Below are 135,758 nucleotides of genomic sequence, written 5' to 3' on the forward strand. Positions count from 1 at the left end.
GGCATTGCAAAACAGATTCATAATCCTATTAGTGTTTTAAAGTTCCCTTTAATACTGTTTGGAGGCTAAGTCATATCTAATAAACGTACTACATAATAATATTAAGGAAATGAATCATTGTACGCCATGGAAAATTTCCGTTTAGCCAAAACACAAGAATTTTCTAAATCCAACAAAAACGGGCGAGGTATCACCAAAGGACTTTAAATAGGATGGCTTTTAAACTGTTCTTAAATTTGTTGAGAGTCTGGAAAAAGAAAGAACTCCTTGCATTTGGATGTGTGAAAAATTATATTCGTCGGAAACAATACTACACTGTATTCATATGCGATCTATACCTCGCAAGCTTACACACGCACTGTGCACACATATACGACTAGGGAGAATAAGAAAAAAGAAGCGTAGATGATCTCAAGACCTCTTCCCCGTAAGCACGTGTGAGATGGTTCACGTAGCCGATGCGTTGTTGTTCTTACCCAGACCACCATCATCATCAACATTCATTTGCATTTATAACCATCACCGATGTGGCATATTCTACATCAAACGTTTACCTCATATTTTCTTAAATTATTTCGAAGAAGTTAGAATTTTATCGAATTTCTCCCTTGGTAAATTATTCCAGTTGCTAATTCCTATAACCAATATATACCTCAATTTATCCTCAGTCAGCACAGGCACTTGTCGTCCATTAAAGTTAGCTGTATATTAAAAGTCCACAGTTTTAGCCTTTCAGGCAAGTAACTCAATGTTGACAGGAATATGAGCTACGAATTTTAGATAAATAAAATATAATAAATTATGAGAATATATTCTTTATTTATTCCTAAAAATTATAATTCTTTCCTCAATCGTCGTTATCCGATCGATTAGACACGGCCGACTTGATGCGTCGCTCTAGCTAGGGTGCGCAGCGAGGGATCCAGTCGGCCGTGGATTAGGTTAGCAATTTGCCTCTTCTACCACTATGAGCGCGAATGCGAGTCCATGCATTGTTTCACTTCAGCATCACAACGAGCGCTAATGTGAGTCAATGCATTGTTTCACTTAAGCATCACTACGAGCGCTAATGTGAGTCAATGCATTGTTTCACTTCAGCATCACTACGAGCGCTAATGTGAGTCAATGCATTGTTTCACTTAAGCATTACTACGAGCGCTAATGTGAGTCAATGCATTGTTTCACTTAAGCATCACAACGAGCGCTAATGTGAGTTAATGCATTGTTTCACTTAAGCATCACTACGAACGCTAATGTGAGTCAATGCATTGTTTCACTTAAGAATCACTACGAGCGCTAATGTGAGTCAGTGCAGAGTTTCAGTTAAGCCCTTATAACTACATTCGGTGTGAAAATTTTTCAAAAAAATAAAGAAAACAAATGAGGGTATTTAACCAAGGAACATATTACAGAAATAATTATGTAAACAAATTAATTTGGCTACGATTTGAATCAAAATTAAAACGAGTAAAGTAGAAGGCGATTTTAGGCTCTTTTTTCTGGAACTGCGTTTAGACCGCAAGGCATTTTCGAAATTTGTTAATTTAGTTCGTTAGAGCTATCCTAGACTCTCAATTGAAACCCTTCCGGCCCTTTAGCCCTTCAACGTTCAGCACAATTGAGAAAATTTGCTTAATTTTACGTTTTTCATGGTATGGGGACTCCTACTTTGTCTGCTAGGAGATGTTATGATATATTCCCGAAATTTGGGTCGGTAGTAAATGTATATTATTATCCAACCACAACATTTTAAACGAAAGGTATATACATCAAATTTTCTGAATCTTTACTGCATTTTTACGTAGGCCCTATGTATTTCCTGAATCAACCTACTGGTTCAATAAATTACTGGGTGGTCTCCATATTTAAGTAAGCCCCGCACGACAATTTCAGCCCGTGATTTACTCGCAGTTGACTTAAATAGTTACTACGACGAAGAATTAATTTTTTTCTACCGGCGGCTGTACGCACGACTGGTCTAGTGACCGGAGATAAACGAGATGTGAAAGTCATCAGCATGTGTAGAATGCGAACATGTTCCTTTCTTTGTAGGGAGTCGCAGAGGTCAAGGGTGAACGTTATTATATGTCCGCACAACAACCTGTTGCCACTTGGTCGTCGGCAACATGAAGGAAGATACACCAATATCTCAGCGTACACCTTGTCTTATGCTAAGATCTTTCGTCACAATTTTCCAATACACACTTTCCAAATGAACTTGTACAATTTTATTATGCCTGTGCGAGTTTTCCGTGCGGTTAGGGTCGTGCAGCTGTGAGCTTGTATTAGGGAGATTGTGGGTTTGGATTCCACCCTCGGTAGTCCTGAAGATTATCTTCCGTGGTTTCCCATTTTCACAACAGGCAAATGCTACGCCTGATGCCTTTCTTAGCTCAGCCCTTTCCCACTCTTCCGTCGCTAAACACCTTCGATGTGTTGGTGCGACGTCAAACCACTAGAAAAAAGTTACGAAAGTAACAATACGTCCCACTAACTATTTTAAGGGGTTTCAGAGACGCCGAGATACCGGAATTTAGTCCCGCAGGAGTTCTTTTAAGTACCAGTAAATCTATCGACAAGAGGCTGACGTATTTGAGCTATCTGAGCACTTTCAGATATCACCGGACTGAGACAGAATGGAACATGCCAAGTTGGGGTCAGAAGGCCAGCGCCTCAATCATCTGAGCCACTCGGCCCGGCAAGTTAGGAAAGTGAGGAGCAAACTCCAAGATAATTTGTAGCGAATGGTATAATTTATATTCGTTTAAAACATCGGAGTTTGCACTTTTATTGGTAAAGTGTAGATAAACCTCTAGCCAAGATATCTATTGGATAATAAGTAGCCTACCTCTCTTTTCGTACGTACTTCTATTCGGGGACATAGTATTTTCAGATGTTCACTCTCTGAGTCAGAAATTGTAACAAATCGCGTCGCAGGATCAAAGACTAATATGGCTTAAGATATTTTTTTTGTGAAATAACCCTAGGAGGGCTGAGTGGCTCAGACGGTTGAGGCGCTGGCCTTCTGACCCCAACTTGGCAGGTTCGATCCTGACTCAGTCCCGAGGTATCTGAAGCTGCTCAAATACGTCAGCCTCGTGTCGGTAGATTTACTGGCACGTAAATGAACTCTTGCGGGACTAAATTCTGGCAATTTGGCGTCTCCGAAAACCGTAAAAATAGTGGGACATGAAGCCAATAACACCCAGCTCTCGTGTCAGCGAAATTAATCAAATATGGTTAAAATTTCCAACCCTGCCGGGAATCGAACCCGGGAACCCTGTGACCAAAGGCCAGCAAGCTAACCATATAGCCATGGAGCCGGACATTACTGAAATAACCCTACCCTGACTATAAAGAAAACAACTTCAGGTCGATAAGAAGACAATTATCAGCGAACTAGCTTTCGGTTGTGAGGACCCTTCTTCTCCTTCCGCTTTTCCCACAGCGTGTGGGGCCGCGGGTGCGATCTGTGTCACACATGGGGATTTGGCCCGATTTTACGGTCGGATGCCCTTCTTGACGTCAACCCAATGTGGAGGAATGTAATCACTATTGCGTGTTTCTGTGGAGGTTTGCAGTGTGGTGTCTTGTCTGTGTACGAAGAGGTGTCCAGTCCTCGAGCCACAATAATTAATCACACGAGATTAAAATCTCTGAACCGGCCGGGAATCGAACCCGGGACCCTCTGAATTGAAGGCATCAACGCTGACAAATTAGGCAAGGATTCATACTTTTGTACTAATCAATATCAACATGAAAGTCTGCCTCTGTGGTGTAATGGTTAATGTGATTACTTGCCATCCCCGGAGGCTCGGGTTCGATTCCCGACTGTGCTACAAAATTTGAAAAGTGGTACGAAGGCTGGAACGGGATCCACTCAGAGGGAGGGGGTCGAGTCCCACCTCAGCCATCCTTGAAACGGTTTTCCGTGGTTTTCCACTTCTCCAGGAAAATGCTGGGGTAATACCAAACTTAAGGCCACGGCCGCTCCATTCCTCGTTCCTTGCCTATTTCCTCAATAGTGCCGAAAGTTGAAGGGCTAAAGGGTCCAGAAATGTCTCAAATTGTGAGTCTTGGACAGCTCCATCAAAGTAAAATGAATTAGAAAATCACTTCCGGCCTCAAATCAGTTCCAGAAATACAGTTTAAAATCGCTTGTTTCCTAACTCGTTTTCCTTTTGATTCATATCCTAGCCAAATTAACTTATTGACATAATTCGTTTTGTAATGTGTTCCTTGGTTCAATACCCTCAGGCGTTTTCTTGATTTTTTTGAAAAATGTCCACACCGAATGTAGTTATTAGGGCTTAACTGAATTTCTGCACTGACTCACATTAGCGCTCGTAGTGGTGCTTAAGCGAAACAATGCATGACTTACATTAGCGCTCGTAGTGGTAGAAAAAGGCAAACTGATAATCTAATCGACCGGATAACGATGTAAGAAAAGGATTGTAATTTTTAGGAATAAATAAAGAATATATATTCTCACACTTTATTATATTTCATTTACCTAAAATTCGTAGCTCATATCCCTAGGACGTTTTCAACATTGAGTTGCTCGCCTGAAGGGATAGAAATGTTATTTTTTCTTTCTCCGATAAAATCGGGTTTTTGCACCTACGAGGACTCCATTCTTAAAGCGACTATGCATGACCTAGAATTGAGAGGAAAAATTGGAGCAATTTTATTTCATAAAAGCGAGCAGTGAGCACATCTCTTGAGTGGAAGGGAGTGTCTGGTCCGTCTAGTGGGTGGTTCTCTTCCAGAGCGGTGCGGTGGCTCTACTATCACTTTCTAACGAGACAAGTTACAGAACGACCTTCCCGCAGGCCATGTTTAACATTTTGCTCGTACTTCTGCGTGCGCGCCATGAGGTAACACCACGCCTACTTTACTCTCCAGACAAAAATCTCTTTCCATTTCACTCGCGTAGCTCTTTCACACCGGAGGCTACAATTATCACAAAAAATGTGTTACGTATTTTTCATTACAGGATAATATCAAGAAAATCAACGCTTATGTGGACCATAACCAGGGAGCGAATTCAGATTTGAAGGAGCAGAAAGCTTCTTCACGGGCGCACAACGCTCCTGTTTAAAGAGTTCCGTACACATTAGGGGCACAGTCCTTTAAAACTCCCAATATTTATGCAACTTTTCCTACTGAATTTATTTTCGAGCTAAAGGATGCCTTCGACTCGTTGAAATCTAACCTATTTCTGCATGCAAATAATCTCCCTAGCTTACAGTATAAATGGTAATTTTTCTCGAATTCGTCTTTACACTACGTTAATTTTAACTGTAATTACAAAACTTATTAAAAATCATATGTCAAATAAAGGATCGAGTTTACCGTTGGAACTACCGATGCTAAAAGCCATACGCGAAATAAATAAATAAATAAATAAATAAATAAATAAATAAATAAATAAATAAATAAATAAATAAATAAATAAATTTTATTTGATACTGGCTTTACGTTGCACCGACACAGATAGGTCTTATGGCAACGATGGGATAGGAAAAGCATAAGAGTTGGATGGAAGCGGCCGTGGCCTTAATTAAGGTACAGCTCCAGCATTTTCCTGGTGTGAAAATGGAAAAACCACGGAAAACCATCTTCAGGGCTGCCGACAGTAAGATTCGAACCCACTGTCTCCCGGATGCAAGCTCACAGTCGAGCGCCTCTAACCGCACAGCCAACTCGCCCTGTCATAAATAAATAAATAAATAAATAAATAAATAAATAAATAAATAAATAAGTAAATGAGTAATATCTCTACCCTTCCCAAATCAGAATTTTCTTTTCTGCATACTGTCTGCAAGTCGGAAGAAAAGGTTAATTTATACGTCATCATCATTAACTTTGTCCTGGCTTATTCATTTTCCCTACTATGTGGATGCGGCACAAAACGTACGGAGTGAACGCGCATGTTAAAGCCAATCACTGAATTCGGGAGATAGTGAGTTCGAATTTCACTGTCGTCGGCAATCGTGAATATGTTTTCCGCAGTTTCCCATTTTTCAGACCAGTCAAATGCTGGGGCTGTACCTTAAGGCCACAATCGCTTCTTTCCTAATCCTCGCCCTTCCCCATTCCTTCGTCGCCGAAAACCTTCGATGTATTAGCGCAACGTTAATTTTTTTTGCTAGTTGCTTTACGTCGCACCGTCACAGATAGTTCTTATGGCGACGATGGGCCAGGGAAGGGCTGGGAGTGGGAAGGAAGCGGCAGGGCCTTAATTAAGGTACAGCCCCAGCATTTGCCTGGTGAGAAAATGGGAAACCACGGAAGACGATCTTCAGGGCTGCCGACAGTGGGGTTCGAACCTACTATCTCCCCAACGTTAAGAAGAAAAGACAAATATTGCTTAAGTCGTTCAATTTTAGCCCTTTAAGTGCTATGTATTTCCAGATACATACGCACCCTTGTGCGGAATTATCTTCACAAAACTACGCCTTATTCTATATCCAGGCCTTAAGTCGATTTAACACATTCTCCCTCCTATTATTTGTTCCATAGGTACAAATCCTTAGGTTAGATTTCGTGCATATACACATGTACTTTAACCTTAGATATTGTAAATGTAAAGTGAACAGTTCTATACACTGTCACAAAACATCAAGTAAACCTAAATTTTCTTTTTGTTGTTGTTGCTATTTGCACAGAGATAGGTCTTATGGCGACGATAGGATAGGCCTAGGAATTGGAAGGAAGCGGCCGTGGCGTTAATTAAGGTACAGCCCCAGCATTTGCCTGGTGTGAAAATGGGAAATCACGGAAAACGATCTTCAGGGCTGCCGACAGTGGGTTCGAACCCACTATCTCCCGATTACCGAATACTGGCCGCACTTAAGCGACTACAGCTATCGAGCCCGGTAATCTACATTTTATAAATGAGTGTGAATTCCTTTAAAGTCTCAAATACCGGCACATTCTAAATATCAAACCTCTTAACAGTTAAATAACGTCTTGCAGTCTCTACCAGACTTAATAAACTTGAACACGATACAACCCATCCATATTTCATATTCATCCAGGAAGCTAACAGAGTCCAGCCTGAGACACTGTAAAGCAACACGCAACACTTTACAATACGCCAATGAGTTTCGTACCGACGTACAGTATAATTTCATCCAGCGAAACATTTCCTTCCAAGAAACATGATTTCCACTTTCGAAGGTGCTAATGTTCCTCAGGTCCACTCAACCTTCAGCAAAACTGAGTCCCAGGTTAATTCCCGGAGACAAAGGCGAGTGGGCGTAAAGCTAACAACTCTGCCCCACCAAGTCCAGAGGTTACGGATAGTGGAACCCTTTACCTTTCGTCTCTGTAAGGGCCTTCATGGTCTGTTCGAAATGTAAATTACAATCACTTTACAGAACGCTGGTCTGAAGGAAATCAAATTACAATCACTTTACAGAACGCTACTCTGAAGGAAATCAAATTACAATCACTTTACAGAACGCTACTCTGAAGGAAATCAAATTACAGTCACTTTACAGAACGCTACTCTGAAGGAAATCAAATTACAATCACTTTACAGAACGCTAGTCTGAAGGAAATCAAATTACAATCACTTTACAGAACACTACTCTGAAGGAAATCAAATTACAATCACCTTACAGAACGCTAGTCTGAAGGAAATCAAATTACAATCACTTTACAGAACGCTACTCTGAAGGAAATCACTGACATATTTTTTTGTCGCATTGGGATGGAATTATACAAAAGTTTGCAAGAGAATATCAATCACTTCATTTTGTGAGATTTTTTTTCAGCATAGAAACATCATTACAACGTGAGACTAAACATTATGCCATGGAACTCTGGAAATGACCTTTACCCATCATATTTAATTTGCTTGAAGACATTTAATGTTTCAAATAATTTGCTATTTAGAGATAAATTAACTGGTTCTTACAATTTTCAACTCTGGGAGAAAGAACATTCTTACACTTTGAACAGACGCCTTACAAAGGCACTTGATGGAACAGCTGTGATTGATTTAAAAAAACAACACTGGGATAAGTATGATATCCTTGGAAATACAGGAGATGCAGCACAGTATTTCATCCAACATTGGTGAAGGTACTGGTTCTGCTGTAGCAGAAAGTTATCATAATTCATTTCTCCCCGTTTCTTTTTTTTATGCAATGTATATCAGTTACTAAAATGCTATTACAATAATATTTCAAGAATTAAGTTACATGTATTATTATTATCATTAAAATCAAACAGTCTTATCAGCACACAAGTCTTTGGACACTAAGGTCCAACATCAATGAATTAAAGCATTATTCAAAACATGCTAATCCACATAGGTGCGTTGTCAAATAGACCCGAGATGAAATAAACACAAAGAAGCAACAAATGACAGAGTGTATGAACATAAACGCTAGACCTTTATTTAAAGCGGGCCCCATGTACCTTGTTGACTATACCTCGGATTTGTAGGTGGTAATAGGTTAGAATGCAAAGTAATTTGGTTTGTAGGAAGTGTCATGCAACCCGTTGTACCATAATGTAGGAAGAGTAGCATAAATTCAAGGAGTTCTATAGGCTGTACCCCTAATATCTATGCAAATCTCATAGCATAACCATTGTACAGTGTAGGGTATACTTGTTACTGGCTTAAGTAAGTTTGCATTCTAACCTATCAGCACCTAATAATCCGGACTCTATTGATGACAGACCCATGTGGATTAGAATGTTTTAAATATTTCTACGCTCCACGATGCCGAAATATAAATATTATAAGCCAGAAAACTGAATCTTAATGAGGCTCATTACAGTTCAATTTTCATTATGATACAGGTACTACAACAATCAGATTTCAGATTTTCATTATGATACATTTGTTTCACCAATTAGGTAAGGATAGCATCGCCCTTGTTTCCAAAATCAAACATGTTGGACACACACATTAACATCAATACATTTTCTACTTCCAATATTCCACAGCCACACGGCACATTCCCGCAAAATTCACTTCACCTACTGTACGATAAACAATTTGTACTTTAAATAAAGTCAAGTTATGATAACCTTCCATCAAAGCTTTGAAAACATATGACATTGTCAAGATCACTGATCCACTCACGGAAAATCAATAACCCAGCGCATGCGCTATGAGCTCTGTTCAGTAAACTCAACTGTCAAGCGACATCTCGACAGAAATTTATGAATATTTAAAAAAATAGAGTTATAATTGTTACGCAGTTTTCCGTGGTAGTTAGAGGTGAAAGAAGGTGCGAGGGGGTGAACAGGTCTCAGGCTACGAAATTAAAGTGAATTTAAAATTTAACAAGGTTATATTTTCTTAGCAAAAACAAGAAATAACAATCATGGCAGGTACAGAGTAGCAAAACCACTAATCGAGAATGTACAATTACAGGATTTGGGCTCCGAGAGCCAGACACACAATTCTTGAGCAATTAGCCCACTTTACGATATACAGAATTCAACAAAGGGGCAGAAGACCCCAATCAAGCCCAGGAGCACTTGCTCCCAATTACATCATAAAGCCTCCTCGAGGCGCGCAGAAACAAATTTCAAAAGAGCGATCTGCTCTCAAAGATTAAGCCTATCAAATGCCACACCAAACTCCACCTTCAAGTTGTCCTCTAAGGACATAAACACAGGGGTAAAGATACCCAACCTACTGAGGCTTATTAAGTGAGAAAAGTTAATTACATGGCCTCTAAAATACCAATTTGAGAGGAGGCGAACTTGCGCTCCTAATACACTTTGTTTAAAACCTACTTGGCACTAGGCCGTTAATGCAAGGGCTAATCCCATACTAAAGAGGTGACTTTTAGAAGGAAACAATTTACATTACGTTAAGGAAGAAACGGTTGTGAAAATAAGTTCACCTCAATGCAATATGAAAGGGAGCTCGAGAGGGTTAAGCACTCTCTATCCCAATATGAAGCTTGAAAGCGAATAGGTACAAAGATTCTTCACATTTTAGGGAAAGTTACATGGTGGAAAAGCTTCGGACCCACCCCGAGAGTTAAAATGCTGAGCTAGCAAGAAAAGAAGTTATTAATCGGCCATTACCTTGTTGTTGAACTGCTGCCCGAAGGAAGAGGCGCTTCCCGCCCCCTGCTATGTACTTTACACACAGAAAGATGTTACTGAAGTGGCCCAGAGACCCTAAAATCAGCAGTTTATATACTCTCGCAGAAAGTTCGAGGCGTTTCAGGAAGGGAAACACCCGCCCACAATCATTTTATTGGTGGATAAAGATAACCCCTACACAAGATGAAAAAGAAACACATTATTGGTGGAAAATTAATTAAAGAAATTCGGGATTGGCTAAATTCAAAACAAGGGGAAAGAAAGGGTTAATATTGCCAACTTAAACAATGACTGAAAGAAATTTAGCAAAGAACAAACTTTTGAAATTAAATTTTCTCCAAAAAAACAGTTCTTTCACTTCGCACTAGGGTGCACCGTTGTAGTTCTTCAGTAGTGTCCTCTAGAAGAGAATGTTCACACTTCATACTACAAGCAAAACCAAAAATACATCGAAAACAACACAGTTCAGAAACTACAAAATTTCCAAGTAGTGACATCTTCAGGGTAACTTGAAAATTAACACATAAGACAAAGTTCAGACTTCTTCCAGTAGGGGAGTTTCAACTGGCGCAAAGTTTGAATTAGCGGTGTGGAGGTGTACCGCCCGGTACAATAATTATCATCCAGCACAAACAATCGTATGCAACTCGCTATAATGGCAATGATTAAGACACTCGTATGGAAATTATAGACTCGTGTCTTAATTATTGCCATTATAAGCTTGCTGCAATAATGTACTATTTAAATTCATCGATGATGGACCTTAGTGTCCGGAAACCGGTTATAAACTGAACACTTGTGTGTTAATACGAATATTTGATGATAATAATAATAATAATAATAATAATAATAATAATAATAATAATAATAATAATAATAATAATCAGCAGTGTTTTATCATAATGGCTTCAATATTTTATGATGACTGTATACATATCCAACCCTCGTCCCGTTTCTCTGCGGGTTCGGACATTAAGTGAAACGAATCGCTGCAGTGAGTTTTTACAACCGGATGCTCTTCCTGCCGTCAACCTCATCAGAGGAGTTGTGTATGTGTATGTTCAGTCTTCAGCCCTAAGGCTGGTTGGATCCCCAACAGCTCTGCAATCAGCTGTCATAGATGGCCTAGGCATCACTGAAGAGGAGTTAGTGAGATAAAATGAATGACGTGCTTCTTCTTTTTCTTCATTCCCACCTAGATATACCTGCTCCCGTCACAAAGCTGCAGGTTGTTCTCATTGAGTCTTCTTGGATTTTTTTCTCTCCCTTCACCTCGTAGTCCTAGAGTGGACAGTCTGATTCTACCTAGCGCCTCACATTCGAAAAGTATGTGTTCAACTGATTCCTCTGCTTCATTACATTTCCTATATATATTATCTCTTATCACTTCAATTCTGTGTAGGTGTTTTTTCATATGGCAGTGTCCTGTCAACAGTCCTACTACCCATCTTATATTTTTCTGCTGAGTTTCAACAGTTCTTTAGTATGCTTCTTGTTTGGTCCTTTTATCAGTTCCTTTGCAAGCCTGCATCCTGGAGTATTTTTTTCCAATTCTCTATTTGTTTCTTTTGAACCCATTTTCCTATGTAGTGTCAGGCTTATCCATAGGAAATCCCTCATACAGGTTCTGGGCCTATAAAATGTGTTCCTGCCCCTTTCCTGGTCAGTTTATCTGCCTTTTCATTTCCTTCTATACCTGCATGCCCTGGTAACCATATTATTTTGACAATGTTGTACTTTGAGAGCTTCAGAAGAAGTGAATGACAATACCAGACAATTCTGGATGTTATCCGGACTGCCTCTAGTGCCTTAATGGCCGCTTGGTTGTTCGTAAAAATGAAAATGTTCTTAATCATATAGTTCATTTTCAGATTTTCTTCAAGACATGTTGTGATAGCTATCACGTCCGCTTGAAAGAGTGTAGTGTGTTTGCCCAGGCTCATCTGGATTTACCTCACAAGCGTACTCCTGTCTGGTCAAGGCTTAACTTCGCCATCCGACGGAGGAATCACTATCAAAGCATCATATACCTTCACTCCATATGAGCACAGCGGAGAGGTTTGGTACTGCATGCAGGTAACAGGCACACAACAGTACCTCTCCTACTCTGATGGTCGACATTCCGATGGTGAATTTTTTCGACCAACGGGACTCGAACCGGCTAACCAGAGTGTCAGGTCATATAGACTTTACGCCGTGAATTTCATCATCGCCAGCATGCAGGCTAGGTCAATTACAGGTTAAAACAAAAAAAGGCTGGATTGAGTGGCACTGGCCTTCTGACCCCAATTTGACAGGTTCTATCTTGGCCCAGTTCGGCGGTATTTGAAGGTGCTCAAATACGTCAGCCTCGTGTCGGTTGATTTACTGGCATGTAAAAGAACTCCTGCTGGAATACATTTCGGCACCTTGGAGTCTCTGAAAACCGTAAAAGTAGTTAGAGGGACGTAAAGCCAATAACATTATTATTATTATTATTATTATTATTATTATTATTATTATTATTATTATTATTATTATTATTATTAAGGACAGCTTTGCGTTCTAGTGACCAGGTGTTGCCGGTCCGTTTTATGCTCATTCGATCGTGAAATCCCTTAATTTTGTTGATGACCATCCTGTATTCTTGTGTATTGTATACTGCCTCCTGTGTTATGTTCTTTTCTTCCAGGACCTCCTTGACTCCTTTAAGCCAGTTAGTTTGCGTCTTCCTGCTCTCCGTGTACTCCAGAATTCTCTTAGCTGTTCTCTCTGTTGGCATTCTTTTAATGTGTCCATAGAAGCAAAGTCTTCTCTTTTTAAGGGATGTTGTGATTTTCTCTGTCCTTTTGTATAGTTCCTCATTTGGTCGCAGTCCAAATTCTTGTACCACTTTCCTAGGCCCTACTATCTTCCTCAAGATTTTTCTCTCTTTTTCCTCAATGTTCTCTATTATATTATTATTATTTGCTCACTTCAAACATTGATATAGGGATTAGAAAGATGTTTCTGAAGACTTTCATCTGGAGCGTGGCATTGTATGGAGGTGAAACATGGACGATACCTAGGTCAGAAAGAAAGAGAATAAAACCTTTTGAAATATGGTGTTACAGAAGAATGCTGAAGGTGAGATAGATTGATCGAATCACGAATAAAGAGATAATTATTTCGAGTTGGTGAGAGGAGATCGATTTGGCTAAATTTGACGAGAAGAAAAGATAGAATGATAGGACACATCTTAAGACACCCAGGACTTGCTCAGTTGGTTTTTAAAGGAAGTGTAGGCGGTAAGAACGGTAGGGATAGACCAAGGTATGAATATGACAAGCAGATTAGAGCAAATGTAGGATGCAATAGCTATGTAGAAATGAAAAGGTCAGCACAGGAGAGGGTGGCATGGAAAGCTGTATCAAACCAGTCTATGGACTGATGACTCAAACAATACATTATTATTATTATTATTATTATTATTATTATTATTATCATTTTGTAAAACGTTTCACTTGCAAGTAAAAAATACTGAGGATGTAATCGTTAGAAGTAATTAAATTAATTTTTACTCATTTACTTTCCAACACTGATCACACCATGGTAACTCGCACCGCTTTACCTTTGCTACACTTCGACTCGATAGTAATTACTTTTTTTGCTAGTTGCTTTACGTCGCACCGACACAGATAGGTCTTATGGCGACGAAGGGATAGGAAAGGGCTAGGAGTGGGAAGGAAGTGGCCGTGGCCTTAATTAAGGTACAGCCCCAGCATTTGCCTGGTGTGAAAATGGGAAACCACAGAAAACCATTTTCAGGGCTGCCGACAGTGGGGTTCGAACCTACTATCTCCCGAATACTGGATACTGGCCGCACTTAAGCGACTGCAGCTATCGAGCTCGGTGATAGTAATTACTACAGACCCTACTTCTGCCCTGAGAGAACACAAATCCTAATTGGGCTGTACTTAAACTATTCAAACTATTCCAGTTTCGTGTCCCCTAACTTGTAATTCAATCCATTCTAGAAAACAGACATTAAGATGATAATCAGTCCAACGTGGGCAAGAGATAGCTGAATGTTAGTAGGTCAAGGGCCCCACAAGGCCTCTAGCTCCATGCGGTTGGGTTATGCTCTGGATTGACAGACAGATATAACAACCTAAAAGTCAAAGAGCAAATTATTAATGATTTCAGCAACTTCGTACTGAAGGTGAACACAAGCACATTAACGAATTCTCGCATATTAAGTTCGAATTGAGAGTTACCTAAATTCAGCGATCTAAGACTTGAAGGAAATAATAATTATGATACTGGTTTTACGCCTCAACTAACTACATTTTATGGTTTTCGGAGACGCGAGTTTCCGGAATTTTGTCCCGCACGAGTTCATTAAGGGAGGAATTCCTCAAGGCACTACTATAGGACCTTTAGATTTTCTTATACATATAAATGATCTGAGTAAGGAACTGGAATCAGAGATAAAGTTTTCGCTGAAGATATGATTATGTACAGAGTAATAAAGAAGACCTCGACAATGTTGTGAGATGGACAGAAGGCAACTGTATGATGATAAACGGGGTGAAATGTCTGGTTGTGAATTTCACTAATAGGAAAAGTCCCCTCAATTTTAATTACTGCGTTGACGGGGTGAAAGTTCCTTTTGGGGATCACTATAATTACCTAGGTGTTAATATAAGGAAAGATCTTCATTGGGGTAATCACATAAATGGGATTGTAAATAAATATTAAAGATTTCTGCACGTGGTTATGAGGGCATTTAAGGGTGGTAGTAAGGATGTAAAGGAGAGGGCATGTAAGTCTCTAGTAGGACCCAAATTACAGTATGGTTCCAGTTCATGGAGCACTCACCAGGATTACTTCATTGGAAAGAAATAAAAGCAGCTCGATTTGTTCTGGGTGATTTCCTAAAAAAAACAGTAGCGTTCGAAAATGTTGCAAAGTTTGGGCTGGGAAGACTTGGGAGAAAGGAGACGATCTGCTCGACTAAGTGGTATGTTCCGAGCTGCCAGTGGAGAAATGGTGTAGAATAACATTAGTATACGAATAAGTTTAAGTGTTGTTTTTAAAAGTAGGAAAGATCACAATATGAAGAGAGGACAAATTGGGGCAAATAATCGTTTATAGGAAGGGGAGTTTGGAATAATTTACCAAGGGAGATGTACAATAAATATCCAAATTCTTTGCAATTATTTAATAAAATACTAGGTAAACAACAGATATGGAATCTGCCACCTGGGCGAATGCCTAAGTGCAGATCAGTGATCACTGATTGAGTGTTTGATTGATTTATATTCTCTTACGTGCCAGTAAATCTACCAACACGAGGGTGAGATACCTGAGCACCTTCAAATACGACCGGAATGAGCCAGGATCGAACTTGCAATGTTGAGCTCAGAAGGCCAGCGCTGTACCACCTGAGGTACTCAGCTTGAAGGATACATTGCTTTCGAGATTACAAACTGATTTTCGGTTAGGAATATGAGATTTTATACAAACAAATATTAACCCTGTATTACTCAGACCAGGCTGAGTGGCTCAGACGGTTGAGAAACTGGCATTCTGACCCCAATTTTGCCTGCTCGTTCCTAGCGCAGTCTGATGGTATTTGAAGGTGCTCAAATACGTCAGCCTCATGTCAGTAGATTTACTGGAACTCCTGCGGGACTAAACTCCGGCACCTCGGCGTCTCCGAAAACCGTATAAGTAGTTAGTGGGACGTAAAGCCCAGACTATTAACATTGTGCTATACGTAAAATGCAACATCAGCGTATTCAACAGCCCGCCTAGTGGCCATGATCGTTAAGGCGCTAAGACTTTATGGTCTGATACCGAGGTTAGCAGGTTCGAGTCCCGTCGGTGGAAAAAAATTATCACCTTCAGAATGTTAGCCACCAGGGTAGGAGAGGTAGAGGGTTACAACTTCGAGTCACTAGACTGCGCGCCGAAAGCCTGGGTTCAGTTCAAAACCTCTCCGCAGTGTTCATATGCAGATGCTAATGATGATTTATCTGTCAGATGGGGACGTTAAGCAGTCAGCAACACATTGGTGCTATTTGACAATAGAAGGACACTACATACCGACACCAGGTTCCACGCTCTCCCTACCTCGTTATCACTGCCATCACCACCACACAAACCCACACGCACAGTACGCCCATGGGCGTCAAATAGAAATACCTGCGCCAGGTCTCTCCGAAGACCCCAAGATACAATCATCGGTTTATTCTATTATGCCTGAATTATAGTCTTCCAATAATTTTATTCTTCAGTGATACATTTACACCAATCTCTCTGAGAATCTTGGAATCTTGGAATGTGATGGGATTCACTGTTCGGTATTTCCCCTTCTTCTTTCTTGAACTTAATAGCATTTTGGACAAGCTTTGTGGTACATCTTGCGGAACTTCCGCAACAGCTTATCTGAGGTATTCTGCTTTACGTCTCGTCTTCTCTGCACCTGTACATTGGGCTCCAGTTTGGTTGAACAGCTCTCATATGAAATCAGTCAACACTTAACTTAATAATTCCATGAGTCTTATCACTGGAATAATCCGACTGACTCCCACATTCTGGCATCCAGTTTTCAGTAATATCACGCCACCTCACCCGAGCATATAAGATGCTCTGATTCGAGAATACAAGAAAATCTTAGGAAACAGAGATATGAATATTCCTGAAGACAATCCTAATCTGAATAGGCATCCGGGAGATAGTAGGTTCGAATCCCACTATCGGCAGCCCTGAAAATGGTTTTCCGTGGTTTCCCATTTTCACACCAGGCAAATGCTGGGGCTGTACTTTAATTAAGGCCACGGCCGCTTCCTTCCAACTCCTAGGCCTTTCTTATCCCATCGTCGCCATAAGACCTATCTGTGTCGGTGCGACGTAAAAAACCCCTAGCAAAAAAAAAAAAATCTGAATAGGAACCGGCTGAATTGTAAATATTCACCAATCAGTTATACCCAGAAATTAACACGATCTTGATGAAAATTCCTAGTGGAGAGAAGGATGGAGCTTGAACAGAATCCATCACCTTTGGACCTATTTACATAGAAACAGCCCTGTACCTGGTTTTGATCCACCAAAGAAAACTCGGACAGCTCTTGACAGTATTCGCACCAACCACGGAATCTCTGCACAATCCCTTTACAAATGGGATAAACATCTCCTCACTGCGATAGTGGTGATTCCATGGAAGGCCCTAGGTCGGGAGCGTTAGTTGGCGACCACGGTGCCTTTAGCTGAGTCCTGGCATTGTTTCCAATTACTTATGCTAGGCTTTTCACTTTCATCTATTCTATCCGACCTCCATCGGTCAACTCTTGTTCATTTCCAACCCTAATGGTATTAGAACATTCGAGGCCTAGATAGTCTTTTCATTTTCACGCTCTTCGTTACCCTTGCCTTTTTTGGCCGATACCTTCATTTTTCGAAGTGTCAGACCCTTTCGACCTCTTATCTCTGATTAGTGTTATATTAAGGAGTGTTGCCTAGGTGTAGTTGCTCTTAAAATAATAATCACAACCACCTCCGAACCCACGGAAACCATCGAAGACATGGTGTCCGAATGCACGACAAGGACACATATATATATATATATATATATATATATATATATATATATGCGATACCTGGAGTACTCGAGTGGATCAGCGCATTTGATTTGAGTTTACAAGCCCTTCTTCTTACATGACAATGTAAATAGTCGTAGATATTGCCATTAAATTAATTAATCAATCAATTAATTAAACTAAATAAATAAATACACACACAATTCAGTGTGTCACTCATATTTGCTATGAAGTTGCAACACAGGTAGCTGGACTGTAAGACTGAATTCCTAATAAACCTGATATATATTTTTCATTATTTCTCAGGTACCTACATCGATACTTTCATTTCGGTAAGCAAACAATCATCTTCAGGTACATAAAGTCATAATTTTCTCTTCTAATACTTGCTGTACCAAATAGGTCACATAGGACATTGCTGAGTTAAGTTTTCTATAATATTTCAATGTTTAACGTATGTGAATATTATGATAATGCCTTTGCTGGCGGGACCTAGTGTTTACAGTGCACTATGTCTTCTGGTAAAGGCGAGAATACATTTGTTACTTTCATTAAGCTGTCTCAGTCTCATCCTTGGCTTTGACAATATGAAAGTGACTGAGGTATGAGCGCTGCTAATAATACCATTCCTTATGTAGCCAGTCCCTGTTATGAATGGTATGAAAATATATCTCACAGGGTCGGTTGATGCGTGCATTTTAGTGGGCTTGGAAGACTGATATGGAATAGCAACTTCTGGCTCTGTGCGGAAAGCAACGGGGAACTACCTCACTGTTTATTTCCCTAGTATCCCTCTTCTGTGACGCCTAGGCTATTTTTGACAGCTGTTGGTGGAGCTGCGAAAGATCACACCAGCCTTCGGGCTGAATACCCAACATACATATTACGATAGTATCACTGATAAGACTCAAAGGTAACCTGGAACGTATTGAATTAAATCATACAATTGTTTGTCCCGAAGAAAACAAAGAAAACTTAAGTATATTTACATGACTGTTAATATCGTAATCATAAGCACAAATATCTCATTTCAAAATTTCCACATTCACTGGCAGGGATTCGAAACGTTGTAGTCTTGGTATTAAGCCAGTGACAATGAATATTACAGTACGGATCAATGGTATTAATATTTAAAGGTAACCACAAAGGTACTATGTACGACTGCTTGGCTGAATGGTCAGCGTAGTACCCTTCGGTTCAGGAGGCCCTCTGTTTGGTTCCCTGTTGGGCTAGGTATGGTTAATTTCTCTGCTTGTGTTCATCTGAGTAACTTCCCTTCATGTACATGCAGCACACCACATTACCAAGCACCACAGTAACAAGCAATTGTCATTAATTCCTCCACATAGAGCTGGCTTAGGGAAGGGCATCCAGCTATAAAACTGGCCCAAATCCACTGGAGTGTAGACCTATGTAATGAAATGGGGAAATGGACAGGAGGTAGAAGAATAAAGAAAAGCAAGAACATAGTACGTACATTAAAAAAGCTTGTCTCAAGTTTAAATGTAGCAGATTATTACTATTTTTGTCAGGCTCCATGGCTAAAAGGTTAATATGCTGGCCTGTGGTCCAAGGAGGTTCGGATTTGATTCCCGGCAGGGTCTCAGGGGCTCGTTGTTTGCGCCGTCTTCATCATTAGAATTCATCCTGCGTAGGGCCTCATCCTCACAGATGCGCAACTTGCCTCTACGGCGTCAGCTCGAAAGACCTATAGCGGGCCTTTCCGCAGTCCACACGATAAAACATGTATTACTATTTTAAGGGGAACACGAAGAGATAATCAACTTTGAGTTCCGTATTTAACACGTGTCCATATCTTGCAAATTAAAAGAAAATTAAACATGTTATCAGGATATCGAATGTCTACACTTTCATTCATAACGCAATGAACCAACACAAACTCATTCCCAGTTGAGGTCTTTTTAAAGTGAAAGTTTCTAAATAATAGTCGTTGAAAATATGTGGTGTGTGTGTGTGTGTATGTGTGTGGTGAGATAGTAATTGTAATGAGTTGTTCAATCATTGGAGGTCAGTTTCTAAATCTTTTGGAGGGCAAGTGATCACGTGAGCGCGAATTGCGGCCCGCAGGCGGAGGGGCAGTCAGAGCTTACGTCACTTCAACAGAATAAAAGCGCCCCGGTTCGCTCCGAACAGCATCAGTTGTTCACGATCAGAACATCAGTTCAGATACACAATGGCATACAGGGTAAGTGTACAGGGAGTTTGCTCCTGTGAAGTATTCGCCATTCGTGTGAATATGATCTCAGAATTACAGCGGAGGGAAATGAAGTCAAAATGTACAGTATATCTTCCTAGGGCAGTTGTGAAAATTTAGACAGAAGAAGATTGTGTTTGTGTTTGCTAGCTTAGGAAAATTATCACTCGTGACTTGGGACAATATTTCCAAAGGTTTCAACTCAAGCATTATGGACATTACTGTTACAACCGAGCATTGAAGTCTCCAAATTTGATTCTTTATTGTTACCGTTCTGCACTGAATTATCACTAGGAGATATATACTGAAGTGCAAAGGACAAGATGACTTAAGAATCACTTTATCTTCTTTTATATAGTTTACCATAGGAAAGAAGCTCCCTCCGTGATTTAGTGGTAGAAAGTCGGCTTTCGAATTAAAAAGATAGCCAATTCAAAACCTCCATAGGTAGTGGGATTTTGAAGGACGGTTCAAAGTTCATTTGGCACTGCATGTCGTATAATATCGGCATCTAAATGTTCTCTGGTAATACATTTGGAGATTGAAACACAGCCACAAATCGCCCAGCAGTGTTCCAGTTTCACTGCCGTCGATTAGAGATATTTATTTTTTCTTTACGTCGCACTGACACACATATCTCATATCAGATGATGGAAAAGGAATGAGCTAGGAGTAGGAACGAAGGGACCGTGGCCTTAGGGTATAAACCCAATATATGGCTGGTCTGAAAATGGGAAACCACGGACCAATTAGAGTCAAAATTGACAGGTTGGCAGCTATGGCCATACTGTTATTATCACCACATGAAGGAGAATACTTAGATTTATTTTTATTACAATGATTAACGTGTGTAAGCAAAAACATCTTAGTCCAAAATTTAAAATATGCATTTTTCCGATATAATTTTAATTCTGCCTATCTAGAAAACCGAATATTATTTATTGTGAACGGTAGTATCAAATATTTACATAATGGGACAATAAATCTCTGTCTTCTGAGCAGCACTGTAGCGTGAGTTATAAACTGTCTCTTGTCCATATCAGAAATATTGACCACAATCCAGATTAATGTATGAAAGGAAATATATAGTTCCTCCTCGAGGTACACTGTGCAATATCCGTTATTGAGTGGAGGAACAATTGGTCCATTTTCAATGGCAGGGAAACTGCACAAACGATTTTGTTCACCCGTGGCCTATCATACTATGGCCAGCATATTCTGGAATGCTACGTGTTTGACGTGACGAAATCCTGTGCTGTATTCCATGGCTTTCTTTATCGCCTTGTAAGTTCCTCAGTTGCTCTCTCGAGGCTGAGTAAACTTTATTCCAATCCTCAGCCGAGAATGAAAATGCTTTTTTTTTTTTGCTTTACGTCGCACCGACACAGATATGTCTTACGGCGACGATGGGGTAGGAAAGGCCTAGGAAATGGAAGGAAGCGGTCGTGGCCTTAATTAAGGTACAGCCCCGGCATTTGCCTGGTGTGAAAATGGGAAACCATGGAAAACCATCTTCAGGGCTGTCGACAGTGGGGCTCGAACCCACTATCTCCCGATTACTGGATACTGGCCGCACTTAAGCGACTGCAGCTATCGAGCTCGGTTGAAAATGCCTAATCAGGTCGGGAATCGAAGAAATTAATTTCGACAATCACTGGCAATGAGATCTTCAAATAGTTTGTAAACCTTGAAACAACATGCCAGGTGCTACCTAGTCGAGGCTGTAGATACGCTCGGTTAACCTGGAAGGACAAGGATTTGATTCTCCGTCAGGGAGTCGAAAAATTTAAGACTTCCTCTTCTGGAGTGGTTCACGGCCCTAAGAGGCTCAAACTGCATGCGCCAAAATTTAGTACCACGTTAATTCTTTGAGGCAAAGGCGTCCGTATATACAGCTATACCCTCCGATTTCGTGCTGATGTTACGGATAGTGAATTTTTTTCCGTCCACTCCTCCAAGGGACTTCAAGGACTGAGCAAAGAAGGCTCCACAGCATATCATAACCATCTATTCAGCGATAAAATCAATGGGTTGTACAATCAGGTGGCCGGCCCCGTGGTGTAGGGATAGCGTGTCTGCCTCTTACCCGGAGGTCCCGGGTTCGATTCAAGGCCAGGTCAGGAACTTTTACCCGGATCTGAGGGCTGGTTCGAGGTCCACTCAGCCTACGTGATTGGAATTGAGGAGCTATGAGATAGCGGCCCCGATCTAGAAAGCCAAGAATAATGGCCGAGAGGATTCGTCGTGCTGACCACACGACACCTCGCAATCTGGAAGCCTCGAGCTGAGCAGCGGTCACTTGGTAGATCAAGGCCCTACAGGGCTGTAGTGCCATGGGGTTAGTTTGGTTATTACAATCCGGTGATTTCAATGCTTGACAGCACGTAACATTCCTCGCTTTATTGTTATTTCAAAGTTAAACATAACGAGATGTGTATTACGTCGCAAGCCTTTTGGATTAACAGCTTTGATATTTTGGTAAAATGCATTGCAAAAATTAGTTACTAAAGGAGCGCCCTCTAAAATAACAGGCTTCTTACATCTGGTCAATAAATAACGTATCTTGATTCATCTTTCATCAGCTAAATGGAAGCTTTCGTGTACGCCCATGTAAACATTCCACTCGCTTTTCTATAATTTCAATTTTTCTTAGTATTTTCATAGTCTATAATATTTAGCAGTGTGTTTAATAAGACTTATTTATTGTTTATTCTCTTTACAGTTCATCGTTCTCGCCGCCCTCGTGGCCGTCGCTAAGGCTGGCATCCTCGGCGCTCCCGCCGTCTACGCCCCAGGCGCTCCCCTGGCCGCCCGTGCCTACGCCGCCCCCGCATACGCTCACGCTCCCGTAGCCTACGCCGCTGGCCCCGCTTACGCCCACGCTCCAGTAGCCTACGCCGCTGCCCCCGCCGTCGCTAAGGTCGCCGCTCCCGTCGCCGTCGACACCGACTACGACCCCAACCCAAGCTACAGCTACGCCTACGACATCCAGGACGCTCTGACCGGAGACTCCAAGGGACAGCAGGAGAGCCGTCAAGGAGATGTTGTCCAGGGTAGCTACAGCCTTACCGAGCCCGACGGCACCCGTCGTACCGTTGAGTACACCGCTGACCCCGTCAACGGATTCAACGCCGTCGTCCACCGTGAGCCCGCTGTTGTTGCTAAGGCCGTTGTTGCTGCTCCCGCCGTCGCTAAGGTCGCTGCTCCCGTCGCCTACGCCCACCCCGCTGCCTACGCTCACCCTGCTGCCTACGGTGCCCCCATCGCCGCTAAGGCTTACCTTGGTTAAGCTCTGTTGCAAATAGAGCCCTTCCTTCTTTCTTCCTAAAATGTCTGTCTATTTATTTGTATAAAAATAAATACAAATGCATATCTAATTACAAATTTATTTTTATGTCTTCCCCTATTTTCCCCAACATCCTACTTCCTTACAGACAATTCTACACCGCACAGAGGATATCCACTTAACCAGCCTGTCGGAACCGGACCCTTGGTCAGATAATGAAATTATTACATCACTTCACAAATCAATAAATAAACTGTCACAAGCTACACAACGAAATATTTACAAGTTTACAGACATGCCATTCATGCATTCTATCGTCTCTGGTGTGGCACCAAGAAAGTCTGCGAGGGCACCAGAGACAGTCTTCAATAATGTTTTTGACTGTCTGCCTTAGGAAGCTGCACTTACATTCAGCTATAAGGACTTTTCCCCTTTTGAAGAGTAGATCATCACACCTGCTATGATTGTATCGTATCATATTAAGTGCTGACTACGTATTGCGAGATAAATCCAATTTCTGGGGCTAGTTTATTACGCAGAGAAATCTATGCAATAGCGGAAGTACACTGTTGCATTACTTTTTTTATACAGGCCTGTTTATGTTTTAAATTATGCTCAAAGACGTTTTCCATGGTAGACGTCTGGAGCCGAGCCTGCAGATTTCTGTACCTAAATGGGCGGTTAAAATAAAGGACGTATCCAGCAATGTACACAGGACGGTCACTTTATTATCAATATCTACCCAATGACTGGTTGGTTCCCTTTCGCTGGCGATTATGGCGTGCAAACTTCTTGGAGAGTTTCCACAACATGAAGAACGTCGTTCCTATCCAATACAAGCCACCACTGCTGCAGCACCTCGTTTACTTGATACACATTTTTTCGAAGCATAGAAGAAGCTTTCAAACCGCGTAGCATCAAATCCGAGACATGTTCGGTGGGGGTTACAATCTCAGAAATTTAGGGGCCATGGCAGAGTGAAGAATTTATTTTCATGTTCCTCCAACCAGTTAGAGACCTGAGCCCGTTTACACGATGCATTGTGTTCTTGCACTATGACACTGTTATTGGGAAAGACTGCTTGGAAGTAGTGATGCTGTTGGCTGACAGGTTTCTGTAGTCTTCACCACTCAAAGTTTGTGGTGCGATGAGCAATAGCACTAGAGCATTCAAGGAGGCAATAATGAAGGCCATCACACCACCACAAACAGCGTGTAGGACGCCCTGGATACCAACAACCTCATGCAGTTTACGCGAGATGCGAAATCAGCCGTCAGCATGTTGCGAGAGGAAACGGAACTCGTCACGCCAGACAACGCTTTTCCGTGTGTCCAAGACCCAATGACGCCTCTCTTGAACATACGCGGAGCGTTGTTAGCGATGATTTGGTGTACAAACTTGTTGGTCTATGGTTCCTGGACGCGAGTCGATGCAAGGTATGCAGCGTGATCTTTGTGGAAACCAGACGCATCTGTACGCTGTTCAACTGGTGAGCCAGGTGTTCCACTGTGGAATGTCGTTGCTGTTACATCAGTCGTGATACACAACACTCACCTTGTGACATTGTCAACACGTCATTGGTTACGAACTGTCGAAAGATATGAAACATACAAAATTCATTTCCAATAACGTTCAGCATTACAAATTATTTAAACAGTACATACAGTCTCTCAAAAAAGAGAAAATTTATTAAAAAATGGGAGATATCGCCAGGACAGGAAGAGATGTTCTCCAAAAGCCGGACGTCAGGTCACTCTGGGGTGGTTGCACTTCTAAATTATTTGATCAAGTGCTGCTTATACCGAACGGGTGAAATAAAACTGACCCAAAAAATGTTTACAATATGACTGGCGCGGGGTTGATTCTTGTTAACGAACATCACAGAAGATGCTGGAATTACCCTCATCTGATAAATGAAAAATTGAGGATCTAAATTCCCTGACTCCACTTCAGTCAGAAACCATCGGTAAAGCTCAACAAGCAAAGGTTCGTCTGGACGCTTTAACAAATGCGCAACAGCAAATTTGTAGGATAAGGATGCAGATCATTTTTGATAAGGTTTCGACACGACACTTGCACATATAAACGGCGGTGAGATTTCGTTCCGGGTTTTCCTTTACTCAAGCAATCATTTCCGATGTTCGAACTCTTTTCGGATAGTTACGGTTTTTAGGGCTTTGAAAATGAAGAAGCAATCCAGAAAGGAATGAGGCAAGGCTGCAGTTTGTCCCCCTTACTTTTCAATGTTTACATAGAACAGGCAGTGAAGGAAATCAAAGAGGAATTTGGAAAGGGAATCACAATCCAAGGAGAGGAAATCAAAATCTTGAGATTTGCCGATGATATTGTTATTTTATCTGAGACTGCAGAAGATCTCGAGAAGCTGTTGAAAGGTATGGACGAAGTCTTGCGTAAGGAGTACATGATGAAAATAAATAAGTCCAAAACAAAAGTAATGGAGTGCAGTCAAAAGCAGGCAAGTGATGCAGGAAACATTAGATTAGTAAATGAAGTATTAAAGGAAACTGATGAATATTCGAAACAGACTTTCAACCTATCAGGTCGTATTACGTGCATTTAGTACGTGTTGAAGAGATGTTAAGCACAGAACAAATATGGCTAACCAGACACCAGTGGGATCCGAACCCACAACCACCCGATTTCGCGTCGGTTGCTCTACCAATTGAGCTATGGTGGCCTAGAGCAACCGACGCGAAATCGGGAGGTTGTGGGTTCGGATGGCACTGGTGTCTGGTTGGCCATTTTTGTTCTGTACTCAACAACTCTTCAACACGTACTAAATGTACGTAACACGAACTAATAGGTTGAAAGTCGGTTTCGATTACAATGCGTCCGTGAAAATTCAATATTCATAGATGAATATTGTTACTCGGGTAGTAAAATAAGTAACGATGGCAGAAGTAAGGAGGACATAAAATGGGAACTATCACAAGCGAGGAAGAACTTTCTTAAGAAAAGAAATTTACTTACTTCAAACATTGATATACGAATTAGGAATATGTTTTTGAAGACTTTCGTGTCAACGTGGCATTGTATGAAAGTGAAACATGGACGATAACGATCTCAGAAAGAAAGAGAATAGAAGCTTTTGAAATGTGGTGTTACAGAAGAATGCTGAAGGTGAGATGGATAGATCGAATCAGGAATGAGGAGATACTGAATCGAATTGGTGAGAAGAGATCGATTTGGCTATATACGACGAGAAGAAGAGATAGAATGATAGGACACATCTTAAGACACCCAGGGCTTGTTCAGTTGGTTTTTTGAAGGAACTGTAGGTGGTAAGAACGGTAGGGGTAGAGCAAGGTATGAATATGACAAGCAGATTAGAGCAGATGTACAGTATGATGCAATAGTTACGTAGAAATGCAAAGGTTAGCACAGGATAGAGTGGCATGGACAGCTGCTTCAAACCAGTCTATGGACTGATGACGCAAACAACAACCCAACGGTTTTTATTCGCTACAGAGCCCGTTTCACTTCATTTTGCCACTACGTTTTGAATTGCAGACTTCGTTGGAGGATTTTCCAAAACACTCCCAGTCTTAAACTCCTGTGGAATAATGTATCCCAAGTCCGTATTCGCCATCTGTATGATCTAATGGATGCCAGAATGAGCGCCTGCATTGCCGTCCATGGAGGATACACCACGTACTATTACGGATGTTTCAGCAAGGATAGACACCTGGTACCTCAGTACCGCTTGAGATATTGATCTGAAAATGTAATCATTTCATGTACTCCAAATGCACTGTTTCAACAATAGAGTAGTTGTGAATTGGAAAACTCTAAGAGGGTGTACTAATTTAGTTTCCAGCAGTGTAAATGCCACACCTTTACAATCACTTGTTGTCCAGGTCTAGTAATGTACATCGTATCCGATGGCTAGGGTTCTCAAAATCAGGAAAGCACAAAATATAATGATTAAATCACATGGTGGAATAGATACATCTCCAAAAATTTACAAATTTTCCCTTGTAACTTCGGTCACTGTATCGCAACAGTTACTTTTTGAAGTAATCAAAAAATGGAAAGAAAAAGAAAAGGGAGAACAAGGGGACAATGGTTGAATGAGTAAAATTAACCCTCACAGGACCAAGCTGACGATATATCGTCAATGCTCGTACTCGCGAAAAAGATCGACTCGCGATATTTCGTCGACGAAATGAACAAAAAGTAAAATCAATACATACACCCGTCCCGCGCATTTAAATTAAGCGTCCTGGAGAAAGCCATCTGAAATATAAAACTTGCAACATCTAGTGCAAAACGTTTGAGTATTTCTCAACAGATGTCGCTACTATAAATTTATGTTGTGCCCTCTGGTGTGAAGATAAACTATTAAAATTCTAGAGTAATTTTGTATGTAAAGGTTTCCTAAAATGGAATGTTTAGTGTTTGTTTTATGATTTTTAAAAATTATGAACACTTCTATCTCTGCCCGTCAACTCAAAGCGTTGGCCAGTCAAAACGTGTGTACGTTTATTGATTCACCACTGATAATATTTTGATATTTATTTGATTATGCAATGAGAATTGGGGGTCTTTCAGGGCCTCAGCCCAGAGTTTTCTGGAACTTTCCCCTCGGCTATAAAAGCTGGCACATTTTCGGACCAGACTGTCTTAGTGATCGCTCCATTTTAGAACGTGTTTGTAAAGCACCTCGTCCATCTTCGGGAGGTCCACCAGCTCAAGGTAATGGCAGTTCCAGCTTAACTATGTGATACGTCTTTGAAAACTAGCTGGAGGGGAAGGTTTCAAACCTTTAGTAATGTAACTTTACTTTCTAAAAATGTAAATTTCAAACTTAAATGTAAATTTCAAACAAGCCGAAAGAACTTAATCGAAATCAGGGAATAGAGAGTGAGGTACCCTCTCGTGTTCCCTCTCAACTTGATCTTGAGGTGACTATGATTTTGTAACTTCTGCAACTTAAATATTTTTCCTCATCTAGTCACCATCTAGTCAGAGGCTTAGCCTCGGAAACGTCGGACCATGAGCCCAAATAGGGTTTTGTGCGTTTAATGTAAATTTTAAGGAGTGCAAGTCTTCGCCTCCTCATCATTTTGGTTTTCGGGCCAGTAATTTAACCTTTTGTTTTTACCAAAGACCTTGTAGTATGGGTATGTGTTATCCCTGTTACAATCTATGCCATCCTTTTCATGTTAAAGATATCAGACTCTTGTGCGTATAAGACAGTGAATACTGTTTAATTTTGTTAAATGTAGGTTGTGCCTTTGATAGGCCCGGAAAGTGTGAATTTTCGATAATAGATTCCTAAATGTAAAATTTATACATCAAGGACGCTCTTCCTATTAATGTATAGGTTGAATGGTGCCTTTGGAAAGCTGCAATGGTATAATGTTTGGAGGGTATTCTCCTATATAATTTCGTGGAGCAAAATGTGCCCTTGTCATTTATAATATTCTAATGGGCTGAACTCCTAATGTTTATGCAAACCTCATAGCATTCCTGTCGTGCAGCTAGACTCTACTGTACTTGTCACTCGCTTCAGTAAGTTTGCATTCTAACCTATTACTGCATAAACATCCGGGCCCTATAACATCATCATTAACGACCGTTATACCTTTCAGCGCTCAGTCTGCAAGCCTCTGTGAACTTACTAAACGTCACCACATTCCTCTATTCGCAACTAATGCTGTGGCCTCATTTAGTTCTACACTTAGTTCTACTTACTTTTAAGTAAAATTAATGTGGCCCTTAATTCAAAATTCATATATTCTTTCATCAAATCACCCTGTATATAATAAGGTTTGTCCTAAAGGTGTCATACAATACAATTCTGTGAGTTTGCTCACGGCAACGCGGCCTGAAGTGATACGTCTCCTAATCTCTTTGTCAGAAGTTTGGAGACGTATCACCTTAGGGCGCGTTGCCATGAGCAAACTCACAAAAATATGGCAGAGCAGAGCAATCACAAACAGTACAAAGATTAGACTAGTTGATCCTCGTGTGTTCTGTGTCTTCCTTTATGATTCCGAGACCTGGGCCCTCAAGGCAAGAGATAAGTACCGTATCGACGCCTTTCAGATATGCTGTTTGAGAAGGATTGTCCTTGTACCTTGGACGGAAAGAAGAACTAATGCATCTATTATTCAAGAACTGAATACCTCCGAACGTCTCTCCTCTCGCGTCATAAGGAGAATCGTCCAATTCTTCGGACATATTGTAAGACGCGATAGTGAAAATCTGGAGAAGTGTATCATGGAAGGCGGAAAACCACGAGGATGAAAATCGAGCAGGTGGATTGATCAAGTTCTGCGTACCATCGCTCTGACTCTTCAGCAGGCCAGAGAAGCTGTACATCGTCAAAGTTGACGCCGCGTAGTGAAGAATATTGTGTGAAGTCAAATGGGGTCACGACGCTCAGCATTGAGTTACACGACTCACGAAGATGATACAACAATATTAAATGTAATACCGAAACGAAGTCTCTTCCTGTGTTAGTAAAACAGAGTGAGACGTAAGCAGGTCCCGGATGTTGGCATGAAAACTTAGAACTGATGCATCAAACAAATTGTAAACGTATACATAGAGCCTAAATCCTGATCGTGGCTCCCTTATTATGGAAGTGCATATTTATTAGGTAATTTTTCGTCAACTCTTATGCATTATTTTTATTTTCCGGTCTTTTTTTCAATTATGCATCATTATTTTACAATTTGCACTAATTACATTATTTTTTAAAGTAATTTTTCTTAGTTCAGCATTATTATATTTATGCAGTTATGTTGGTTAATCAATATACCAGAATAATCATCCGAGCTTTCAATTAACGGAGATAGTGGGCTCGAACCCCACGGTCGGCAGCTCTGAAGATAGTGGCTTCCCATTTTCACAGCAGGCAAATCATGGGGTTCATGGCAACTTGCTTCACTCTCCTAACCTTTCTCCTATCCCATCGTCATCGCAAAACTTATCTGTGCTGGTGCGACGTAAAGCAAACTGAAAATAAAGTAGAATACTCAAACTTCAAAAGGTCCGGCAATCAGTTCAAAAACTGCGAAATAAATTAGCCTTCTACAACTCTTATCGGTACTCTAAAAATCATAAGTAAGGCACTACAGTACAGCGATGGAACCAGAATCTCTTTACGCAAGTAAAGGTCTAGTTTTTAACTATAAAGTAGTGGTAGTACCAGAAAGAAGAATCACGAGAAAAATCTTCGGACCAATGGGAATTAGGAAGTAATAAGGAAATATACCAGGACATCTCTCTCTATATATACAATAACATGTCCTGACTGAATGATTCATCATCGCCGAGCCAAAATTACTGTACATATACAAACGAAATTTTGGGGATACTTTTATATTGAAGCGTAGGTGCTCAATAATGGAGTGATTTTGGTTATACCGTCGCTAAGGGGATGAATAGTTTAAAGGAATATATCTATATCTCAAAAAATTAAAATCTTACAGACGTAACAATAGGAATTTGGGATCTCCATTAAAATCAAAAACACGTGTTTTTTGTTTTTGGAAAATCCAATTAATCGGGGGTGAACAGGAGCGACAAACGGATTAAAAAAGTATATCTACAGCATATCTCAGAAACGTAATATGTTACTGACGTGAAAACTAGCATTTTGAAGTTTTTAAAAATAAAGGAACATGTACTTTTTGTTTTGGGAAAAGCACTTAAGGGTAAAAAGGACTGAAAAGGAGGCTGAATTTTTATAAGAATACTAATATCTCAAAATAGACGTGAAAATTGGTGGTTGGAATCTCCTTTAAAAATAAAGAAACACCTATATTTGTTTTCGGAATGTCCGCTTACGGGGAAGACGTCTGGAAAGGAGTGAAAAAGGTTAAATTCTTTTTATGAGGATACTTATATCCTCAAAAACTGAAGATATTAGGGACATGAAAACTGGCATTTAAAATATCCTTTTAAAATAAAGAAACACGTAATTTTTTCGAAAAATTCGCTTAAGGGGATAAAATGAATTGAAAAAGCGGGTGTTTTTTTAAATGAGTACCGGTATATCTACAGAATATGTCAAAAAAATTACAGACATGAAACAATACAGGAACATAAGTTCTTTTTGTTTCGGAAAAGCCACTAGGTGGGGGTAGAGGTGGGGGTAGGAGTGGGGATTGGGGAAGCACTGATAAAGGGGTTGAATTATTTTTATGGGGAAACTTGTATTTCAAAAACTGTAAATGTTACGGACGTGGAAACTGATATTCGGAATCTCCTTTAAAAATAAATAAATATGAATTTAAATATTTTTTTTCGACTTGAGGGAAGACTCTTTCTCACGTGTACAGTTGTAAGTCGCATGGTAACCTCAGTAACAAAAGGTAATTCGACAAACGTGGTTTACAAAGAGTTTCTGAGGTAAATGAAACCCAATTTTTCGGTGAGGTTTTATACTTTAGGGATTTTCAGATAATGTCCTAGTACAGTAGCGAGAAACGAATACTTTTATCAAATTACGAAACCCACGCGAGCGAAGCGGCGGGTAAATATAACGGAAACAATACGAAAAAGGAGATTGTTATATTTTGGACATATCTACAGAATAGATGATAACAGATTGAGGAAACAGAAACGCAAGTCCCTTTGGGAAAAAAAAATTCAACAACGAGTTGGATAAAAGAGGTGACGAAAGATTTAGAAAGAAATACAATAAGAGAAGAGGAAAGAGAGATTAAAAAGAAAGTTTTAAGAATGAAAAGGAAACCCGGTCAAAAGTGGTCAGACGACAGACGAATAAAGCACAGTGCGATGATGAAGGAATACTGGAAGGAACGGAAAAGGAAACAACAAGGAAGGATGAACTGAAATTGACCACATCGTAAAGAAGAAGAGGAAGAACAAGAAGAAGAAGAATTAGATGAAGGGTGGGATGAGACGCGGTGGCCTTACCACTGTAGTAGGTAAAATTATACATTTCAGTAATGTGTTGAAATGCCCGAGTGTTAGTTTCAATTTACAATGTGCGAGATATGTGTGTTCGAGTGTGATTCACTTCAAGTGTTAGAATGCCAAAGATAAAGCCATCTAAATCTGACCACTGAAGGAAAAGTATTTCATAATTAGGCGAGGACATGTTTTCTGCAGATGATCAGATACCTTTCTGAGAAATGAGCGAAGTGACAGAAACAAGAAATTTAGCATTCAGCAACATGTAAGTCACGACACACAAATGGTATCAAGAATATCAGTGGACTGCAGCACATCCTAATTACGATATGTAGATGCTCAGTTATTTTACTTGTCAGAACTGAATTTAAAAATGAAGATTGAAATTTGTTTACGATCAGAACACCAGTTCACCCACAATGGCAGGTAGAGGGGAGGCATTCAAGAACTAGTGAATATCTTCGGTCAAGCAGGATCTGGAACAACTGGGGATCTTGCATGACCGCCCACTTCTTCGGCAAGCCATCCAGCGGAGAATTTTTCCAACGTCACTTACTAGTAGGAAGAATACAGGGACCAGCAGACTTACACTATGTGGACGGAAGAGAAAACAGGCAAAAAATAAAGGAGTACTAGCAGAAGAAAATACAGAAGGCCCAAGTGACGAGAAATATTATTATTATTATTATTATTATTATTATTATTATTATTATTATTATTATTATTATTATTATTATTTCTATTATTATTATTATTATATACCAAATGAGTTCGTCGTGCGGTTAGGATCACGCAGCTGTAAGCTTGCGAGCGGTAGATAGTGGGTTCGAACCCCGCAGTCAGCAGTACTAATTAAGCCTTAATTAACGCAACGGCCGCTTCCTTCCAAATCCTACCCCTTTCCTATCTCACTGTCGCCATAAGACCTATCTGTATTCGTGCGTTGTGAAGCAACTCGTTAATATACATTATTTGCTGACATTTATTAAATTATGTTAATGTGGAAATGCACAAATCTATTATTTCGGGGAAATACTGTACATATTTTCCTTCACATTTTGGCGTCATTTCCTCGCTCATTTTATGTTAGTTTTGAGAACATATAGGTCGTTTTTCGGGAGCCTAGTTATAGGCATGGTACGAATTCAGCAGATATAAGCCACGCGCAGTTCCCTGGACGTCGGCGATTATTCCGGAGAAAGCTGCCCAATCTTCTAGCAATCTGAAGGAATTTTTCTGTTGCCTGAATGGCCGATCATTCTGGAGTAGAATATCTGCAGTCTGCCAAGTCCCCACTTGCCCTTCGTATCGCATTCCTTACGCTACAAATCAAAGTCGTTGCAAATGTGCAAGTGTGGTGAGATCGCGATAGCAATGCGTTGGAGGTCAGTTTCTAAATCTTTTGGAGGGCAGGTGATCACGTGAGCGAAATGAAGCCCGGAGGCGGAGGGACAGTCGGAGCTTTCGTCACTTGAACAGAATAAAAGCGCCCTGGTTCGCTCCAGACAGCATCAGTTGTTCACGATCAGAACACCAGTTCACACACAATGGCTTACAGGGTAAGTGTCCAGTGGGAGTCTGCTCTGTGAAGTTCTCAGCGTTCGCGTGGATACGTTCTCAAAACTACACAGAAGAGAAGGCAGTCGTGAAAACTTCGAAAGAAGAAGTTTGTGCTAGTGTACACCAGCTTCGACAAATTATCAATCGTGACTTGTGAGAATAACAAGCTTTCTGCAAAGGAATTAGTTCAAGCGTTAGTGTAATTTACTGTGATAACCGAGCGTTGAAGTCTCCAACTTAGCCCGAGCGTTGAAGTCTCCGAATTTGATCCTTACTACACTGAATATTCACTACGGTATACACTCAAACTGACATACAACGGAAAAGACGAACTCAGAATCGTTGATAATTATCTTCCCACGAGTATGGAATAAAACCCGAGGGAGTTATTCGAATTTTTCAACAACAGAGAAAATTCCATTTGGAAATCCATACCATACTCCATCGGCAATAAAATTATAATAATCTCTGGTGACACATTTGCGACGTAAAGTCAAAATCATTTTCAACGACAAATTTAATTAAAAAACACACGTAGCTCAGCCTGAATAATTGCGATACATCTGTTATCTGGCACAGAGTAAAATGGGATATCCAAATTGTTAGGCTGACAGCGTAAAAGAGATAGATTAAAATACCTGTACACAGAATATGAGGCCATTCATCCTTCTCCTTCTTACCATAATGAGGAGAGTGCTTAGTTCCATTACGGTTATTCACGCCTGCAAGGAAAAATCTTCATAACCGGCAATTTAGAGGAAGAATTCCTCGGACACAATTTTAAACTAGCCTACTTAGTAAACCTCATTATTACATACAAAAGTACAGGCCATGAAGGACCTTGGAGGTGTGGGAGGTAAAGGCAAAGAGATTAACTTTCCGTAACCTAAGCACATCCGCCCGACCACCTTTTCTCCTAGGTAATCACTTTTATTGTAGGCTGAGTGAATCTCAGGGCCGTGTGGTGCTCTAGAAGTGGAAACTGAATTTCCTAAATGTTTCGACTTCCGGACGGGGAATTGAACCCACGTCCTTCAAGCATGCCTTTACTAGACAATCGATAGTGGTAGAATAGTGTTGATTATCAATATGAAGGGGCGATAGGATTCAGTGCTTTCTGAGTGACGATCTAGCATGCGTTGTTATTGCTCTCTTCCACAAATTAATTTAGGTCAGATTCAAGAATAATTTACATAAGGAATTAATGGAGAGACCAATGGCGCATTTGCAAAGGCCATTCGAGGAAACGTTTACTGTCGTTCAGATTTAACTTAACAGTAATATATAGAAATTAGTTTAGGCAGACACAAACATGTCGATCTGCAAATAATCTCTAGTCATTCATTTTAAATCCTTCTCAGCACAGCATACCATTACGACTATACGTAATGTATTCATCGGTAAAATCAATGACAGGAAAAAAGAAACACCATAATTATCCTTGTTTTATTTGTTTCAATAGGAAAAGCTACAGGGTTTGTTCGCCGCCGTAAGGTCCTTTGATTGTAAGCTTTGATCATTTGGTTAAATGATACACATCCACTTACATAAGAGAAATAGGTATTAAATGAAAAGAAAAACCTAATCGAGTTTCTGCATAAGAAACACCTTCCAACTAATTCTTAAATGTGGCCACTGCACGGCTTCACTTGATACTTCGTAAATCAGCGAACTAATTCATAGAGTATTTCTTGTTCCACACGGAAATAGCCTACTCTGCTTTCAATAATTTCTATTTCCATTACATGCTCTTTGCAATTAATATTTACCACAGTGTTTAAGAAGAACGATTTCATGTTAATTTCTTTTACAGTTCATCGTTCTCGCCGCCCTCGTGGCCGTCGCTAAGGCTGGCATCCTCGGCGCTCCCGCCGTCTACGCCCCAGGTGCTCCCCTGGCTGCCCGTGCCTACGCCGCCCCCGCCCTCGCTCACGCTCCTGTAGCCTACGCCGCTGCCCCAGCTGTCGCTAAGGTCGCCGCTCCCGTCGCCGTCGACACCGACTACGACCCCAACCCAAGCTACAGCTACGCCTACGACATCCAGGACGCTCTGACCGGAGACTCCAAGGGACAGCAGGAGAGCCGTCAAGGAGATGTTGTCCAGGGTAGCTACAGCCTGGTTGAGCCCGACGGCACCCGTCGTACCGTTGAGTACACCGCTGACCCCGTCAACGGATTCAACGCCGTCGTCCACCGTGAGCCCGCTGTTGTTGCTAAGGCCGTTGTTGCTGCTCCCGCCGTCGCTAAGGTCGCTGCTCCCGTCGCCTACGCCCACCCCGCTGCCTACGCTCACCCCGCTGCCTACGGTGCCCCCATCGCCGCTAAGGCTTACCTTGGTTAAGCTCTGTTGCAAATAGAGCCCTTCCTTCTTTCTTCCTAAAATGTCTGTCTATTTATTTGTATAAAAATAAATACAAATGCATATCTAATTACAAATTTATTTTTATGTCTTCCCCTATTTTTCCCAACATAATAACCTTCATCCTACTTCCTTACAGACAATTCTACTCCGTACAGAGGATGTCCACTTAACCAGCCTGTCGGAACCGGACCCTTGGTCAGATAATAAAATTATTACATCACTTCACAAATCAATAAATAAACTGTCACAAGCTACACAACGAAATATTTACAAATTTACAGACATGCCATTCATGCATTCTATCGTCTCTGGTGTGGCACCCAGAAAGTCTGCGAGGGCACCAGAGACACTCTTCAATAATGTTTTTGACTCTCTGCCTTAGGAAGCTGCACTTACATTCAGCTATAAGGACCTTTCCCCTTTTGAAGAGTAGATCATCACACCTGCTATGATTGGATCGTATCATATTATAGGGCCCGGATTTTTATACAGTAACCGCTTAGATTGCCAACTAATTTGGTTAGTAGGAAGTGTCGGCCACCCGCTCTTCCATAATGAAGCAAGAGTAACATAAATTATAGGGCTTTTGATGGGCCGTACCCCTATTGTTTATGCAAACCCCGTAGCATAGTCGTTGTGAAGGTAGACTATACTTGTTACTCGCTTCAGGAAGTTTGCATTCTAACCTATTACTGCATAAACATCCGGGCCCTACATATTAAGTGCTGACTACGTATTGCGAGATAAATCTAATTCCCGGGGCTAGTGTATTACGCAGAGAAATCTATGCAACAGCGGAAGTGCACTGTTGCACCACTTTTTTATCCAGGCCTGTTTAAGTTTTAAATTATGCTCAAAGACGTTTTCAATGGTAGACGTCTGGAGCCGAGGCTGCTGATTTCTGTACCTAAATGGACGGTTAAAATAAAGGACGTATCCAGCAATGTACACTGGACCGTCACTTTATTATCAATATCTACCCAATGACTGGTTGGTCCCCTTTCGCTGGCGATTATGGCGTGCAAACTTCGGCGAGAGTTTCCACAAGATGAAGAACGTCGTTCCTATCCAATACAAGCCACCACTGCTGCAGCACCTCGTTTACTTGATACACATTTTTTCGAAGCATAGAAGCAGCTTTCAAACCCCGTAGCATCAAATCCGAGACATGTTCGATGGGGGTTACAATACCAGAAATTTAGGGGCCATGACAGAGTGAACAATTTATTTTCATGTTCCTCCAACCAGTTGGAGATATGAGCCCGTTTACACGATGCATTGTGTTCTTGCACTATGGCACTGTTATCGGGAAAGACTGCTTGGAAGTACTGATGCTGTTGGCTGACAGGTTTCTGTAGGCTTCACCACTCAAAGTTTGTGGTGCGATGACCAATAGCACTAGAGCGTTCAACGACGCCATAATGAAGGCCATCACACCACCACAAACAACGTGTAGGACGCCCTGGATACCGACCAGCTCATGCAGTTTACGCGAGATGAGAAATCAGCCGTCAGCATGTTGCGAGAGGAAACGGAACTCGTCACGCCAAACAACGCTTTTCCATGTGTCCAAGATCCAATGACGCCTTTCTTGAAAATACGCGGAGCGTTTTTAGCGATGATCTGGTGTCAAAACGTGTTGGTCTATGGTTCCTGGACGCGAGTCGATGCAAGGTGTGTAGCGTGATCTTTGTGGAAACCAGACGCATCTGTACGCTGTTCAACTCGTGAGCCAGGTGTTCCACTGTGGAATGACGTTGCTGTTACATCAGTCGTGATACAGAACACTCACCTTGTGACATTGTCAACACGTTATTGGTTACGAACTGTAGAAAGATATGAGACATACAAAGTTTATTTCCAATAACGTACAGCATTGCAAATTATTTAAACAGTACATACAGTCTCTCAAAAAGAGAAAATTTATTAAAAATGGGAGATATCGCCAGGACAGGAAGAGATGTTCTCCAAAAGCCGGACGTCAGGTCACTCTGGGGAGGTTGCACTTCTAAATTATTTGATCAAGGGCTGCTTATACCGAACGACTGAAATAAAACTGACCCAAAAAATATTTAACAATATGACTGGCGCGGGACTGACCCTTGTTAACGAACATCACAGACGATGCTGGAATTACCCTCATCTGAGAAATGAAAAACTGAGGATCTAAAATACCTGACTCCACTTCAGTCAGAAACCATCGGTAAAGCTCAACAAGCAAAGGTTCATCTGGACGCTTTAACAAATGCGCAACAGCAAATTTGTAGGATAAGGATGCAGATCATCTTTGATAAGGTTTCGACACGACACTTGCACAGATAAACGGCGGTGAGATTTCGTTCCGGGTTTTCCTTTACTCAAGCAATCATTTCCGATGTTCGAACTCTTTTCGGATAGTTACGGTTTTTAGGGCTTTGAAAATGAAGAAGCAATCCAGAAAGGAATGAGGCAAGGCTGCAGTTTGTCCCCCTTACTTTTCAATGTTTACATAGAACAGGCAGTGAAGGAAATCAAAGAGGAATTTGGAAAGGGAATCACAATCCAAGGAGAGGAAATCAAAATCTTGAGATTTGCCGATGATATTGTTATTTTATCTGAGACTGCAGAAGATCTCGAGAAGCTGTTGAAAGGTATGGACGAAGTCTTGCGTAAGGAGTACATGATGAAAATAAATAAGTCCAAAACAAAAGTAATGGAGTGCAGTCAAAAGCAGGCAGGTGATGCAGGAAACATTAGATTAGTAAATGAAGTATTAAAGGAAATAGATGAATATTCGAAACAGACTTTCAACCTATTAAGTCGTGTTACGTGCATTTAGTACGTGTTGAAGGGATGTTAAGCACAGAACAAAAATGGCTAACCAGACACCAGTTGGATCCGAACCCACAACCTCCCGATTTCGCGTCGCTTGCTCTACCAATTGAGCTATGGTGGCCTAGAGCAACCGACGCGAAATCGGGAGGTTGTGGGTTCGGATGCCAATGGTGTCTGGTTGGCCATTTTTATTCTGTACGTAACATCTCTTCAACACGTACTAAATGTACGTAACACGAACTAATAGGTTGAAAGTCGGATTCGATTACAATGCGGCCGTGAAATTTCAATATTCATAGATGAATATTGTTACTCGGGTAGTAAAATAAGTAACGATGGCAGAAGTAAGGAGGACATAAAATGGGAACTATCACAAGCAAGGAAGAACTTTCTTAAGAAAAGAAATTTGCTTACTTCATACATTGATATACGAATTAGGAAGATGTTTTTGAAGACTTTCGTGTCAACGTGGCATTGTATGAAAGTGAAACATGGACGATAACGATCTCAGAAAGAAAGAGAATAGAAACTTTTGAAATGTGGTGTTACAGAAGAATGCTGAAGGTGAGATGGATAGATCGAATCAGGAATGAGGAGATATTGAATCGAATTGGTGAGAAGAGATCGATTTTACTAAATATGACGAGAAGAAGAGATAGAATGATAGGACACATCCTAAGACACCCAGGGCTTGTTCAGTTGTTTTTTGAAGGAACTGTAGGTGGTAAGAACGGTAGGGGTAGAGCAAGGTATGAATATGACAAGCAGATTAGAGCAGATGTACAGTATGATGCAATAGTTACGTAGAAATGGAAAGGTTAGCACAGGATAGAGTGGCATGGACAGCTGCTTCAAATCAGTCTATGGACTGATGACGCGAACAACAATACAACGGTTTTTAATCGCTACAGAGCCCGTTTCACGTCATTTTGCCACTAAGTTTTGGATTGCAGACTTCGTTGGAGGATTTTCCTAAACACTCCCAGTCTTAAACTCCTGTGGAATAATGTATCCCAAGTCCGTATTCGCCATCTATATGATCGAATGGATGCCAGATTGAGCGCCTGCATTGCCGTCCATGTAGGATACAGCACGTACTAATACGGATGTTTCAGCAAGGATAGACACCTGGTACCTCAGTACCGCTTGAGATATTGATCTGAAAATGTAATCATTTCATGTACTCCAAATGCACTGTTTCAACAATAGAGTAGTTGTGAATTGGAAAACTCTAAGAGGGTGTACTAATTTATTTTCCAGCAGTGTAAATGCCACACCTTTACAATCACTTGTTGTCCAGGTCTAGTAATGTACATCGTATCCGATGGCTAGGGTTCTCAAAATCAGGAAAGCACAAAATATAATGATTAAATCGCATGGTGGAATAGATACATCTCCAAAAATATTTACAAATTTTCCCTTGTAACTTCGGTCACTGTATCGCAACAGTTACTTTTTGAAGTAATCAAAAATGGAAAAAAAAAGAAAAGGGAGAACAAGGGGACAATGGTTGAATGAGTAAAATTAACCCTCACAGGACCAAGCTGACGATATATCGTCAATGCTCGTACTCGCGAAAAAGATCGACTCGCGATATTTCGTCGACGAAATGAACAAAAGTAAAATCAATACATACACCCGTCCCGCGCATTTAAATAAACGCCCTGGAGAATGCCATCTGAAATATAAAACTTGCAACATCTAGTGCAAAAAGTTTGAGTATTTCTCAACAGATGTCGCTACTATAAATTTATGTTGTGCCCTCTGGTGTGAAGATAAACTATTAAAATTCTAGAGTAATTTTGGATGTAAAGGTTTCCTAAAATGGAATGTTTAGTGTTTGTTTTATGATTTTTAAAAAATTATCAACACTTCTATCTCTGCCCGTCAACTCAAAGCGTTGGCCAGTCAAAACTTGTGTACGTTTATTGATTCACCAGTGATAATATTTTGATATTTATTTGATTATGCAATGAGAATTGGGGGTGTTTCAGGGCCTCAGCCCAGAGTTTTCTGGAACTTTCCCCTCAGCTATAAAAGCTGGCACATTTTCGGACTAGGCTGTCTTAGTGATCGCTCCAGTCTAGAACGTGTTTGTAAAGCACCTCGTCCATCTTCGAGAGGTCCACCAGCTCAAGGTAATGGCAGTTCCAGCTTAACTATGTGATAGTCTTTGAAAGCTAGCTGGAGGGGAAGGTTTCAAACCTTTAGTAATGTAACTTTACTTTCTAAAAATGTAAATTTCAAACAAGCCGAAAGAACTTAATCGAAATCAGGGAATAGTGAGTGAGGTACCCTATCGTGTTCCCTCTCGACTTGATCTTGAGGTGACTATGATTTTGTAACTTCTGCAACTTAAATATTTTTCCCCATCTAGTCACCATCTAGTCAGAGGCTTAGCCTCGGAAACGTCGGACCATGAGCCTAAATAGGGTTTTGTGCGTTTAATGTAAATTTTAAGGAGTGCAAGTCTTCGCCTCCTCATCATTTTGATTTTCGGTCCAGTAATTTAACCTTTTGTTTTTACCAAAGACCTTGTAGTATGGGTATGTGTTATCCCCGTTACAATCTATGTCATCCTTTTCATGTTAAAGATATCAGACTGTTGTGCGTATAAGACAGTGAATACTGTTTAATTTTGTTAAATGTAGGTTGTGCCTTTGATAGGCCCGGAAAGTGTGAATTTTCGATAATAGATTCCTAAGTGTAAAATTTATACATCAAGGACGCTCTTCCTATTAATGTAAAGGTTGAATGGTGCCCTTGGAAAGCTGCAATGGTATAATGTTTGGAGGGTATTCTCCTATATAATTTCGTGGAGCAAAATGTGCCCTTGTCATTTATAATATTCTAATGGGCTGAACCCTTAATGTTTATGCAAACCTCATAGCATATCTGTCGTGCAGCTAGACTCTACTGTACTTGTCACTCGCTTCAGTAAGTTTGCATTCTAACCTATTACTGCATAAACATCCGGGACCTATATCATCATCATTAACGACCGTTATACCTTACAGCGCTCAGTCTGCAAGCCTCTGTGAACTTACTAAACGTCACCACATTCCTCTATTTGCAACTAATGCTGTGGCCTCATTTAGTTCTACACTTAGTTCTACTTATTAAGTAAAATTAATGTGGCCCTTAATTCAAAATTCATATATTCTTTCATCAAATCACCCTGTATATAATAAGGTTTGTCCTAAAAGTGTCATACAATACAATTTTGTGAGTTTGCTCAGGGAAACGCGCCCTGAAGTGATACGTCTCCTAATCTCTTTGTCAGAACTTTGGAGACGTATCACCTTAGGGCGCGTTGCCATGAGCAAACTCACAAAAATATGGCAGAGCAGAGCAATCACAAACAGTACAAGGATTAGACTAGTTGATCCTCTTGTGTTCTGTGTCTTCCTTTATGATTCCGAGACCTGGGCCCTCAAGGCAAGAGATAAGTACCGTATCGACGCCTTTCAGATGTGCTGTTTGAGAAGGATTGTCCTTGTACCTTGGACGGAAAGAAGAACTAATGCATCTATTATTCAAGAACTGAATATCTCCGAACGTCTCTCCTCTCGCGTCATAAGGAGAATCGTCCAATTCTTCGGACATATTGTAAGACGTGATAGTGAAAATCTGGAGAAGTGTATCATGGAAGGTGGAAAACCACGAGGATGAAAATCGAGTAGGTGGATTGATCAAGTTCTGCGTACCACCGCTCTGACTCTTCAGCAGGCCAGAGAAGCTGTACATCGTCAAAGTTGGCGCCGCGTAGTGAAGAATATTGTGTGAAGTCAAATGGGGTCACGACGCTCAGCAATGAGTTACACGACTCACGAAGATGATACAATATTAAATGTAATACCGAAACGAAGTCTCTTTCTGTGTTAGTAAAACAGAGTGAGACGTAAGCAGGTCCCGGTTGTTGACAAGAAAACTTTGAACTGATGCATCAAACAAATTGTAAACGTATACAAAGGGCCTAAATCCTGATCGTGGCTCCCTGATTATGGAAGTGCATATTTATTAGGTCATTTTTCGTCAACTCTTATGCATTATTTTTATTTTCCGGGCTTTTTTCAATTTAGCATCATTATTTTACAATTTGCACTAATTACATGATTTTTAAAAGTAATTTTTCTTAGTTCAGCACTATTATATTTATGCAGTTACGTTGGTTAATCAATATACCAGAATAATCATCCGAGCTTTCAATTAACGGAGATAGTGGGCTCGAACCCCACGGTCGGCAGCTCTGAAGATGGTGGCTTCCCATTTTCACAGCAGGCAAATCATGGGGCTCATGGCAACTTGCTTCACTCTCCTAACCTTTCTCCTATCCCATCGTCATCGCAAAATAAAGTAGAATACTCAAACTTCAAAAGGTCTGGCAATCAGTTCAAAAACTGCGAAATAAAGTAGCCTTCTACAACTCTTATCGGTACTCTAAAAATCATAACTAAGGCACTACAGTACAGCGTTGGAACCAGAATCTCTTTACGCAAGTAAAGGTCTAGTTTTGAACTATAAAGTAGTGGTAGTACCAGAAAGAAGAATCACGAGAAAAATCTTCGGACCAATGGGAATTAGGAAGTAATAAGGAAATATACCAGGACATCTCTATCTATATATAAAATAACATGTCCTGACTGAATGATTCATCATCGCCGAGCCAAAATTACTGGACATATAGAAACGAAATTTTGGGGATACTTTTATATTGAAGCGTAGGTGCTCAATAATGGAGTGATTTTGGTTATACCGTTGCTAAGGGGGTGAATTGTTTAAATGAATATATCTATGTCTCGAAAACTTAAAGCCTACAGGCGTAACAATAGGAATTTGGGATCTCCATTAAAAATCAAAAACACGTGTTTTTTTGTTTTTGGAAAATCCAATTAATCGGGGGTGAACAGGAGCGACAAACGGATTAAAAAAGTATATCTACAGCATATCTCAGAAACGTAATATGTTACTGACGTGAAAACTAGCATTTTTAAACTTTTAAAAATAAAGGAACATGTATTTTTTGTTTTGGGAAAAACACTTAAGGGTAAAAAGGACTGAAAAGGAGGTTGAATTTTTATTAGAATACTAATATCTCAAAAATTGAAGAAGTTACAGACGTGAAAGTTGGTATTTAGAGTCTCCTTTAAACAATAAAGAAATACGTACTTTTTTTTCGTAAAATCCACTTAAGGGGGGATGAAAGAATTGAAAAATTAGTTGAATTATTTGTATGAGGACACTTATATCTCAGAAACAAAAGATGTAACAGACGTAAAAATTGGCGGTTGGAATCTCCTTTAAAAATAAAGAAACACTTATTTTTGTTTTCGGAATGTCCGCTTACGGGGAAGACGGCTGGAAAGGAGTGAAGAAGAAGAAGTTAAATTCTTTTTATGAGGATACTTATATCCTCAAAACTGAAGATGTTAGGGACATGAAAACTGGTATTTAAAATATCCTTTTAAAACAAAGAAACACGTAATTTCTTCGGAAAATTCACTTAAGGGGATAAAATGAATTGAAAAAGCAAGTGATTTTTTAAAAATGAGTACCGGTATATCTACAGTATATGTCAAAAAAATTTTACAGACATGAAACAATACAGGAACATATGTTCTTTTTGTTTCGGAAAAGGCGGATGTAAGGAAGCGAAAAAGAGAGTTGAATTTTTTTTGTGAGGATACTTATATCTCAAAAACCGAAGATGTTACAGGCGTGAAAATAGGTATTTGGAATCTCATTTAAAAATAAAGAAATATGTATTTTTGTTCTCGGAAAAGCCATTAGGTGGGGGTAGAGGTGGGGGTAGGAGTGGGGGTTGGGGAAGCACTGATAAAGGGGTTGAATTATTTTTATGGGGAAACTTATATTTCAAAAACTGTAGATGTTACGGACGCGGAAACTGATATTCGGAATCTCCTTTAAAAATAAATAAATATGAATTTAAATATTTTTTTTCGACTTGAGGGAAGACTCTTTCTCACGTGTACAGTTGTAAGTCGCATGGTAACCTCAGTAACAAAAGGTAATTCGACAAACGTGGTTTACAAAGAGTTTCTGAGGTAAATGAAACTCAATTTTTCGGTGAGGTTTTATACTTTAGGGATTTTCAGATAATGTCCAAGTACAGCAGCGAGAAACGATTACTTTTATCAAATTACGAAACCCACGGGAGCGAAGCGGCGGGTAAATATAACGGAAACAATACGAAATAGGAGATTGTTATTTTTTGGACATATCTACAGAATGGATGATGACAGATTGAGGAAACAGAAATGCAAGTCCCTTTGGGGGAAAAAAAATCAACAACGAGTTGGATAAAAGAGGTGACGAAAGATTTAGAAAGAAATATAATAAGAGAGGAGGAAAGAGAGATTAAAAAGAAAGTTTTAAGAATGAAAAGGAAACCCGGTCAAAAGTGGTCTGACGAGAGACGAATAAAGCACAGTGCGATGATGAAGGAATACTGGAAGGAACGGAAAAGGAAACAACAAGGAAGGATGAATTGAAATTGACCACATCGTAAAGAAGAAGAGGAAGAACAAGAAGAAGAAGAAGAAGAAGAATTAGATGAAGGGTGGGATGAGACGCGGTGGCCTTACCACTGTAGTAGGTAAAATTATACATTTCAGTAATGTGTTGAAATGCCCGAGTGTTAGTTTCAATTTACAATGTGCGAGATATGTGTGTTCGAGTGTGATTCACTTCAAGTGTTAGAATGCCAAAGATAAAGCCATCTAAAGCTGACCACTTAAGGAAAAGTATTTCATAATTCGGCGAGGACATGTCTTTTGCAGATGATCAGATACCTTTCTGAGAAATGAGCGAAGTGAAAGGAAAAAGAAATTTAGCATTCAGCAACATGTAAGTCACGACACACAAATGGTATCAAGAATATCAGTGGACTGCACAATATCCTAATTACGATATGTAGATGCTCAGTTATTTTACTTGTCAGAACTGAATTTAAAAATGAAGATTGAAATATTATTCTCAGGTGTTTCTATGGGCATCTAACTCGCGTGAACCCAGCGGGATCTTCGCTGTGGCAGGTAGAGGGAAGGCATTCAAGAACTAGTGAATATCTTCGGTCAAGCAGGATCTGGAACAACTGGGGATCTTGCATGACCGCCCACTTCTTCGGCAAGCCATCCACCGGAGAATTTTTCCAACGTCACTTACTAGTAGGAAGAATACAGGGACCAGCAGACTTACACTATGTGGACGGAAGAGAAAACAGGCAAAAAATAAGGGAGTACTAAAAGAGGAGAATACAGAAGGCACAAGTGACGAGAAGATACTATTATTATTTATTATTATTATTATTATTATTATTATTATTATTATTATATACCAAATGAGTTCGTCGTGCGGTTAGGATCACGCAGCTGTAAGCTTGCGAGCGGTAGATAGTGGGTTCGAACCCCGCAGTCAGCAGTACTAATTAAGCCTTAATTAATGCTACGGCCGCTTCCTTCCAACTCGTACCCCTTTCCTATCTCACCGTCGCCATAAGACCTATCTGTATTCGTGCGTTGTGAAGCAACTCGTTAATATACATTATTTGCTGACATTTAATAGTTATATTCACTAAATTACGTTAATGTGGAAATGCACAAATTTATTATTCCGGGGAAATACTGTACATATTTTCCTTCACATTTTGGCGTCATTTCCTCGCTCATTTTATGTTAGTTTTGAGAACATATAGGTCGTTTTTCTGGAGCCTAGTTATAGGCATGGTACGAATTCAGCAGATATAAGCCACGCGCAGTTCCCTGGACGTCGGCGATTATTCCGGAGAAAGCTGCCCAATCTTCTAGCAATCTGAAGGAATTTTTCTGTTGCCTGAATGGCCGATCATTCTGGAGTAGAATATCTGCAGTCTGCCAAGTCCCCACTTGCCCTTCGTATCGCATTCCTTACGCTACAAATCAAAGTCGTTGCAAATGTGCAAGTGTGGTGAGATCGCGATAGCAATGCGTTGGAGGTCAGTTTCTAAATCTTTTGGAGGGCAGGTGATCACGTGAGCGAAATGAAGCCCGGAGGCGGAGGGACAGTCGGAGCTTTCGTCACTTGAACAGAATAAAAGCGCCCCGGTTCGCTCCAGACAGCATCAGTTGTTCACGATCAGAACACCAGTTCACACACAATGGCTTACAGGGTAAGTGTCCAGTGGGAGTCTGCTCTGTGAAGTTCTCAGCGTTCGCGTGGATACGTTCTCAAAACTACACAGAAGAGAAGGCAGTCGTGAAAACTTCGAAAGAAGAAGTTTGTGCTAGTGTACACCAGCTTCGACAAATTATCAATCGTGACTTGTGAGAATAACAAGCTTTCTGCAAAGGAATTAGTTCAAGCGTTAGTGTAATTTACTGTGATAACCGAGCGTTGAAGTCTCCAACTTAGCCCGAGCGTTGCAGTCTCCGAATTTGATCCTTACTGCACTGAATAATCACTACGGTATACACTCAAACTGACATACAAAGGAAAAGACGACCTCAGAATCGTTGATAATTATCTTCCCTCGAGTATGGATTAAAACCCGAGGGAGTTATTCGAATTTTTCAACAACAGAGAAAATTCCATTTGGAACTCCATAGCATACTCCATCGACAATAAAATTATAATAATCTCTGGTGACACATTTGCGACGAAAAGTCAAAATCATTTTCAACGACGAAATTTAATTAAAAAACAACGTAGCTCACCCTGCATAATTGCGATACATCTGCTATCTGGCACAGAGTAAAATGGGATATCCAAATTGTTAGGCTGACAGCGTAAAAGAGATATATTAAAATACCTGTACACAGAATATGAGGCCATTCATCCTTCTCCTTCTTACCATAATGAGGAGAGTGCTTAGTTCCATTACGGTTATTCACGCCTGCAAGGAAAAATCTTCATAACCGGCAATTTAGAGGAAGAATTCCTCGGACACAATTTTAAACTAGCCTACTTAGTAAACCTCATTATTACATACAAAAGTACAGGCCATGAAGGACCTTGGAGGTGTGGTAGGTAAAGGCAAAGGGATTCACTTTCCGTAACTTCAGCACCTCCACCCGACTGCCTTTTCTCCTAGGTAATCACTTTTATTGTAGGCTGAGTGAATCTCAGGGCCGTGTGGTGCTCTAGAAGTGGAAACTGAATTTCCTAAATGTTTCGACTTCCGGACGGGGAATTGAACACACGTCCTTCAAGCATGCCTTTACTAGACAATCGATAGTGGTAGAATAGTGTTGATTATCAATATGAAGGGGCGATAGGATTCAGTGCTTTCTGAGTGACGATCTAGCATGCGTTGTTATTGCTCTCTTCCACAAATTAATTTAGGTCAGATTCAAGAATAATTTCCATAAGTAATTAATGGAGAGGCCAATGGCGCATTTGCAAAGGCCATTCGAGGAAACGTTTACTGTCGTCCAGATTTAACTTAACAGTAATATATAGGAATTAGTTTAGGCAGACACAAACATGTCGATCTGCAAATAATCTCGAGTCATTCATTTTAAATCCCTTCTCAGCATAGCATACCATTACGACTATACGTAATGTATTCATCGGTAAAATCAATGACAGGAAAAAAGAAACACCATAATTATCCTTGTTTTATTTGTTTCAATAGGAAAAGCTACAGTGTTTGTTTGCCGCCGTAAGGTCCTTTGATTGTAAGCTTTGATCTTTTGGTTAAATGATACACATCCACTTACATAAGAGAAATAGGTATTAAATGAAAAGAAAAACCTAATCGAGTTTCTGCATAAGAAATACCTTCCAAGTAATTCTTAAATGTGGCCACTGCACGGCTTCACTCGATACTTCGTAAATCAGCGAACTAATTCATAGAGTATTTCTTGTTCCACACGGAAATAGCCTACTCTGCTTTCAATAATTTCAATTTCCATTTCATGCTCTTTGCAATTAACATTTACCACAGTGTTTAAGAAGAACGATTTCATGTTAATTTCTTTTACAGTTCATCGTTCTCGCCGCCCTCGTGGCCGTCGCTAAGGCTGGCATCCTCGGCGCTCCCGCCGTCTACGCCCCAGGTGCTCCCCTGGCTGCCCGTGCCTACGCCGCCCCCGCCCTCGCTCATGCTCCCGTAGCCTACGCCGCTGGCCCCGCCCTCGCTCATGCTCCAGTAGCCTACGCCGCTGCCCCAGCTGTCGCTAAGGTCGCCGCTCCCGTCGCCGTCGACACCGACTACGACCCCAACCCAAGCTACAGCTACGCCTACGACATCCAGGACGCTCTGACCGGAGACTCCAAGGGACAGCAGGAGAGCCGTCAAGGAGATGTTGTCCAGGGTAGCTACAGCCTGGTCGAGCCCGACGGCACCCGTCGTACCGTTGAGTACACCGCTGACCCCGTCAACGGATTCAACGCCGTCGTCCACCGTGAGCCCGCTGTTGTTGCTAAGGCCGTTGTTGCTGCTCCCGCCGTCGCTAAGGTCGCTGCTCCCGTCGCCTACGCCCACCCCGCTGCCTACGCTCACCCTGCTGCCTATGGTGCCCCCATCGCCGCTAAGGCTTACCTTGGTTAAGCTCTGTTGCAAATAGAACCCTTCCTTCTTTCTTCCTAAAATATCTGTCTATTTATTTGTATAAAAATAAATACAAATGAATATCTAATTACAAATTTATTTTTATGTCTTCCCCTATTTTTCCCAACATAATAACCTTCACCCTACTTCCTTACCTATTATACAATGTTCCCAGTTTGAAAACAGACAATTCTACTCCGTACAGTGGATGTCCACTTACCAGCCTGTCGGAACCGGACCCTTGGTCAGATAATAAATATTATTACATCACTTCACAAATCAATAAATAAACTGTCACAAGCTACACAATGAAATATTTACAAGTTTACAGACATGCCATTCATGCATTCTATCGTCTCTGGTGTGGCACCCAGAAAGTCTGCGAGGGCACCAGAGACACTCTTCAATAATGTTTTTGACTGTCTGCCTTAGGAAGCTGCACTTACATTCAGCTATAAGGACCTTTCCCCTTTTGAAGAGTAGATCATCACATCTGCTATGATTGGATCGTATCATATTAAGTGCTGACTACGTACTGCGAGATAAATCTAATTCCTGGGGCTAGTGTATTACGCAGAGAAATCTATGCAACAGCGGAAATGCACTGTTGCACCACTTTTTTATCCAGCCCTGTTTAAGTTTTAAATTATGCTCAAAGACGTTTTCCATGGTAGACGTCTGGAGCCGAGCCTGCTGATTTCTGTACCTAAATGGACGGTTAAAATAAAGGACGTATCCAGCAATGTACACAGGACGGTCACTTTATTATCAGTATCTACCCAATGACGGCTTGGTTCCCTTTCGCTGGCGATTATGGAGTGCAAACTTCGGGCAGAAGAACGTCGTTCCTATCCAATACAAGCCACCACCGCTGCAGCACCTCGTTACTTGATAGACATTTTTTCGAAGCATAGAAGCAGCTTTCAAACCGCGTAGCATCAAATCCGAGACATGTTCGATGGTTGGGGGGGGGGGGGGTTACAATCCCAGAAATTTAGGGGCCATGGCAGAGTGAACAATTTATTTTCATGTTCCTCCAACCAGTTAGAGACCTGAGCCCGTTTTCACGATGCACTGTGTTCTTGCAGTATGGCACTGTTATCGGAAAAGTATTCTTGGAGGTATGATGCTGTTGGCTGACAGGTTTCTGTAGTCTTCACCACTCAAAGTTTGTGGTACGATGATCAATAGCACTAGAGCATTCAAGGAGGCAATAATGAAGGCCATCACACCACCACAAACAGCGTGTAGAACGCCCTGGATACCAACCACCTCATGCAGTTTACGCGAGATGCGAAATCAGCCTTCAGCATGTTGCGAGAGGAAACGGAACTCGTCACGCCAGACAACGCTTTTCCGTGTGTCCAAGACCCAATGACGCCACTCTTGAACATACGCGGAGCGTTGTTAGTGATGATTTGGTGTAAAAACTTGTTGGTCTATGGTTCCTGGACGCGAGTCGATGCAAGGTATGCAGCGTGATCTTTGTGGAAACCAGACGCATCTGTACGCTGTTCAACTGGTGAGCCAGGTGTTCCACTGTGGAATGTCGTTGCTGTTACATCAGTCGTGATACAGAACACTCACCTTGTGACATTGTCAACACGTCATTGGTTACGAACTGTCGAAAGATATGAGACATACAAAGTTCATTTCCAGTAACGTTCAGCATTACAAATTATTTAAACAGTACATACAGTCGCTCCAAAAAGAAAATTTTGCAAAAAATGGGAGATAACTCCAGGAGAGGAACAGATGTCCTCCAAAAGCCGGACGTCAGGTCACTCTGGGGTGGTTGCACTTCTAAATTATTTGATCAAGGGCTGCTTATACCGAACGACTGAAATAAAACTGACCCAAAAAATATTTTACAATAGGACTGGCGCGGGACTGACCCTTGTTAACGAACATCACAGAAGATGCTGGAATTACCCTCATCTGAGAAATGAAAAACTGAGGATCTAAAATCCCTGACTCCACTTCAGTCAGAAACCATCGGTAACGCTCAGCAAGCAAAGGTTCGTCTGGACGCTTTAACAAATGCGCAACAGAAAATTTGTAGGATAAGAATGCAGATCATTTTTGATAAGGTTTCGACACGACACTTGCACAGATAAACGGCGGTGAGATTTCGTTCCGGGTTTTCCTTTACTCAAGCAATCATTCCCGATGTTCGAACTCTTTTCGGATAGTTACGGTTTTTAGGGCTTTGAAAATGAAGAAGCAATCCAGAAAGGAATGAGGCAAGGGTGCAGTTTGTCCTCCTTACTTTTCAATGTTTACATAGAACAGGCAGTGAAGGAAATCAAAGAGGAATTTGGAAAGGGAATCACAATCCAAGGAGAGGAAATCAAAATCTTGAGATTTGCCGATGATATTGTTATTTTATCTGAGACTGCAGAAGATCTCGAGAAGCTGTTGAAAGGTATGGACGAAGTCTTGCGTAAGGAGTACATGATGAAAATAAATAAGTCCAAAACAAAAGTAATGGAGTGCAGTCAAAAGCAGGCAGGTGATGCAGGAAACATTAGATTAGGAAATGAAGTATTAAAGGAAATAGATCAATATTCGAAACAGACTTTCAACCTATTAGGTCGTGTTACGTGCATTTAGTACGTGTTGAAGAGATGTTAAGCACAGAACAAATATGGCTTACCAGACACCAGTGGGATCCGAACCCACAACCTCCCGATTTCGCGTCGGTTGCTCTAGGCCACCATAGCTCAATTGGTGGAGCAACCGACGCGAAATCGAGAGGTTGTGGGTTCGGATCCCACTGGTGTCTGGTTGGCCATTTTTGTTCTGTACTTAACATCTCTTCAACACGTACTAAATGTACGTAACACGACCTAATAGGTTGAAAGTCGGTTTCGATTACAATGCGGCCGTGAAAATTCAATATTCATAGATGAATATTGTTAATCGGGTAGTAAAATAAGTAACAATGGCAGAAGTATGGAGGACATAAAATGGGAACTATCACAAGCAAGGAAGAACTTTCTTAAGAAAAGAAATTTGCTTACTTCATACATTGATATACGAATTAGGAAGATGTTTTTGAAGACTTTCGTGTCAACGTGGCATTGTATGAAAGTGAAACATGGACGATAACGATCTCAGAAATAAAGAGAATAGAAGCTTTTGAAATGTGGTGTTACAGAAGAATGCTGAAGGTGAGATGGATAGATCGAATCAGGAATGAGGAGATACTGAATCGAATTGGTGAGAAGAGATCGATTTGGCTAAATATGACGAGAAGAAGAGATAGAATGATGGGACACATCCTAAGACACCCAGGGCTTGTTCAGTTGGTTTTTGAAGGAACTGTAGGTGGTAAGAACGGTAGGGGTAGAGCACGGTATGAATATGACAAGCAGATTAGAGCAGATGTAGGATGCAATAGTTACGTAGAAATGGAAAGGTTAGCACAGGATAGAGTGGCATGGACAGCTGCTTCACACCAGTCTATGGACTGATGACGCAAACAACAACCCAACGGTTTTTATTCGCTACAGAGCCCGTTTCACTTCATTTTGCCACTACGTTTTGGATTGCAGACTTCGTTGGAGGATTTTCCTAAACACTCCCAGTCTTAAACTCCTGTGGAATAATGTATCCCAAGTCCGTATTCGCCATCTATATGATCGAATGGATGCCAGAATGAGCGCCTGCATTGCCGTCCATGGAGGATACACCACGTACTATTACGGATGTTTCAGCAAGGATAGACACCTGGTACCTCAGTACCGCTTGAGATATTGATCTGAAAATGTAATCATTTCATGTACTCCAAATGCACTGTTTCAACAATAGAGTAGTTGTGAATTGGAAAACTCTAAGAGGGTGTACTAATTTATTTTCCAGCAGTGTAAATGCCACACCTTTACAATCACTTGTTGTCCAGGTCTAGTAATGTACATCGTATCCGATGGCTAGAGTTCTCAAAATCAGGAAAGCACAAAATATAATGATTAAATCGCATGGTGGAATAGATACATCTCCAAAAATATTTACAAATTTTCGCTTGTAACTTCGGTCACTGTATCGCAACAGTTACTTTTTGAAGTAATAAAAAAAATGGAAAGAAAAAGAAAAGGGAGAACAAGGGGACAATGGTTGAATGAGTAAAATTAACCCTCACAGGACCAAGCTGACGATATATCGTCAATGCTCGTACTCGCGAAAAAGATCGACTCGCGATATTTCGTCGACGAAATGAACAAAAAGTAAAATCAATACATACACCCGTCCCGCGCATTTAAATTAAGCGTCCTGGAGAAAGCCATCTGAAATATAAAACTTGCAACATCTAGTGCAAAACGTTTGAGTATTTCTCAACAGATGTCGCTACTATAAATTTATGTTGTGCCCTCTGGTGTGAAGATAAACTATTAAAATTCTAGAGTAATTTTGTATGTAAAGGTTTCCTAAAATGGAATGTTTAGTGTTTGTTTTATGATTTAAAAAAATTATCAACACTTCTATCTCTGCCCGTCAACTCAAAGCGTTGGCCAGTCAAAACTTGTGTACATTTATTGATTCACCAGTGATAATATTTTGATATTTATTTGATTATGCAATGAGAATTGGGGGTGTTTTAGGGCCTCAGCCCAGAGTTTTCTGGAACTTTCCCCTCGGCTATAAAAGCTGGCACATTTTCGGACCAGACTGTCTTAGTGATCGCTCCATTTTAAAACGTGTTTGTAAAGCACCTCGTCCATCTTCGGGAGGTCCACCAGCTCAAGGTAATGGCAGTTCCAGCTTAACTATGTGATACGTCTTTGAAAACTAGCTGGAGGGGAAGGTTTCAAACCTTTAGTAATGAAACTTTACTTTCTAAAAATGTAAATTTCAAACTTAAATGTAAATTTCAAACAAGCCGAAAGAACTTAATCGAAATCAGGGAATAGAGAGTGAGGTACCCTATCGTGTTCCCTCTCAACTTGATCTTGAGGTGACTATGATTTTGTAACTTCTGCAACTTAAATATTTTTCCCCATCTAGTCACCATCTAGTCAGAGGCTTAGCCTCGGAAACGTCGGACCATGAGCCAAAATAGGGTTTTGTGTGTTTAATGTAAATTTTAAGGAGTGCAAGTCTTCGCCTCCTCATCATTTTGGTTTTCGGGCCAGTAATTTAACCTTTTGTTTTTACCAAAGACCTTGTAGTATGTGTATGTGTTATCCCTGTTACAATCTATGCCATCCTTTTCATGTTAAAGATATCAGACTGTTGTGCGTATAAGACAGTGAATACTGTTTAATTTTGTTAAATGTAGGTTGTGCCTTTCATAGGCCTGGAAAATGTGAATTTTCGATAACAGATTCCTAAGTGTAAAATTTATACATCAAAGACGCTCTTCCTATTAATGTAAAGGTTGAATGGTGCCTTTGGAAAGCTGCAATGGTATAATGTTTGGAGGGTATTCTCCTATATAATTTCGTGGAGCAAAATGTGTCCTTGTCATTTATAATATTCTAATGGGCTGAACCCCTAATGTTTATGCAAACCTCATAGCATATCTCTCGTGCAGCTAGACTCTACTGTACTTGTCACTCCTTTCAGTAAGTTTGTATTCTAACCCATTACGGCATAAACATCCGGGACCTATATCATCATCATTAACGACCGTTATACCTTACAGCGCTCAGTCTGCAAGCCTCTGTGAACTTACTAAACGTCATCACATTCCTCTATTTGCAACTAATGCTGTGGCCTCATTTAGTTCTACACTTAGTTCTACTTATTAATAAAATTAATGTGGCCCTTAATTCAAAATTCATATATTCTTTCATCAAATCACCCTGTATATAATAAGGTTTGTCCTAAAAGTGCAATACAATACAATTTTGTGAGTTTGCTCAGGGCAACGCGCCCTGAAGTGATACGTCTCCTAATCTCTTTGTCAGAACTTTGGAGACGTATCACCTTAGGGCGCGTTGCCATGAGCAAACTCACAAAAATATGGCAGAGCAGAGCAATCACAAACAGTACAAAGATTAGACTAGTTGATCCTCTTATGTTCTGTGTCTTCCTTTATGATTCCGAGACCTGGGCCCTCAAGGCAAGAGATAAGTACCGTATCGACGCCTTTCAGATGTGCTGTTTGAGAAGGATTGTCCTTGTACCTTGGACGGAAAGAAGAACTAATGCATCTATTATTCAAGAACTGAATATCTCCGAACGTCTCTCCTCTCGCGTCATAAGGGGAATCGTCCAATTCTTCGGACATATTGTAAGACGTGATAGTGAAAATCTGGAGAAGTGTATCATGGAAGGCGGAAAACCACGAGGATGAAAATCGAGTAGGTGGATAGATCAAGTTCTGCGTACCACCGCTCTGACTCTTCAGCAGGCCAAAGAAGATGTACATCGTCAAAGTTGGCGCCGCGTAGTGAAGAATATTGTGTGAAGTCAAATGGGGTCACGACGCTCAGCATTGAGTTACACGACTCACGAAGATGATACAACAATATTAAATGTAATACCGAAACGAAGTCTCTGTGTTAGTAAAACAGAATGAGACGTAAGCAGGTCCCGGATGTTGACAAGAAAACTTTGAACTGATGCATCAAACAAATTGTAAACGTATACATAGGGCCTAAATCCTGATCGTGGCTCCCTGATTATGGAAGTGCATATTTATTAGGTCATTTCTCGTCAACTCTTATGCATTATTTTTATTTTCCGGGCTTTTTTTCAATTTAGCATCATTATTTTACAATTTGCACTAATTACATTATTTTTAAAAGTAATTTTTCTTAGTTCAGCATTATTATATTTATGCAGTTACGTTGGTTAATCAATATACCAGAATAATCATCCGAGCTTTCAATTAACGGAGATAGTGGGCTCGAACCCCACGGTCGGCAGCTCTGAAGATGGTGACTTCCCATTTTCACAGCAGGCAAATCATGGGGCTCATGGCAACTTCCTTCACTCTCCTAACCTTTCTCCTATCCCATCGTCATCGCAAAATAAAGTAGAATACTCAAACTTCAAAAGGTCTGGCAATCAGTTCAAAAACTGCGAAATAAAGTAGCCTTCTACAACTCTTATCGGTACTCTAAAAATCATAACTAAGGCACTACAGTACAGCGATGGAACCAGAATCTCTTTACGCAAGTAAAGGTCTAGTTTTTAACTATAAAGTAGTGGTAGTACCAGAAAGAAGAATCACGAGAAAAATCTTCGGACCAATGGGAATTAGGAAGTAATAAGGAAATATACCAGGACATCTCTCTCTATATATAAAATAACATGTCCTGACTGAATGATTCATCATCGCCGAGCCAAAATTACTGGACATATAGAAACGAAATTTCGGGGATACTTTTATATTGAAGCGTAGGTGCTCAATAATGGAGTGATTTTGGTTATACCGTCGCTAAGGGGGTGAATTGTTTAAATGAATATATCTATATCTCGAAAACTTAAAAGCCTACAGGCGTAACAATAGGAATTTGGGATCTCCATTAAAAATCAAAAACACGTGTTTTTTTGTTTTTGGAAAATCCAATTAATCGGGGGTGAACAGGAGCGACAAACGGATTAAAAAAGTATATCTACAGCATATCTCAGAAACGTAATATGTTACTGACGTGAAAACTAGCATTTTGAAGTTTTTAAAAATAAAGGAACATGTACTTTTTGTTTTGGGAAAAGCACTTAAGGGTAAAAAGGACTGAAAAGGAGGTTGAATTTTTATTAGAATACTAATATCTCAAAAATTGAAGAAGTTACAGACATGAAAGTTGGTATTTAGAGTCTCCTTTAAACAATAAAGAAATACGTACATTTTTTTCGTAAAATCCACTTAAGGGGGGATGAAAGAATTGAAAAATTAGTTGAATTCTTTGTATGAGGATACTGATATCTCAGAAACTAAAGATGTAACAGACGTGAAAATTGGTGGTTGGAATCTCCTTTAAAAATAAAGAAACACATTTTGTTTTCGGAATGTCCGCTTACGGGGAAGACGGCTGGAAATGAGTGAAGAAGAAGAAGAAGAAGTTAAATTCTTCTTATGAGGATACTTATATCCTCAAAAACTGAAGATGTTAGGGACATGAAAACTGGTATTTAAAATATCCTTTTAAAATAAAGAAACAACGTATTTTTTTTGGAAAATTCACTTAAGGGGATAAAATGAATTGAAAAAGCGGGTGATTTTTTAAAATGAGTACCGGTATATCTACAGTATATGTCAAATTCTTTTTACAGACATGAAACAATACAGGAACATATGTTCTTTTTCTTTCGGAAAAGGCACTTAACGCAGATGTAAAGAAGTGAATTTTTTTTGTGAGGATACTTATATCTCAAAAACCGAATATGTTACAGACGTGAAAATAGGTATTTGGAATCTCATTTAAAAATAAAGAAATATGTATATTTGTTCTCGGAAAAGCCACTAGGTGGGGGTAGAGGTGGTGGTAGGAGTGGGGGGGGGGGTTGGGGAAGCACTGATAAAGAGGTTGAATTATTTTTATGGGGAAACTTATACTTCAAAAACTGTAGATGTTATGGACGTGGAAACTGATATTCGGAATCTCCTTTAAAAATAAATAAATATGAATTAATTTTTTTTCGGCTTGAGAGAAGACTCTTTCTCACGCGTACAGTTGTAAGTCGCATGGTAACCTCAGTAACAAAAGGTAATTCGACAAACGTGGTTTACAAAGAGTTTCTGAGGTAAATGACACCCAATTTTTCGGTGAGGTTTTATACTTTAGGGATTTTCAGATAATGTCCTAGTACAGTAGCGAGAAACGATTACTTTTATCAAATTACGAAACCCACAATACGAAAAAGGAGATTGTTATTTTTTGGACATATCTAGAGAATGGATGATAACAGATTGAGGAAACAGAAATGCAAGTCCCTTTGGGAAAAAAAATTCAACAACGAGTTGGATAAAAGAGGTGACGAAAGGTTTAAAAAGAAATACAATAAGAGAAGAGGAAAGAGAGATTAAAAAGAAAGTTTTAAGAATGAAAAGGAAACCCAGTCAATAGTGGTTTGACGAGAGACGAATAAAGCACAGTGCGATGATGAAAGAATACTGGAAGGAACGGAAAAGGAAACAACAAGGAAGGATGAATTGAAATTGACCACATCGTAAAGAAGAAGAGGAAGAACAAGAAGAAGAAGAAGAATTAGATGAAGGGTGGGATGAGACGCGGTGGCCGTACCACTGTAGTAGGTAAAATTATACATTTCAGTAATGTGTTGAAATGCCCGAGTGTTAGTTTCAATTTACAATGTGCGAGATATGTGTGTTCGAGTGTGATTCACTTCAAGTGTTAGAATGCCAAAGATAAAGCCATCTAGATCTGACCACTGAAGGAAAAGTATTTCATAATTCGGCGAGGACATGTTTTTTGCAGATGATCAGATACCTTTCTGAGAAATGAGCGAAGTGAAAGGAACAAGAAATTTAGCATTCAGCAACACGTAAGTCACGACACACAAATGGTATCAAGAATATCAATGGACTGCACAATATCCTAATTACGATATGTAGATGCTCAGTTATTTTACTTGTCAGAACTGAATTTAAAAATGAAGATTGAAATTTGTTCACGATCAGAATAGAACACCAGTTCACACACAATGGCAGGTAGAGGGAAGGCATTCAAGCACTACTGAATATCTTCGGTCAAGCAGGATCTGGAACAACTGGGGATCTTGCATGACCGCCCACTTCTTCCGCAAGCCATCCACCGGAGAATTTTTCCAACGTCACTTACTAGTAGGAAGAATACAGGGACCAGCAGACTTACACTATGTGGACGGAAGAGAAAACAGGCAAAAAATAAAGGAGTACTAGAAGAGGAGAATACAGAAGGCCCAAGTAACGAGAAGATATTATTATTATTATTATTATTATTATTATTATTATTATTATTATTATTATTATTATTATCATTATTATATAGCAAATGAGTTCGTCGTGCGGTTAGGATCACGCAGCTGTAAGCTTGCGAGCGGTAGATAGTGGGTTCGAACCCCGCAGTCAGCAGTACTAATTAAGCCTTAATTAAGACAACGGTCGCTTCCTTCCAACACCTACCCCTTTCCTATCTCACCGTCGCCATAAGACCTATCTGTATTCGTGCGTTGTGAAGCAACTCGTTAATATACATTATTTGCTGACATTTATTAGTTGTATTCACTAAATTACGTTAATGTGGAAATGCACAAATTTATTATTTCGGGGAAATACTGTACATATTTTCCTTCACATTTTGGCGTTATTTCCTCGCTCATTTTATGTTAGTTTTGAGAACATATAGGTCGTTTTTCTGAAGCCTAGTTATAGGCATGGTACGAATTCAGCAGATATAAGCCACGCGCAGTTCCCTGGACGTCGGCGATTATTCCGGAGAAAGCTGCCCAATCTTCTAGCAATCTGAAGGAATTTTTCTGTTGCCTGAATGGCCGATCATTCTGGAGTAGAATATCTGCAGTCTGCCAAGTCCCCACTTGCCCTTCGTATCGCATTCCTTACGCTACAAATCAAAGTCGTTGCAAATGTGCAAGTGTGGTGAGATCGCGATAGCAATGCGTTGGAGGTCAGTTTCTAAATCTTTTGGAGGGCAGGTGATCACGTGAGCGAAATGAAGCCCGGAGGCGGAGGGACAGTCGGAGCTTTCGTCACTTGAACAGAATAAAAGCGCCCTGGTTCGCTCCAGACAGCATCAGTTGTTCACGATCAGAACACCAGTTCACACACAATGGCTTACAGGGTAAGTGTCCAGTGGGAGTCTGCTCTGTGAAGTTTCAGCGTTCGCGTGGATACGTTCTCAAAACTACACAGAAGAGAAGGCAGTCGTGAAAACTTCGAAAGAAGAAGTTTGTGCTAGTGTACACCAGCTTCGACAAATTATCAATCGTGACTTGTGAGAATAACAAGCTTTCTGCAAAGGAATTAGTTCAAGCGTTAGTGTAATTTACTGTGATAACCGAGCGTTAAAGTCTCCAACTTAGCCCGAGCGTTGAAGTCTCCGAATTTGATCCTTACTGCACTGAATATTCACTACGGTATACACTCAAACTGACATACAACGGAAAAGACGAACTCAGAATCGTTGATAATTATCTTCCCACGAGTATGGATTAAAACCCGAGGGAGTTATTAGAATTTTTCAACAACAGAGAAAATTCCATTTGGAACTCCATACCATACTCCATCGGCAATAAAATTATAATAATCTCTGGTGACACATTTGCGACGTAAAGTCAAAATCATTTTCAACGACAAATTTAATTAAAAAACACACGTAGCTCAGCCTGAATAATTGCGATACATCTGTTATCTGGCACAGAGTAAAATGGGATATCCAAATTGTTAGGCTGACAGTGTAAAAGAGATAGATTAAAATACCTGTACACAGAATATGAGGCCATTGATCCTTCTCCTTCTTACCATAATGAGGAGAGTGCTTAGTTCCATTACGGTTATTCACGCCTGCAAGGAAAAATCTTCATAACCGGCAATTTAGAGGAAAAATTCCTCGGACACAATTTTAAACTAGCCTACTTAGTAAACCTCATTATTACATACAAAAGTACAGGCCATGAAGGACCTTGGAGGTGTGGGAGGTAAAGGCAAAGAGATTCACTTTCCGTAACCTAAGCACATCCGCCCGACCACCTTTTCTCCTAGGTAATCACTTTTATTGTAGGCTGAGTGAATCTCAGGGCCGTGTGGTGCTCTAGAAGTGGAAACTGAATTTCCTAAATGTTTCGACTTCCGGACGGGGAATTGAACCCACGTCCTTCAAGCATGCCTTTACTAGACAATCGATAGTGGTAGAATAGTGTTGATTATCAATATGAAGGGGCGATAGGATTCAGTGCTTTCTGAGTGACGATCTAGCATGCGTTGTTATTGCTCTCTTCCAAAAATTAATTTAGGTCAGATTCAAGAATAATTTACATAAGGAATTAATGGAGAGACCAATGGCGCATTTGCAAAGGCCATTCGAGGAAACGTTTACTGTCGTCCAGATTTATCTTAACAGTAATATATAGGAATTAGTTTAGGCAGACACAAACATGTCGATCTGCAAATAATCTCGAGTCATTCATTTTAAATCCCTTCTCAGCACAGCATACCATTACGACTATACGTAATGTATTCATCGGTAAAATCAATGACAGGAAAAAAGAAACACCATAATTATCCTTATTTTATTTGTTTCAATAGGAAAAGCTACAGGGTTTGTTTGCCGCCGTAAGGTCCTTTGATTGTAAGCTTTGATCTTTTGGTTAAATGATACACATCCACTTACATAAGAGAAATAGGTATTAAATGAAAATAAAAACCTAATCGACTTTCTGCATAAGAAATACCTTCCAAGTAATTCTTAAATGTGGCCACTGCACGGCTTCACTTGATACTTCGTAAATCAGCGAACTAATTCTTAGAGTATTTCTTGTTCCACACGGAAATAGCCTACTCTGCTTTCAATAATTTCTATTTCCATTACATGCTCTTTGCAATTAATATTTACCACAGTGTTTAAGAAGAACGATTTCATGTTAATTTCTTTTACAGTTCATCGTTCTCGCCGCCCTCGTGGCCGTCGCTAAGGCTGGCATCCTCGGCGCTCCCGCCGTCTACGCCCCAGGTGCTCCCCTGGCTGCCCGTGCCTACGCCGCCCCCGCATACGCTCACGCTCCCGTAGCCTACGCCGCTGGCCCCGCTTACGCTCACGCTCCCGTAGCCTACGCCGCTGCCCCCGCCGTCGCTAAGGTCGCCGCTCCCGTCGCCGTCGACACCGACTACGACCCCAACCCAAGCTACAGCTACGCCTACGACATCCAGGATGCTCTGACCGGAGACTCCAAGGGACAGCAGGAGAGCCGTCAAGGAGATGTTGTCCAGGGTAGCTACAGCCTGGTCGAGCCCGACGGCACCCGTCGTACTGTTGAGTACACCGCTGATCCCGTCAACGGATTCAACGCCGTCGTCCACCGTGAGCCCGGTGTTGTTGCTAAGGCCGTTGTTGCTGCTCCCGCCGTCGCTAAGGTTGCTGCCCCCGTCGCCTACGCCCACCCCGCTGCCTACGCTGCCCCCATCGCCGCTAAGGCTTACCTTGGTTAAGCTCTGTTGCCAATAGGACCGATTTTTCCTTCTCTTCCTAAAATGCCTCTCTATTTATTTGTTTTATAAAAAATAAAAACAAATGCAAATCTTATTACAAATGTATTTTTATTTGATCAACTTCAACAAGTATGTTTTACCCTTCTTAACTTATTCAGTGACAGCTGACCTCAGAAATATTCTCATCTGTTAAAGATACCGACTTTCTTCTTTCATATTCTTACATAATATTCAAAGGCTCGATAAATTATTAATAACAAAGATAGTAATACCAACACTGTTGTTACATTTGGAATTATTCATATTTCATCCAGCACTGAATTTCTTATGCCGGCAGAAGAAATCTGTCAAATTCAATTGAAATTTAAAACGCTGGTATCCATGTATATATGAGATGTTAATGATTGCACGGGAAAAGATATTACACTGTTTCACCAGACCCTTAATACCACTTAAGAATATGAAAACGGAACGTATGTGGAAATTTTTGAGGTGGATATTCATACTGAATCTCCCTGTATATCATGCAAAGTGTCAAGTTCTAAACCGTAATCCTTTCTTTTGTATTAATATATCAACTTGCGTCTTTTACTTGCACAACACAAGAGATATTTATGAATTACTTTGGGCAGAGGAACAGCACAATGACACTTGGTAGACAGAAATAAGCCATTACATTAATAATATGGATTCTTCAAACATCTGATAAGAATCTGAATTGGAAGGGACTGGTTTCAAATATATTACACATACGTGATAACAAGAGAAGCCATACATAACGATGTCTTGTGAAGGCGAGTTCCATGCTTCGGCTGTGTAGTCAATATCACCTTTTTTTGCTATTTGCTTTACGACACACCGACACAGACAGGTGTTATGGCGACGCTGGAATAGGAAAGGCCTAGGAGTGGGAAGGAAGCGGCTGTGGTCTTAATTAAGGTACAGCCCCAGCATCTGCATGGTGTGAAAATGGGAAACCACGGAAAACCATATTCAGTGCTCCCGACAGTGGGGTTCGAACCAACTATCTCCCGGATGCAGGTTCACAGCTGTGTTACCTTAACCGCAAGGTCAACTCGCCCGGTCTCTACATCTTCAGACCAAGGGAAAACAATTCTAGAAAGGAGAAAATATCCTCAAGCGGTAGGTGCCCGTAGCTAAGGGTTACTAAGATGTACAGTGTAATAATTAATTTAAAGATTAGCAATCATACAGTGAATTTCAGTGAGTTATAAACGAGAAATCCAAAGTTAGCTAACTCGCGGAAGAAGCGCTTTACTTTCCTTTCCAGTGAAACCGTATAGGTAATAGTGTGTAATGTGCACGGAATCACTTAACACAGTTACGGCAATTTTTTGTATGATATTGTCAATGAATTAATTTAAAAGCGTTTGTAAAGCTTAAGGGAGAAATTTCGAACTGTCGCGCGAGCACCCAACAACAATCCCATGACTCTCCAGCGGGTTAATTACTATATTTTTTGCACATACTTGAAGCAACTTTTATAGTGCTGTTTCTTTTTATCATCACCCTCTTTATCTTGCACAGAATAACTCATCAATATGAGTAAATAATAATTACATGTAGTCATTTTTTTATTCCTACGCTATTCTTCACTCTAGTCTACAAAAAACAATAGGCCTATTGAGTGATGTAAGTACGAGGAATAACAGAATAATTCGGTTCTCCCATAAAATAGACTCTCAATATCCTACGATAATAGTAGATGTATTCGGAGCAACCTTGACTGTCCTAAGGCCTCTCTAAAATTACAGAACTACCTCTATAACCTTTTTAAACCTGATGTATCATTTGGGGTACTTTGGAATACTGAATTCTTTAAAAGAAGAATGGGGCGTCAAGTGTTTTGGGCCTTTGGTGGCTATATAATCATTTCGAGTCCTGGCCCAGAGCTGCAGTTTCGTATTTGATGGCTAATGTTCTCAAAAGCAGGAAATCCAAAATATTTATAAGTCATTAAATCACAAGACAGAAGAAATTCAAAGAGTTTCGCCAGCAACCTCTGATATTCTGTAGCAACGATTACATTTTTAAGTACCCATAAGTATACTGTATAAGGTATTTTAATTTTGGAACTAGAGGGGAGTATCACTAAGTGAATGGATTCTGCTGAACTTGGTTAACGAACAAAAGTATTTGAAATATTTCAGTTGATGTGTGTGAGATTTTGAAAAAATCCACAGCCTGTTTCCAGTAATTCGACCGGGTCAGGAATGGAAAAAATGAAGCCCCATCTAGCGGCGAGAATAGGAACTGTGCCGGCTGCCGAAGTCTGTTGCACTCCTCTGGGGCAATGATTAATGAATGACGAATGAAATGTAATGATATTGGCGAGTGTTGCTGGAGTGAATCACAGGGAAAACCGCAGAAACCGGAGAAAACATGTCCCGCCTCCGCTTTGTCCAGCACAAATCTCACATGGAGTGACCGGGATTTGAACCACGGAACCTAGCTGTGAGAGGCCGGCGCGCTGCCGCCTGAGCCACGGAGGCCCTGTGTAAGATCTTATAAGGAGTAATTTGAATTCGAAAGGGAGGTAATCTAATAAACAGGGCATTAGCCGATTTGCTTCTTACTTTGCTTACCTTCCTAGTGACAATTTTTCACAGATAGGTCTTATGGCGACGATGGGCTAGGAAAGGCTACGAGTGTTAAGGAAGCGACAATAGCCTGTACAACCCCAGCATTTTCCTGGTGTGAAAATGGGAAATCATGGAAAACCATCCTCAGGGCTGCCGTCAGTTGGGTTCAAACTTAATGTTATACTCGCACTAGCAGTTTCCCGCTGGCTCCGCCCGCAATGTACAAAGTATGGTGTTGTTCGTTACTATCCTCACGGATGTATTTGCAAAGTTTTGAGTTAATGAAATAAATCACATGATCTGCTGTGGTAATAGAATGTAATATTATGTCAACAAAACACTTGAAAATACATCACACAAAGAAACTGAATTAAACGTTCCTTGGAACAACACTACGTGCCGAACTGTTAAAAAAGTACTTCAAGTCTTCGTCATGGAGACAAATGTAGTCATAACTTTTCTCAGGGTCTACCAATTTGATTAGTTAAGAGCTGAAATGAAAAAGCTTGATCCACTGAGTATTCTTAGGTCAAAATGAACTCCGTACCTCAATTAGAACTAATGATATGATTGCTTCAAACAGACAAAAAATTGAAAAAATGAAATAATTGGAGGAAGGCGGAAGTTAAGTGATTTATAGTATCTGATGACAAATCTGTTCAGTTTAAATAAATGAAGGAAATCGACCGGATAGTATGGCCGGACTGACTGACTTTAGTTTTCATTTTTTTTTAAATATCGATATCATGTATATCCAACACACTCTCTGGTATTAATATTTTACTAAAATCCTCTAGATTTCTTCTCAGGACTACGGAGGTTAAGCAGATGGAAACGTCACGGAGCGAGTTTACTGCGCGGTACCTGCTGTTTAGCGAGAAGGGCAAAGCTGTAGAGTCAGCTCCGCAATGTCAGTAACACGAGGCACCACTATGTGGCGCACGCGAAGTGACTGTCCTTTGTTTAATACTTAGCTTTCCACTAGTAGCGCTGAGGTAAGTAGAGGTGAGTAGAATAGCACTACTGCCAACAGTTGGTTGTTGGTTTGATAAGGCTATATTTCATTATCTTACCGTGCGGACAGTACGCGGCGCGGCGATAGAAAAGAGCCTATCGAAAAGAGTGTGGCCCCGAAAGGGCTACTGTTCTCATGAGAGGGATTGGCCTGAATGTGCAAAAATACGTTAAAGCTAATAAATGACCTTTATTTCTTGCCGTAAGCCCCGAGATTAAAGGAGGATTTGAGAGAGTTTAAGGTTACCGTCCGAAGCCATGACACTTTCAAACTTCCCGGGCCTCTTTAGTATGTATTTTTTTTTTGCAATAGTTGGTAACGTCGACCATAGCCCGTGATCCTTGGCAGAAGCAATGGATAACGGCGCCTGGACCACTACTTGAGGTTAAAAAAGTAAATACACTTCTAAGGGCGGGTGGATTGGACCCTGGCAGGCGTAATGAACACATCCTTTCTCCAGAATCATTTCTAGGTATGGCTAAATGGTTAGCGTGCTGGCCTTTGGTCACAGGGGTCCCGGGTTCGATTCGAGGTAGGGTCGCGAATGTTTACCATCAGTCGTTAATTTCGCTGACACGGGGATTGGATGTGTGTGTGTGTGTGTGTTATCTTCATCATCATTTCATCCTCATCACGACGCGCAGGTCGCCTACCGGCGTCAAATCAAAAGACCTACACCTGGAGAGCCGAACATGTCTTCGGACACTCCCGGCACTAAAAGCCATGCGCCATTTCATTTTTTTCTAGGTAAGAATAGCAGCAATAATTCTTGCGGAGCGGACTGTATTTTCCTACCGCGAGAAGCTTGGATTCGGAAGGTGATGGGTTTTAAGACCGCCATCGCCGGACCTGAAGGTGGTTGTCCGTAGTTTCTGAGTTTCATACGGGGCAAGTCTTGGGACTGAACGTGAAATAAGGCATGGTCTCTTCTTTGCCAGATAATAATATTATTATTATTATCCTGAAGAAATGCTTTCAAAACTGTTTGTGCGAAGGTAAGGAAATGAAAAGCTCCGTGTGGCAGATATTACAATAGGACACCTTGTCCACGGTGGAAACCAGAGTTTTAATAAGAGTGAACTTCAATAAGAATTCTAATACGGGATTGTCGGTCTTCTTCATCAACACGTATCTGAACAACGATCTACATTGACTGAGCAAATGTCATGGGATAGCGGAGCACTGATGCGCAGGTGTGTTGTCTGCGCACCACACGCCCCCTGTGCCAGCGGTAGTTGTACCACCGTTCGAACAGGGCATGGTGGTCGGTGCCCGACGGATGGGAAGTGCGATTTCGAAAGTGGTGCGGGAATTCGGCTTAACACGATCAACCGTGTCCAGAGTGTATCGTGAATGATTGAATGCGGGTGTCACCGTCCACAACAGACAAACGACCGGCCGTCCAGCCACCCTTGATGACCGTGACTGGTGACATCTGAGACGGATTGTCAATAGTGACAGACGGGCAACCGTGCAACAAATCACGGCTCAGTTCAACACAAGCCGTGCTAGACACGTTTCCCAGTGGACAATCCGTAGGAACATGGGTTCTATGGGGTATAGGAGCCGGCGCCGCAGACGGGTGCCACTGTTACACCCAACGTCATCGGGCACAACGACGCGCATTTGTCGCCAGTCACCAGGGATGGACACTGGAACAATGGCGTAACGTGATATGGTCGGACGAATCACGATTTCAACTGCACCGTGCCGATGGGAGGCATCGTGTATGGCACAGACCACATGAAGCGATGGATCCCGCCTGCCTCGAAGATGTGGTCCAGGGCGCTGGTGTGTCTTATGGTCTGGGGTGCATTTTTCTGGTATGGAATGGGCCCCCTACTTGTTCTGGAAGAGACTTTGAATGGTACGCGATATGTTGCAATGCTCGGAGACCATCTTCGCCCATTTTTGGCCTTCCAGCGCCCAGACGGTTCTGCCGTGTTTCAAGATGATAACGCGCCGCCACATCGCTCCCACGTCGCCGGGGAATGGTTCCAGGAACATGCAGCGGAAGTCCAACGCCTGCCATGGCCACTCAGGAGCCCCGATATGATCTCTATCGAGCATATCTGGGATGTCCTGGAACGCAGGCTCCGTGCCATGGATCCTGCACCCACGAACAGACCAGCATTGGCGGCCGCTCTGCAAATGATTTGGTGTCAGCTGCGTCCAGAGGACTACCAGGGATTTGTCGACTCACTTCCACGGCGTCTCACTGCAGTTCGCATGGCCAGAGGAGGCCCCACACGCTATTAGGTGACTATCCCATGACATTTGCTAAGTCAGTGTACTTCATAAAAATTATAGAGTTGCCCAGAGATCTACAGTACGACATTGCCACCAGGATGGAAAAGAATATGTGTTTACGCAAATTATGCGTACAAAAATAAAACCAATGGCGCTACAGGTCTGGCGGGCGTTGGCCTGACAAGCGACAGCTGCTCAGCACGAAGACATGCAGATTATGAGGTACCGCATGGTTAGCGCGACGTATAATCTCGGCCGTTATTCTTGGCCTTTTAGACCAGCGTCGCCATCTCACCGTCAGATCCTCAACTGTAATCACGTAGGCTGAGTGGACCTCGAACCAGCCCTCAGGTCCAGGTAAAAATCGCTGGCCGGTCACAGATGATCATCATGATGCTTGTTATTTGAAAGGGTCTAACATCTAGGTTGTCGGCCACTAATGGTACAAAATGTAATGACAATTTAAAATTCTAAAATTCATTCACACCGGGCGAGTTGGCCGTGCGGTTAGAGGCGCGCGGCTGTGAGCTTGCATCCCGGTGATAGTGGGTTCGAAACCCACTGCAGCAGCCCCGAAGATAGTTTTCGGGAGTGTACCTTAATTAAGGCGAGGGCCGCTTCCTTCCAACTCCGAGGTCTTTCCTATCCCATCGTTGCCATAAGAAACCGGTGCAACGTAAAGCCACCACAAAAAGAAAAAAAAAAATCATCCACTGACGGAAATTCAAAATCTGATGATGAAGAATAAACGGATGAATATGAATGCAAAATGAATCAGCGGATCCAAATCACAATATTAAAAGTTAAAAGTAATTACAAAATCAATCCAATGACTAGAATTCAAAAACACAAAGATCAATAATAATTATGAACTTAAAACAATCGGGGCTGCTTTCAAAACAATCCTGAATCAATGATGACTGCTGTCCGACTCGTTGGCTGAATGGTCAGCGTACTGGCCTTCGGTTCAGAGGGTCCCGGGTTCGATTCCCGGCCTTCATTGGTTAATTCCAAAGGCTCGGGAACTGGGTGTTTGTGCTGTCCCCAACTTCCCTGCAACTCACACACCACACATAACACTATCCTCCACCACAATCACACGCAGTTACCTACACAATGCAGATGCCACCCACCATCATCGGAGGGTCTGTCTTGCAAAGGCTGCACCCGGCTAGAAATAGCCACACGAAATTATTATTATTATTATTAATGATGACTGTTGTCTAAAGGGGTCTGAAATCTAGGTCAACGGCCCCTCATAATGGCACTTTTAACGCTAGTAAATTAGAACTAAGGTATTTCCTATGTAGCGGTACTAATCATAGGTATTATATTATTATTATTATATTTGCCTTTATTTGTAGTGGCGAAGTTAGGACTCATGGTCCTCTCTTACACTTAACCACACTTCATTAACATAGTACATCTGAGAGCAATATTCATAATCTTATCTTAAAACTACCATTACAAACTAGAAACAAAATATGAAACAAAATAACATAAACTCTATAAATATTCTTAGTCATGTCTTAAACTATCGTTACAAGTTAAAAGTTGATTGACACTACATTCCCTAAGCACAGTAAACGTACATTCATACACACATTCACTCTGCCAGATTCATTCAGCCTGGCGGCACATATCGAGGAGATGCTCACGGCAAGACAACTTGAAGGAATTTAAGGATTGTATGGCTCTAATGTTGTGGGGGAGAGAATTCCATATTCTAGCTCCATTTGCAACAAAGGAACGGCTGAATGCTGCTGACCTGCTGAGAGGGATAGCAAGTGTACTGCCAGAGCGTGTGTTATGCTGGTGGAAAGAGGATAGGAAATTGAGTTGTGAAGATAAGTAGTATGGGATATTCTCTTTTAATACTCGAGAGATTAATAGGTAATGTACATGCACGCAGAAAAATGGTGTCCCGACATAAACAATTAAGACTGCCCCACTCCAGTAATGAAAAGGAGGGGAAGGGAGTGAACAGGTAGTGTTGAAGGCATAGTGCGTGTATTGCTGTACATCCAGCACCGTGCTCATTTCAAGCACAATAGTCTTGTAGCGGGCTGTCTACCTGCAGCAGTACGTTAAGCGAGGAAGTGGGCGAACGCCATGCTTTGTTTATATCGGGACACCATTTGTGTGCTCGCGTGTACTACGCACAGTTAACGCAGACGTATGGTATTTCTCGCATAATGGCCCCTACTCATTGGCGACGCAAACCCGCTGTGTTCCTCATATAGTTGTACGAATCACAGGCAACGCCCATACCCGCGGTGTTCCTCGAAACGCAGACACAGGATGTCCACAACCAGACACTAAAATACCCCGGCGAGGATAGCCACTTTTTATCTGCTTGTGGCGTTCCAACTCAACCTGGACAGAGGAAGCCTCCGTTATAGTGGCGGATACTATACACGGGTACTGGAAACCCATAGTGATCCATCCACAAACCCACGGTATTCCTCACATAGTGGTACTATTTGCAAGAAAAGTCGACTCATGGTGTTCCTCGCTCGATGGTACTACTTACAGGTAATCTCATGGTTAAAAATTCAGAATCCCTTGGTCGCACCTTTTAATCGACTCTTATCACAGTCAGGCGATACCGTCTCTGTCCCACACTCACACGGGGTGCCGGTAATCGAACCCGGGGCCACGGGTGGGAGGCCAGCACGATACCCCTGGACTGCAGGGCTGTCAAATTATACATACAGGAAAGTTAAAATTCTAATTTCGGAAACATTGCATGCAAAATGAATATAATACAAATAAAACGAATATAACAACAATAATAAGGAAGGGATGAGCGGCTCATTGGGTAGGAGGTTGTCTTTCTCAGACCCGTTTAAAGGGTTTCATCTAGGCTCAGTCTAGGGGTGTTCGTAGAAGTTACCATACGCAGTGTATTGCCGGCACTTTCACTAGTACGTAACAAAAGAGCTCATGTGGGACACAATTCTGACACTTCTTCGTCTGCAAAAAGCGTAAAAGTCGTGCAACGTTAAACAAGTAACAAAACAAATTGAAAAATTCTCGAAAATTACATTCTACTACTTGCCAGTAGCGAGTGGGTTTTTCGCTATTTGCTTTACGTCGCACTGACACAGATAGGTCTTATGGCGACGATGGGATAGGAGAGGCCTAGGAAGTGGAAGAAAGCGGCCGTGGCCTTAATTAAGGTAGAGCCCCAGCATTTGCCTGGTATGAAAATGGGAAACCACGGAAAACCATCTTCAGGGCTGCCGACAGTGGGGCTCGAACCCACTATCTCCCGATTACTGGATACTGGCCGCACTTAAGCGACTGCAGCTATCGAGCTCGGTAGTGCGTTTTTATCAGAAAGAGAGAAGAAACTTTTAGTCTTCTCCGAATGATAGGTGATGTTACTGATAGTAAATAAATAAATAAATAAATAAATAAATAAATAAATAAATAAATAAATAAATATATAAATATCGAGTAAGCGGCTGCGTAGTTTGAGTCAAGTAACTGTCAGCTAATATTCGGAAGATAATGGGTTTGGACCCTACTGTCGGCAGTCCTGAAGATAGTTTTACGTGGTCTCCCATTTTTTTCACACCACGCAAATGCTCGAGTTGTACCTTAATTAAGGCCACGGCCACTTCCTTCCCACTCCTACCATTTCTTACGCCATCGTCGTCATAAGACCTGTGTGTCGGCGCGACATAAATCAAATTTTAAAAAATGATTAATAACGAGAATACTCGAACGTAAAACGGTTCAGTACTCAGTTCGAAATTTGTGAAATAAAGCAACTCACTACAATTCTTTGGAAATTCACATCCCTAGAGTACGAAAAGACATTACATCTAATCTGGATGGACTTGCAATGAGACGCGCAGATATTATCACAGTAGTAGGTAAAAATACACATTTCTGTCTATTTGTTGAAGAGCCTGAGTACTATCATACGTATATAAGTGCTTGTTAGTTTCATTTTATAATGTGCGAGTTTTATGGATTCGAGTGTGATTCACTTCAAGTGTTAAAATGCCGAAGATAAAGCCATCTAAATCTTCCCATTGAAAGAAAATTACGTCACAATTCAGCGAAGATATTCTTTCTACACAGAGTCAGATACCTTTTCTGAGAAATAAGCGAAGCAAAAGGGGCAGAAAATTTGCCATACAGCAAGATGTAGGTCACGACACACAAGTGGTATCAAGAATATCAGTGGACTGCATAATATCCTAATTACGATATAAGAATGGACAGTTATTTTGACTGTTAAAACGGAATTTAAAAAAGAAGTTCGAAATATTATTCTCATGTGTTTCTGTGGGCATCTAACCGGAAGAAACCCTGCAGTCTCACCGGCAGGATCTTCTCTGTGGCACGCAGAGGGAAGGCATCCAGGAGCAAGTGAATCTATTTGGTCATGTCGGATCTGGAAGAAACTGGTGAGCCTGCATCAGTCAATGCAATACCGCTCACAGTTCGGCAAGCCAACCAGCGAGGAATTTTTCCAACATCAATTATTAGCAGGAAAAACACAGAAACCAGCAGAGAAAAGAACAGCCAGAGAATGAAGGAGTTCTGGAAGAAGAGAAAACAGAAGGCCCAACTGACGAGAGGAACCTAGCCCTGTGGTTCTCAGCAGTAGACCTAAGCGACAAATAATATGTAATGCCGCGTGGCCCCCGGAGAGGCCTGGTGCAGGTCTTTCGATGTGACACCCATGGCGGAAATGGCCAGAACGAGCTGGACGGAAAGAAAAACCAACCTGGAAGTCTTAAGGGAAGTTAAAGAAGAGAGAAGATTCTTAAAGGAAATGGAAAAGAGGAAAATAAAATTTATTGGACATGTCATCAGACACAATACTTTCATCACTAACATACTTGAAACCGAGCTCGATAGCTGCAGTCGCTTAATTGCGGCCAGTATCCAGCATTCGGAAGATAGTAGGTTCGAACCCCACTGTCGGCAGCCCTGAAGATGGTTTTCCGTGGTTTCCCATTTTCACACCAGGCAAATGCTGGGGCTGTACCATAATTAAGGCCACGGCCGTTTCCTTCCCACTCCTAGCCCTTCCCTGTCCCATCGTCGCCATAAGACCTATCTGTGTCGGTGCGACGTAAAGGAACTAGCAAAGAAAAGAAAATGAATTTCAAAGGCCAGATGCAGAAACTAGAGTTTAAAGATGGGAAAATTTAAGAAAGATCATAGGACCAAAATTTCAGCTTAGTAAGATAATATACATCAAGAATGAAACATTCTACAAGAAAACTGAAAAAATATGCGAAAAAGGAGGATACATTTTTACGGTCATCTTCTAATAAATTAACTAGACAAATCTTTGATTTCTTTCGTAATCGCAAAACAAAACCCAACAGGTTTAAATGATTACAATTCACAGAACAATCACTATTCGATCGAACAGCTAAAGTAGTAAATGGAGACAAAAATATAAGACGAATCTGCATTAAAAGCCAAACCTATTATCTCGTAAGACGAGAGGAAGATCAGAAAGAATGAAGAAATACCGTGCACTAAGAAAAGAACAACACGCAGAGAAATGATTGACTGAAAGTACTCCAAAGAGGGTGAAACAAATGAAGAAGAATATTCTAAGTGAGTTCGCCGTGTGGTTAGGGTCGCCCAGCTCTAAGCTTGCATTTGGGGGATAGTGGGTTCGAACCGCGCAGTCAGCAGTTCTGAAGATTAATTTCAATTTTTTCCCATTTTCACACCAGGAAAATGTCGGGGCTGTACCTTAATCAAGGCCACGGCCGCTACATTCCACTCCTATCGATTTCCCATCCCACCGTCGCCGTAAGAGCAATCTGTCGGCGCGACGTAAAGCAAATTTTTAATATATATTATTTGCTGACATGTATTAATCGTAGGTAGTACGAACAATAATCTGGCTAACTATATATTTCCCTTCATATTTTGGGGTAATTTTCTCGCTCAATTTAAGTAATTTTTTCAGCATTTATTAGGTCATTAAACTGGTATGATTTCAGCAGATATAACCCACGCGCAGTTCTCTGGACGTCGGCGTTTATTCCGGAGAATTCTGCCAAATCTTCAATCAGCCTGAATAGGTTTTCAGTTGTCTTAACGGCCGAATATTCCTTGATATTGCTCAGTATTATATCTGAAGTCTGTCAAATCACCACTTGACCTTCATCTGGCATTCCTTACCGTACAAGTCATAGTCGTTGATAATGTGCAAGTGTGGTGAGATGGTAATAGCAAGGAGTTGGAGGTCAGTTTCTAAATCTTTCGCAGGGCAGGTGATCACGTGAGCGAAATGCAGCCCGGAGGCGGAGGGACAGTCAGAGCTTTCGTCACTTGAACAGAATAAAAGCGCTCCGGTTCGCTCCTGACAGCATCAGTTGTTCACAATCAGAACACCAGTTCAGTCACACAATGGCTTACAGGGTAAGTGTGCAGTGGGAGTCTGCTCTGTGAAGTACATACTCAGCGTTCGTGTGGATACGTTCTCACAGCTACAGAGGAGAGAAGTTAATCATGGTGCTCGTATTCACTAGCTGAAGCAAAATACCAGTCGTGGCTTGTGACAATATCAATTATTTCTGTGAAGGAATCAACTCAAGCGTAGTGGAATTAGTGATAACCGAGCGTTGAATTCTCCTACTTTGACCGAGCGTTGAAGTCTCCGAACTTTATTCTTATTGCCCTCAATAATCACTCAAACTGACATACAAAGGGCAAGATGACCTCCGATTCGTTGAAATTATCTTCCTGCACTACCGTAAGAATCTCCGCGATGTTGTGGTAGTATGTTGAATTCCGGATCCCAATGTGTGTAGATTAAAACCTGAAGAAGTTATTCGAATTTTTCAGGGGCGGAGAAAAGTTAACTTGGGACAAGCAAAAGAAATATCTGGTGACACATTCACGACGTGACACAAGTAACATTTTTTCCAACGAAATTTAATAAGAAGAAAAAGAAAAAAGTCACTCAAAATAATTCCCATATATCTGCTATCTGGTAGAGTTAAATGGAAAGTCCAAATTGACGGCGTAAAGTACATAGTTTCAAAACGTCTGTAGACAGAAGATGAGGTCAATGAATCACCTTCTTCTTATTTTTCTTCTAAACATAGGAAACAAATTGCTTTGTTCCATTACAGTTATTCACACCTGCAAGGAAAATTTCATAACCGACGCATTCCTCGAACATAATTTTAAACTAGCCTACTTAGAAAATCTAATATTATATTCTATGCATACAAAAGCTAAGCAAATCTATCTTACTATAGGCCATGAAGGGCCATGAAGAGTGGAAGGTAAACGCTAAGAGCTTCCACTTTCCGTAACCTCAGCGCTTCTCACTTTTGGTGTAGGCTGAGTGAACCTCAGAGCCATATGGCGCTCCAGGAGTGGAAATTTCGTTTTATGCATTTTTAGACTTACTGACGCGAAGTCGAACCCACGTCCTTCCGAGTGAACCAACCAAGCCTTTACATCCTAAGCTGGGGGCGATAAGACTCCGTGCTTTCTGAGCACCACTCCAGCGCGCTTTAAATTTTTCCCTCTCTTCCACATACGAATTTAAATCAGGTTGAAGAATAATTTGCATAAGGAAATGGCTCTTCCTGGAAGCATAGTATTGTACCTTATTTAATGGAGAGTACAAAGGTACATTTTCAAAAGCAGGGGAGTTGGCAGTTCAAGAAAATATGTACTGTCCTATAAATTTAACTTGCAGTAATATTTAGAAATTACTGTAGACAGACACCCACATTTCGACCTGCAAAAGAATCTCGTTGCTTTCTTTTTAAATCCCTTGAGGAAAGTCTGCATAACATATCATCAAATTTCAGCAAATGTATTCAGCGGTAAAATCAATGACAGCGATGATGAACAGAATTATCCATGTTTCATTGTTGTTTCAATGTTGAACAACATGGTATGTATTCCGTCGTCAGGCTCTTCGATTGAGAGCTTTGATCTTTTGGTTAAATGATACACATCCACTTACAGAAGAGTAGTATGTATAAATATGCTATGGAAAAAATATTAATGAGGTCCTGCATACGAAATTCCTTTCAAATAATTCTTAAATGTCGGCAATGCACGGCTTCACTTCATACTTCGTAAATCAGCCAAACTAATTCATAGATTATTTCTTGTTCCTTCGACGATAAGCAGATGGAAATACTCTAATCCGCTTTCAATACTTTCAATGTCCCTCACATATTCTCTCCAACTAACATTTATCACAGTGTTTAAGATTTATTTCATGTTAATTTCTCTTTACAGTTCATCGTTCTCGCCGCTCTCGTTGCCGTCGCTAAGGCTGGCATCCTCGGCGCTCCCGCCGTCTACGCCCCAGGCGCTCCCCTGGCCGCCCGTGCTTATGCTGCCCCTGCCTATGCTCACGCTCCCGTAGCCTACGCCGCTGCCCCCGCCGTCGCTAAGGTCGCCGCTCCCGTCGCCGTCGACACCGACTACGACCCCAACCCAAGCTACAGCTACGCCTACGACATCCAGGATGCTCTGACCGGAGACTCCAAGGGACAGCAGGAGAGCCGTCAAGGAGATGTTGTCCAGGGTAGCTACAGCCTTACCGAGCCCGACGGCACCCGTCGTACCGTTGAGTACACCGCTGACCCCGTCAACGGATTCAACGCCGTCGTCCACCGTGAGCCCGCTGTTGTTGCTAAGGCCGTTGTTGCCGCTCCCGCCGTCGCTAAGGTCGCTGCCCCCGTCGCCTACGCCCACCCAGCTGCCTACGGTGCCCCCATCGCCGCTAAGGCTTACCTTGGTTAAGCTCTGTTGTAAATAGAGCCCTTTCTCCTTTCTTCCTAAAATGTCTGTCTATTTATTTGTTTTATAAAAAATAAATACAGGTGCATATTTTATTACAAATGTATTTTTATTTGATCTCCAGTATAACAAATTTAAAAAAAAATTCTCCCTTCCTGCTTTTTCAATGATAGTCAAATCAAATATCTCCAGATATGTTGAAGGATTGGCTACCGACTTTCTGCTTTCATATTTTTAAGTAATGTTAAGCAGCTCGTAAAAATATACATTTTTCCTTTCCCGTGGAAAGATTAATAACAGAGAGAGTAATACGAAGTTATTTTAAAAAAAAGAACTATGTAGCAGTGGTGCGCGATGAACACTTTCGTTACCCCAGCTGCAAAAATTCTTTTTTTTCTTTTTAAATATAAGTAATAGTAGACATACTACACTCTCTAACATTACCATTTTATAAGGCTGCATTTTTCGTGGAGAGGTCTACCCGAGAAATGTCTTTCGGAATAGTTTCAATAACACACTGGCACATAAAACACGTTAAGACAAGTTAACACACGTTACATTCATGAAGAATTCCACAGAACTCGCGAAATCTTCACCTATAATCCAAGAGGAACACTACAAAAAATCACTATATACCACCATCACAGACAACAAAATACAAAATTATTTTAGTTCGCGTTTAGCTCTGTGTTCATGCTGGGCAACCTAAATATATTTCTGCGGCTATAGGAAAACATGCTCTACACATGCTCAAAATCCAATAATTAAATATACGGAGGTCGAGTCATACTATTTTTTTTTTCTCGCGGACAGGAGTCAACACGAAAATCTAAGATATGCATTTGGAAACGTACGGCAAGTACTTGCGTATGATACCACTATACTCCGCAGGCCTTACTTCTAAATTGAAGTCTCGCAAAACAAATGAGCATCGCCTTTCCTCTGTTGCCAGCGCGCTACGCCTGCGAGAACAGCAGATGCAATATGACCGCGGTAAACAGCCCTTTTAAATTGTAATACCGTACTCAGAAAAACGAATTAATATGGATTGAAAACAAATTCACAAGAACTACACTTTCTAACAATATCTGGCACTAAAAGAGAATATATTATTAACAATAAAAGAGAATGAGGAAATAATACATCACTAACGGCTAATGGCTGGGACAGAAAGGAGGTTATGGCCTACAAAGGGAACACTCTACCGATCTCACAGTCACTGGCACCCTCCAACAATGTGAAAAACACACTAAATATTGAAGGAAAAGGCGAAAGATCGCGAATCGTACCGAATATCATACACGCTGAGCGAGATAGGTTAACCTCGTGGCGAATGTAAATATTAGAGTTGGAAACTGGGTTTCGAGATCGTGCTCTGCCGATATAAATCAATATGAATGGCAGCTTGGGATTGGTTGCATGTCTATGCTTCAGCGCATAACCACCAGACAGAGCCAAAATCTGCTAAAACGTCAATTTAGAAGTAGAGCCGTACGGAGTATAGATGGTGTATGTAAACAACAGTGTGGATCTCAGCATGCCTCCAAGTTCAGTGTGTGAGTGAGAGGGTCACAAAATGGAAGTCAACAAGCAGGAGCAACGATCGTATATTAAAATAGCTGTTCTCCGCGGCAGAAATGCACGCCAATGCCATGGAGAGCTGCGGGAAGCATTAGGTGTGTGCTTGCTATGTCCTATAGAACAGTGGCGAGGTGGGTGGAGATGTTCAAACGGGGTAGAGTATCAACTGCCGATTTGCCTCGCCCAGGCCGTCCAGTGTCCATGGACAAAGATGTACCGCTTGCAACGCTCATTGGAAATTTTGGGTGATTATTTCCAAGGTCTGTAACCAGTGGAGACCTGTCCTTTGTACGTAGTCTTGTGTATTTGCTGTCTATACCATAATGAAACAATGTTTACCAATGGCCTGTGTTCTGTCACTTTCCTACGAGAATCTCCTGAAGTCAGAATTTGTCTTCAGGCACTATGCATAAGAACATGACCTGTATTTCCAAATGCATATCATATTTTCCATGTTGTCTCCTGTTCGCGAAAAAAAAAAATAGTTGCCATAACTTATGACTCGATCCTCGTATTATTCTATATTACAATTGATTTCATAATCTGGCTCTATTTTTATTAGCAAGATTATGTGCAAGTGGCTAAACTGTGAACATACTGATAGTTCTCTTATAGTCTCTAGTGTGTGGCGCTGAACACTTCCAGTGTCAAATATTAAAACTAACGTACCTTACCCAAGCTAGCTGGTCTGTCGCCGTAAATTACTGTCGGGGGAGGGCCCACAGCCCCACCCGGCTCCCAGGACATAGAAGTTTCAAGTGCATGCGTCAACTAAGCTACATAAATTTCGGTGGGGTAGCTCTCTTTCGCGCCGGCAAGGAAACGCAGCTCGCTGGAGGAGCTTAACTGCGGTAGTGCGAGCGGATTGTCGGGAAAGCTGTACTTGGCTTGGCTTAGATGTTCACAGTATTTTGAACTATATAACGAGCGTTCTAAGGGATTGTAAGAAAATGTGAATACAAAGTTATTTACCCCAGCAGCGCTGGGGTAGATGGGGTTCAGTGCACGCCACTGCTATATAGGATTCACCCACCTCTGAATTTGCCAAATATAACAGTGCTGTGCTGGTGAATGAAATCTGCACAGTTCCATTTAAAACATTTTAAAAAATTAGGTGTCCAAATATATGATGTTAATAATTGCACGGGAAAGGGCAGTATACTCTTTCATCAGACACTTTGAACAATTTGTCTGTATGTTAGGTCATCAGCCCAGAGGCAGGTTGGATCCTCAAATAGCATCACCAAAGGCTATGCAGCTATAGGGAAACCACAAAACCAATGGCAGAGCCCAAATGAGGCGTACTAGGCAAGATGAGGAGTGAGGTAGTTTGCCATTGCTTTCCTCACTGGACCGGAAGGTGCCACTGCAGCACGACTGATCCTATGAGCAACACCTTTCATAACACTCGGACACAAGTTGTGCTCCAAATGTCATTACTCAGCACCACCCATACCCCAGCAGCTTCCATATCGTCACAGCCATGGATGAGACTGGGACTTCGGTGAAAGCTACACTTTGCTCTGGCCTGTACCGAGAGAGACGGATACAAAAATACTGCATCCATCAAGAAATGGCAAAAGGCGATTGAACAATTTAAGAATGTTAAAAAAGAACGTGAATGTCTTAAAGGTGTCCGGGAATTCTTGGTGTGGATGTTTTTGTCGAGTTTCTCTGAATATCATGCAAAGTTTCCAGTTTGACACCCGCATCCTTTCCTTCGTAGTAATATATCGACTTACGTGCTTCACTAGCTCACCACTTGATACATTTCCGAATTATTTTGGGGAGAGGATCAATTTTAACACTGCAATAAACAACCAAGTAAAAGTTTGGACTGCTTAAACATCTGATGAAATGTAAACGCACAGGCTGTTTCCAGTTCCAACCGGTTCAGAAATGGAATGAATGAAACTCGCATCTAGCGGCGAGGATAGGAACTGTGCCAGCTGCCGAAGCCTGTCGCACTCCTCTCGGGCAATGATGAATGACCGACATATAAAATTAAATGATACTGGAAAGCGTTGATGGAATGACAGATGACAGGGAAAACTGGAGTACCCCAACATAATCCTGTCCAGCCTCCGCTTTGTCCAGCACAAATTTCACTTAGAGTGACCAGGATTTGGTCTACGGAACCCAGCGGTGGAAGGCCGGCGCTGCCGCAAAAGTCAAGGAAACTACAGGTCAAATATCTGATAGAGGCTGAATTAGAAGATACTGGTATCAAATAGGGTGAAAGATTACATAAATTACACACACATGATAACAAGTACGAGGCGTCAAGTGCTTTGCGCCTGTGATATCATGATATACTGTGGATGTCACATCTTTACCGTCACTATTTTTGTCCTGATTCAGTGCTGCAGTGCTAATGTTCTCAAAAGCAAGAAATCAAAAGAAATATTTATAAAAGATTCACGTGATAGAAGAGGTTCATCTCCAAATAAATTTACAGATCCTCGCCAGTAACCTCTGCCGTCCTTTCGCAACAACTGCCTTTTTAAAGATGCATACTTCAATTTTGGAACTAGAGGTGTGGCGGGAGGAACACTAAGAAAAATGATTCGTGCTCAGCTTCGCCATCGTACAAAAGTAACTGAAATTAGATCTGATGTGTTAAAAAAGTTACGACGATTAATATGAACTAAAAAAGGGAGTTAATCCAATAAACAGGGCATAAACCCATTAGCTTCTTACTTAGCTTACCTTCCTAATGGCACTTAATATCTTACAATTTTACACAGATAGGTCTTATGATGCCGATGGGATAGGAAAGGGCTAGGAGTGGTACGAAGGCGACTTTGACCTGTACAGCCCCAACGTTTGAATGGAGTGAAAATGGGACACCGCGAAAAATGATCTTCAGGGCTGATGGAGGTTTTCCATAGTTTCTCTGCTTCATATATGGAAAATGATGGGGCTGATAATTAATGTATAGACCCTTCATTCCCAGTTCTGTCCCATCGTCGCATGAAATAGGGAATATTGTTTCCCTAAAGAAATGTTTTCGAAATGGTTTGCGTGAAGCTGAGGAAGTCAAAAGCCTCGAATGGCCGATATCTCAATAGAACATCTTGTCCCTTCATCATCGCCTATGGAACAGTTCATAAACTTTATAAAGTAACAAGGTCTATGGAACAGTTCATAAACTTTATAAAGTAACAAGATTTATGGAGCAGTTCATAAACTTTATAAAGTAACAAGGTCTATGGAACAGTTCATAAACTTTATAAAGTAACAAGATCTAAGGAACAGTTCATAAACATTATATAATAACAAGATTTACGGAATAGTTCATAAATACTATAAAGTAACAAGATCTATGGAACAGTTCATAAACATTATAAAGTAACAAGATCTAAGGAACAGTTCATAAACTTTATAAAGTAACAAGATCTATGGAACAGTTTATAACCATTATAAAGTAACAAGATCTATGGAACAGTTCATAAACATTATAAAGTAACAAGATCTAAGGAACAGTTCATAAACATTATAAAGTAACAAGATCTAAGGAACAGTTCATAAACATTATAAAGTAACAAGATCTAAGGAACAGTTCATAAACATTATAAAGTAACAAGATCTAAGGAACAGTTCATAAACATTATATAATAACAAGATTTACGGAATAGTTCATAAACATTATAAAGTAACAAGATTTACGGAATAGTTCATAAATACTATAAAGTAACAAGATCTATGGAACAGTTCATAAACTTTATAAAGTAACAAGATCTATGGAACAGTTCATAAACATTATAAAGTAACAAGATCGAAGGAACAGTTCATAAACATTATATAATAACAAGATTTACGGAATAGTTCATAAACATTATAAAGTAACAAGATCTATGGAACAGTTCATAAACATTATAAAGTAACAAGATCTATGGAACAGTTCATAAACATTATAAAGTAACAAGATCGAAGGAACAGTTCATAAACATTATATAATAACAAGATTTACGGAATAGTTCATAAACATTATAAAGTAACAAGATCTATGGAACAGTTCATAAACTTTATAAAGTAACAAGATCTATGGAACAGTTCATAAACATTATAAAGTAACAAGATCGAAGGAACAGTTCATAAACATTATAAAGTAACAAGATCTATGGAACAGTTCATAAACATTATAAAGTAACAAGATCTATGGAACAGTTCATAAACATTATAAAGTAACAAGATCTATGGAACAGTTCATAAACATTATAAAGTAACAAGATCTAAGGAACAGTTCATAAACATTATATAATAACAAGATTTACGGAATAGTTCATAAACATTATAAAGTAACAAGATCTATGGAACAGTTCATAAACATTATAAAGTAACAAGATCTAAGGAACAGTTTATAACCATTATAAAGTAACAAGATCTATGGAACAGTTCATAAACTTTATAAAGTAACAAGATCTATGGAACAGTTTATAACCATTATAAAGTAACAAGATCTATGGAACAGTTCATAAACATTATAAAGTAACAAGATCTAAGGAACAGTTCATAAACTTTATAAAGTAACAAGATCTATGGAACAGTTTATAACCATTATAAAGTAACAAGATCTATGGAACAGTTCATAAACATTATATAATAACAAGATTTACGGAATAGTTCATAAATACTATAAAGTAACAAGATCTATGGAACAGTTCATAAACATTATATAATAACAAGATTTACGGAATAGTTCATAAATACTATAAAGTAACAAGATCTATGGAACAGTTCATAAACATTATATAATAACAAGATTTACGGAATAGTTCATAAATACTATAAAGTAACAAGATCTATGGAACAGTTCATAAACATTATAAAGTAACAAGATCTAAGGAACAGTTCATAAACTTTATAAAGTAACAAGATCTGCGACATTCCCACCAGGATTGAAAAAATAACTCTCTAAAAGAAATTATACGTAAAAAACAAAGCAAATAGCACTACAGCCTTGACGGGCCTTGGCCTACCAAACGACCGCGACTCAGTTCGAAAACCTGCAGATTATGAGACGAGGCATGGTCAATGCGATTAATCATCTCGGCCGTTCTTCTTGGTTTTCTAGACCGGGACCGCTATCTCTCCGTCGGTTAGCTCCTCGGTTGTAACCACATCGGCTGAGTGCACCTCAAACCAGCCCTCAGAACCAGGTAAAAATCCCCGACCTGGCCGATAATCGATCCCAGGGCCTCCGAGTGAGAGGCAGACACGCTACCCCTATAAAGCGGGGCAGGCAAGTTGCATGTACAGGCAAGTTAAAATTCCATAATACCGGGCGAGTTGGCCGTGCAGTTAGAGGCGCGCGGCTGTAAGCTTGCATCCGAGAGATAGTGGGTTCGAATCCCATTGTCGGCAGCCCTGAAGATGGTTTTCCGTGGATTCCCATTTTCACACCAGGCAAATGCTGGGGCTGTACCTTAATTAAGGCCACGGCCGCTTCCTTTCACCTCCTAAGCCTTTCCTATCCCATAGACGCCATAAGACCTATCTGTGACGGTGTGTCGTAAAGCCACTAGCAAAAAGAAATCAATAATAATTTTCGAAACACTGCATGAAAAATAATGAAAAATTCAATAGAAATAAAATGACTCTCTGGAAGAGTTTCTGAATTTGTTGTGTCCCAGTGAGGACACGTTTTAAGCCTTTCTCCTCAACATTTTAGGCCTGGGTGACTCGCCATTGAAATTTGTATCGCTTTGGAATTTTATTCCAATTCGCTTAATATTTTATTTCCTGTGCGACTTATGTCGCTAAATTTAATTGCATTTTTCTCCGCCGAGGGGTTATAATCCATCGTTCATATACGATGTATTCTGCTCCTATATTTGTTATTTTCTGGTCCAGTGATGGACCAGCTCTAGAGCGAGTCTCTCTCCCGAAGCTCGTACGCTATCCAGCTAAGTTCTGCTTCACGTAGCTTGTTGGCGTGAAGCCAGTGCATTGTCGTCCATTATGGATGTTGGATGTGTCTTGCGATGGCTCATTTCTAGAGCATCAAAAATACCACAGCATGCCTGGGTAATTCATAAAGTATGGGGGCTAATGCCCTCAAAGTTTGTTTACGATTCTTCTGGGAATGGACGTCCGCAACTTATTTACTAATTTTACCCTTTTGGAAGGTTGTGAGTATAAGAACCCGGCTGACGCCATGCGTTAGCTTCCTTTCAAGGACCTAATGTAAGTTCTGTTTATCAATATATTATTATTTTCTTTTTCTCCTGGAGCTGGATTGGCTCGTCTCAAAATCTTAATTAAATTTGCGGATGTTATTCTGTCCTACGATTACCAGTTCTGATAGATCTTCATTTCAAATGAACTTGGAAATTTCGTAACGCGAAAAGTATTCGGCTTACTGACTGCAGTTTTCAACTTTCGTACCGCAGGAAGAATTCTATCAAAATCTGTTTATGTTTCTGCATTTTTCTGCGAGAAATGGCTTCATTGTTAATATTATTTATATGTAGGATCATGTAAAAGATATGTTATTAATAAGAAATGACATAGTTTTGCTAATGTGTAGTCGTCCGCTGGAAAGATTGAAACCACGCAATTTTCTCAGGAAATCAGAATCTCCTTATTCTTTTAATTTTCATTCTCTGGTTTTCCTTTTCCGTATTAAAATGTTTTTTTCTTTTATGGCTCTGTAGTTCTTGTTTGGTTGTCTCCATGGCAACCGTCGCCCATGGGGATGAGTTGTTGGAATAATTATTATTTAAAAAAAATGAAGTGATAATTTGCGAGTGCCCTAAAGTTTGAGCTGTTCCTCTTACCCTTTCGTTTATTAATTTAATGGAGTGCATTCGCTTTGCATTTATGATATATTTAATTGTGTCGAAGTGGGCATGGTTCTTATGTTGGCGTGTTTTACTCTTAAATCTGGGTGTTTGATGATTAATTTGAGCGGGTTGTCCCCCAAGTTTGGAGGTACTTTGTGTGCTTTTAGTGAAGTGCTGTAAATTTTTGGGTCGTCTTGGTGACCTATTTAAAGTTAACCTTGGTGTCTCTTTTTGTTTTTGGACTGGCATTCGGTCTACGTTCTTTTCACCCTTCCTGTAGTCCTCTTGAGATCTGGTTTCTTCGAGAGAATCTCGTGACCTCTCGTTATTAAGTCCAGTAATAAATTAAAAGGCAAGAAATCCTGTAAAAATTTCGCAATTAATGTGCTGGAAAATCTGTTTATTTTAGGGGCTTCTGCCAGGTGATTATTTTTCTTCTTAAATCATTTATTCATTAATGTTAATTTTAGTTTTTAATTTAGAGGGCGTCCCTCACTTCAGTGGAAATTGTTTTGACTTTATCCAGTCTTAATTTATTTAATTAATTTCTCTTTTAAATGTAATTTGCCTTAAACGGTGCACCGTAAGTTTATTCAAAAGAGCGAAAAAATAGTTTATTCTTTCAATCAATTGTAAAATTCTTGCAAATGAATTATTAATTAAATTTTAATTGTTTACAGAAAGAAATTTTGGTGTTTTTCTTTCAAAACTTTATTCATTTCACACCGTGTCAATACTTAACTTTGGATCCAACTCCTCTCTGCGTTATGGGGCGTTGACTAACAAGTTTGGTGAGTATTTACTGATAATTATGAAGGATAGGCTATTTTAGGATACTGGTTATCTCTTATTCATTGCTTACTTGTACCAGTAATCACCGGTACGGCTGGTATAGTTGTAAATAATAATAATAATAATAATAATAATAATAATAATAATAATAATAATAATAATAATAATAATAATAATAATAATAATAATACCGGGCGAGTTGGCCGTGTGCGTAGAGGCGCGCGGCTGTGAGCTTGCATCCGGGAGATAGTAGGTTCGAATTCCACTATCGGCAGCCCTGAAGATGGTTTTCCGTGGTTTCCCATTTTCACACCAGGCAAATGCTGGGGCTGTACCTTAATTAAGGCCACGGCCGCTTCCTTCCAACTCCTAGGCCTTTCAAATCCCATCGTTGCCATAAGACATATCTGTGTCGGTGCGACGTAAAGCCCATAACAAACAAAAAAAAAATAACATACAGACGTTATCATTATAGACTGTTATGCCTTTCAGCGTTCAGTCTGCAAGCCTCTGTGAATTTACTAAACGTCGCCACAATTCTCGGTTTGCAACTAGTGTTGTGGCCTCATTTAGTTCTGTACCTCTTATCTTTAAATCGTTAGAAACCGAGTCTAACCATCGTCGTCTTGGTCTACCTCTACTTCTCTTACCCTCCATAGCAGAGTCCATTATTCTCCTAGGTAACCTATCTTCCTCCATTCGCCTCACATGACCCCACCACCGAAGCCGGTTTATGCGTACAGCTTCATCCATCGAGTTCATTCCTAAATTAGCCTTTATCTCCTCATTCCGAGTACCCTCCTGCCATTGTTCCTACCTGTTTTTACTAGCAATCATTCTTGCTACTTTCATGTCTGTTACTTCTAACTTATGAATAAGATATCCTGAGTCCACCCAGCTTTCGCTCCCGTAAAGCAAAGTTGGTCTGAAAACAGACCGATGTAAAGATAGTTTCGTCTGGGAGCTGACTTCCTTCTTACAGAATACTGTTGATCGCAGCTGCGAGCTCACTGCATTAGCTTTACGACACCTTGATTCAATCTCACTTACTATATTACCATTCTGGGAGAACACACAACCTAGATACTTGAAATTAATAATAATAATAATAATAATAATAATAATAATAATAATAATAATTTCGGCGTAGGTTGTGGCGACTCCATCGCCCAGTGTGAAACCACTTCAATCAGCCCCCAGTGTATTGGCGGAAAAACTATAACGTTTTGGGTTAGAAGAAAATGCCTACCCACAGCCACGAATATCTCGAGGCACCTCTTGATCTCATCAATCGAGCTGTATTTTCGTGATCTTTCCCAAAAGATCATCACTAGTTGTATTTTCAACTCGTAACCCTGGCATGATGGAACACACGCTACCAATGTAACTACCCCAGGCCGCGGACGCACGTCAGGTTTCTCCCGATCGTCTGCTTCTGGTGGATCGGGAACATCGTGCTTCAGAGAAGGATCGGAGCTTCTCGAAATTTCTTCGCCCCCAAAAAAAGAACTTCCTCAATACTATTAACATCAACACCCTGCTGAAAACTGGAAAACTTAAACAACTGACTGAAGCCCTGGACAAATTTGATATTCAAATCCTAGCGATCCAAAAAACCAGATTTCAAGGTAAGAACCACTTTGACTCTGAAGACGTCAGGATATTTAAGGGTAAACCAGTCATAAATATCAAAGGGAATTTATCAATACCCGCGACGGCCTTTACAGTAAGGAAAACCATATTAGAATCAGTCATCGACTTTACATCAACAGGTGAAAGAATCTCACTTCTTACAGTTAAATCAAGCAACAAAGCATATGCCTTGATAAATGCCCATGCATAGATAATTAAAAAAAACCCACAGAAAGTATAAGACTTTTGGGAACTGCTTGAAGAAACTACTAGCAAGATCCCTAAACATCCCGTTAAAATATTATTAGGGGATTTCAATGCACAGGTTGGCAGAGAGAAGAAATACAAATCAATCGTAGGACTTCATCCTGCATATCGGCAGACTAATAAGAATGGAGAACGTCTAATAAGCTTTTGTACATCATTCATGCTGAAACTCATTTCCACACACTTTATGAGACCTTTACATAAAAAAGAAAACTTGGAGATCATCTAACCCATTACTTTTTTTGCTGATGGCTTTATGTCGCACCGACACAGATAGGTCTTTATGGCGACGATGGGATAGGAAAGGTCTAGTAGTTGTAAGGAAGCGGCCGTGGCATTTGTCTGGTGTGAAAATGGGAAACCACGGAAAACCATCTTCAGGGCTTCCGACAGTGGGATTACTAGGGTAATTCCAGATTGATCATCTTGCTATTTCCGTCAAGAATATGCTTGAGATTCAGAATGTTAAAGTACGGAAGGAAGTTGTCGATTACGATCACTACCTTACGCAAAGGTTAGGTTAGGTTAGGTTAGATTAGGTTAGGTTCCAATCGAACATATGTAGAACTAAAGGCAACCGATTTCCAAGAGTGTTTCCGGACTGGCTGAGGAAGAACGCTGACGTTTTCGTACGTGACATACACGATCAAGATCCTAAGGTGTGGCCAGACATTCGCACCACATTACAATCATCAGCAATGAAATTCGGAGAGCCACCCAGGAAACGTAAACACAGATGGTGGAACACAACCTGTGATGAAGCTATCAATAACAGAATCAAAGCATGGAACCAATGGAATGGACACCGAACAGTCGACAGATGGAAGAATTTCTTGAAGACTCAAAAACTGACCTCAAAAGTAATCCGCCGCGAATAACGTGATTATGAGAAGAACAGACTCGCAGAGATAGAAGAGGATTTCCAGAAAAAACAACATTCGGAATATCTACAAGACATTCCGTGAGGACTTATCAGTGTACAAACCACCAACATTAAGTTTCCGTCGACCTAACGGATCACTAGAGACAAACAGTAAAGAGAACTGCAAGATACTGGCTGACCATTTCAAAATCTACTGTACTGCGATCCAACAATTGAAAGACTAGTTTGAAAAACCTCAACGGTGAAATTAAGTATCCTCCTACAATTCTTATCTGTAATCTTAGAAAATCCTGATTCCTAGAGTGCGAAGAGACATTACTTCTAATCTGGATGAGCTTGCGATAAGACGCGGAGGTATTATCACTTTATTAGGTAACGATACACATTTCAGGACCGGTTCTACCACCTACAGGTAAAGTAGCGCGTAACTTGCCCTCCACGTACAACGATATTTCTGTTCGGCTACTCCTGCGTAGCGCAATCGGTAGCATAAGGCTTCAGCCACAGTGCAGGTGGCGGGCGGAGCGTTGCCGCTATCTACCGAGAGTCAGTAAGCGGCGCAGCGCAGCGTCTCCCCTGCATGTGGTGTTTAATCGCTGAAAATCACACTAGCCAACCCCGTATATCGGTGTCTAGCTCCGGGTAGCTACCTAGAGCTTATGCGGAGATGGTAGCTCGCATGCCAAAGTACCAGCTGATTTTCACCCTGGGTAGTTTACCTCTCGCGTAGCCGCCATCTAGTTTACCAACATATGGGTGTACCGGCCCTCGTGTGGCTATTTCTAGCCGATTGCAGCCCTTGTAAGGCAGACCCTCCGATCAGGGTGGGCGGCATCTGCCATCTGTAGGTAAATGCGAGAAATTGTGGTGGAGGATAGTGTTATGTGTGGTGTGTGAATTGCAGGGATGTTAGGGACGGCAAAAACACCTGGGCCATTGGAATTAACCAATGCAGGTTAAAATCCCCGGACCGGCCGGGAATCGAACCCAGGACCCTCTGAACCGAAGGCCAGTACGCTGACCATTCAGCCAATAAGTCGGACACCTGAGTACTACCATACATACACATACTTAGAGTTTTACCAGCAGATGGTTGTACAGGCCCTCGTGTGGCTATTTCTAGCAGAGTGCAGCCCTTGTAATGCAGACCCTCCAATGAGGGTGGGCGGCATCTCCCATGTGTCACTTCAAGTGTTAGAATTGCAAAGATAAAGCCATCTAAATGTTGTCCCTTCTGCATGGAATTATAAACTCAGATGTACCGAAATACCTGTCATCAATAATTGAATCATGAATTGTTAAAAGGGATTAAGTCCATTCAAACTAGTTCTGAGAAAACGGGTTTGTATCCTGCGTTATTGCGTTATGGAAGAAAAAACCTCTTTTAATAAGTTTGGCTACTTCTGACAGACCTATATAACTCCAAACATTTAATATAAATTTCATTTTCTATACTGTTTGTTAGGGGCTGCCTGGCCGAAGCGGTAAAGGCGTGCTCGGTTCGTCCGGAAGGACGTGGGGTCGAATCCCCGTCAGGAAGGCGAAAATTTAAGAACTGAGATTTCCACTTCCGGAGGTGCATACGGCCCTGAGGTTCACTCAGCCTACACTAAGAATGAGTACCAGGTTAATACCTGGGGGCAAAGGCGGCCGGGCGTAGAGCTAACCACTCTACCCCATCACGTGCCGAGATTAACGATGGTGGAAGCCTTTACCTTCTACTCCTCCAAGGGCCTTCATGGCGGAAGTGACTTTGTCTTGTCTTTATACATCTTGTTATGTTTAAAATGCATTGACTTAACTCCTTTTAGCAATTCATTTAGTTGCATTTGCATTTAAAACGAGCCATTCTTTGAAAATTAGCCTTTATTTGGGATATTAATCGAAGTATTTACTTGTGGTGCTATTTTGCTTTACGTCGCACCGACACAGATATGTCTTATGGCGACGATGGGATAGGAAAGGCCTAGGAATTGGAAGGAAGCGGCCGTGGCTTTAATTAAGGTACAGCCCCGGCATTTGCCTGGTGTGAAAATGGGAAACCACGGAAAACCATTTTCAGGGCTGCCAAAAGTGGGGCTCGAACCTACTATCTCCAGATTACTGGATACTGGCCGCAGTATCTACTTGTAATTGTAGTATATAATGCGTTTACTTTAATAAAAAACACAGTCAATCTCTAAAAATTTAAAAAAATTTAAATTATGAAGTTTATCTGAGGCAACAAGTGTTTCCATTATTACATACTAACACTGAAATATCACCAGAAGAGATAGAAAAAAATCAAGAAATATTTACACTAGTCAATCAATGCAGAATGTTTTTTTTTAATTACCCTCTTTATTCTTTTAAAATTAACCAGGAAACCCCTGGATATAATAATCAGTTTTTATCACCCTCATCCTCCAAACCAACCGCATTGTGCCATTTTAGAATATCTTTATAAAATGGTCTTCCTCCTTATTCTGCGGAATGTATGGTTGGAGCTGCTCAATAGCCTTCAACTTTTTAGTGTGGTCGGGAACAGAACCCAGGCCAAGTTATGTGGAAGCGTAATGCTGCTCCACCTGGCTGAATTAGCTTAAATTTGTGTTCCTCAAAACTACCAATGTAGGGACAAAAACAACACAACTTACTACCTTTGCTCTTCGTGAAAGTATTGTACTGTATGTTAATTAATGGAGAGAATGGTGGTGTATTTTCAAAGGCTATTCAAGATTATGTGTATTGTCCTCCAGATTTAACTTGCAGTAATATTTAGGAATTACGCGGACAATAAGCTCGAGAATGTCCCGTATTCAATGCTTTTTAACACTAAAGGATGGGTATAACCCAGATAAACAGATTCATACATATATATACACAATCAGCCTCCTTTGTATCTCTCAGTCACTCCAGGGCTTACAACCACTACTTTGCAGTCACTGCGCTAGCCTGTGAAATACCCCCCCCCCCTGCTAACATTAGAGGTTTTCGTTCTTGCAGGAGATTTAAGATGGATTGCCGAAATCACTTGCTGAATGCTTCTAGCTGACTTGTACGATGAGCGAAGTGCGAATGAGTGCGTGAAACCACATTTTCGTGAAAAATAGTTGCTAGTTTTATAATCATTATCATCTACATTTATACAGTATTATACATTCTATAAATATTTCTATTATTTTGCTATTAGCACTACTACGAGTATTTTTTAAATGAGTTGTAATTGTTCTACATGTCTGTAATATACTTTTTTAAATTTTGCGGTTACGTGTAAGAGAGGGCCTTCATCCCTAACTTCGCCCTGAATAAAGATGAATTACTTACTAAACCTGCCCACCAAAGGAAAATTATTTCATACCTCGGCAAGGATATTTTTCTGCAGATGTTCAGATAGGTTTCTGAGAAATAAGCGAAGTGAAAGGAGCACGAAATTTACCATTCAGCATTCAGCAACATGTAGGTCACGACAAGTTCAAGAATATCAGTGGACTGCATAATATCCTAATGACGATATACAGATGCTCAGTTATTTTGCTTGTTAGAACTGCATTTAAAAATGACAAATATTATTCTCATCAATTTCTGTAACTATTATTCTTATACTGAGCCCATGCGGATAGGGTCATACAGCTGTGAGGTTGCAATTGGGAGGTAGCGGGTTCGAACTCCAGGCCAAAAGATGGATTTCCATTGTTTCCCATTTTCACACCAGGCAAATGCCGGTTCTTTCCAACCCCTACCACTTTCCTATCCCACCATATGTCGGTGAGATGTTAAGCAGACATAATAATAATAATAATAATAATAATAATAATAATAATAATATAATGGCATGTGGTCTCCGGAGAGGCCTGATGCAGGTTTTTCATTTGACGCCTGTATGGGGGATCTGCGTGTTGTGATGAGGATGAAATGATGATGAGACGACACATACAGCCAGTCCCCGAGCCAGGGGCATTATTGCCTGTCGAGAATCGAACCCGGGACCCCTGTGACCAAAACCTAGCACGCTAACTATTTAGTCGTGGAGAAGGACATGTTTAACAAATTGTAAATATATATATTGTTCACTCCGTGATGGTAATGTGGAAAATGCACATACCCTGTATTTATTGTTTTGGGTAAATATGTATTTTACATTACATTTTTGGGTAATTTTCTGTGTTAATTAAACCCATTTTTGAGGATTTTCAGCCCATTTTCTCTGCATTTATTAGGCCAACAAAATACTGGTCCTAGTTATAAGCATGGTACGAATTCAGCAGATGAAAGCCAACCGCAGTTCCCAGGACGTCGTCGATTAATCCAGAGAATGCCGCCCAATCTTCAAGCACCCTGAAGAGCTTTTCAGTTGTCTCCATTCCTGACCATTCCTTGGTGTTCTGGAGAATAATATCTGAAATCTACTAAGTCTCCAGTTGCCCTTCATACCGCATTCCTTACCGTACAAATCATAGTCGTTGGTAATGTGCAAGTGTGGTGGGATGGTAACAGGAACGAGTTGGAGGTTAGTTTCTAAATCTTTCGCAGGGCAGGTGATCACGTGAGCAAACTGAAGCCTGGAGGCGGAGGGACAGTCAGAGCTTTCGTCACTTGAACAGAATAAAAGCGCCCTGGTTCGCTGCAAACAGCATCAGTTGTTCACGATCAGAACACCAGTTCACACACAATGGCTTACAGGGTAAGTGTTCAGTGGGAGTCTGCTCTGTGAAGTACAAACTCAGCGTTCGTATGGATACGTTCTCGAAGCTACAGAGGAGAGAAGACAGTCGTGCAAATCTCGAAAGGAGATGATAGTGCTCGTGTTCGCTAGCTTAGGCAAATTATCAGTCGTGGCTTGTGACAATATCATGCTTTCTGCAAAGGAATCAACTCAAGCCTAGTGGAATTTACTGTGACAACCGAGCGTTGAAGTCTCCGCACTCAAGCATAGTGGAATTTACTGTGACAACCGAGCGTTGAAGTCTCCGAACTTGATTCATACTGCACCGAATTATCACTACGATATACACTCAAATTGACATGCAAGGGACAAGACTATTTCAGAATCGTCGATAATTAACTTCATATGAGCGGATTATCGTGAGTGTTAGTGAGTCGAATTCCTGATCCCATGAGGGTGGATTAAATCCCGAGAGAGTTATTCGAATTTTTAAGAGCGGAGAAACGTCTATTTGCGATTCCATATCATACTTCGTCCACAAGAAAAAATATCTGGTGACATATTTTGGACGTAAAGCTAATAACATTTTTTTCTACGAAATTTAGTTAAAACTCAGACGTAGGTCGCCCAAAATAATTCTGATATCTCTGCCATCTGGGAGAAAAAATGGAATGACAAAATTGATTGGCTGACAGCGTAAAAGACATTTATTCATGCGATCTGTCCAGAGAAGATGAGGCCATTGATTCTTCTCCTTCTACTTACCACAGTGAGAAGAATGCTTAGTTCCATTGCTATTTTCAGACGATCATAATTAATTATTTTAATTTCCATGTTGATGAATGACTTGGAAAAATGAAACGAAACAGGCATTTATTCATTAAATGTGTATAAATTACCGTTGGACGTGTTGGTTGGTGGCAAATCCATCCTATGCAAAAATTGTTTACGCCTGCAAGGAAAATCTTCATAGCCGAGAATTTAAAGGAAACAATCCTCGGACACAATTTTTAACGATCCTATGGGGTAAACCTAATAATAATTAATCTATTGTTGTGTACAAAAGCTTTCTTCATACAGGCCGTACAGGTCCATGCAGGAGTGCAAGGTAAAGGATAAAGGCCTTCCACTTTCAGAAACCTTCGGCGCTTAGTCTTTAGCCAATGCCAAGACACCTTAACTAAGTGAACCTCAGAGCCATTTGGCACTCTGGAAATGGATCTGTCGTTTCATAATTTTTTCGACGTCCTGGCGGTGAATCAAACCCACGTCCTTCCGGGTGAACAGAGCACACCCCTACAACATAGGGTATGAGAGATAAGACACAGTACTTTCTCAGAACCTCTCTATCATGCGTAATATTGTTTCTCTCTTCCACATATGAATTTCAGTCAGGTTCAAGAATAATTTACATAAGAAAATAGGCAGCTCTCCGTGAAAGTATTGTACTGTACCTTATTTAATGTAGAGAACAATGGCGCATTTTCAAAAACTATTCAAGAAAATATTTACTGTCCTTCAGATTTAAATTGCAGTAATATTTATGAGTTAATTTTGGCAGACAGAGCATTTCGATCTGCAAAAAATCTCGTACCATTCATTTTAAACCCCTTGAAGTAAGTTGCATGGCATATCATTACAAATTTTTCGAAATGTACTCAGCGGTAAAATCAAAGGCAGGGACATGAACACAATTATCCTTCTTTTACTGTTCTTTCAATGGGAAAACAAAAGGATGAGTAGTCCGCCGTACGGCTCTTCGATTGAAAGCTTCGATTTTTCTGGTTAAATGATGCACATTCACCTACAGAAGAGCAAAAATTATTAATTATTAGAGCCCGGATTTTAATGTCGTAACAGGTTAGATTGCAAATTAAATTTTGTTAATAGGAAGTGCCGGCCACCCGCTCTTCCATAATGTAGCAAGAGTAACATATATTATAGGACTTCTGATGGGCCGTAACCCTAATGTATATGCAAACCCCATAGCATAATCGTTGTGAAGGTAGATTATGCTTGCTGCTCGCTTCAGAAACTTTGCATTCTAACCTATTAATGCATAACAAATCCGGCCTCTATTAATTATTAATATCTATGAGTTCTGCATAAGAAATTCCTTCCAAGTAATTCTTAAATGTCGCCAATGTACGGTTTCACTTGATATTTCGCATTATCAGCTAAAACTAATTCATAGAGTATTTTTGTTCGTTGGACGATAACTATAAGGAAATAGCCTAATATATTTGTTACATTTAGCACAGTGTTTAGTAAGATTGATTTCATGTCAATTTCTCTTTACAGTTCATCGTTCTCGCCGCCCTCGTGGCCGTCGCTAAGGCTGGCATCCTCGGCGCTCCCGCCGTCTACGCCCCAGGTGCTCCCCTGACTGCCCGTGCATACGCCGCCCCCGCATACGCTCACGCTCCCGTAGCCTACGCCGCTGCCCCAGCCTACGCTAAGGTCGCCGCTCCCGTCGCCGTTGACACCGACTACGACCCAAACCCCAGCTACAGCTACGCCTACGACATTCAGGATGCTCTGACCGGAGACTCCAAGGGACAGCAGGAGAGCCGTCAAGGAGATGTTGTCCAGGGTAGCTACAGCCTTACCGAGCCCGACGGCACCCGTCGTACCGTTGAGTACACCGCTGACCCCGTCAACGGATTCAACGCCGTCGTCCACCGTGAGCCCGCTGTTGTTGCTAAGGCCGTTGTTGCTGCTCCCGCCTACGCTAAGGTCGCTGCCCCCGTCGCCTACGCTCACCCTGCTGCCTACGGTGCCCCCATCGCCGCTAAGGCTTACCTTGGTTAAGCTCTGTTGCCAATACGACCAACATATACTTCTCTTCCTAAAATGTCTATTTATTTGTTTTATAAAAAATAAATACAAGTGCAAACTTTATTTATATATGTATCTTTATTTGATCACTCGTTTAACAACTTCCAAATCTGTTGATGGATGTAGATATTCTGCTTTCATATTCTTAAATAATATTCGGCAGCTCGTAAAATTTTCCTTTCCCGTAAAATGTTTCGAAATGGAACTGTGCAGGTTTCATTCACCTCTGAATTTGCCTAATAGAATATTGCTGCCCTGGTGGATGAAATTTGCACAGTTCCATTCGAAGCCTTTAATAAAGTTGGTATCCACATATACTATGCACAACAAGAGAACGGGAAAAAGGATTATTCCGTTTCATCAGGCACTTAATACCTTTTACGAATATGACACACAATGTCGATGTCTTATACGCATTTGGAGATTTTTTGAGGTGGATATTGTTATTCACTCTCTCTGTACATCATGCAAAGTTTCTAGTTCTAAACTCAAATCCTCTCTTTTCTATTAATATATCGATATGGGTGTTTTACTTGCTCAACACATGACATGTTTTCGAATCATTTTGGGCAGATGATCAGTTTGAACAGTACAATGACACTTGGTAGATAGAAATAAGTCATGAAATAAAAGACTGGATTGTTCAAACACCTGATAAGAAGCTGAATTGGAAGATACTGGTATCAATAGGATGAAAGATAAGATAAATTACACATACATGAAAAGAAGGGAAGTATGGGGCCCAAAGTGTTTTGCGCCTGTGGTATACTGCATACTGTACATGCCACGCGTTTACAGTTTTATTTTGTCCTGTCCCACAGGTGCTCTATCACATCTGAAGACTAATGCCAATGAATGAACTCAAAAGTAACAAGCAACAAATATTAATAGTGATTAAATCACGTGATAGAAGAGGTACATCTCCCAAATAACTTTACAGATTCTCTCCGAAGCGCCCGTGGCCGTAAGTTAATGCCTGGTATGAAAATGGAAAACCGCGTGAAACCATTTTCAAAGTTGCCGACAGTGGGGTTCGATCCGCCTATTTCCTGAATGGAAGCTGTCAGCTACGTTGCTCCTAAACATGGTTCATTATAAATAACATTGTTCGACTGTATTTGCGAGTGTGTCCTCGACTGGTTTTAATGCGTTTAAAGGCAAGTGGTTGGCATCTTACTACAATCAGAGTTTGAGTAATTTATCTGAAAATTATAGTTTTGCTACAAAAATATTTCCTACTTTTTCAGGTCACTTTATGCTGTTGATGTGGAAAAGTCTTTCGCTTACGTTTGGCGCTAGACATTTACTAGCGTTGAAAGGTCCGCCACAAGACGTAACGCTTCCTTGCAACGCTGACACCTCCGTACGTGTTAATCACATCGTCATTATAATCAAATTACTACAAAGAGGGATTCTTAAACAATAATTTGATGCCAAAATAAATTCTGTGAGGTGAACCGTCAAAACAAGATGGCGAACAAATGGGACCCCATTTTGCCGGTACCGTGCTCTACATAATTCGCTATAATATTGGAACCGTCAGCCAAGTTTCAAAAAGACAAAGTGTCTTTTGGAAGCCTATTTAACAATACCATATGAAAATACTAAAAAAGTCATCCGGTGAATCCGTTAACGACCGACGTGTCTTTGAAGAAGATATTTCTTTGAAAATTTCGCCAAATATCCGACTTCAAACCACATTAGAGCAAGCAAAAACGTCAATTTAATCCATCACTGATAAGACGACTAAATTCCGAACAAAGCGAAACAAGAAGCGGCCCTGCAGGACCAAAATTGAGTGTGCAACGATCAAAAGAACATTTTTTTGAATCCTTCATGTAATCGCTAATCCTTATGTCTCAGACTTCTTATATCATTACCTTGTATTTAACAAATGTTTGTTGAAATAAGGTAAAATCAAGAAATAATAAACTCATGTCCAGAGAAATAATGAAAATATATAAGTTTGCTTTACGGGAGTGAAAGCTGGATGGACTCAGGTTATCTTATTCACAAGTGAGAAGTAACAGACATAAAAGGAGCTAGAATAATTGCGGGTACAAACAGGTGGAAACAATGGCAGGAGGGTATTCGAAATGACGGAAATAAAGGATAAGTTAGGAATGAACTCGATGAAGCTGTACGCATAAACTGGCTTCGGTGGTGGGGCCATGTGAGGTGAATGGAGGAGGATATGTTACCTACGAGAATAATAGTCTCTCTTGTGGAGGGTAAGAGAGGTAGATCAAGACGACGATGGTTAAAGAATAAGAAGTACAGAACTAAACGAGGTCACAGAACTAGTTACAAACAGAGGATTCTGGCAGCGTTTAGTGAATTCACAGAGGTTGCAGACTGAACGCAGAAAGACATAACAGTCTATAATGAAGATGTATGATGAAATCTTTCATAATAATAAAATACAGTGTTTGTCTGTGTGTGTTTTGTGTGTGTATGTGTGCGCGATGCCCAGTCTTATCTACGGCACGCCGAGGTCTGCAAAATAGGTAGATGGAGGGGGGCCTGAATGCACCTCGAAGGCGGATGTTTCATGTTCGCTTTCGTTGGTAAGTTATGAACGAAAAACCGTCGGAAAACGTGTCTTGGGATATGACAATCCAAAGTGCTGTCACCAAGATTAAATGCATAGATTCATTGTCGCTAGGCAACGTACATAAGATAGGTAATGCAAGTCAGAGAGACATTTTAAGTCCATCGTGTAGCAAGCCATTATCGGTAATATCTGCAAGTGTTTGTCTGTGACTGTGTGTGCGATGTCCAGCCACATCTACGGCACGCAGAGATCTGAAATGTTTAAAATAGGCGTATTGTTCGATGAATATTTATTAAGGTAGAGACCTATTTTCATTAATTATTTATAGTAATTTAATTGTTTTTTACTTACTTCTCATTAACCCAATATTCAATTCATTCGCTTAAAATGTCAGGTACGAGGATTTCACTATATCAGCAATAAAATGTGAACCATATTTTCTTTCTAACTCAATGTTATATTTTATACCAACCCGGTATCTTGAACACTGAAAGTAACATTATAATTGAAAATACAGTTATGTAAAAATGATATGTGTTCATAAATCTATATTTTTCGTTTTGCCTTTAAATTAATGGTTTAGAAACATCTACAGTTGAATTAAGAAACGCGGGTGAAGCCGCGAGCAGATGTTACTGAAGAATAAACGCATTGACGAAATAAAAATATTCCTTTTTAGACGTTTACACGCCTTTCAAGTTTGACTCTGCCGATATTTTTGAACAAAATAATGAACCTAGGCCATGAGATGTCCTATTAATAAAATCATGGCGTGATATTGCCACAAGAAAACATTCCCTGTGAAAAAGTTCAGAAAAGGCAGTTCGTGTTTGGAAAAGGCAGATATTTTAGTTTCAGGAGGTCAAATGGACTGTATCGCTACTGAACGATCCTAAGATTTTGATAGGGTGGATCATGAGAAACTACTGTTGAATGTGAGGGTTATTGGACTAGACAAAATAGTGATTCAATGCGTGGTTATATTTCAAGAAAATAGAATTTAAGTAGGTGAACTATTATCTGACCCTCTAATGATTAAGAGAGAGTTTCCGTAAGGCATTATTATTGGGCCTTAATATTATCTTATGTATATAAAAGTTTGCAAGGAAAAAGATATTACTTCATTTTGTATTTTTTAGCACAGATGTGTAATTGGCTATCAACACTATGAGTCTTAACATGATACCTCATTTAGAGGCCCCATGAAGAAAAGAAGAGGAAGAAGAAAAAGAACAACATGATACCTAAGGAATTTCAAAATTATTTTTCCCCACAAATTTGATTTCAGTGATTTTCAACATCTAGACGTATTACCCACAAGAAACCAAAATAATTGGCCAATGGGTTAGTCATACCACAAAATAAAGCCTAGCGTGTAACCTTAGACTCCATTGTACATATAAAAAGAAACCACTTTTCCATTTACTAAAATCATATGATCATGCATATGTCTCCCAGTCAAGGCCATCCATAAATGGCTGTTAATTTCAGATGGCAACCAACCATAAGACATAGCCTGCACCGTTGGTAGGTAACATTGTCTGACCATCCATCCATACCTTATATCATTACCTGCACGGTTGCTAGGTAACATTGTCTAACCATCCATCCATATCTTATATCACTACCTGCACGGTTGCTAGGTAAAATTGTCTGACCACCCATCCATACCTTACATCACTACCTGCACGGTTGCTAGGTAACATCGTCTAACCGTCCATCCATATCTTATATCACTACCTGCACGGTTGCTAGGTAAAATTGTCTGACCACCTATCCATACTTTACATCACTACCTGCACGGTCGCTAGGTAACATTGAACATCCATCCATATCTTACATCACTACCTGCACGGTTGCTAGGCAAAATTGTCTGACCACCCATCCATACCATACATCACTACCTGCACGGTTGCTAGGTAACATTGTCTAGCCATCCATCCATACCATACATCACTACCTGCACGGTCGCTAGGTAACATTGTCTGACCATCCATCCATACCTTACATCACAGCCTGCACGGTTGCTATGGTTATACTTCCGTCACACATTCTGTCGCGTCATGTTACACAAATTTTCGGATGACCCGCAGCCATAAGAAACATTACTTTGTAACTCGAATTGTTCTCCAGGAAATAACGCTTTTCGTATGTAACGTACGTTCTTGAGCAACCACTGACAGAGAACTGTTCGGCTGGATTCTTGTCCAGCTGGATTGGCCTCTAATAGAGTGTACAAAAAGGCTTTTTGAAAGTAATTCACAGAGCGGTTAACTAATTTCATTACCAGTGACTTAATAGTGACAACATACACATTAACGCAAATAAGGAACAAAAGTCAAACATAAATCGACCCGTCAGGGAAGGGTATATTCTGTTCATAATTTTCATATAATGCGTTCACGTATAATAATAGAGTTTTCGAAGATTTATTGATATTTTAATTCGTTACTGCTATTTGGTTATCTCCAGGTATAGAGCTGTGTGAACAATACTGCCAATTTCGACCAATACTAATGGTATCGATATTTGTTTTCCATATTAATGGAGTGTCGATACTTTCCGTGATTCGAGTACGGGCGTATCAAAATATCGTATCAAATGCAGTATCGCAACGTCCCTCCGTATCCGTAGAACCGCTGTGGGTGGGGGCGGTAGAATAACACCCACGATATGCTCTGCCTGTCGTAAGAGGCGACTAAAATATGTCTCAGGGGCATGTGTTAGTAACCACGGGGCCCTTAACTGAGTCCTGGCATTGCTCCCACTTACTTGCACTAGGCTCCTCACTTTTATCTATCCTATCCAACCTCTCTTGGTCAACTCTTCTTATTTTCTGACCCCGACGGTATTAGGATACGAGGTCTAGGGAGTCTTTCATTTCCACGCCCTTCGTGGTCCTAATATATCTTTGGCCGATAATTCCACTTTTAGAAGTGATGGACAACTTCAACATTTTGTCTTTGATTAGCGTTATTACAGGATTGGTTGCCTAGCTGTATTTTCTCTTAAAACAATAAACAGCACCATCACCACTGTGTCTTTGGGATTATAATTTTTTTGGCTAATTGTTTTTTTGCTAGTTGTTTTACGTCGCACCGACACAGATAGGTCTTACGGCGACGATGGGACAGGAAAGGGTTAGGAGTGGGAAGGAAGCGGCCGTGGCCTTAATTAAGGTACAGCCCCAGCATTTACCTGGTATGAAAATGGGAAACCACGGAAAACCATTTTCAGGGCTGCCAACAGTGGGGTTCGAACCTACTATCTCCCGAATACTGGATATTGGCCGCACTTAAGCGACTGCCGCTATCGAGCTCGGTCTAATTGTTTTACGTCGCACTAACACATCCAAGAGACGGAAGGATGGGGAACGGTTAGGATCGGAAATGTAGCGTCCGTGGGCTTAAGTAACGTACAACCCAGGATTTACCTGGTGTGATAGTGGGAAAACACGGAAAAGCATCTTCAGGGCTGCCGATTGTGGGATTCGAACTCACTATCTCCCGAACGAAAGCTCAGAGCTGCGCACCCCTAACCGCACGGCGAGCTCGCTCAGTGCTTGGTATAACGCCTAGCGTGTGCTGGTGTTCCAACGGTGCCAAACTCTCGATGCGATGAACATCGATTGCTAGAATGCGAAGCGATTACAAGAAGGAAATTACGGATAAAAATTACAGTTGGTAAAATGTAATTATTACAAGTAGAATATTCGTTACAACTACAGTAATTCGATCACTTTTATTGCTTTCTCAACTCTGGTAACATATTATTCAAATTTCTTTTTTCACCGGGCGAGTTGGCCGTGCGGTTAGGAGCGCGCAGCTGTGAGCTCGCATCCGGAGATAGTGGGTTCCCATTTTCACAACAGGCAAATGGCTGGGGCTATACCTTATTTAAGGCCGTTTCCTTTCAATTCCTAGGCCTTTCCTGTCCCAACTAGCAAAAAAAAATCGTTTCCCATACATTTCTTATGAAAAAGTTTTTCTTAGTTTTCACGAAATTTTAAAAAGAATTCACACAAAGCATACTAAATACGTTTTTGGATTTATGACAGGAGGACTGCGAAATATACCTTTTTCTTTTTCACCACATCATTCTAGTATAGAGCAAACTCTTCTTAAACATTGCCTGCTTTGAAACGGTTATATATGCAACAGAATTCAATGTAATCCCGACGTGATGTGCATTTCTGCTTTAGAAAACATAGCGACTTACAAGCATGGTACGACTCCAGGACATTTAATCCATGCACATTTCCCTAGATTCCTCTGAAGAATGCAGTGTTATCTTCAATCAGCCCGAGAAGCTATTCAGTTGTCTGAATGTCCGTCTATTCATTAATGGTCTGGAGTATATCTGCAATCTGCCAACTTCCCACTTGCCCTTCGTAACGCATTTATGATATATAATAGTCGTTGGAAATGTGCGAGTGTGATGGCAATAGCAATGAGTTCGAGGTCAGTTTCTAAATCTTTTGGAGGGCAGGTGATCACGTGAGCGAACCGCAGCCCGGAGGCGGAGGGACAGTCAGAGCTTTCGTCACCTGAACTGAATAAAAGCGCCCCGGTTCGCTCCAGACAGCATCAGTTGTTCACGATCAGAACACCAGTTCAGACACACAATGGCTTACAGGGTAAGTGTCCAGTGAGAGTCTGTTTGTGAAGTACTCAGCGTTCGTCGAGTGGATACATCCTCCAGGTTAAGGAGAAGGGAAAAGAAATCAAAATGTGTATGTTCCTAGGGAAATTGTGAAAATCGAGAAAGGAAAATATTGTGCTACTGTTCGCTAGATAACACACGCGTTGTCATTCGTGGCCTGTGACAATATTACGCTTTCTGCAACAGACTTGACTGAAGTGTAATGGAATTTACTGTCACATTCGAGCATTGAAGTCTCCACACTTTATCTGACTGCTTCCCGTCCTGTACTGAATAATCACTATAAAATGCGGTCAAATAGACAAGCAAGGAAAAAGCGACTTCAAAATCCTGATATTTATTGTAGTATATACATCTTTCCATAGGAACAAATATTCCTCTATGAATCAATGGTAGAGTTTTTCTTATCTTTTTAGTGGCTTAACATCACACGTTAACACATCGCTGACGAAAATATGGGAAGGCAGCAGCCGTGATGTTACCGAATATAAAGCCCCAGCATTTATATGCTTCGAAAATTGGAAACAAAGGAAAACATTACTGGGGGCTTCCACGAGTGGGATACGAACCCACCATCTCACGAATGCAAGCTAACACCGTGATGAGCCGAACCGCGCGGCCATTCGCACAGTCACTGGTAAAGTATCGGCCTCTCTATTCCACGGTCCTGGATTGAAACCCGGGAAGAGGAAGTCGAATTTTTCTAAGTCGTACAAAACGTCCTAGCGTGCCTGCCTCTTACGCGGTAGTCCCGAGATCGATTCCAGGCCAGGTCAGGGAATTTTACCTGTATCTGAGGGCTGGTTCGACGTCCAATCAGCCTACGTGAATACAATTGAGCTATCTAACGGCGAGGTGTCTGTCCCGGTCTAGAGAGCCAAGAATAACGGCCGAGATAATTCGGCGTGTTGCTCACACGGCACCTCATTATCTGCAGGCCTTCGGGTTGAGCAGCGTTCGCTTGGTAGGCCATGGCCCTCCAGGGCTGTTGCGCCATAGGCTTTGGTTTAGGTTTTCGTAAAAAAAAACGTCCATTCGTCACACCACATCGTATGACGCAAAAGATCCCTGATGACACGTTTATGATTACCCGACAAAATTAATGAATACAAAGCCGTATGTCTCCCAACAGAGTTTCAGTTCCTCTACCGTCTAGCAGAATAGAAATCAAACATCGAAATTGATATACTGGCAACCTAAATGAGGTCAAATCGAAATGCCTGTAAACAGCAGTTGAGGTTACAATATTACTTTTTTTTTTACAAGCGAATGGACCACTTGGGATCAAGCTACAACTTAATTTCATTCTCTTAGTTCAGAGTTTTCTCTGTGCCCAATACTCCGTTATTATTACTATTATTATTATCAAAGCAACAGAGTGGTTATGTTTATTACAATGAACGTCTGTGAGTAAACACACGGATTATTATTCGCAGACAGTTTTAAACTAGCGAACCTAATACAATTATTATAGTCACTTATTTTGTACAGTAGTATTAAGTATTTACATAAAGGGGCGATATGACAGATTTCTTAGTACGGCACTAGCATGTGTTATAATTTCTGTCTCCTCCATATCTCAGTTTAAGTCATGTTCGAGAGTAATTTACATACGGAAATAGATAGTTCTTCCTGGAACCATTTTACCAAATTTTAAAGGAGAATACTAAGGCGCATTTCCATACTTTCGGCAGACACATTTCAATCTGCAAATAACTTCGAAGCGTTCATTTTACAACCCTTGAAATAACATGTCTTATTAGCGAACATTTACAATGTCATGAAATGTACTCGGCGGTCAAATCAATGTCAGAGACATAGAAGTGATTTCAATAGACCAAAATTATCCTTATCTTACTGTTTTTTAATGGGAAGATCGACAGGGTGTGTATTCCGCTGTAAGGCTCTTCGATTGAAAGCTTCGATGTTTTAGTTAAATGTTACACAACCACTTACAGTAGGGTAATAGATATGAATAATTGAAAAAAAGAACCTAATGAGTTCCTGCATAAAAAAATCCTCCTATATTCTCAAACGTGGCCAATGCATGATATTACTTGATACATCGTGTATCAGCCAACATACCGTAATTCACAGATTCTTCCTTGTTCCTTTGAAGATAATAGCAAGGAAATACTCTACTCTGCTTTCAAAAATTTCAATTTCCATTACATCTTTATTTTTTCATTATACATTTAAGAACACATTGCTTAGTAACATTGACTTCATGTTAATTTTTCTTTACAGTTCATCGTTCTCGCCGCCCTCGTGGCCGTCGCTAAGGCTGGCATCCTCGGCGCTCCCGCCGTCTACGCCCCAGGTGCTCCCCTGGCTGCCCGTGCCTACGCCGCCCCCGCATACGCTCATGCTCCCGTAGCCTACGCCGCTGGCCCCGCTTACGCTCACGCTCCCGTAGCCTACGCCGCTGCCCCCGCCGTCGCTAAGGTCGCCGCCCCCGTCGCCGTCGACACCGACTACGACCCCAACCCAAGCTACAGCTACGCCTACGACATCCAGGACGCTCTGACCGGAGACTCCAAGGGACAGCAGGAGAGCCGTCAAGGGGATGTTGTCCAGGGTAGCTACAGCCTGGTTGAGCCCGACGGCACCCGTCGTACCGTTGAGTACACCGCTGACCCCGTCAACGGATTCAACGCCGTCGTCCACCGTGAGCCCGCTGTTGTTGCTAAGGCCGTTGTTGCTGCTCCCGCCGTCGCTAAGGTTGCTGCCCCCGTCGCCTACGCCGCCCCCGCCTACGCTCACCCCGCTGCCTACGGTGCCCCCATCGCCGCCAAGGCTTACCTTGGTTAAGCTCTGTTGCCAATAGGACCAACATATTCTTCCCTTCCTAAAATGTCTGTCTATTTATTTGTTTTCTAAAAAATAAATACAACTGCATATCTTATTACAAATGTGTTTTTATATTAACCCTAGTTTAAGAACTTCAAAAATATTTAACTCTTTTTGCTTAATCAGTAATATTCTACATCAACTAACTCCAGATATGTAAAAAATATCGACCTTCTTCTTTCATATTCTTAAATAATATTCAAGAGGTCATCAACTACAACAGTGTATTTTCCTTTCCTGTGAAATGGTTAATAACAGAGATAGTGATACCAAGTTTCTTTGTCTAAATGGAACTATAAAGATTTCATCCACAACTGAATATTTTGCGCCGGCGGAAGAAATCTGCAAGCTTCCCTTTAAAACATTTCAAAATACTGGTATCCATACATGCGACGTTAATGATTGCGCGGGAAAGGGCAGTATACTGTTTCACCAGACTCGTAATACCACTTATGAAAAGAGAACAAATCTGAAAATTTCTGACGTGGATATTCTTATTCACTCATTCCGCATATGATCCAAAGCTTCGAGTTCTAAACCCTCCCCTCCGCATTAATATATGTGTTTTTCTTGCTCAACACATTGTACATTTCTGAATTATTTTGGGTAGAGGATCAATTTGAACAGTGCAATGCCACTTGCTAAACAGAAATAATTCATCAGATTAATAACTTGGATTCATGAAACATATAATAAGAAGCTGAATTGGAAGATACTGGTAACAAATAGAGTGAATGATGAAATGAATTACACATTCATGATAACAAGGGAAGACATGTATAATACTGTCTTGTTAAAGTGAATTACATGCTTCGTCTGTGCAGTCAACATCTTCGAAAGCAGGGGAAATAATTTCAGACACGAGAAAAATCATCAAAGGATAGCTACCCGTAGTCGAGGCTTATCTTGATGTCCAGTTCAATAATTAGTTTAAAGATTAACAGCCATATAGTGAATTCCAGTTAATTATAAAAGAGAAACCTAAAGTTAGCTACCTTTCGGAAGAAGCGTTTTAGTTTGCTTTACAATGCAACCCGTTCACGTGATGGCGTTACGATGTGGAAGAAATCTCTTAACATTATACAGGACCATTTCTTGTATTGTGGATGATTTAAACTTTACATTTGGAAATGTTCTGCAAACACCAAACAACAGTCCTATGACTTTCCAGCTTTTTACTTTGGACTTCTCTTCCAGATATTTGAAGGAACATTCAGAATGGTGCTTAATTTCAACATCAACCTCTTTGTTTCGCATAAAATAACTCTTCAATATTAATTAGATGCAGTTACCTTCTAAATTCTTCACTGTCATCTACAAGAAATAACATCCAGAAGTCTACGTACGAACAATTTCAATATACTGTGAATCCTCTCGTAAACATCAGCCAGCAGATACGAGTAAAGGAAAAATCAGTGAAGACCTTAGGTAAACAAATCACAATAAATACAAATAAAGCGAAAGTTTGAAATAAAAGTCATTTTGTATACAATGATATAAATAGCACTAATGCACCCCAGGGGAGATTAAATGTGCTCAGTATATATATAAAATAACTTGTCCTGACTGACGGGTTCATCATCGCCGAGCCAAAACTACTGGACATAAAGAAACGACATTTTGGAGATACATTCATATTACAATGTAGGTGCTCGCTAAGGGAGGAATTTTTTGATATTCCGTCGCTAAGTGGGTTGAAAAGGGGGGTTAATTTTTAAAATGAGTGTATCTATATCTCAAAAACTGAACAGTTCAAAGACATGAACATTGGTATTTGGAATCTCCTTTAAAAATAAAGAAACACCCTTTTTTTTTGTTTTCGGAAAAATCCTGTAAGGGGATGAAAAAAGGTGAAAAAGAGGTTGAATACCTTTCATGTGGACAATTATATCTCAAAAACTGAGGATGTTAAAATCGTGAAAATTGGTATTTGGAATCTTCTTTGAAAATAAAGAAACACGTATTTTTTTGTTTTTGTAAAATCTACTTAAGGGGTGGTGAACAGGGGTGACAACTGAGTATATCTCAAAAACGTAACATGTTACAGACCTGAAAATTAGTATTTGGAATCTCTTGTAAAAGTAAAGGAACACGCATAATTTGTTTTCTGAAAATTCACTTAAGGGGAAGTGTTAAAGGGGGTGAATTTTTAAAATGAGCATATATCTCTATCTATCTATCTATCTATCTATATAAAATAACTTGTCTTAAATAAGATGTAATATTTATACACCCAATAATGCTAGGTCCCCACATGGTGTCCATGACCGTTAAGGCATAATGTCATTATGGTCTTACACAGTGGTTTTCTGGTTCGAATCCCATTAGTGGCAAATAAAATAATACGGTGTCGAATGTCCCTTTGGGAAAATCATATGATCATGAATATGTCTATCAGCACATCACATCGAAACCTGCAATCTCACATCGACCATCTGTACTCTAACGTCTTTCTTTGATAATATGTCTCTCAGTCATGAACATTCATTCCTACAGTTACCGTGATTTAAATCTCAATCGTCTAGGCAGTAAGCTAGATAAACATGAATGCTGTCAAAATGTTGCTTATAGGGTCGGTTGGTGCATGGCTTTCAGTGGGCTTAGCAGACTTCTAGATCAGTGAGGAAGGCAACGGGAAACTACCTCACTCCTCATTATCCTAGTACGCCTCTTCAGTTACGCCTAGGACATCTATGACAGTTAATGGTGGAGTTGTATAGGATGCAACCAGACTTCGGGTTGGGGACTGAACATACATACAACATTTCCTTCATAGCTTATCTGTTATACAGCCGTCTTGTCAAACTTGAAGGCACAAAAGAGTTGAGAAGGGACTGTTAACCACTAACTCACATTTCCATTAAAAACAGCTCCTGTAACAAATAAATTATGAAGGTAAGCTTAGCAAAATTTGGCTTAATATTTTGTAACATGTTGTGTAATTAACCTTTGTTCAAAATTCGATCAACAATTTTTTGCAAGAAAAAGTTGGCTGGCGGACGAAAATATTCTTACATCGATCTGTTTTCAGACCAACATTGCTTTATGAGACTGGAATCTGGGTGGACTCTGGATATCTTATACATACGTTAGAAGTAAGAGACTTGAAAGCAGCGAGAATCGGCGGGAACAATGGCAGGAGGGTGGTCGGAATGAAGAGATAAAGGGTAAGTTAGAAATGAACTCACAAACCTATTGTGTACCGAACATAATGGTACTACGCGCAAGTAAAAGCGACTTACGGTGTTCCCCGCGTGGTGGCAGTAATTACAAGTAGTCTCATGGTTTTAATACAATAATCCCTTGGCCGCCCCTTTTAGTCGCCTCTTACGACTGGCAGGGGATAACGTGGGTATATTCTTCATCTGCGTCTCCCACCCGCTGGGGGTTTGCATAAAAATAAGGCGCTACATACTTTGAAGACTACGATGACACTAATTTTGAAACAACATAACCTGAAATTCCCTACACAAAGGTGGACCTAAGATGAATTCTTAATTATAACTTATATCTTGTATGGTAAATGAGTGGATGATTTTTTAATAAAAACTAACGAATATTTCCTTTTACTTTGAATGAAATATACAATGTGTAAGCTATAATTTGTTTTCTTATTCTTTATGATCTTAATGCTTTCTGCCACCAAAATCAATAATTCCTTCTCTTGGAACGTCATATTAGGCTTCATTCTTTGTTTCTGGGCAATAGCGGACATAATTTATCATAAAATATTTCCAAACACCGAACGCAATAAAACTTTCTTACAATTCGATAAGGGCGGCAGCACGTAGTCATTTGTTTTCCGTGCGTGAGTATGGAAAAAATAAGGTTCAAATTCAGACTGAAACGAAAACTTAGTTTTTGGTAAACCGAGGTAATAAATTCTGTGCTGAATACAGAAGTGAGAGTTGTATGCATGTTCGGTTTTCAGCCCTAAGGCTGGTTGGATCCTCAACAGCTCCGCCATCAGCTGTCATAGATGGCCTGGGCATCACTGAGGAGGCATACTACGGAAATGAAGAGTGAAGTAGTTTCCCGTTGCTTTCCTCGCCGAGCCAGAAGTTCCTCTTACACATCAGTCTGGCAAGCCCACTGAATACACGCACCAACCGACCCTATGAGCAACATTTTCACACCATTCATAACAAGGACTGGCTGCAGAAGGAATGGCATTACTAGCATCACTCATACCTCAGTCATTTTCATATTGTCAAAGCCAAAGGTAAGACAGAGACAGATCAATGAAAGTAACAAAATTGCTCTAGCCTATACCAGAAGACTTAGTGTACTGTAACCACTAGGTCCTCCAGCAAAGGCACAAGTGAGACTTATCCGAGATAATGAAATTATCCGAATTTTGGAAATTTAAGATAAGAGTAAAAATACCTGACTTCGGTGAATTCCAGCCTAAGAGGTGCAAACTGATTGTCCGAATCATTGGCTGAATTGTCAGCGTTCAGACTTTCGGTTCAGAGGGTCCCGCGTTCAATTCCCGGCCGGGTCGGGGATTTTAATCGTGTTTGACTAATTCTTATGGCTCGGGGACTGGGCGTTTGTGTTCGTCGCAACATTTTCCTCTTCATATTCAGACAAAATACTACACCACCAACCATCAGAGAAACACGCAGTATTGATTACATCCTTCCATATAAGGTTGGCCTCAGGAACGGCATCCGGCCGTAAAACAGGGCCAAATCCACATGTGCGACAAAGTCCACACCCACGACCCCACAGATGTGGGAAAATCGGTAGAAGAAAGAAGAAAGAGAAGAATAAGAAAAATAAATAAGGTTGAGGACTTAAACGCGCCGAGAATAAATTTCTGAGAGATATCACTGTTGGCAGTGAACCAGCATCAAGCACAAAGTGCATCAGTTCTGTTACATGCTGGTGACGTATTAAGGGTCACTAGATCGTTTACGAGGCCTCGCCAAGGTAAACCGACAACAAGAGGTCAGTTTCCAAATCTCTTGGGCGGTGCAGTTAGTGCAATGTCACCTGACCACGCCCGCACAAGACAGGTGTGGTAGGTAGGACCACTGGTAACCAACTACCCTTCAACCCGTATGTTATTACGACATGCGAACCAAATAAAAGCCGCTCAATGGCATTGCACGGCATCAGTTATCGAGTAGCCGATCCACACAGCACACACATACACACAATGTACAAGGTAAGTGCAATGTAGGTCAGTACCTGGTAATACACGTAACAGCTTTTACCAGCACTCTGAAGTAATTAGAGTTTAATGAAGTGTGCGGAATGCAAACTAGACTCCTTAAACATATTGCTCTGATTCATGGATGATAGAAGTTTTAAAAGCAAAGCCAAGCAAAGCAAAGTAATCTGTGCACAGGCCATGAAGGCCATTGGAGGGGTGGAAAGTAAAGGCTTTCACCATCCATAACCTCGGCGCTTGATGAGGTGGAGTGGTTAGCTCTACTCCGGCCGTCTTTGCTCCGAGGAATGAACCTGGTACTCATTCCTTGTGTAGGCTGAGTGAATCTCAGGGCCATATGCACCTCCGGAAGTGGAAATCTCTTTTCTTAAATTTTTCGACTTCCTGACGGGGAATCGAACCCACGTCCTTCCGGGTGAACTGAGCATGTCTTTACCGCCTCGGCCAGGCAGCCCCTCGAGAAGATGTAAAACGATCAATAAATCAAATCACTTTCACAATGTTTCGTTTCTATTCATCACCTTTCTTTGGCTAAAAATTCCGGTACATTTTGTATGGAGAGTTAGTATCGTTCCTAGAGCAGATGAAGTACGGATACTTCGGTTCGAAGAATTTATCTCAATATGACAATTTTCTTGTCAAGCAGCATATGAACAAGCCAGGAGAATCTCGTAACTCAATTTAATGCAGCTCAATAATAAAGAACTCTCCAGTTTCACAGGAATAAGCAAACAATACCTAAACTCAAAAGGTATATTTGTCATATTGTTTGAAATTGCCGGTATTAAACTTGTCTAGAACTTACATTAGCAAACAAATGCTTTCCGTAGGCAAATCAAAAGTTTAAATATTCTTCCGTCATTTTAACTAAATGTATAATTTTTACTCATTCCTGAGGCTTAACGTCGCACCGACACAGGTAGGTCTTATAGCGACGATGGGAGAGGAAACGACTAGGAATGGGAAGAAAGCGACCGTGACCTTCATTAAGATACAGCCCCAGCATTTGCCTGGTGTGAAAATGGGAAACCTCAGAAAACCATCTTCAGGGCTGCCGACAGTGGTGCTTGAGCCCACTATCTCCCGGATGCAAGCTCACAGCTGCGCGGTCCTAACCGCACGGCCAACTCGCCCAGTCTATAGTTTCTTAGTTACATGAGCAAATAACTAGAGTTTAATGCAAATCTAGAGAAAGGAATTTTCACTCATACCAGCATTAAAATCACTGAGCGCATAAACAACAGATCGTAACTAAGCTACAGGTAGACCTACATTTAGTACAATAGAGGAGAAAGGTGCGCTTGTTATACAAAGATTCATAATATAAAGTAGAAATGAATACTCAGTTGTCTAATTTACGTTCCTTTCCCATGTCAGCAACAACTTTTCGCAAATTAGAATATTTTTAAATCGAAACGTGTCAGAAATGTTGAATATAATTTACTGTAATTTCCTTCAACAGTTCTTCGTCCTCGCCGCCCTCGTGGCTGTCGCTAAGGCCGGCATCCTCGGCGCTCCCGCCGTTTACGCCCCAGGCGCACCTCTGGCCGCCCGTGCCTACGCCGCCCCAGTAGCCTACGCCGCTGCCCCCGCCTACGCTAAGGTTGCCGCTCCCGTCGCCGTCGACACCGACTACGACCCCAACCCAAGCTACAACTACGCCTACGACATCCAGGATGCTCTGACCGGAGACTCCAAGGGACAGCAGGAGAGCCGTCAAGGAGATGTTGTCCAGGGTAGCTACAGCCTGGTTGAGCCCGACGGCACCCGTCGTACCGTTGAGTACACCGCTGACCCCGTCAACGGATTCAACGCCGTCGTCCACCGTGAGCCCGCTGTTGTTGCTAAGGCCGTTGTTGCTGCCCCCGCCGTCGCTAAGGTCGCTGCCCCCCTCGCCTACGCCGCTCCCGCTTACGGATACGGCAAGGCCCTCATCGGTTAAGAGATTTTAATGCATTTTAGAATTATCTTCCCTTCTACTTCTCTTCCTTTCATGCTCTGTGCCTTTCGGTTATTTATACAAAATTAGCACTCAATAAAGACACCCCTTTCTCAAAAAATATGGAAATTTATTTACATAAACCCAATCAATGCATCCTTAAACATTCCAATTATTTTATAGCAACGTGTACACAACAAGCGTAGGGTAGGATTTATGATCCTTGCACGTGGCTTGTTACTGTAAACCATAGGAACATGTCTGTATATAAATACTAAGGGATGTCTTGGCTAGAAAGACTAAATGCTACATAAAAGAAAATAATTATCACAATACTGTGAGTCCACATCATACAGTATTCTGTGAAGGAGATCTTTCTTTATTAGCACCAAGTTATGTGATATATTTCGCATACTGAATGGTATAATCTGCAAACGCGTGTTCCGTTTGCTTCATGGAAAAGGGTCGTTACACAAATTTACACTGCCAAGGGACAGTTTCTGGTTGGGTCCCATTCAGTCTCTGTCTAATATTGCATCCATAGAGAATAATTCGGGCCATATTTCTCTTATTTCCCCATCTATCTTTCCTCCTCTAATGTCCTTGTCTTCTCAGTGGATTGCAGCTCGCAATATGTTCTTAAATACCCCAGGTTCTGTAAGGTAAGTTCCTCTCGTTAATTCATAAACAAGCTGGAAGGTGTGTGAACTTTGGTCAGCCCAGGGCTGCTTCAAAACAGCCAGATGTCACATTTTCTATCGTTGACATGTCCTTGGTTGTCAGTTCTAGCCAAATTACATCAAGTCCGTAGGTTAAATTTGGTATGATGTTTCCATTAAAAAGAACCATTCCAGTATGTATAGTTGGGGCGGGGGCAACGTATCCTCAGCCGGCAGCAAAGACAACGACATACGTTGACCTCATGGCATCTCACTTGCCCAGCAGGGTGCGATTTATGACAGCGGATGCCTTTAAAACGGAAGTTTTCATTCCCCAACAGAAAAACTCACAGCTCTGTTGCCAATACACCTCTGATTACAATAGACGTCAGTCTCCTTTTTCAGCTCAGATAATTCGCAAGCGCTTTGCTTGTTGTTTGAAAGTCTTGTAATATTTGCTTCATTATTTGTGGAGTGTATTCATTTTCATTTAGCTTCATGCAATAATATCGAAGCGGCAAAATATGACAAACATGCTCTTGACAACTCTCACTTGCCTTTTAAACGACCCGCGCTCCTTGTGTCTAGAGGAAAGAAACCGAATGACAATTCTCATTATGACTACGGTGAGCCACATTTTGGGATCAGAAGCTGCCGCCTGGGGATACGTTCGACGTCCCAACATATTTTAAAATGTATATTTATTGGGTCCACAGGAACATGAACAGTCCCATCAGCAGCTGTCATAAGTAGGCTAGGTGTCACTGATGGGGAGTACTAGGGAAATGAGTGAGGTAGGCTCTCGTTGTTTTCTACACCATTCCACAAAATGCTGTTGCATATCAGCCCGCCAAACCTACTAAAATGTATATACCGATCGACGCTATGAACAAGAGTTTTACACATTCATCACAGGGACTGACGATATAAGGAACGGCATTTCCTGTCATGGCTCATACCTCAATTACTTTCATATCGTCAAAGCCAAGGATGACACTGAGACAGGTCAATGAAAGTTAAAAAAAATTGATATAATACAAACCAGGAGATACAGTACACAATGGATACTGTATCTTACCAGAGGTTGTTACTGGCAAAGTTACATGTGCGATATGGTTTTAGTTTAAGTAGCAACCAAGAACTGCAAGAGTCATCAATCGTCTGCATGGTAAGTCGATGTGTAGAGTTGTATAAAGGTAGGTATAAAAAAGAAAATAGACGTGAATTCATGCAGCACTTGTAGGAATGCTAGAAGAAGAAGAGCACACATACCTACTAATCCCTAGGAAAGTGAAAAAAAAAACAGAACTGCCTTATGGGGGCCCAGCTGAGATGTTCGAAATGCGTCTCAGAAGCAAAATATGTACGCAAGTTGTACTATTTTTGACACAATTATGTTTTGTGGCCGGGAATCATTTGAAAATTTGCTTTACGAAATTAGCGATAGAAAATATGTGGCGCGATGTTACCTAGCAACCGTGTAGATTGTGATGTGAAGTATTTATGGGATGGCCATGACTCAGAGACGTACTTTTTGGCCGAGAACGAAAGGGTTACAATTCAAAATCCATGATTTTTTAGGAGAATACTTTTACGTTTTAACTGTTTACATGATTGACTCTCAAAAATACACTTGTTTATGTTTGTGAAAAATGGTGTCTACATAGTTCTTATATCATTTATTATAATCTGAAAAAGTGTTACAACTCAAAACTAAACATTTCGAATTAAGAAAAAATTACTATTGTCAGAGCATTGAAAACAGTTAGAAGGATTTCCTGGCATGAATACATTAGAATTTGTGTTTGGACACGTTCAGAGGTTGTTGAGTTCAAAATAAGCCTTTCATTATGGTAAAATCTCAAAATGCATTTTTTTTTAAGTTGCAACCCTTTGGTTCTTAGCCATCTATAATATCAAAGCGGGACGTTGGAGTAAGGATGGTCGATGTGATACAGCAGGCTGTGATGTGAAGTACTGGTAGATGGCCATGACTCAGAGAAATAGAGAAGAGGCTCTTTCATCAAAGTGGCGTCATCTCTTCACACTCTAGAGAACTGATTATTTCATCCGTGGTAGATCCACAGTCAGTCCGCCCAAATACCCCCCCCCCCCGTCGATACACTGAAATTACACTTGTCGACTCAAAATTCTCTCGAAAACAATTCATTAGATGCAAATACATTTATCATTTATTGGAAGACGTATTTGCGATAATTTTATTATTCAAAAGGAAAATGTGACATTATTTTTTTATCTAATGCCTACCTCTTTTTTTTCTTTTCAAAGCGATAGTTTTATCTTTAACAATTCCTGAAAGGCCAAATTAATTTTAAACATCAAAACCCGAGAATGTGGAGAGGGTATACGTAGAGACTCAATGGGAGTCGCAATGCACCGAGCTATTAAGGCAGGTACACATATGAAAAAAAGACATAAATGAACGAGGCCCTTCCAAGCAACTTATAATCTAAAAACTTCGTATGCGTACATGATGCTCCCAAGATCATTTGGTGTTTACGTGAAAAAATTAACTAAAACTCGACCATAGATTACCCCACAGAGAACCGGTTTCTCTGCCATCTGGTAGAGTGAAACGGAACGTCGAAACTGACAGGCAGACAGCGTTCATGGCACCATATCAAAATGCCTACATACGGTAGCCGAAGTCATATCATTATTATTATTATTATTATTATTATTATTATTATTTCGGCATGTTACATACCTTTTGTATCAATTTAATGGTCTTCTGGTCATGTCAGATCGGCTCCTGTTAGATGTAGGTCAAGGTCTTTACCAGTGTAGGTAGCATCTCCGACTCATCACACATTCATTTGTTCTTACCACACTGGGATTTTCCGACCTTGACACTGTCGTGTTGAGAACGCGACCTCAAGAAGTGAAGAAACTTCACACACAACAGAATCGTCTCTCTCAGCGGCAGAAGTGATTTAGCCTACCTCTGTGACAGGAGACTCCCGCAGTGTATGCTGAGTTGGTTCTAGTCTGCGGAACCGAACTCTTGTGCCGGTAGATACTTATAGTTATTTTCTTTAGTTACCGGTACTATGAATTATACATCTGCAGAAGATCTGAAGAAACTAATGAATGCTATGCTCTTGGGGAAGGCGTACAAGATAAAAATAAAGAAGTCAAAACAAGAGTATTGGAGAGCAGTCGAACGAAGTTAGGTGATGCAGGAAATATTATATTACGAAATAAAGTAGTAAAGTAGATGAATCTCGTTATTTGGGCAGTAAAATAAGTAATGATGGCAAAAGGAAGGAGGGTATATAACGCGGACTATCACAAAAACGTAAGGCCTTTCTTTAAAAAAAGAAACTGACATAGGATTCAGAGAGATGTTTTAGAATATTTTGGTCTGGAGCGAGGAATTGTACGGAAGTGAAACATGGACAATAACTATCTCAGGAAGAAAGAGAATAGAAGCTATTGAAATGTGGTGTTACAGAAGAATGCTGAAGGTGAGATGGGAAGATCGAATCACGAATGAATCGATACTGAATCGAATTAGTGAGAGCGGATCGATTTGACTAAATTTGACGGGAAGAGATAACATTATTGAACACATCTTAAGACACCCAAGACGTGTTTATTTGGTTTTCGAGGGATATGTAGGCGGTAAGAACGGTAAGGGTAGACCGAGGTATGAATAGACAAGCAGATTAGAGCAGATGTAGGATGTAGTAGTTACGTGAAAGTAAAAAAAAAAAAAGGTTAGCACAGGATAAGGTGGCATGGAGGGCTACATCAAACCAGTTTATGGATCGATGAATCAAACAATAACAACGTAAAATTATTTGTTATAATTTTCGGATGATATATACGAAGGAAGAGGGTGTTCCAGGAGAAAGTGAGCGGATAATTTTCTTCAGTTCTGCATCAGTTAGGCTGCTACTTTCAGATATATTTAGCGTTAGTTTCAAGCTCAGTAGAGAAAGGTAAAAGTAATCTTATTCACAAAACAATATCACAGTTTCCTTGCTCTATACGCCTCTAATGAATCGTGCTATTTTTCTTATGCATTTTCGTAAAGTGTGCTGTAAGTGCGCTGTGCATTCCAGCCAGCATAAGGTGAGGTGGAGGAGAGCCGGAGGAAGGACGGAAGATTGATTAGCACTGAAATACACGCTCCCTGAAGATATGTATAAATAATATTTTAATTATAATTAATAAGTTCTAGACCCCGGATTTTTATGCAGTAATAGGTTAGAATGCAAACGAATTTGGTTATCAGGAGATGAAGGCCGTTCTTCAGGAATGTAGTGGGAGTAACATAACTTCAAGGAATTCTGAAGGGGCGAACCCCTAAGTTTTATGCAAAACTCATATCTTGGCCGCAATGCAGTTTAGTCTATACTTATTACCTGCTTCAGTAAGTTTGTGATTCTAAGGTCTTTCTGCATGAAAGTACGGGCTCTATTAATTTAACATTACAGTGACGCATTAAAAAAAATGGATATGCACATTCTATTTTTTAAAATTAAAGTAATTGGGCTCATCATTCTATAATCAGTGTAATGTGATTCAAATATTTAACTGAATCTAACTGAGGATGTCCACAATGAGACCGAAACATTTCCTAGTATTGGGTATGACTTTTTAATTTTTAACTGGTCGATTTTAAGTATTGAATAGGTGGAACTTTTATTTAATAAATTCTTGTTAGGAATTAATTTTTGCATTTAATATTTTAATTTTAATATGCGTAGTACGGAGTGCAAATAATGTGCATTAATTTCTTTTTTAAATTTTATTAACAATGATCAAGATATATTTATTTAAAGCAATATTCATGAAGAAATCCAATGAATGACTAAGATCATTGCTACAACTTGTAAGATAGCACCTGATAACGGAACAATTTTTATTTTTTATTAACAAATACATCGCAATTGGGAAATACCCCGATGTCAATGATCACCTACAGTAATGCGATAATAAAGTTAAAACATAATTACCCAACAACAACTGCTGCTATTACTACAAGAGTATAACAGTCAATTCCATGGAAGGAAACATTACAAGAAATACTACTAGTTTAACATTTAAATTCAGCAACATCATATACAAATACACACACACCAATCTCGATAGCTGTGGCCAGTATCCAGTATTCGGGAGATAGTGAGTTCGGACCCCACTGTCGGCAGCACTAAATATGGTTTTCCGTGGTTTCACATTTTCACACCAGGCAAATGCTGGGGATGTACCTTAATTAAGGCCACGGCCGCTTCCTTCCCAGTCCTAACCCTTTCCTGTCCCATCGTCGCCATAAGACCTATCTGTGTCGGTGCGACGTAAAGCAACCAGCAAAAAAGATTACAACACGATCATATACATACTTATATTACACGTATTTTAAACAATTCAGAAGCCTTATTACTAAAATGTATAGTGGATTGAGCGTTGTATTAAAATATGACACAATCACACAGAAATTTGCACACAGTTTACAGAATGCTGGAGTCTGTTCTTCAAGCATCTTACATTGTTGGGAAAAGGCTCTAACACAACTGCAGTATTAACTAGTATTCGAACTGAGGAAGCATTTTATTCCTAAGTGAAGAGTTCAATTCAATACCAGCAACACTGTCCAAAACATTTAATCTGTCAGTTATTAATCATTGCCCCAGAGGAGTCCGACAGGCTTCGGCAGCCGGCATAATTCCTATCCTCGCCGCTACGTGGGGGCTTCATTCCATTCTTGACCCGGTCAAATGACTGGAAATTTTCGTTTTTCAAAGCGATTTATGTTGAAAATCGGGCTTCAGTGAAAAATGATGTTAGGATGTGTTATTGGTCCATGGTATTTACACGTGTTCCAGAAGGCTGCAATAATTTGCCTTTGTTGTTCATAGTTTACATGGATCATCTACTGAAATGCATCAGGTGGCAGGGAGGGATTCAGTTAGGTGGAAATATAGCAAGCAGTTTGGCCTATGCTGATGACTTGGTCTTAACGGCAGACTGTGCTGAAAGCCTGCAGTCTAATATCTTGGAACTTATCACTTCCTAGACTAAAGTGAAGTGAGCAGGTAAGAAACCTAAGAAAACTGAATGTCAGGTTGCGAATACAAAGCTGAAGCAGGTAGAAAATTTCAAGTATTTAGAATGTGTATTCTCCCAGGATGGTAGTATGGTAAGTGAGATTGAATCAAAGTGCAGTATAGTTAATGCAGTGAGTATTATATAAGAAGGAAGTTGGTTACCGGACGAAACTTATCTTTACATTAGTCTGTTTTCGAACCAACTTTGTTTTATGGGAGTGAAAACTGGGTGGACTCAGGATATCATATTCATAAGTTAGAAGTAACAGACATGAAAGTATTGAGAATGATAACTACTACAAACAGGTGGGAACAGCGGGAGGAGGTACTCGGAATAAAAAAAAATATAAATGTTTGAACTCGATGGATGAAGCTCTACGCATAAACCGGCTTCGGTGGTGGGATAGGTTACCTAGGAGAATAAAGGACTCTGTTATGGAGGGTAAGCCATGCCAACGATGGTTAGACTCAGTGTCTAATGATTTAAGGGTAAGAGGTATAGAACTAAATGAGACCAAAGAACTAGTTACAAATAGAGGATTGTGACGGCGGTTGGAAAATTCAAAGACTAAACGCCGAAAGGATTGAGAGTCTGTAATGAAGATGGATGTATGTATGTACAGTATATGCCGGTGCATATGAATTACGTATCTATGTACCACCTAGGAGGTTACAAGTTGCATAGAACCGACCCAAGGAGATAAAATTATGACCCTTTACAACAAAATTGTAAATGCATTACGTCCTTTCTTAGGGTGGCATTCAGGAAAATATATTCGGTACTGATTGGGGAAGTTTAGATAATTTTCTTTTGGTATTGGTAAGTTAATTCAAAAATACCCTGGACTTGATAATACCAAATCACGGCTTCGTAAATCTGAACAGACGCAAGACTGGAATTCGCAACGTCCTTCAGCAAAGGGTCATCTGCACTGCTGTAGTTAAGATTTCTTAATTGGAGGTCAATTTCCAAATCTGCTGGGCGGTGCTATACCACGTGACCACACCCAGCGTACAGGTGTGGACAATGGTTACGACATCTCACAGGGATATAAGGTCCCAGACTGGCCACTTCGCTGTACCAGTTGTAACACAGCACAGCAGTATGGCAGTCAAGGTGAGTGTGGGCAAAAATGTAGGACAGGGTGGGTCACCAACAAAGAACCACAACCACTGGTCAAACACAATTATTCTTAATTATCATTATAATTACGATAAAGCCAGGTATTTCACTGAGTTCACTTCTATGGTCATCGATTATCTTAAATGTGCAATAGGTTAGGTACTCAAGTGACAAAGATGATGATGATGATGCTTGTTGTTTAAAGGGGCCTAACATCGAGGTAATCGGCCCCTAATGGTACGAAATGAAACGACAAAGTAAAAGTTCAAAATTATCCACTGACCAAAATAAAAAATGTCATGAAGAATGAATGAACGAATGAATGAATGAATGAATTAACATGAATTTAAAACAATCAGTGGATCCGACTCAAAAAACTATCATAGTTAATAGTATTACTGACCAAGGGACCACTTCGAAAGCAAATCGAGGATGCTTGGTGTCTAAATGAGTCCAAAATACAAGTCAAAGGCCCCTCAGAATGATACTTATCGCTAGTAATGTAGAACCATGGTATCTGTCCTGTTGCGGTACTAATCAATGGTAGCAGAGACTTGCGGTATTCCACACATTATTGTACTACTCAAAGCTTATGAAATTCGGCATTAATACAGACCTATGTTTTTCTCACTCTGCGGCGCCATTCACAGGCAACGCAAACCTATGATGTTCATCACATGAGAGTACTAACCACAGGGACCTCTCCCTATCCCGCGGTGTTCCTCATATAGTGGGTACTAATCACAGGTAAGGCAGGTCCATGGTAGCTATCATCCCATGGTCCTGCTCATATGGTGGTACTAATCACAGGTACTGCAAAAGCCGACCGCGCGGTGCTCCTGTGTGCTACTAATCACAAACCTATTTCGTACCTAATATAGTGGTACTACGCACAAGTAAAAGCAACCCTTGGTGTTCTCCGCGTGGTGGTACTAATCACATGTAGTTGCATGGTTCGAATACAACCATCCCTTGGTCGCCCCTTTTAGTCGGCTCTCACGACAGGCAGGGGATACCGTGGGTGTATTATTAGTCTGCCTCCCCCACCCACAGGGGGTGTGTGTTTGGTCCGCGAGAGGTATTTTATTTCCCTCAAGTCCGCCGGCAAGCCGGTTAGGACCCCCCTATCCGCCACCTGGGACGCGCCACGTGGGAGTATCACCTCTCCCCCTGCTACGCCTGCGTAGCAGGTTCGTGGCAAGTGACAAAGCGGTCGTGGTTCGAACCCCGACCTATACATGTGGGATTTTTGAAATGTAAAGGCATATCCGTGCAGTTTGGCCTACAGTTGAAACTGAAAGTGAAGTGGCTATAATTAGAGCCCTCCACGGGTGCGGATAACCGCGAAATTGGTGTCTTTGCGGATGTAAACTGTATGGCAGTGCGGGTAATTTTGGTGATAATTTCTAAATAATCATGTTTATTGATTTTCACTCAGAAACACTCTAGAAATCTCAACAAGTCAGTCTTTCATATATTTCATTCAGTTATTTTTGCTTGTGGAGCGGCAACCCTTGACAATGGTGCGGGAGAATGGAGATATATAAGGTTACGTCTCAAAACTCACGATTACAAACTAGTAACTGAATTAACATTCTAATGAACAAAGCCCGGATTTTCATGCCGTAACAGGTTAGATTGCAAACTAAATTTGGTTAATAGGAAGTTTCGGCCACCCACTTTTCCATAATGTAGCAAGAGTAACATAAATTATAGGAGTTCCGATGGACCGTACCCCTAATGTTTATGCAAACTCCATAGCATAATCGTTGTGAAGGTAGACTACACTTGATGTTCGCTTCAAAAAGTTTGCATTCTAACCTATTATTGCATAAAAATCCGGGCTCTACTAATGAGTCTGAAAATTCACGACTCCGGACAGCAGGTGCCTGCGATGACCACGGGAGGGATGAGGTGCGCGGTGAACCACGCTGCCCTTCAACCCATGTTTGTCCACCCACTTTTAGAATGGGATATCCCATGTGTTGTTAACAGGAATTATCACACAGTGTACAACATGGAATTCATTACTTCGCAAAAGGGTAAACTAAATTTAGTATACAACGATTATAGGTTTTATAAGCGGAGAGAAAACATGTTGGTTGAAACAGTATTGTTTTGTCATATAAGACTGTCATCCACGTGTGCCGGTTAAGTTTTAATTGCAAGTGACAACAGCGTTTTAAGTGAAACAGCCCACCAGTTTGTATCTGATGTCCGTGGGTTTCTCAACCTCCTGTCGCATATACTTAGAAGGGGCTACACGACAGGCCCACTTCTAGATGAGAGAGGTGCCAGTTACAAGAGGCACGCAGTTCCGGCTGGCGCTAATACAGGACCTTTCCACACAATTCCGGTTACACTTTTAAATACAGTATCTACATTCTTGATGCGTGTAGGATGGGCATTTATCCATTTAAAGAAGAACTGGCACGGATCGTAAGGTTTTGAGGCTAGCGCAGGTAAAGAAACCTGCTCTAGGTTGAGAGGGAGGGCGGCTCCTTTTTTTCCTCATCGGGGGGGGGGCATGGCCGGTCAGTAAGGTAGTTATAAGGGTGGCGCTCGCTTATGGCTCGGTTTTCCGCCCATGTGAGCGTTTACATTGTAGACATAGTTTATTTTTATTTTGCGACCAGATGGTAGATTTAGTTCATATTTTTTATTTTTTTCTCATTGTAACAGAAACATGTATTTGGGCAGAAAGCCTGTAATGTTCTTCAATAAATACAATACAAATACTAATCCTCTTCTTGGAATTCGTGAATTTTGATACTCGTGAGTTTTAAGACTAGTGAGTTCTGATACGACGCGCTATATAAAGAGCCTCGAGTACATAAAGCCGAAAATCTGACCTAAGCCAAACTTGATCCGGCCCGCAATTAGTGGTACAAAGGTTCCGAAAGAAAACCGCTCAATATGTTGGCAGTTGTCGCAAGAGGAAATCGCTCATAAACCTGTCACTGCAGTGGGGCTGGCACCGGGTATCAGGCCAGATTTCCCCATTTCAATACCTTGGGTGTAATATACTCAAATAGTTGCAATATCTGGTGATGACCATGCACGGATGCGAATGATATTTTTGATATCCGCGCATAGCTAACTGGGCTTACAGAGGCACCACTATAATCGTCTGAGCTACACAGTCTGGCGAAGGAAATTATAATGTCACATTTGGACGTAGAATAATTCTAATTAAGAGACGCGATTCCGTAAAGCCATTTTTAATTTTTATTACTGATCGTAGGGCAAGAGAGAAGAAACTGATTGCTTGGGAGAGGTAACACTGGACAGTACGAAATACATTTTTTATATTAATCACGAAAGGACTGGAACGTAGTCTTTGCTTTGATTACAAGCCGAGTATTTCTATATCCATCCGAGTGGGTTAACCATTTGTGCTTCCACGATTAACGAGCTAGCTGCCTATGACGACATCTATAGCTATATCTATGCTCTGAACTACAGTGATTTTACTTCAAGATACACCAGCGCGCTCTATCGGCCATACCAGCGACTGACAGAAGAAACTCGAGAAATGCCTTGATTTTGAGATAAATCCTTAAAATGTGTTACGCGATGTTACCTAGCAACCGTGTACCCTGTGACGTAAAGTAATGATAGATGGCCATGACTGAGAGACAAATAGAAGGCTATTTTATCAAGGTGTCCTCGAGTGAATTGATCACTTCATTCGTGGTAGTTTCCCCCTTTCGATGCACTGTCGACTTCAAATTCTATACAGATGTCCGTTGGAAACGATGTATCGTTAGCATTTACTGAAATTACAAAAAAAAAATTATATCATTTATTATTGTCAAAGTGCTAGCAACAACATTGTGATCTGTCTCAACACTACCTTCATAAATTCTTTTCTTAGGATACATAAACTTGAAAATCATGTACTGTACTCACAGCACGTGTTGAATGCCGTTAAAAATTCCGGTATAACTTTTACACAGGTATGTTATAGTTCCACTGGTACCATACACTTTGCATTTCGACAGACTGAAAATATTTCAGGGTTATATTAACTAAGTCGTCATTGAAAGGAATGGCTTTCTTCTAAACAAATGAACAAAACATCTGAATGAAAACCTTTGTTTTTAAATATCCATAAGAACAGTTAACTATTATTATCAGACCCAGGAGTAATACAGGTACCGCAAAACTTGAAATAAGATACTGAAGTGGATGTGTGATATATTTGTTTTTTCGCTGCAATATATTTTAAGGCACGTAACGGTGTCGAGTCTTGTCTCATTCGGAAATAAAGTAGGCTATTACTGAGGCATTTTTCCTAGATGTAAGGTGGGGGTGGGGGGATGTAGCTGAAAATCAAAATCTTGTTGCATAGAAGCTCTCAGTACATTTCTCTAATCCAAATATAATAATTTCGTGTGGCTATTTCTAGACGAGTGCAGCCCTTGTATGCAGACCCTCCGATGAGGGCGGGCGGCATCTGCCATGTGTAGGTAACTGCGTGTTATTGTGGTGAAGGATAGTGTTATGTGTGGTGTGTGAATTTCAGAGATGTTGGGGACAGCACAAACACCTAGTCCCTGAGCTATTGGAATTAACCAATGAAGGTTAAAATCCTCGACCCGGCCGGGAATCGAACCCGGGACCCTGTGAACCGAAGACCAGTACGCTGACCATTTAGCTAAACAGTCGGACTCCAATCCAAATTATGGTGGTGCATATTTAATAACGCATTAACCAGGGAGTGAGAGTTGAATGGAACAGTCAATAAGGCAGTCATGACTTGAATCATATTCAGTGGATTGTGGCGCATATGAAAATTGAATTCCTTTTCTTATGGTATTCGGGTTGTATGTCAATTACTGCTCCCGCTACATAAGGCGACATAATCAACGGTCACGTGAAACATGCTGGTACTGCTCTGAAAGGTGTTCCTGAACGCGATGTTGAAGCTCCTAACATATTTAAAAACTCATATATAGCCAGGAAATCTCTACAGTAATGGACTCCTGCTTTCTGAGTAATATTAAGCAATGACTACAGCCTAGATTTTTATGCCGTAATAGGTTAGAATTGTAAACTTACTGAAGCGGATAACAAGTAGAGTCAACCCTTCACAACGGCTATGCAATGAGTTTTGCATAAACTTTATGGGTACGGCTCATCAAAATCCCTAGACTTTATGTTACCTCTCACTGCATTATGGAACAGCGGGCTAGTCGACATTGCCCAGTAACCAAATTAGTTTGAATTTTAATCTATTACTGCATAAAAATTCGGGGTCTAGCAATGACTATTGGTAATTTTTCAACATGTCGAAAGGAACGCTACTGTATTTGGAATAAAAAAATCTTAGAGTATGTATTAAATTAATTTTTTAAAATATTTCTGACAGCATAAAAGTGCATCCATTTGTTCACAAAACTGAATTACTAGCCACGAAATATATATTAAAACCCCTAGAAATTATGCTACTTCTACTACACCGCAGAAGAGCTGGCTGGACGACACTTACTGCCAGGCAAATTAGTAGCATTCTTACTTATCGCTGCCTAAATATCCGGGCTCTGCCGAAAATAATGGGCTCCGTCTGATGATGATGGTGGTGATATTTACTTTATGTCCCATTAAAAAGTTTTACGGTTTTGGAGAAGCCGAGGTGCCGGAATATAGTCCTACACGATTTCTTTTACGTGCCAGTAAATCTACCGACACGAAGCTGACGTATTTAAGTACCTTCAAATACCTTCGGACTAAGCCAGGATCGAACCTGCCAAGTTGGGGTCAGAAGGCCAGCGCCTCAACCGTCTGAGCCACTCAGCCCAGCAATAATAATGGGCTCCGTCTTCATGGCCGTGCTTATTCTCGGGGACAATCGATCATGATTTCTGTCAGGAGCTGCCTCTTGTACCATATACACCGTAGACTCTTTGGCTCTTAATCAAACACACACCACAGATACACACATTGATCTGTTGTTGACAGCAATATCCTGTGCAACAGCACTTAACATTACGCGAAGTTGTTAAAGCACAAGGAAAGAAAGGAGTATAAAGAAAGTAGCTATATTCATCATCCTGTATTGCCAGCGGTTATATTCTCAGCAGACAAATGTCAAGGACGGAAGATACCTTGATTCGTGTCTGGGCAGAAAAGAAAGGATGAGGCGGAGATGCCTCCCACATCAGAGGAGCACTGACCTAGACCAACAAGTCTGCTGTACAAGGCCAGTCCGTCCGGTCCAACGTATCTTCAGCAGCCTTGAGCAGGGCAGCTTCCAAATTTCACTCACTGCAGACTTACGGTTTTCAGTTCCAAGTTTTTCTCCTCTTCTTTTTTTGGCTTCTAGTGTTTTAATGTTGCAGTAACACACTACCGGTTTCGACGACCCAAAGACGGGAAACGGCTAGGACTAAACGCGACGGATAATCATCTTCAGGGCTACTGAAAGTTGGGTTCGAATTCATTATCATATCAGAAAAGGAAGACTGGTACACTCCTGGAATTACGGTACTGACAGAAAGATCACGACAACTGAATCAAACGGCATTTTGTTTGAATTTATGTCGTGTTGTACAGTTAACTAATTGATTAAAGTATAATTTGTGACACCACCTGTAAAAATCACTCCTCTTGAATTTCTTACTTTTGTCTTACTACTTTCTCAACCTCACTTTTGCTTGACAGTTCCGATCCCAGATATTTTAAAATCGGTATACACTCGAAAGTGTGATCCCCTATTGCAGTGCGAAGAATTCACGGACACCGCCTTCGACTTCTCTGATGTTCTGGAAGTTTCTTCCTCGAAGAAAATTAGTCATGGTAAAGAGAACGTTCAAGGTGTGGACATTTTTCTTTAGGTGGTAGCAATTATATCACACTCAGTTTCTGAATTTTGTCTATGTTAGTTTGATCTGTGCGTGGTCTTGCGTTGTCGTGCTGCAACAGTACTCCCTTACGATTTAGCAATGCTGGGTTGTCTTTCAGTCAAAATAATATGAACTCGTTCAAAAGGTTCAGAAAACAAATGATCATGGATAGCCTTCATAATTCTACCAGAACAAAGGCTGGCCAGGGTCAAACCAATCTTTTTGGTTGTCAGAATTATGCAAGTTGACATTTTTTCATTACATATGACTATTCTCTTAATAAACCTTCTATCCACAGGGTTACTGAGAAACTGACGGCAAAAATCCACTATCTCTCCTGCGGAAGCCTTTAGAAATTCACAGAAAATATTATCAAACTATTACTGTTCCTTACCAGCATTGAAGTTACCGAAATAATATACGCCAGACATGGCCCCTGTAGAAGAAATTTGTGTATCATTCAAACGCTGCTTTCTCTTTTTGATCTTTGGTTCAATTCATCCCACTCAGTATAAGCCGTATCTTATTCTTCGATGGCAATGAATTAATGAATAGTTTCCGTCTAAGCACAGGCGTGGTTGTAAGTTACAGATTTCGTGAGCTCAAGACTCTCTGTCAGCCTTCAGCCAATATCAAGGTACCAATTTTCTAATTGCAAAGCACATCTAGTATGATATTACATAGTATTAAATATTTAATTTGTTTTTCAAAACATATTATAAAACAGATGGTGTAATGCTTAAATCCTTCGAATAATAACATATATAATTCATGATTTTTTTCTTCCTTACAGTTCGTCGTCTTCGCCGCCCTCGTGGCCGTCGCTAAGGCCGGAATCCTCGGCGCCCCCGCCGTCTACGCCCCCGGAGCACCTCTGGCTGCCCGCGCCTACGCAGCACCCGCCTACGCTGCTCCCGTAGCCTACGCTGCCGCCCCCGCCTACGCTAAGGTCGCCGCCCCCGTCGCCGTCGACACCGACTACGACCCCAACCCACAGTACAGCTACGCCTACGACATCCAGGATGCTCTCACCGGAGACTCCAAGGGACAGCAGGAGAGCCGTAGCGGAGATGTTGTCCAGGGTAGCTACAGCCTGGTCGAGCCTGACGGCACCCGTCGTACCGTAGAGTACACCGCTGACCCCGTCAACGGATTCAACGCCGTCGTCCACCGTGAGCCCGCTGTTGTTGCTAAGGCCGTCGCTGCCGCTCCCGTCGCCTACGCCGCCCCTGCCATCGCTAAGGTCGCTGCCCCCGTCGCCTACGCTCACCCCGCTGCCTACGCCGCTCCCGCCTACGGATACGGCAAGGCCCTCATCGGTTAAGCCTCCGCAGTACAACAAAGCTCATCTTCTTATTCTTCGCCTTCCATCTGCTTTTTATTTATAGCATAATAATGTGCAAAAAATAAATATTTCTTTCCTCAAAATTTAGGGTATTGTGTTGTATTTCCTAATCATTTTCCTTCAACCCCTAGATTATTATCGCTTTATGTTTGATATTGTTATACCTTTTTCCAAAACAGTGAAAAATGAGGGAATTATTAGTGGTGGTCGTGCGACAGTTGAAGCTAATAGTCAATAACTAACTCTGAGGGGAGTTGCTACTGAGATCATGCTGGGAACATTCTAAAGGCTTTACAAGTCTTTCTATAATTTTTGCATATTAACCCGATAAATGGTTGTTACACAGTGATCCGTGTAAACGAGGAGCAGGACAGAATGGAAAGAAAACAAATAAGAGAACCAAACACGCCAGTATCTCCATTTATAGCATCAATACAATCTTAGCATGTACATGTCTAATACTGTAGGAAATATTTTCCCTCAGTTATATCCTGTACATTAACGATCTTCTTGACATACTGGTGAGCAAGAAGGTTTGGGGGAGTGAGCGAGTTAGCAGAATTGCCTTCCTTTCGATGTTTCTTCTGCCAAGTTAACTCTGATCTTGGTCATGTCATTGTTTTCCGGGCTTGTAGGCCGTGGTGTAGGAACAAGTGACTGTCCGACGTTTCACGCCGAACGCAGTCATCGGTGAAACGTCAGGACAATCACTTGCTCCTGGACCACGTCCTAGGAAAACACTGACATTATTTGTAGTGCCGGCCGTGAAAGCCTCAATTGCTATCTGATCTTGGTACTCATGGTGTACAAATATACCCCCAGTTCCCTTTCAACCACCGAATTGCAACTTAGAGAAGGGCGCTTCTCTCACGGCCAGCTATATGTTCTCTGCTTGGGAGTCACATCAGCGACCTCACCCCACATTCACGCATAACAGGGAAGTTTATACGGATGTAATTTCAGATTGGCCGAAAGAAATGTGAAAGCCATATAACAACGATTATTTCCATGTTGCCAAAATGTATCATAAGAAGGCTGGAAAAACGTAGTGGCAACATATGTATATATACGAAACCATTCATTGAAGAGGTCTTCAATGTAATCCCCTGCAACATGTTACACCCGTTGCTAGACGTGAGGATATCAATGATACAAGTAATAGAGCTGTTAGCTACGCGATCCTAACTACACTGCCTTTTTCTCGGTCAGGATAAACGAGCACAGTAAGAAGATGGCGCTACGGGCCTTGTATACATAGAGGAATGGTTGCCATGGTTACAATGGTGTCGCAAAAATTGATGACTAACCTAACCCCATGGCGCAACAGCCCCGAATTGCCATGGCCTACCAAGCGACCGCTGCTCAGCCCGCAGATTACGAGGTGTCGTGTGGTCAGCGCGACGGATCTTCTCGGCCGGTATTCTTGGTTTTCTAGATCGGGGCCAGTAACTCACCGTCAGATAGCTCCTCAATTGTAATCACGTAGGCTGAGTTGACCCCGAATCAGCCCTCAGATGCAGGTGAAAATCCCTGACCTGGTCGGGAATCGAACCCGGAGCCTCCAGGTAAGAGGCAGGCACGCTACCCCTATACCACAAGGCCGGCCTTCAGATAGATTCCAAGCCTAAAAACTGTTCACGTTTTCGTATGGCTGCTTCCGTCTTCTTTTAATACGTTTACAGGAATATTATAAACGTATTATTGAAGATAGGAAGATTTCTTCACAAGTGTAATGATACTACTGCGTAGAACACAATAATGGTTACGTTGCTGTCAGTTTGCATTCAGGAGATAGCGGGTTTGAACACCACTGTTGACAACCCTGAGGACGTTTCTTTCCTGGTTTCCAATGCCCATACCAGGCAAATGCTGGGGCTGTATCCTAATCGAGATCTCGGTCACTCCCACAGCTGGGCCTGTCCTGAACTATTGTCGCCATAAGATCTCTCTGTGTCGATCCGACGTACACCAAATAGTAACAAGAAAAAACGTAAATCGAAATTCTGCTTTCCCCAACTAGAGGATACAAAAAAACAAGTATACAGGAATGAAAGATTTAAATAAGTAAATGATAAAAGAACAGTTTATACCTAGAGATGAAATTATTCGTAGGGCATGATAGATTTCGGTCATTCGTACTGAGTATCATAGAAATATTTTTTTCAGGATTCGAAGTTATCTCTGAGAATACACAGGATCACTTAATCGATTATTTTTCATTAGGAGAGTCGGGATTTTTAGGCAGTAAAATGTTAGAATGCAAATATACTGAAGCGAGAAAGTGTACGCTGTATTTTCCTACACTGGAGGCTTTACATTGTTGTGTCAACGACGCACTAGCCGTCAGCGTCTTCGAAAGGTATGGCAATCCAACTGATGAGCCCACTGCCACAATGGGGCAAAACGCTGGGAATTTCAAGAAGTGCCTAAAGAACTTAATGACTTTAACTATACTCTAGTCTGCATAACGGGTATACTATGATTTTTCCATAAACATTAGGGGTACAACCACAATTCCTAGAAATAGAAATCTATTTATTTAAAGTTAATTACAAGTAGGACCAGAGGTCCCTTTGGCTGTAACTAACTGCAACTTTAACTCAAATGTATGAATTAATATACACAATCTAATAAAACGAATACATAAAAAGCGTAAGATACATTTTCCTACTGAGGATATAAGAATACGATTAAAAACTAAACATCTAAGAGATCAGAATGATACTTTTACCATTTCGTTAACATAGACTATACTAATAAGGAAGAGAAGACATAAGAGAAACATAAGAATGTAATCTGTAATCTAAAGAGTATGTTACTCTCGCTATGTAACGGAAGAGCAGGCAAGACAACACATCCTAATAACCAAATAATTTGCAGTCCAACCTATTACTGCCTAAACATCCGTGGTCCGGTTAATAGAGTTGCCAACTGTCCCGTATTTGAGGTGAAAATTTTGCGTCCTGTAATATGAACTGCTGTCCCGTAAAATCGAGCGTTTGTCTTCTTTTCTCTCTAAATATTTTAAAATCCGTATTTGAGTTGAGCTCCATTGAAGTTCAAAGTAGCTCCACTATTTTGTTTCCTCTTTGGAGTCTCAGAAGAAGGAAATCTCATGATGTCTCGCCATTTGCTGGTAAAGCTGAGTATGCTGGGTTATTTACCTCGTCTTCCGCCGCGTACTTCTGTAGATCTGCCATCCCAATTTCTAACGTGATTGTTCATGCTGTTTGAGACTAAATCTACATAAATTATGGACTTATCAAAGCTCATCGAAGACATCAGTGTTAAGATGCCAGTATTTTGGAAAGTACAGAAGATGCCTCAAACAAGTGGTCAGTTTTTACCAGTCATAAGCGACAACAGAAACTAATCGAATTAGAAATACTTGTGTCTTTTCGAATGAGTGTTCCTGGATCAAATATATTTGTTGAACACATTTTATCCTTAATGTGTAACAAGTGGTCAGGCAGTAGAAACAGGTGTTCAGTAGATCTGATTATAAGTGAACTACTAATTACAGTAAACATGAACATGTCTTGTAAAGATTCCATGACATGATACAGTTAGAATATGCAATTTAAAGCCAGCTTAGTCAAATGTGAAGTAAAGATGGATAAAATAAGGTACTGGTAGTTCTAATAATGTCTTTTTCTGCAGGTTTTGTCAGAGCCCAGATTTTTATGCATTAATAGGTTAGAATGCAAAGTTTCTGAAGCGAGCAGTAAGTAAAGTCTACATTCACTAAGATTATGCTATGGAGTTTGCATAAACATTACGGGTACGGCCCATCATAACTCATATAATTCATGTTACACTTGCTACATTATGGAAGAGCTGGTGGCCGACACTTCCTATTAAACAAATTTAGTTTGCAATCTAACCTGTTGCGGCATGAAAATCCTGGCTTTGATTATCTTATTATGCAAATGAAACTATTTACAATCTAATTGAAATTGGTACCTAATGTTTGACTTTCAAGTTTTTATGAATTGTCCCTTACTTTTGTGAAAAATCCCGTATTTTTATGCAAATGTCCCGTATTTCTTATATTAAAATGTGGAAAGCCTACCGGTGAACAGTCTTCATGAGATGATACAACCACCTCCGGCTTGAACCCTGCTGACAAGACTCGAGTGCTTGGAGACGCACTCGTTCCCCGTCATTGGCGTGTACAAACTGGTACGACGAGTAATTTGTCTGGGCTATTTTTCCTATGCTTTGTGCCTTTTGACGTGCGGTGAGCAGTGGTACCCAAGTGGGACCTTGGCTTCTGTACCTCATTACTACGAGGAATGGCTGGTCACGATTCGTACTCATCCAGCATTGAATTCAACACTAATCTGTTGCATTGTTACCCGTCCAAGTCAGTCGACGGTGACCCCCTGTCGCAAAACCCTGTACTCCACGGCAGTTCACTCTGGTAATGGTTGTTCTCCCCGAATTTACGTTCTCACGGTACTCTCGGACACGGTGGCCCCTGGAAGGCCCATCGCCTGCACAACTTCGGAAATGGAATAGCCCATATGTGTGGCACTGAAGATCTGGTCGCGATCAAACACGCCGAGATCTTGTGTCATACCCATCCTGTGCTCACCTGTTACTCTCACGGCCAGTACGAGGTCTGACGATATTGCAGGCCGAACACAGAGCCATTTTACCAAACGGCACTATTTCTAAGTCAGCAGCTTATCGCTGTACAATATGAGTTAAAATAGAACCTTATTCAAATTTCTTTATCGAAGGATACTGAAATATCGGCCATTGAAGTTATAAAAACATAATAAAACAATCTTTACGACTGTTTCTACGAGAGATTTTTTTTACATATCGGATAGTTTTGAAATATAGTTGTGGAGAATAATGGAAAAAGTGAAGTGAAAAATGATGAAGTACTGAGAAAAGTAGGAGAGAACAGACACCTGATGAAAACTATAAGAAGGAGGAAAATGTCCTGGTTGGGTGACACACTAGATAGAAATTGTCTTCAACAGAAGGTGGAGAGAAAAACAGATGGTAGAAGAAGGTTCAGAATGCTAACAGATGTCAAGCAAGGTAGAAGCTCAATCAATTGATCAATCAATCAATGGTGTGCATTTAAGGCGGTCGCCCAGGTGGCAGACACCCTACCCATTGTTTGCCTCATTTTAACATTTATTTATAATTCTTTACCTAGGAAAGCAACGGGAAACTAGCTCACTCCTCATTTTCCTAGTATGCCTCTTCAGTGACGCCTATGATAGCCCTTGGTGGAACTGTGGAGGAACAGACCAGCCTTCGGGCTGAATACCCAACAACACCTAGAAAATGAAAATGAATATTCACAGCTTGCTTCCATTCATTCGACCGTGTCAGGACTGGAATGAATGGATCCCCCATCTAGCGGCGAGGATAGGAATTGTGCCGGCTGCCGAAGCCTGTCGCACTCCTCTGGAACTCTTTACCTAGCTTTTCTATAGATATTTTCAACGATCTTGGAAATTTATCGAAGATTTCCATTGATAAATTATTGCAATACCTTACTACTCGTCCTATGAATGAATATTCCCCAATTTCTCGTTTTGAATTCCAATTTTTTCTTGTGATATTTTCTACTTTTAAAAGCTCCGCTCAAGCGTATTCGTCTACTAATGTAATTGCACGCCAACTCACCACTGACAGCTCGAAGCATACCACATAGTCGAGCATCTCGTCTCCTTACTCCCAAGTCTTCCCAACCCAAAGTTTGCAACATTTTAGTAACATTACTCCTTTGTCGGAAATCACCCAGTATGGAACCCATGTAACTAATAGAAAAAGTCCAGAAACGTTCCCTAAAATTCCTATACACCAGAAAATATGGTGAAATTCCTTTGAACGTGAGCCACGAGTGTCTCATCACAGATGCCCACTTCAAATCCCTTAAACCACGTAGAGATTCATGCTATATGATATTTATGTACAAAGTATCTATGATGAACATTGAATTTTCACAAAAGGGATGTCATCTCTTCAAGTACTAAAT

At 40.8% G+C, this 135,758-nt stretch overlaps 5 protein-coding genes and 1 pseudogene across 5 annotated transcripts; all 6 read left to right on the forward strand.

Moving 5' to 3' along the window:
- Positions 1-19,842: 19,842 nt before the first annotated feature.
- Positions 19,843-74,396, forward strand: LOC136885020 (uncharacterized; annotated as a pseudogene).
- LOC137502922 (cuticle protein 21-like) lies at positions 46,954-49,347 on the forward strand. Its single transcript, XM_068230126.1, has 2 exons — positions 46,954-46,965; positions 48,781-49,347. Exons 1-2 carry the CDS (start codon positions 46,954-46,956, stop codon positions 49,345-49,347), a joined length of 579 nt encoding a protein of 192 aa, XP_068086227.1.
- A 332-nt stretch (positions 74,397-74,728) lies between the features above and the next one.
- On the forward strand, positions 74,729-77,098 carry LOC136884775 (larval cuticle protein A3A-like). The gene is made up of 2 exons (XM_067157067.2): positions 74,729-74,740; positions 76,589-77,098. Exons 1-2 carry the CDS (start codon positions 74,729-74,731, stop codon positions 77,096-77,098), a joined length of 522 nt encoding a protein of 173 aa, XP_067013168.2.
- A 16,591-nt stretch (positions 77,099-93,689) lies between these two features.
- Positions 93,690-96,494, forward strand: LOC136884774 (larval cuticle protein A3A-like). Its single transcript, XM_068230040.1, has 2 exons — positions 93,690-93,701; positions 95,985-96,494. The coding sequence occupies exons 1-2, from the start codon at positions 93,690-93,692 to the stop codon at positions 96,492-96,494; spliced, it is 522 nt and encodes a 173-aa protein (XP_068086141.1).
- A 7,205-nt stretch (positions 96,495-103,699) lies between these two features.
- Positions 103,700-113,708, forward strand: LOC136884982 (cuticle protein 19.8-like). The gene is made up of 3 exons (XM_067157351.2): positions 103,700-103,711; positions 105,985-106,543; positions 113,191-113,708. The coding sequence occupies exons 1-3, from the start codon at positions 103,700-103,702 to the stop codon at positions 113,706-113,708; spliced, it is 1,089 nt and encodes a 362-aa protein (XP_067013452.2).
- Positions 113,709-121,465: 7,757 nt separating this feature from the next.
- Positions 121,466-129,733, forward strand: LOC136884772 (cuticle protein 21-like). The gene is made up of 2 exons (XM_068230041.1): positions 121,466-121,555; positions 129,203-129,733. Exons 1-2 carry the CDS (start codon positions 121,466-121,468, stop codon positions 129,731-129,733), a joined length of 621 nt encoding a protein of 206 aa, XP_068086142.1.
- The last annotated feature ends 6,025 nt before the right edge of the window (positions 129,734-135,758 follow it).

The sequence above is a fragment of the Anabrus simplex genome, chromosome 13, assembly GCF_040414725.1.
Source record: "Anabrus simplex isolate iqAnaSimp1 chromosome 13, ASM4041472v1, whole genome shotgun sequence".
Classification (NCBI taxonomy): Eukaryota; Metazoa; Arthropoda; class Insecta; order Orthoptera; family Tettigoniidae; genus Anabrus; species Anabrus simplex.

What these genes read in the sequence shown, in the direction of transcription:
- LOC136884772 (XM_068230041.1), top strand. Translation starts at nt 121,466, where the DNA reads ATGGTTACGACATCTCACAGGGATATAAGGTCCCAGACTGGCCACTTC. An exon ending in ACAGCAGTATGGCAGTCAAG is followed by an intron (nt 121,556 to 129,202) that starts GTGAGTGTGGGC and finishes TCTTCCTTACAG; the next exon opens with TTCGTCGTCTTCGCCGCCCT.
- LOC136884982 (XM_067157351.2), top strand. An exon ending in CGCCGCCAAGGCTTACCTTG is followed by an intron (nt 106,544 to 113,190) that starts GTTAAGCTCTGT and finishes GAAACGTGTCAG; the next exon opens with AAATGTTGAATATAATTTAC.